Source organism: Labeo rohita, chromosome 5, assembly GCF_022985175.1.
Source record: "Labeo rohita strain BAU-BD-2019 chromosome 5, IGBB_LRoh.1.0, whole genome shotgun sequence".
In the NCBI taxonomy this organism is placed as follows: Eukaryota; Metazoa; Chordata; class Actinopteri; order Cypriniformes; family Cyprinidae; genus Labeo; species Labeo rohita.
The window spans coordinates 39493143-39594757 of NC_066873.1; the positions used below are offsets into that span (position 1 = coordinate 39493143).

Below are 101615 nucleotides of genomic sequence, written 5' to 3' on the forward strand. Positions count from 1 at the left end.
AACTGCATTTTGGAAGTTCAAAATCGGGGCACCATAGCAGTCCATTATATGGAGAAAAATGCTGAAATGTTTTTTTCAAAAAACATAATTTCTTTACGACTGAAGAAAGAAAGGCATGAACATTTTGGATGACAAGGGGGTGAGTAAATTATTTGTAAATTGTTGTTCTGAAAGTGGACTTCTCCTTTAAAGGAATACAAATTTCATGATAATTTACTCACCCCCATGTGATCCAAGATATCTTTCTCTCTTCAGTCACAAAGAAATTAAGGTTTTTGAGGAAAACATTCCAGGATTTTTCTCAATATAGTGGACTTCAGTGGTGGCCAATGGGTTGAAGGTCCAAATTGCAGTTTCAGTGCAGGTTCAAAGGGCTCTACACAATCCCAGCCAAGGAATAAGGGTCTTATCTAGTGAAACAATTGGTAATTTTCCTAAAAAAAAAACAAAAAAAAAAAACATTTATATACTTTTTAACCACTCGTCTTGCACTAGCTCTGTGATGCATGCCATGCGCGGTCTTCGTCTGTGTACTTTGGTTCAGAAAGGTAGGCTAGAGCGAAAAACTCATTTTCTCCTCCAACTTCAAAAAATGTCTAACATTGTTTTAGCTTTTTTTTTTTAAAGGCTGTGTGACTTTCTTTGCACATTCACTTTAACACTGTGTAATGCGTGAGGTCGGGCTGGTGCAAGATGTGCATTTGTGGTTAAAAAGTATAAACATTTTTATTGTTTTAAGAAAACGATTGATCATTTTTCTAGAATATACCCTTATTCATTGGCTAGGATTGTGTAGAGCCCTTTGAAGTTGCATTGAAACTGCCATTTGGACCTTTAACCCACTGACCACCGATGAAGTCCATTATATGAAAAAAAAATCCTGAAAATTTTTAAATCTGGAAGTGAACTACTCCCTAAGAAAAACGACTACAAATTGCATTGTTATAATTATAAAAGCAGCCTTTAAAGTAACCAATAATATGCAATTTTACGTAACACACGTAACATTTGATTTACTCTCCTTGATTTTTTTTTTTCATGCATGCGTTGTGTACTCTCATGAACACACAGCAAGACTGACACAGAAGAGAAGAAATTGTTGAATGAAGTCATCATTTCATTTTTCTTTGCACACAAAATGTATTCTCGTAGCTTCATAACATTACGTTAGAACAACTGATGTCCCGTGGACTATTTTAATGATGTTCTTAATACCTTTCTGGGCCCTGAACGTGTCAGTTGCATTGCTGTCTATGGGTCAGAATGCTCTCGGATTTCATCAAAAATATCTTAATTTGTGTTCCGAAAACGACATAAATGACATGAGGGTGAGTAATTAATGACAGACTCTCCTTTTTTGGGTAAACTATCACTTTAACTATGTAAATACATAGCTATTAATATAGAGTAGATTTGGTTTTGGGGTGGTTTTTTTTGGAATTTTTGTCCATTCTTCCAGTAGAGCATTTGTGAGGTCAGGCACTGATGTTGGATGAGAGGTTCTGGCTAGCAATCTCCGTTCCAGTTCATCTCAAAGGTGTTGGATGGGGTTGAGGTCAGGGCTCTGTCAAGTTCTTCTACACCAAACTCATCCAACCATGTTTTTATGGACTATGCTTTGTGCACTGGGCCATAGTCATCCCCAGACTGTTCCCATAAAGTTAGAAGCGCATAGCATTGTCCAAAATGTTTTGATTTGCTGAAGCATTAAAGTTTCTCTTCACTGACAGTGAGGGTCCTGAAAAACAGCCCCATACCATTATCCCACCTCCACCAAACTTTACATTTTACACAATGCAGTCAGGCAGGTAAAGTACTCCTGCCATTTCTAAAATATATTCCTTTGTTAGACCATTGCATACTATAGAGGGTTAACAGCTTAACTAGAGTACCTGCGTCACAGGCCTTAAATCATTTACCAAAGCCATGATCTTCCTTTTTATAAAGGTGGATGGAAGTAATTTTGACATCCATTGATAAATGATCATTTACCCAGAATCCCAGACAATTACATGAAGTCCATTTTCTCACCCAAAGTCATTATGAATGACGAAAATGGCATAAACGCCCACTCCAGAGCTACTGGTACTAAAACACTTTTCTTGTAAATCATTAAATGTCACCTACCATTAATGTAAAGGAAAATGGTTCGGTCTAGACCCAGGGGATCCATAATGACATGCTTGCATATTTGCTTTTCTCCATTTTGAACATTTTTCCTTGGAGGAGCTTTGTACACTTTCTCAAATGTTTTGTGTATGTGTGTTGTCCTCATGAAACTTGCCCTCCACATCCTCTCAGATTAAGATCTTAATTAGTGGCATGTATGCCTAAATCCGAGTGTGTGCCTCTACTGAGGGAACTATTCTTGAGGACATGTACTGAGACGTTGTGTGTGTGCTGTGGTTTCTATATAGATGTTAATGCACACAGTTGTTCCAAATGTGCATGAAGGTCAAAAAAAGATGCATGACCTAATATAAATATGGTATAGACATACAGCTTTTCTTTTTAAAAGAATCACTTTTTTTTTTTTAAAAGAACAAATTTAAAGAACTTTTTCCAACATGAGGATTTTGTGCATTGGAAAGTTAAAGTGCAATGTTAAAGGTATTTCATGAACCATAGATGCCAATAAAGAACCTTTGTTTTTTAAGAATGTACTTCTGTTCCCCAGCTTCTCATTCACCTCAAATGAAATGCATCTACCCTGACTGAGGTCCATAATAACAGTGATGCTTACCGCAGTTAAAAGCACAGTTAAAGCTGTAGATTAAGGATATGCATAAGCATTAGAGACAGAGATAAGGTCAGAGAGGGACAAGAAAGCGCAGAGATTAACATTAGAGGGATCTTCATTCACAGATCCAGTCAACCGTGCCACCCTGACCCACTTCTGGGGGCTGCAACAGCAGCAGCGCATCTTCACAGGAATAAACAACAGGATGTTAAATGGAAAAGCTAAAGAGAAACTTTGTAACACATTTAATAAAAAAAAGTATTTTTCTTCTCTCTTATATGAGTGAAATTCTCTGATTTGTTACCTGTATCCTAAAGGTGCATTCATATTGATAGATGTTTGCAGTGACAAAGCATCCAAATTGAATTTATTTATTGATTTTCAGTGATATAATTTTCATTATGCGACACGATATGTGCCTTTCCAGCAACTTGAAAAAGATAAATTTATGGAAATGATGTTAATGTGAGCATTTTTCCTGTTCTTTGTGATTTATACTACCGTTCATAATTTTGGTGGCATTAAGTTTTTAAAAATATATATATATATTTTTATTGTGCAAGGATGCATAAGTTGTTCAAAAGTGACAGTATAGACTGAAAGATTTATATTAAAAAAATGATCGTTTGAACTTTTAATTCATCAAAGAATCCGGAAAAATGTATAAGACTTTCCACAAAAAAGTTAACACCAAAACTGTTTTCAGCATTGATAATGAATGTATCTGGAACATCAAACCAGCATATTAGAATGATTTCTGAAGAACAATGTGAAAATGAAGACTGGAGTAATGATGCTGAAAATTCAGCTTTGCCATCACAGGAATAAATTACATTTTAAAATATATTATTATGGAGTTATTTAAATTCCCCCAAATATTTGATATTACTGTTTTTACTGTATTTTTGATTAAATAAATGCAGCCTTGGCGAGCATTACAGACTTTCAAAAACATTAAAGGGGTCATGAAAACATGTTCCTTGAGTTTTACTTATGTTACGTTTTTTTTTTCACAAATAAATAAATAAATATGTGGAAAAATTATTATTTTCAACCCTCATTCTGACCATCTCTCTAAAACGACCTGTTTTAAGGGGCGGGTCCTTTAAGAATTCATTGGCTAACGTCATTGTATAGGAAGTTGTATCAATGCCCTGCCCCCTCGTTATTGTATTTGGGTGTTTTACAACAAGATCAAAATAAAATGGCAATTTCCAGACATAGGATTATGAAATCATTTACTTACAGTTTGTGATGCAGCTGCAGTCAGATCTAGTACCACTTCATCTTTCAACAAATGTTTCTTTGTGAACTCTCCATGACACTGTGCCTCGTTTACAAAATAAAGTGCTCTGATCAGTCCTCAGACACAATCCGGGATGCCATTAAAAATAAACTATCCACTTGTTCCTTACACTGGGGTCCTTCTGATGACTGTACTAAGATGCAAAAAAGCTTTTTAAACCAAACGTGTCAAAGCGAATGTTCTTTCACTCCATTTGTCCTATTGACGACAGATTCAAGCATCTGGACTGAGTCAGAAAGCGATTGTGCATCTGTATACTGTATCCAGTGTAGATAACATAGTGGCAGGATTGTATTTTCTATTTGTTTTTGACACGCTGTGGCACTCGCGTTCAGCGTAATCAGGTGTTAAGCCATTAAAGGAGAACTCCACTTCCAGAACAAAAATTTACAGATAATGTACTCACCCACTTGTCATCCAAGATGTTCATGTCTTTCTTTCTTCAGTCATAAAGAAATTATGTTTTATGTTTGAAGCCACATTTAAGCTTCATTTTGGAAGTTCAACCTCGGGGCACCATATCAGTCCATTATATGGTGAAAAATCTTGAAATGTTTTCCTCAAAAAACATAATTTCTTTACGACTGAAGAAAGAAAAACATGAACATCTTGGATGACAAGGGGGTGAGTACATTATCTGTAAATTTTCGTTCTGGAAGTGGACTTCTCCTTTAAGCGTCTGAACGCCAGTGGGTGGGACCTTTGCAGAGAAAAAGACTATTTGTGGAGTGTTTATGTAAACGACTCCACCCAGGTGACATCATCTCGCACCTTAGAACCAAACAAGCCATTTTTGGAGCTTGATTAAATAAATGCTTTGTTTATAATGAGAAGGAGGTTTTAGCTATGAAACTTGCAGGATGTTTTGATGGTAGAAATACCTCTTATATGCCAAAAGATAAAGGCAAATTTGATTTCTCATGTCGTGACTCCTTAAAAAAATCTCTGCCTGCATACAATGATAAAAAAAAGGAATGTGTAGAAAAAGAGAAGTTGATTTATACACTCTTTCATGTTACGAAGCATAATGCACTGCTGTTGTTTATATCCAAACACTTTCCCCTTCAGAACAGACATTTGTAGTTTTCCAAATACAACCTTTAATGCCAGTTCTATCGCATTAGTAAAACCTGAGTAGTTTCAGTACATCAACCTCTCTGATAGTGTGAATGAGGTCGGACAGACTTGCACTAACTAGTAAATACTAAGGACACAAGACGAAGCCCTCACCTAGATTTGATGGGTCCTGATGACATAATGACTTCCTCCACCATAGCAGTAGTCTGTACATTGTGTCCCTGCAGAACAACTGCACCAAAGCATCAGGAAACCAATTATGCCAAACAGAGGACTGTTAGTTTACTATAACAAAAACAAGAAGTGCATTACAGTATTGAGAACAGTCCCATCTTTTGTTTTATTGGGATTTGTTGATTAATAGAAAGAAAAAGCAAAATGTTTTCCATTCAGCTAGTCTCAGCTTCACACTGCATAGACATGGGCTGTATGATGCATACATTATTAAACAAAAAATTAGAAGTTTTCTCAAAATGACCATCTCCAATCTGATTAGCTAGCTTTATGCAATTTCCTGGAGTCAGTGAGTTCAGGTTTTTATCAGTCTGATGGGAAACAAAATTGTGTTTACAAGCTCCCAGTCTGCTATGCAGTTTACAAAAAGGCCTAGTTGGATTTGGATATGAAGTTTTACTGTAAATATTAGATTTTGTTTTTAGGCACTCAACAGTATGGAAGTAATAAAAAAATTAAAAGTGAATGATTATGACTTATATCTCACAATTTGATTTTACATTTATATCTCTTAATTGTGACTTCACACCTCACTGTGAATTTATATGTCACAATATAACCATAACCTTATAAACTCACGATTAGCTTTTTTGTTTTGAACCTCCCTTCCATAAAAGCAAGCAGTGCTTTAGGAAAAATCTGAAAAGTGTGACCTTATAAAACGTAATAGTTGGACTCGTGAATTTTAATCATGTGATATCTTTTTTGCTGAAAGTTGGAAAATCATTCAGCGGCAACTTTATATAGCTGGTTTATTTTTTCTTTGCACTGCTGCCCGTTGTTATAATTAAACAATTATTTACTAAATGTAAAAATGTCATATTTGTTGTTAGCCTCTGGTAGCAAACTAGTTACACTACCGTTTAAAAGTCTGGGGTCAGGAAGATTTTTTAAAAATGTTTTTGAAAAAGAAAACAAAACAAAAACAAATCTCTTGTGCTCACCAAGGCTGCTTCTATTTGATCATAAAATACACAACATATTATTTAATAGCTGTTTCCTGTTTATATACATACTATAATATGTTCATGTTATGCAAAGCATTTATTTGTTTTTTTTTTTTTAACATTGATACATTTTTCAGGTTTCTTTTAGAAATATAAAGTTCAAAAGAACAGCATTCATTTGAAACTGTTCCATGTCACGTTTGTTGAACAAAATCAATGCATCCTTGCTAAATAAAAGAATTAATTTCTGTCCAAAAAGGTAGGCCTACTGATCTCAAACTTTTGAATGGCAGTGTACACCTAAACTGCACATAAAAATGGGTTGGTCAAAAGTGTAGTTGGTCATTTGGCGATTATACAGTGTAAGTGTGCAGTTCTTGGCCAGAGTGAGCTGTATCTGGAGCAGATTTTATGTTGGAAGTCTAGTTCTCATCTCATTCATCCGTTTCTTCCAATAAGAGAAATTTTCCAAGTGCTGTTCCTGTTTTCTCACACTCTCTTGAGTGTTTATGGGATGTTGTTCTACTGTATAACTGTGTGTTGCTCTACCGTGCTCTCTTTCTCTTTCTATGATTTCATTCTCACTCTTCCTCTCTGGAGTGTTTGAACAGATGAAGTGTCCAGAGTGCTTGGCTCCCACTAGCTATTAGTACCACGGTTATTCTGGGCTGTTGATGAGATCATAGGGAGGCCCGGCAACAAGCTTCACGATGGCATGACTCATAACCTGCCACACAGATACACACACACACTTTCAAACAATTAATATGACTTCATCACCTGACCACTGCCCTGGCAGCTCAACGAAATACAGACAAAATGATTCTTTAAATGAATATTGCCGCTTTAGTTAAAATGGAGTCAGGTCCAACATCAGGTGTCTGTGATCTGGCCTGCAAAAGACAGATTTGGCTCAACTTTGCTCACATGGTTTCAGTGTTGGTGTAGCTACTGCAATTTTTAATTCCAAAATGAAATATTGTATCAAAAACATTTTAAATTATCTTTATATATTAAAGGAGGAGTCCACTTACAGAATAACAATAATGTACTCACCCCCTTGTCATCCAAGATGTTCATGTCTTTCTTTCTTCACTCATAAGAAATTATGTTTTTTGAGGAGAACATTTCAGGATTTTTCTCCATATAATGGACTGGTATGGTGCCCCGAGTTTGAACTTCCAAAATGCAGTTTAAATGCGGCTTCAGACGATCCCAAATGCGATTGTAAACAATCCCAGCCGAGGAAGAAGGGTCTTATCTAGCAAAACGATCGGTTATTTTCATTTTTAAAAAAAATACAATTTAAATACTTTTTAATCTCAAATGCTTGTCTTGTCTTGCTCTGCCTGAACTTTGTGTATTCTGGCTCAAGACAGTTAGGGTATGTCGAAAAACTTTTTTTTTCTGTATTTTTTCCCTCAACTTCAAAAATCATTTCAAAATCATCCTACATCACTGCAGAAGTACAGACCCAGTCTTTGCAAAGTGAACATGCAAAAAGAATAAACACCCTTAACAAAAAAGGTAAAACGGCGATATAGGATGATTTTGAAGTTGAGGGAGAACATGAGATGGGAGTTTTTCGACATTGGAAGTTCAGACTCGGGGCACCATAGCAGTCCATTATATGGAGAAAAATCCTGAAATGTTTTCCTCAAAAAAACATAATTTCTTTATGACTGAAGAAAGAAAGACATGAACACCTTGGATGACAAGGGAGTGAGTACATTATCTGTAAATCGTTGTTCTGGAAGTGGATTTCTCCTACAAATATCAGATGGAGAAACTTAAAAACACTAACCCCGGTTTCACAGACAAGGCTTAAGGCCAGTCCCAGTCTAAAATGCATGTTTGAGTTGTCTCAAGTGAAAATATCTTGCTCTGACATATCTTAAAATATGTCAGCGCCATTGTTCTGTCTCAAGATGCACACCTGTAACATTTTCTTCTAAGGCATCTTTATAGAAGCTGGTAAAATATCTTAATTTATCTAAAGGCCCAGTCCTGGCTTAAGCTAAGCCCTGTCTGTGAAACCGGGCCTAACTGAAATAAGTTATAGCACTAAAACTAACTGGAAATAAACTAAATTTTAAGTGTCAAACTTATGGAAGCCCATTTTTGTAACTAAATAAAAAATTGTAAAAAGGTAATTGCTACTTTTTACCTCACAATTCAGACTTTTTCTCTGAATTGCGAGTTTTTATTTAATTTTAATTCTGAGAAAAAGTCAATTGCGAGAAAAACGTAGAATTGTGAGATATAAACTTGCATTTGTGAGAAAAAAGTCAGAATTGCAAGTTTATGTCATGGCATTCTGATATTATAACTTGCAATTGTGAGTTTATATCAGTTAGAATTGTGAGATATAAACTCGCATTTGCGAGAAAAAAATCTGACTTACAGTTCTGACTTTATTTCTCATGAGTTTATCACAATTCTGAGGGGAAAAAGTCAAGAATTATGAGTTTATATCACGCAATTCTGTGAAAAAAAGTTTGAATTGTGAGATACAAGTCGCAATAACCTTTTCACTGTTGTAGCAACTGCAATTTTCCATTCCAAAATAAAATATTGTATCAAAAACATTTTAAAATATTTACATATTTTTATATATTTCTTAAATATTATATGAAAAACTTAAAAACAATAATTAGAAGTGTTGCCTTGTCGACTGACTGAAAGAAGTTAAAGCAACTGGAAATAAATAGATAAAAAAATGGTTGAGGCTGAAACTTACGGAAGCCTATTTCTGCCACTGAATAATATTTAAAAAAAAAGGTAATTGCTACTTTTTTATCTCACAGTTCTGACAAGAACAAGAATTGAGAAATATAAACTCACAAATGTGAGTAACAAAGTCAGAATTTTAAGATATAAACTTGCAATTCTGGCATATCAGTTTTTTTAACCCTAAAATTTGGACTTTACAACTCGCAATTGAGAGTTTGTATCTCACAACAAACTTGCTTTTGCAAGAAAAAAGTTAGAATTGTAAGTTTTTATTTTGCTATTTTGATTATTTCTTGCAACTGGGAGTTTATATCACACAATTCTGACCTTGTAACTCACAACTGTCAGTTTATATCACAATTCCGAGAAAAAAGTCAGAATTGTGAGATATAAACCTGCATTTGCGAGAGAAAAAAAGTCAGATTAGTGAATTTTTATCTTACAATTATGACTTTCGAGAAATTGTGAATTTATATCAAACAATTCAGAGGAAAAAGTGAAGAATTGCACTTTTATATCACAGTTCTGAAAAAAAAAAATCAGAATTGCGGAAAAAAACAATGTCGCTGATATTTTGATTTAAGTCGCAATAACCTTTTTTTTATTTTTTATTTAGTGGTGGAAACTGGCTTCCATAGAACTTCACATTCATAATCTGTGTCAAAAGTCAACGTCATCAAGGTATTTGATAGTATATCGCTGCATTGCTCATTAGCATAAAGCTAAACTTTTCTCAGCTGTCGTATTGTCAGTCTGCCAAAAGTAGCCAGCGTTTATTGAAAATCAATGCCTTCTGGTTGCTTGAATGTCCCTTTACACATACACGGTACAGTATTCCTTTTCTATCAAAAGCAAAGCAGTAAAAAGCACATATTCCTTAAACATTACAAATGAATAGTCACCATTTAATACTGTACCTAATGTTCATATTATATGGTTGAACTGTACTTTATATAACCCACAAGAGCTACATAATGGTGATTAGCCCTGTGTATCATTGATTTCAACTGGTGTTTGGACAGGAAGTTGTCTTCCTCTATGATGTCATCACACTTTAACTACCTACGCACTTCAGTGGTTCCAGCACTCAACATCTATTGTTACCATGGTGACAGCACTGACACATGTACTTGTTCTGTCTCGCGCAAGATACTTTCTGTATCATTTAGTACTTGATTCCAGCTTACGCCCTCAAGCACAGGACTACGGTTATTGCTCCGTGAAAAAAGAGGGACAGAAATACCTTGCATAACTTTAATGTGCTTTGACGCCAGGTAGTTTTGGGGTTATTGAATGAGAGGGAACAGAAGGAAGGCGGGTGTTATAGCTGTGCAGAGAAAGTAAAGAGCTCTTTCACTCTGAAAGCAGCTGGTGGCGTCTCTCCTCTCATCCACCCACCTAAACACACACACACACACAGATGAAGGACACGGACAAAACCTTCCACTGTGCCTTTATTTTTTATTAAAGGATTAGTTTACCCAAGCATAAATATTCTGTCATTATTTACTTACCCTCATGCTATTTCAAACCTGACTGACTTTCTTCAGCAGAACACAAAAAGTGAATGTTTGAGGAATATGCTGGTTATTCTGTCTATAAAACTGAATGAGGACTGGGGCTGTTAAGCTCCATAATGGCCAAAACAGAACTGTAAAAGAATCATCAAAGACTTACAAATATTCCAGATCAATTGGAGTCTTACGACAGCTTTCTGTGGGGAAAATAACTTGCATTTAGTCCTTGTTTACTGATAAATGTCCCCCGTTAACCGTTGTGACAGGGCGAGGTCAGTGAGTACCAAATCAGTCTGATTTATAAATGAATCATTTAGGCTGCTTTTGTGAACTGGATAAGTTGGTTGTTTGAAAAGATTCATTGATTTGACTCTAAAGCAGTGCTGTTATTGTTAACTGAATCTAACAATAGTTTTTGTTAATTGAAATCAAGCTGAAATAAAATAAAATACAAATGAAATATTAAATGGAAAACTTAAATGAAATAAGTACTAAAATGACTAAAACTAAAAAATAGAAATATAAAAAAAATAAATAAATAAAAATGACAAAAGCACATAACAAATTTACTAAAACTGAAGCTGAAATTAAAATGAAAACTGAAAACATAAAAAAAAAGTTTAAATGTAAAATATCAGTAAATACTTTATTATTATTATTATTAATAATAATAATAATAATAATAATAATAATAAAACAGCTCTAAAGACTTTATATTTAAAACAAGAAAGTTAAATTATGACGAATGACAAATTTTGTAGTTTTACTTGATTGCATTTCTTTCTTCAGTCTCTCGCTCTTCATGTTCTGAACTAATCAGTCTCATCAGAGTCTTGTTAATCCTCTGTCTTTGCCCTTTTTCTCCCCCTCAGTCTGTTGTTTTGCCGTTTCTGATTTAAAGCTGTTTGCTTTTGAAAAACGTTTGAAGGCTTTTTGCCATTTTATTGATAGCAAAGCTGGAGAGATAACGGAAAATGATGGGGGAACAGAATTGGGAGACTAGATTTGAAAACTGCATCTCTCAAATCGGCATCACGACTCAGTATATCTACAAATCACAAAACCACTACGGCACGGCTCAGACATGATGCTTGCTTTATACATTGTGACCGAGTCATTCTCTGTACCCATCACTGTAATCTATATTAGGGGTTGGCCGATTATCAGTGCCGATATTAAGCATTTTTATGGTTATGGGTATTGGTTAATTTCAAAACTGATTTGACAAAAAAATTATTTAAAAGCATTTAAAGAAGTTTTTGTCAGAGCCCTTGTTATTCTTAATTTTGACATTAATTTTCATTTACACAAGACATATATATTGGTTCAAAATATCGGTTATCGGTCTACTTGATTTGTAATGATCTGTACAGTCCTGAAAAACATATTGGTCGATCCCTAATCTGTTTGTTTTTTTTGTTTGTTTTTTTTTCACAAAAAAGGTACCCAGAAAGTACAGTAATTAGTATGTGTTTTCGGACTCGCTGCCATTGTACTACCAGTTTTCTGTGAAGTACCTTGGAGTACCAGGTAAATACCATGGTACATGTATTTCAGTACCTAGATTTATACTATGATCTATTCAGAGCACCCTGTTATTACCATCAGATACTATCACTTTACCCTTTTACCACCATAGTAATGGTACCAGTAATATTATAGTACAAAATTGTGAGTTATAAAGAAATGAAGTCTGAATTGTGAGATATAAACTTACTATTCTGAGAAATAAAGTCAGAACTGTGATATAAATTCGCTATTGAGTTATAAAATCAGAATTGTGAGATATAAACTTGAGTTGTGTTATAAAGGCAAAATTGTTAGATATAAACTTGCTATTCTGAGAAATAAAGTCAGAATCGTGATATATTCTAGCAATTGTGAGTTATAAAGTCAAAATTGACAGATAAAAACTCGAAATTGTGAGTTATAGAGTCAGAATTGTGAGATATAAACTCAGAATTGTGAGTTATAAACTCCCTATTCTACACTTACATTTACTCATTTAGCAGACGCTTTTATCCAAAGCGACTTACAGGTGGGGAATACATCAAGCAATTTGTCCTAAAGAGGCAAAACGACTTAGGAAGTGCTCATAATACCTTAGTGCAGGCATTGTTCAGAAAAGTACAAGAAAAGTACAAGTACGATAAACGAGTAGAATAAAGGATTTTTTTTTTTTTTTAAGTCAAATAGTGTCGAAAGAGATGAGTTTTCAGCAGTCGCTTGAAAGTTGTTAGGGAGTTGGCATTCCGGATAGCGGTGGGAAGATCATTCCACCAGCCAGGAACGGTGTAAGAGAATGTTCTGGAAATTGATTTTGTGCCTCTTTGTGATGGTACAATGAGGTGTTGCTCACTGGTGGATCTCAGAGTTCTGGAGGGAGTGTAGATTGGTAGCAGTGAGTGGAGGTAGGCGGGCGCCGAGCCTGTGGCTGTTCTGTATGCAAGCATCAGTGTCTTGAATTTGATGCAAGAGCACAACCGAGAGCCAGTGCAGGGTGATAAAGAGAGGCGTGACATGGGCCCTTTTGGGCTTGTTGAAGACCAGTCATGCTGCTGCATTCTGAATCATTTGTAGAGGTTTGTGCATGAAGGAAGACTGGCTAGAAGAGCATTGCAGTAGTCCAGCCTAGAGATGACCAGGGCCTGGACAAGAAGTTGTGTGGCCTGCTCTGTGAGAAAGGACCTGATCTTTCTAATGTTGTGTAGGGCAAACCTGCAAGATCGAGCAGTTTTAGCTATATGGTCTTTGAAAGTCAGCTGGTCATCAAAGATTACACCACGATTCCTGGCAGAACTTGATGGGGTAATTGTTAATGTACCTAAATGGATGGTGAAATCATGCTGTCGAGTCGGAGTGGCAGGGAAAACAAGGAGCTCAGTCTTTGCCAGGTTGAGCTGTAGGTGATGTTCTTTCATCCACTCCGAGATGTCCGCCAAGCAGCCTGAGATCCGTGCAGCTACCGTTGGATCATCTGGTTGAAATGAAAGATAGAGCTGTGTGTCATCAGCATAGCAGTGGTAGGAGAAGCCATGTGCCTGTATGATGGGCCCCAGTGATGTAGTGTATATGGAGAAGAGGAGGGGTCCAAGAACTGATCCCTGAGGAACCCCAGTGACCAGATGATGTGCTTTGGATACCTCTCCTCCCCAGGCCACCTTGAAGGACCTACCTGTGAGATAGGATTCAAACCAGCGAAGTGGAATCCCTGTGATGCCCAGTGATGAGAGGGTGGACATGAGGATCTGATGATTCACCGTGTCAAAAGCAGCAGAAAGATCCAGCAAAATGAGAACTGATGATCTGGAATCAGCTTTTGCAACCCTCAGGGCTTCAGTGACCGAAAGTAGTGCAGTTTCAGTTGAGTGGCCACTCCTGAAACCTGACTGAGAATTCTCAGGCCACTCCTGAAACCTTTATTTTGAGAAATAAAGTAAAAAATCATGAGATAAACTCACAATTTTGAGAAATAAAGTTAGAATTGCGAGGTATAAACTCAATTCTGAATTTTTTTTTTTTTAATCTCAGAGTTGTGAGTTTATATCTCACAATTCTGACTTTATAACATGCAATTGTGAATAAAGTCAGAGTTGTGAGATATAAACTTGCTATTCTGAGAAATAAAGTCAGAGTTGAGAGATATATGCTAGCAATTGCAAGTTATAAAGTCAAAATTGAGAGATAAAAACTTGCAATTGTGAGTTATAAAGGCAAAATTGTTAGATATAAACTTGCTGTTCTGAGAAATAAAGTCAGAATCGTGATATATGCTAGCAATTGCGAGTTATAAGGTCAAAATTGAGAGATATAAAGTCAGAATTGTGAGTTATAAACTCCCTATTCTGAGAAATAAAGCAAGAATCATGAGGTAAACTCGCAATTCTGAGAAATAAAGTTAGAATTGTGAGATATTAACTCAATTCGGAATTTTTTTTCTCTCAGAGTTGCGAGTTTATGTCTCACAATTCTGACTTTATAACATGCAATTGCGAATTAAGTCAGAATTGTGAGATATAAACAGTCTTTTTCCCACTCAAAACTGGACTTTATATCTCACAATTCTGAAAAAAGTCAGAATTGCAAGAAAAAAGTCAGAATTGGGAGATACAAACTTGCATTTGCGAGAAAAAAGAAAAAGTCGCAATAACTTTTTTATTTTTATTTATTTATTTTTTTTAATTCATTGGCAGAAACGGGCTTCCATAGCAAAAAAATGTATCACAATTTAAAAAAAATATAATAAAATAAAAATAAAACATAATAAAAATATTAAGCAGCACAACTGTTTTCAACATTGATAATAATCAGAAATGTTTCTTGAGCAGCAAATCAGCATATCAGAATGATTTCTGAAGGATCATGTGACACTAAAGACAAGGAGTAATGATGCTGAAAACTCACAGGAACAAACTACATTTTAAGATATATTAAAATAGATAACCGCTATTTTAAATTGCAGTTATATTTCATAATATAACTGCATGTGTTTTTTGATCAAAAAAAATGCAGACTGGATGAGACTTTTTTCAAAAACAATAAAAGAATCTCAAAAAATCCCATACTTTAGAATGGTTGTGTTTATCAAAGTACTACAGCGATATCATTTGATATCATTACTGTACCATGGTACCACCACAGCACTTGTTTTTTTCCTTAGCTATGTTCTCTTACCACCCCCTCAGATTCAGAAAGAAAACACTCGTACACTCACACACTCCACCCCCGTTTGCTTCAGTGTCAGGACTGAGGCCCGTGATCCAGTCAAGCCAAGCTACTGGCGTCAGTCCAGCTCCACAACACACACACACACAGCCTGCCTCAGCCTTCACTGCATTAGCTGAGAGAGCGAGGGAGTGAGAGAAAGGGAGGAATAAAAAAACGAGTAGCTAAACATACACCGACTCCCTACGCAGATCTGCATCATATGAAGCGAGGCTGGTGTCTCAATGCTGCATTAGTGATCCATTAGAAGTCAGTGCCTCTGGGGTCAGCGCTAATGCTAAATTTAGCCGAGTGTTTATTTCTGGAGCAGCATGTGGTCCACACACACATGCGCACACATAAAGAGTCTTACTGTTGGGAGACTGGTCTCCACTGTAGCAGTAAAGAAAATATATCGTTTGGCTGTCCGACTGAGCCAACAGAGAGGGCCGCTGAGACTCTCCCACTGATTGTGTAGATATACTGTCATACAGAGGAAACACAGTCCCAGAGGGCCTCAGGGGAAAACTCAAATCCAGCTGCAGGTCTTATGGGCCTTAATCATGTCTACACTGTTTGCTTGGAGAAATTATTTTATGAGAAACAAAATTAAGAATAAATTGAAGAATCTCTACAGTAAGCATGCGTCAGAAATAAGAGGACAAACAATAAATAATTAATACATCTTAATTTCAACATTATTTAACAAATGAGACTATTGTTATTGTAAAGAATCACATGTAGCCTTAAAAGGCAATATTACGGAGCCCCACACATGACATGCAAGAAAAAAAAAATCGTGCAGGATTCGTTCCCTCATTTTACTAAATTATGTGGACAACTTACTAACTCATTCCCTCATTTTAAGTAAATCATGTGCACAATGTAATCATTTGTTCGCTCTATTTGATTCAACTTAATGATTCAACTTGGCCACAAATTAATGTTGTGCACATGATTTAGTAAAAGGAGGGAACAAATTATTATTTTGTGCACACAGTTTTATTTTTATCTTCAATATATAAGTTATATACCATTTTTTTGTGATGTTTGTATTTATTTTCTTCATACTCATGTTATTTATTTTATTTAATATACACCATTCAAAACTACCATTCAAAAGTGTGCGTTTTTTGTTTTGTTTTGTTTTTTTAAGTATTTTCTGCTCACCAAGACTGCATTTTTTAAATTAAAATTACTGTGAAATATTATTACAATAATACATTATGTGTGTGTGTGTGTGTGTGTGTGTGTGTATAAAAGACAGTAATAAATAATATATTCAGTTTTCATGGTTTTTACAGTTTTTATGGTTAAGTTTATATCTATTTATAATTTTAATAAATACAATAAATAAATAAATATGTATAAATACAATATTTAATATAATACATTTTCAGTCCTTCAGAAATCAATGTAGCTGCATTTATCTGATTGAAAGTACAGTAAAAACAGTAATATGAAATATTTAAAATTATTAATATGCTGATTTGCTGTTCAAGAGAATTTTTTTTTAATTTTAGTTGTTGAAAACAGCTGTGATGCTTAATGTTTTGTGGATACGGTGCTACATTTTTTTCATTTATTACAATTAACCCTTTAACTGTCACTTTCCCCTCTGTGGGACGCCTAAGTTTACTTTACCATATTACAAATAAATCCTAATCTAATCATGCCAAAGTATACATTGTTGGAAAGGTCTAAGACTCCTAAATAGATATTTTACCATATTTTTGTGTTACAAATTATGTAGGAAAAGTAATAGATTAATATATGTCAAGAGTTCAACTTCTACATCATAACATGAGTTCTGACCTTTGTCAGAAAAGACTTTCTTTGTTGCCTTTTTCCCTATCACATTTTAGAAATCATAAGAAATTATATATAAACTGAAAACTTGAAATCTCAAAATTCATCCTTTGAACGGCATTTTAAAATTTTACCACGGAAAATGTACATTAAAATCTTAATACAAAATGTTTTCATTCATGAATTATAAAAATTTAAGTCTGAATAGTGGATTTTTATGTCTGTGTTCAAACATCGGATTGACAGTTAAAGGGTAAAAAGTATTAAATTCTTTAAAAATAAATAAATAAAAATAAATACATCTTATTGACCCTAAACTTTGTGCAAAATGTTTTACTTAAAATTCATATTTTAGTAAATATTTGTGCACAGTTTTTATGGTTATAGAAAAATTATAAATAATATAATACATTTAATAGACTTTCAGTGTCACATGATCCATCAGAAATCATTCTAGCTGCATTTATTTGATCAAAAATACAGTAATACCAAATATTACTTCTATATATATATACACAATATAAAAATATAAATACAATAATAAATATTAAATGTAATAACTACAATATTAAATATAATACATTTTCAGTCCTCCAGAAGCTGAAAAATACAGTAAAAACAGTAATAGAAAATATTTAAAAATATTACTGATTTGCTGCTCAGGAGGCATTTCTTATAAATGTTAAAAAACAGCTGTGCTGTTTAAAGTTTTTGTGGAGAGCTTGATACTTTTTTTCATTTATTACAAGTAAAAGTATTAAATTCTTAAAAAAAAAAAATAGAAATAAATCTTACTGACCCTAAACTATGTGCAAATCTGAAAAACAAACGAAAACCTATCACTAAAACGGTTCAGTAAAAAATCATATTTTACTAAATATTTGTGTAGTTTTTATGGTTACGTAAGTTAGTTTATATCTTAAGCCCTGTTCACGTCGCTGCATGTTAGTAGTTGCTGTAGTGATTGGTCACTGAAGGCATTCTTAGCTCAGGTTGCCTTAGTGATGTTTACGAACGTTACTATTACTAAGATGTTGTTGTCATTTCATGTTAACATCAAATGTTTATTATTGCTAAAAAGGTTGTACATAAGGAATCTCTTATAGTTTAGATCACTGACAGTTTATTACTACAAGACAATGTAAACATATAGGCTTCTGTTTTTCTCTGTTTTCATCTCTGGATAGCCTTTCGAGAAACCTAAAAGCAATGACGCAGGACAAACCCACCTCTGCTGGTAATACACAAAATTCAAGTGCTTTGAATGCGTTGACCCCAGATCCTCTCCTGGGTTTCTGTACAAAGCAAAAACTGTGTACTGGCAGCGATGCGCTTGGGCGTCTGATTTATATGGAAGCAGAGACACGTAAACAGGCAGGAAAGCAGGCAGACAGATAGTGACAGCACCAGGGGTGACTCATCCCTTCAGAAGAATAATAACAGCTGAAGGAGGGGGACACGCGACCAGTGGCCAATATTCAGAGTTCTTTGGTACAGGATGTACTATGGTTTTCTCTTATTTCAAAGTCCTGTTTTCGACTCATTTAACCTCATTACAACTTCACACGTTCGTGCTGGTGAATATGAGCCTGTGACGAATCTAAACACATTGGCGATGGTAACTCTGGATTAACGGATAGAACCATGAGAAGGTGCTAAGATGCGAGCCACGTGTCACTGAGAGCACAATCCACATGACCACTAAATGAGCACAGCTGTTAGAATGCTTATGAAGTAATACATGGTGGGGCTTTACATTTTAAATCCAACCTAGCATATATCCTTAATAAACCAAGCAAAAGTGAACTTCAGAGGAAGTGATCAGGAATGTGCCCGAATCCAAATAGCGTGTTTGGATAGGAAATGAGAGAATAAATACGAGATGGGAGGAAAAAATATATTTCAGTGCTTTCTCTTGCAGTTATATAGTTGGGAAATTATACTGTATATAAACTGTGGGCATCGGCAAGTTGCTATTGATATGCGGGGCATTGAAATCGCTTTTGAATGCGTGTTCGCTTTTTACTTTCACTTTCGAGATTCGCGATCACAGGTACTCTGTTTATACTATGGAGCAGCAGTACCACACCTTTTACAAGATTAGATGTTTGTCAGTGGTGCTCAGGATCTGCAAATCATTCTCCATCAAACTATCAGTCATCTCTCCTTATATAGTGATTGGAGAAATTAACCTTTTTGAAGCTTCGGATCAACTGAACCAATTGCTTTGCAAAATGATTCACTGTTTTAAAGCTCACTGTTTTTCACTTGGGTTAAAACATGCATAAAAATAGCTTTTAAAAACCCATTGCAAATGTTTTATTGAAAGTATACATTAAGTGCAATAAAAATAATAAAATACCATTAAATATGAAGTGTCTGTACATATGGTTTTTAAAATATTTTATATTAATTTGCAGGGCTTGTTTTCTTTGTTTTATGGAGCGCTTATATGTGACCCTGGACCACAAAACCAGTCATAAGGGTCCATTTTTCGAAATTGAGCTTTATACACCACCTGAAAGCTGAAAAAATAAGCTTTCCATTGATGTATGGTTTGTTATTATAGGACAATATTTGGTCAAGATACAACTATTTGAAAATCTGGAATCTGAGGGTGCAAAAAATCTAAATATTGAGAAAATCACCTTTAAAGTTGTCCAAATGAAGTTCTTACTAATGCATATTACTAATCAAAAATTAAGTTTTGATATATTTACAGTAAGAATTTTATCTTCATGAAATATCTTCATGAAACATGATCTTTACTTAGTTTCCTAATGATTTTTAGCATAAAAGAAAAATCAATCATTTTGACCCATACAATGTATTTTTGGCTATTGCTACAAATATACCCCAGCAACTTAAGACTGGTTTTGTGGTCCAGGGCCACATATACAGAGGCCAGTAAGTGACTATTAACTACTTCTCATTCTTTTAATTGCACAAATGTTGCACTAAAAATATCTACAAATTGATGAAGCTGATCCAAGATCAGGTAAAAATCGTAGACGCTCCTCTCAACTCAGTGAACTGGCATAATTCACGGGTTTACAGAGATCATCGCCCCCCAACGACAAACCATTGAAATTTCGAAACGTTTTGAAACAGTTATGACGCAATGAAGCCTCGTTTATTGAAATCATGTGATATCGGCAGTTTGATACACGATCCAAACCACCGTTTCGAAACCTGTGAATCACAAAAGTTTCGAAGCTTCATGAAGCAGTGCTACGAAAGCGCCTATCACTAGTGGTAAGTGAAATTGTACTGTAATGTAACAGGCTACCGCTAGCAAGCAGCTAACTATGTCCCTTTAGTGGCTCTGCAGAACACTTTATTCGTTTCCCTAGAAGTGATCATTCTTTTTCATTGTATGAGAAGAGCAGCTTTGACTCAAGAAGTCTTGAGTTTGTAGTGACATAAGGGATTATGACAGAATTTTTCATTTTAAATAATGACTTAAGTTTTTGTTTTTGTTTTTTCTTCTTTTTACTTTTTATTTAGCAAGGATGCAATAAATGAACTGAAAAGTAACATTAAAAGAGAAGTCCACTTCCAGAACGAAAATTGACAGATAATGTATTCACCGCCTTGTCATCCAAGATGTTCATGTCTTTCTTTCTTCAGCCATAAAGAAATTATGGGCTGATATGGTGCCCTGAATTTGAACTTCCAAAATGCAGTTTAAGTGCGGTTGTGAACGATCCCAGCCAAGGAAGAAGCGTCTTATCTAGCAAAACGATTGGTTATTTTCATAAAAATAATAACATTTATGTACTTTTTAATGTCAAACGCTTGTCGTTTCTCACTCTGCCTAAACTGTTTTTTTTCTCGTTCATGACAGTTAGGGTATGTCGATACAATGTTTATTTGTATTTTTTATTTATATTTATAATTTATATTTATAGCATTTAAAATCCCCTTAGCTCAAAATGGGACATGTCTTTGGTACTGAATTGTGAAAAGTGAACTAATGATTAGTATATTTGACAACCAATTATGAAAATGTATTTCTTGAAAAAATGAAAAGAATTCACTCAAGAATCACATAGGAGGGCATGCTTTGAAAAGTTGCTATAAACAATTTCTGTTTATAGCAACTTGAAAATCGAATATATTTATTGTTTCCAAACAGTTTTCCCAAACACTCCCTCCGTCTGGCATTGTTCAGTAGACTCTGACTGTCTCACCTAAAACTAAATCCTCCAAGATTTGAGATCAGCTAACACATGCAGACGCAGAGTCTAGAGCTGTCACACGGACAGGTGAGATTTCTCAGGACACCTATTTCAGTCATGTCTGTCAAGTAAGAAATATTTTTTGCTGAAAGAAAATGCTTACAGCAGCTACTGTATAAGAAATTGTGGTATTACCACCATGTATAGCATTTTCAGTGTTAGTTTGGGGAGCTGTGATTGTTAAAATGACTGAGGCTTATATCATTGAGAAACACAATATATACACACATTTTGTGCCTCGGGCATTTTTTACAGCTGACACCAAAAATGCCAGCTGAGGCTTGCCGAACTGATTCTGCCTCACCCCTCTCTATCCGCTCCCTCTGTATTTAATATAATGTGTACGTGAGCACAATCAGTCACTCAGTCCGGTCCCTCCCACCTCTGAATCATATTCATCCTGTCAGACACACTAGCTGGGTCTCTGTGTGTGTTGCACTACATTTGTTTAGTTGATGACAGCCCAGAACAATGGGTTTTATAGCAGACATTTAGTTTCATTTTCAATTTGATGTGCTTTACTGGCACTTGTATGGCCAAAGCAGTGCAGAAGTTCGTAATATGTAGCATAAAATAACATAAGAATGCAAATGTTTACATTTACAGTATTTTAAGTTATTGTTGGATTTTATAAAACAAACATAAAAACAAAGTAAACACATAAAATATAAAACAAATATTAAGACAATAAAATAAAAAAAAAATATATAAAACAAAATAAAAAATAAAAAAACAAATTAAAATCGTAGTTAAATTAAATGGAAAAAAATAAATGAAATAAAATACAAAAATGAAATGAAAAATAAAAAAAAAATTAAATATGTAAATAAAAATGCTGTTTTAAGTACATGAATTAAATAAAATACTATTATGTTAATTAAAATAACTAAACCATTTATACAATAAATTATTTTTTTAATCCTACAATAACTTAAAATACTGTATAAAGTAAATGAAATAAAATACAAAAATGAAATGAAAAACTGTAAAAATTAAATGCATAAATAAAAAGACTATTTTAAGTACATGAATTAAATGAAATACAATAAAATGAAATGGTAATTAAAATAAAACTAAAGCATTTATAAAATGAAAATTAGACATGCAAGACATAAAAATAAATTTTAAATAAAAATAAAAGTAAATTTTAATAAAATAAAATGCCATTTAAATAGTTTTATTTAAATTTATGTAACAAATTATATAAACAAAATAAAAAAATATTAATAAATTAAAAATAAAACAACACAATTAAAACTAATTAAAATGCTAGTTAAATTAAAAGAAAAAAAAACTAAAATTAAGTATTGAAATAATTTAAAAATAAAATAAAAATATATAAACCAAAATATATAATAACAAAATAAATATAAAATAGAAATGAAATTACAATGTAAAATGAAGAATAAAATAAAGTTGAAATCCTACAATAACTTAAAATACTTAAATGAAAAAGTGCAAAACCATGAAAATAAAAATGAAATATGTAAATAAAAATACTTTTTTTAATAAATACTATTTAAAAACAATTTTAAAAGAAAATTAAAATTATGAAACAAAATAAAAAGAAAATAAAAAACACTTTACATATGTACAGTAAATAAAACTATTTTAAGTACATTAAATAAAGTAACAAAATTACAATAAAATTAAATTATTCAAATACAATAATTAAATAATAAAATTAAAATAAACTAATTTAAAATTAAATTAATTTAAATTACAAAGCAAAAAGAAAAATAAACCATTTATATAAACCATTAAGTTTATAAAATCCAACACTAACTTAAAATACTGTAAATGTAAAAGTACAAAAATATGAAAATTAAAATGATGTAAATAAAAATACTATTTTACTAAAATAAAATACAATTTGAATAAAAAAAATTTGAAAATAATAAAAATTATGAAACAAAATGACGATATATATATATAACATTATTAAATTAAAATTAATATAATAAATAAATAAAATATAAAATAAAGTGTGTTCACATTTCTCTCATACTCTCTGGTGTCATAATGACACCAAATTCCCGAACAGGAAATCTGAGCTCAAATACAAGATATCCCGTCAGCTCTCTTTCAGACTTGTGCGCACTTCCAAACACATGTAATCTGGTGCAGTGCTGATGGTCGGGCACTGGTGGGGTGGCAGGGGGCCAGACGGGGCTGGAAAGTTCCCAACTGTCAGCAGCTGCTCCCACCATTGTCACCTAGTCTGTCAGCAAAACAGCCTGTGAGAGGTACACACACACACACAGTGCAACTGAACCAATTCCCCATATCAGCTGATTCCCTGAACAGATCAGCCAGAACCTGTCCTCTCTCTCTCTCTGACACACGCATTAGTGACAACAGCTGATCATTTTTCATTGAACGCTTGTATCATCGACCCAATGTGTGCATCTGCAATAATGATTCAAACCCGCTGATCTAATGAAGGCACAGATGTCGTGATGACATCATCAGCACGCTGACACAGACACTCTCATTAGCCCATCCACACAATATCATGCAGGATCAGAAAGGCTTAGCTCACCACTAAAATAAAAATTATGCCATCAGTTACTCAGCCTTATGTCTTTTAAAAAGAGAATGTGCTGGCTGCTCTTCGTCAAACAATAAAAATGAATGGGGTGGGAGCTGTTCAACTCCAAAATGACCAAAAAGGCAAAAAATGTTTTTGACAGAAGTTTTAATGCTCACCAAGACCAAATTATTAGATCAAAAATACATAAAAAAAACAGTAATATTGTGAAATATTATTATTACAGTTTAAAATAACTATTTTCTGTTCATATATATTTTAAACTGTAATTTTTTTCTGTGATGGAAATTTAAATTTTCAGCATCATTACTCCAGTCTTTAGTGACTATGATACACTTTTAAAATTTTTTCATTTTTTCATTGTCATCGGATGCAAAGTTCACTTTTACATGTTGTTTGAACATTAATGTGTGTTGGCAGTGTATGTACAAATCTACTCTATAATGATAAAAATCCATGCAGTGGTTTTTAATTAATCTGTAAAAATAATATCCCCTTTTTTAAATTGAGCCATTCTCAGATGCCCGTCATTGTGGCATCACACCCACAGAGGCCGCTCCCACAATAGTTGATTGACATGAGCATCTTACCTCCGATCAGCTGTAACAGTCCCACCTCCATTGTTTCGATGCCAGAGCAGGGATGTAAGTTAGACAAAATATCTCCGAGTGAGCGATTGAGGTGTTGTGTTGCTGGATGTAATAATGAACACAGTGGTCGTCATTTACTCCCGACATCTGAGCTGCTGAAGATGCAGTAGATTATGTTTGTTTGTGAAGGGAATGCGCCTCCCGATCTACATATATCCGTCTATGTTCGCGCGAATCATTCGTGATCCAGCTTCACTTACAGCAGAAGTGAGTATGAGGTTTTTTTTTTGCAGTCGCCTTTCCTAATAATGTGCAAGTTAGCAAGTTTAGCGGGTAAACACGTCTAAAGTAAACAGGCTCGTCAGTCCACAGAGAGAAGAGAGGGGCAGGGCAAGCAGAGCTCATCTGCATTTAAAACAGCCACGACCAGAATAAGATGATTTTTGCAGCGCTGATTTTGACAAGGATAAAAGGGTGTTGTTTTACACAACCATTGAGAATTTTTAACCAAAGTATATTATAGACTTTTCATTAAGACCCTAAAGAATCATATCAACTTGTGGTAAATGGGCATCTGATGACCCCTTTAAACATTTAAAAAATATTAATTATTCCATCGATTTGGACCAGTAGTGTATTTCAAGTCATCTGAAACCTATAATGTCTTTGTAACAACCTACACTACCTACAACAGTAAAATTTTTAATATTTTTTACGTAAGTCTCTTCTGCTCACCAAGCCTGCATTTATTTGATTCACAGTACAGCAAAAACAGTAAAATTGAAAAAATATTTTTACCATTTAAGATAACTGTTTTCTATTCTATTTTTCTATATTTAAAAATATAATTTATTAATGTGATTTGAAAGCTGAATTTTTAGTGTCATTAGTCCTGTCACATGATCCTTCAGAAATCACTCTAATATTCTCATTTGCTGCTCAAAAAACATTTATTATTATTATTCTGTTGAAGACAGCTGAGTAGATTTTTTTTTTCAGGTTTCTTTGATAGAAAGTTCAGAAGAGCAGTATTTATCTGAAATAGAAATCTTTTGTAACATTATAAATGTCTTTATCATAAATCATAAATAAATAAAAATTACACTGACTCCAAGCTTTTGAATGGTATTGTGTATAATGTTACAAAAGCTTTTTATTCCAGATAAATGCTGATCTTTGGAGCTTTCGATTCTTCAAAGAATCCTAAAAAAATTCTCAACTATTTTAAATATTGATAATAATAACAATTTCTTGAACAGCAAATCAGCATATTAGAATGATTTCTGAAGGATCATGTGACACTGAAGACTGCATTAATGATGCTGAAAACGTAGCTGTGATCACAGGAATAAATTACATTTTCAAAATATATTCAAATAGAAAGCAATTATTTTAAATAGTAAAAATATTCCACAATGTTTCTGTTTTTTCTGTACTTTGGATCAAATAAATGCAGGCCTGGTGAGCAGAAGAGAACAAAAACAGTAAAAATCTTACTGAAAATCTTTTGACTGGTAATCTGCACTCAACATGTCAATTCATGTCAACTGTATGTTTTAAAATTGTAATAAAAGAACTCAGGCCTTAAATAAGTGAAATCTTTTGTCTTAAATCCAAAGTCAAGTCACATGCCGTCCATCCTCGCAGTTTAAACATAATCCAAAGAGACTCTGGCATTCAGACATCAAAGAAATGGCTCAAACATGAAATTTTCCTGGATACTCTGTAAGGAACAGATGGCTGATGCTTTACTGAAAGCTGTTTCAAAGGGTCTTTTAGGAATGTACACACCATAATAGAAATTAGGAATATTAGACACTCTTATAAATGCAACACAGTTATATAACTCTGAGATCATGTAATCGTATCCTTTTTTAATTTATCCTTTTTCGGTTTCTTTCTACTGCAAAGAATCTCTGCTATCCCTCTGTCTGAGAAACTCAAACTGTTTCCCTCAATGACAGATTTTAAAACTAATGTAAACCTACGGATGAGTTATGAGGTTGAATTTGAAGTTGAATTTTAAAATCAAACTGGTTTAAGAACTAGTTTCAGCCAGGCACTGTTGTAATTTTATACAATAATGACAAAGATGAATTACGTAGTAAGAATATGCTACCTTGTTGGTACTGAAAATATCTCTTTGTTATATATATTTGTACTTTATCCACCAAATATTGATCTGTGTCATTCAATCTAAAACGTTACTTTGTTATGCAGAAAACAAACAAACAAAAAAAAATATATATAATATCTGGGTGAAATATGGACAAACCCAAAAAATGAACCCAAAATAGGTTTGGAAATTAAAAATCATACACACAATTAATAGAGGCATTCATTATTATTTATTCAACTTATTATTAATGTTCATTTCCAACCTATTTTGGGTTCATTTTAAACAAGAAATGTAGAAATTTTTAAACAATAGTTGAGTTAAATAAAACTACCCGGAAAATTGGGTTAAACATTTAACCCAACCGCTGGGCCAAAACAACCCAGTTGTTTTTAACCCCATTGTTTAGAAGACTTAAGAGGTTTTTGCATCTGACTTTTTTTTTTTTTTTTTTTTTTTTTTTTTTTAAATCAGGCCTCCTATGTGTAGGTTCAATCATTTTAATTTAATAGCAAAGAAAAGTTATTAGCTATCTGGCTAAACCCATGTGTGCATAGTTGCAAAATTAATAATAAAATTAACTAATAAGAATTTTTAATAAATAAGAATTGTTTTAATTTTACTTTTTGGGTGATGTATCCTTTTAATTTTTTTTATTAATTTAAAATAATAATAATAATAATAATAATAAATTAACTGTATAATAAATTAATTAAATGTCTTAGTGAGTCATTCATTCATTCGATTTGTTCAAATGGCTGATTAACTCAGGAATGCAGTAAATGGATCTATAATAATAATAATAATAATAATAATTATTATTATTATTATTATGTAATTTTTTTAAATGAAATTATACAATAAATAAGAAACAAAAATGGCCAGTAGATGGCATTAAATGTCTTAGTAAGTCATTCATTCATTCGATTCGTTCAAACGGCCGATTCATTCAGGAATGCAGTAAATGGATCTCCTTATGAATGGGCCATTAAATCATTAGTTCACCTGATTCGTTCAAAACAGATTAATTTAGAATCAAATCATCGCTATGTAACAGTATAACACCACGTAACAACAGTTTTGCTGTTGCTTTGTATGTAATATTGTCGTTGGAAATACTGAGCAAAAACAGACCATACTAATACTGTCTAAAATATAACACAATATTAACTTGAATTGCTGCATAAAATCAGTATCACATTTGCACTCGGGACAAAAACAGCACTCATGTAATATCACTTAACTATATTATATGATATAAATTAATGATAAAAACTCATGCAGGGGCATTTTTGGCCCAATCGCTCAACTCTATGAAAAGTAAGATGACCTGCAGGTCAGGACCTACTTTAACCAGGATTAAAACTTGCAGCTTGACAATTAAAAGCCAGCTTGTAAGCACATTGCCAGTCATCTTGAAATCTTATGATCAGGGTTGCCAGGTCTATGTAACAAAACCAGCCCAGCTGCTATTCATAAGTAGCCCAATCACGGCCAAAACTAGCCTATTTGCGTTCTGGAGGGAAATGGCTATCAAAATTACATTTCAGGTGGCCAAATCTTGCTTCCAGGAGATCCCACCTTGGTTGAAATTGTGTTTCAGGGAACAGGGGATTTCACTTCAACCCAGAGACTAAAAAACAACCTGCAGCAGCAGTATTAAAGTAGCCAAATTCTGCAGGAAAATCACAGACTTGGCAACACAGCTTATGATTTGATTAGAGTCTTCTGAGTGGTTCTGTGGACTTAGAGGCTTTTGCTGGCAAAAGGAAGTGGTGTTTTAGAGGTTTCTGCCAACAAACTTGTATTTCTGAATGGCCAGAGGCTTGGATTTAGTGGGAAAGTATTGAATGTATACAGTGTGCGGAGAGCATTTACTTTTGCATCTCAATTCTTTATTATATACCACGAACTGGACAACACTAAAAAGGCACGATTTAAAGTAACCAATAACATCTTTCTTTAGGCCACAAGATGTTTGATTTTCTCTACATGAACATATTACTTAGGTCACCCTAAGCCTCAAAATGTGATATTAAACATTTTTATTACAATTCTTCTTCATCTGAATGTTATGGCTAAGTTAAACAGGTGGTTTGTTCACTGATCAACTGTAATCAAACATAGATTTATGGTAAACTGAGTAAATCTGAGCCATATGGCAAATATGTAACAGTTTGACTAAAGCAAATCCTCATAGGAGATTGCACAAATTAAATTACTGCATATGAGTTGGTTATAGTAATTTTATTTTATTTATGCATAAATTACAAAATGATGGTTTGGTTCTTGTGTGCAGAAAAATGCAAGCATACTACAGAGGGTTAATGTAAAATATTTACTAATTTTTTTTAAATGACTCATTTTCTACAAACCTACATAAATATTTTGTGGGAAAATGAGAATACAGCATTTAGGAGGAACATGTGGAGGTCGGAACAACACATTATTTGAACATGAATCTGTTGGCAAGTTGGAGCATTCGGTAAACAGTGACAGATTTCTGTGTTCCACTGGCAATGACTTTCCTCCTGCACTCTGACACTAAAGAGGCGAGCCTGACTGACTGCAGAGACGCTGTAAACCCGCCATCTGTGCCATGAGAGACTGACTGAGAGAAAATGTGTCCCCGATCACTGCTAAACACAAGAGCAGGTCACGCAGAAGACAGATGCAAGGTTACATAATGGCCGGAAGAACGCACACCTCCTGAGATCCACAAGTTGTTTACCAGCCCATGATCACATCACCTGCCCACACACCTGCCTGTATCACTTACACACAGAAACCTCATCTGCAAACCAGTGTCCTGAAAGTCACGACACAAAGCAGCTAGTCTGTGGTTCAGTCTCATAACAGGTCATAACATTAAAAAGTTGGGTGTCTTTGTGCATTCTTTTTGAATAAAAAAAACTATATATATATATATCCCCTTCAGAAATCATACTAATATGCTAATTTGCTGCTCAAGAAACATTTCTTATCAATGTTAAAAACAGTTGTGCTGCTCAATATTTTTGTAGAAACTGATACATTTACACTGCTGTTCAAAAGTTTCAGTTTCAGGAATGTTTTATGAATAAAACATTAAAAAAAAAAAAAATATTTTTTTAAAAACAGAAATCTTTTTTATCAATATACACTATTTTTCAAAGTTTTGGAGTTTTCATTTTTTTCCTTTTTTTGTTTGAAAGAAATTAATGCTTTTATTCAGCAAGGATGTTAAATTGATAAAAAGTGATAGTAAAGACTTGTATTGCTATAAAATATTTATATTTTGAATAAATGCTGTTCTTTTTAACTTTTTATTCTAAGAATCCTGAAAAAAAGTTCCAAAAAATAGATAAACTAAAAAAAAAAAAAAAAAAAGGAATGGAGTAATGATGCCTAAAATTCTTTGCATCACAGAAATATATTTTAAAGTATATTAAAATAGAAAACGTATTTTAAATTGCAATATTACTTCATAACATTCAGTATTTTTTAATCAAATAAATGGAACTTTGATGAGCATAAGAGACTTAACATTAACAATAACATAACATTTATAACAAAGTTTGATCAAACTGATGTGTCATTGCTAAATAAAAGCATTTCTTTTGCATTTTGAAAAAAAAACCTACTGACCCTAAATTTGAATTGTTATATGGGTTTTTACATATATATTTTTACATCCAAAATTAATAAAATGAGTAATAGATTATATTTTGCAAGAAAAGGAAACCTATTTTTTTTTTGCAATGTAATGAATTTTATGAAAAATTAAGCACTTTTTCCCATACAAATTTGCATGGATTATCTGGATATTTATTTTTTGCAGGTATTCTCAATAGTGAGGATCATTATTAATAGTCATTTTTATGTGAACATGATTAATTGAAAATGTAACAAAATAAATTATTTATTTTTTTCTTTCATTTTCATGTTGTACTATGAGCCCACCTGACAGGTTTTGTGAGATTTGTCCTTATGCCAACAGAAGGAAATGGAAAAAGCAATAACTTTCAGAAACAGTAAGCTTGTATAATTGGCCCCCCAGAGTCGTATGAAACACACTTGGGTCATAGCAGCAAAAAATAATATAAAAGAAAAACCCTACACAGTCAGCAAGAACAAAGCAAGCAAGCACAGGAAACTCCCTTCCAGAAAAGAAATTAAAAACCACAGACGCAACGTCCACAGCAGGAGAAATGCTCTATTGTGTGAACTATAAAGACTTTATATGCAACATTCTGGAACTTGTGGGATGAATCAGAACGGTACGTCCCATCGGAGGACTCCTGATACTGTAGCTACAAGCACAAAACCACAATACCTGCACACAATGACAAAACACCACATGAAGAAGAAGAAAAGACTGACTCAACTCTAGTTGGATTAGATAGAAAAAAATTAGGTCAATGATAAATTTAAAAAATGATCTTTTTTTTTAAATTCTGTGGTGGAAATTGGCTTCCATGCCATACGAACAAAAATAAAAACACTAAGGCATGAACAAGCCAAACTTTCAGCAAAATGCATTTATTAACGCATAGATGAAATTATTTAATATGCAAAAAACAATGATTATTTACAGGACTCAATATAAAGAAAGACTTAACTACATGCAAACTAAATCCCTGCCACACTATTACATAAAAATACAAAAACTTTCAAAATAGGAACCATAAAGGGGAAAAATGCAAGAGGTCTGTGCCAAGTAAGATCAGTCCAACAACTCAATTTACCCACAGTCAGTCAATGTGTGGAGAGATGGTGCCGTGCTTCTACCAGGAACTGAAGTCGCCAAAACCCGTTCTGCCTTTGGGTTTCTTGGCAGGAGCTTCACTAGTGGAGGGTTTGTCACCATCTGGGTGGGAATGTTTCCTGATGAAGGAGAGTGAATAAGACATTAAAGTTAATAAGGTTTGTGTAATTGATTCAGTAGTGATTATGGGAGTCTAAACTCAGCAGTTTGTCTGGCACGTTACAGAGCACAATGTTTTGTGAATCTGTCACAATGTAAATGCAAGGTTTCGCAAAAAGGCTGTTAATGAATGAACCAGCAGCAAATCTGGAACCTGAATGTAAATGCTATTACTCATCATTTCACATGCAAAGAGTTTAGCCAGTGACAATGAACCTCCTTTAAATACAGAGCTCTTAAAGCTACAGTAGCCTAAGGTTCATAAAAAGGTAAAAATAAAATCCTTAGTATATTTGATACAATGCTAATGTACAATAAAAATGAATGTCATACAGTATTTAAAAAAAATGTAAAAAAAGTAAAACATTTCCAGTATTCAAGTAGAGTTCACGCAGAGCTAGACGAGACAAGCATTTTAAGTAAAAAAGTATATATATTGTCTTTTTTTTTTTGGAAAATAACCGATCGTCCTTGGCTGGGATCGTTTAGAGCCCTTCAAAACTGCATTAATAATGCATTTTGGAAGTTCAAACTCGCGGGCACCATTGAAGTCCACTATATGGAGAAAAATCCTGAAATGTTTGCCTTTAAAAAACAATTTATTTACGAATGAAGACATGAAAATCTTTGATAACAAGGGGGTGAGTACATTATCTGTTCATTTTTGTTCTGTAACTTCTCATTTAATGTTAGGTGGGATTAATTGTGATGAATTTCAGAAAAAGAAATTCAGAAAGACAACAGTAATATTGGTATCAGTGATACCTTTAGTCATAAAAAATATATTTAACAAATATTAAAAATATACTGTCTTTATGTTGTTTCTACATTAATTTGAAGATTGAATGTGAAATTATTGCAATATAAAAGTATATTTAAAAACTTTATTGTTAGGTGGGATTAATTTCAGAAAAAATATGATTAGTACTTTTTTGTTTCAAAATGTTTAATAAATGCAAACAAGATCAATCTGTCATTTATCATTTAAATATGTGAACTGGGAAAACCTGTCAGATGTCGTGCTGGGATGTTTTTAGGAAAAACGAAAAACAGGTAGAAATGACATTTTTTGTCAAAATTTGGTTTGTTAATAAATTATTATTCTATAACGTCTTGTCTATCATCTCTGAAAACATCTTGGCGAAATTCACTTGTGTAGTGCAGAAAAAAAAAGTGATTTATTGCAGCAAGGAGAAATGACTGTCTTTTTCTTATGTTAAGAACGCGCTGCTGAGGTGCTTTCCCTTAACACCACAAAAACAGTTAACCTATCAAAATAAACCACGTAGCATTGAATAAAGGTGTATCAACGCACATTCTCCGCCAGATCTACGACATGCAAAGTTTTTTTAATTTATTTATTTATTTTTTTTTAACATAGTGAGATTACAAAGCGCAACAATGAAGTCTAAAGGTACTGTAGCTGCTCACTTAAAAGATCTTACTCATCTTAATCAGCTCAATCTTGGTGATGTCAGTGCCCTAAACCATGTTATAATAATAAAGTTCTATTATTTGTGCTATCTAAAAATACATGGCGTGATCGTAACTTCGGAGACTATGCCCATGATAAACAACGGAAAACAGACGTTTGTGTAATGATGCAGTATAGCGCTCCTGACTTGACAGACAGCTCTATATATATTTATATTATATATATATTTATTATATCATGTATTTATATAATTGATTCGTAGCGTTTGTGAATTCTTAATAGCATTATGCTTTATTATGTTTTTTAATGGGTTTAATATGTGGAATGTGCAACTTCAGGTATTTTGCCGATTACTCGACACAGGCAAAATGAATCTAGGATTTTTAAAAATCGAATACAATTGAAGAATCGTTGCAGCCTTAACTGCCAGTTTGAATTATTTTGAGCTCATTTAATTATCTGAACCCCATGCTTGTGTTAAAGTGATAAGCCAAAATGAATAAAATGAAATTAATAAAAAAAAAAACAACAAAAAAAACACATTTTTCATAATACTTGCAGGCAGTATGTGCGTGTGAGAAATGGCGCTGTTCCCATCAGGTAGCAGTGATGTGTGTGTCAGCAGCAGGTGCTCACATTACAGTGTATGTATGTGTATGTCTGTTTAACAGCCAGTCTGTCTGTGTGTGTGTGTGTGTGTGTGTGTGTGAAGCAGTGGGGTTGTGAAGGATAATTAGAATGATCTCCTGCCGTTCTCAGTAAACTGTGCTGATATCCTGACTCCTGCTGTGGCGTGGAACAAACCCCTCACTAGGGACACCCACAAACACACTCATTTACCATCAGACCTGAATTATTTATCTGTCTGTCTGTCTCTCTGTCTATATCTATCTGTCTGTCTGACTTATCTATCTACCTGTCTGACTGTCTATCTCTGTCGCACTATATATTCATCTATCTATCCATCTATATCTATCTCGCTCTATCCATCTATCTATCCATCTATATCTATCTCGCTCTATCCATCTATCTATCTATCCATCTATCCGTCTATCTTTCTATCCATCTATCAGTCTGTCTATTGTTGTCTGTCTGTCTGTCCATCCATCCATCTCTGTCGCTCTATCCATCCATCTACCTGTCTATCAGTCTGTCTATTGTTGTCTATCGTTCTGTCTGTCTGCTATATCTATCCATCTGTCTGTCTATCTCTGTCGCTCTATCTATCTATCTATCTATCTATCTATGTCTGTCCGTCTGCCTATCCATCTATTCATCTATCGGTCTATCTCTGTTGCTCTATCTATCCATCTATCTATCCGTCTGTCTATCTTTCTATCCATCTCTTCCTATCCATCTATCAGTCTGTCTATTGTTGTCTGTCTGTCCATCCATCCATCCATCCATCCATCCCTGTTGCTCTATTATCTATCTATCCGTCCATCTATCTCTGTCACTCTATCTATCCCTCTATCTGTCTATCTATCAGACTATTGTTGTCCATCGTTCTGTCCTGTCCATCTCTCTATCTATTCATCCATTAATTCTGGCTAAGACTCATTTTATTCATTTGGCTTATTAAATTATTTCCTTTGCAGTGACGCTGTAGATCCAGTGTGAAAACACTGCTGTAATCCTATAACCCTTTGATAAATAACAAATAACTTATTTTTTTGGAAATCAAACAACCAAACATTGCTTTTAATAAATAGTTTTTTGTAATAAAGATGAGGATTACCAGAGTAAATTTCAGACTTTGAGAGTCAACAGACTTTATGTATTCAGTATAACTTCTGTGCTAGCAGGAAAGCTTATGGCAACTCATATTTATTAGTTCAGTAATGATCAAATATTCACTGTTGCAGGAGAAGTAGTTATGGATTTTCAAATGAAATAAATCAATGCAATATCTTGCAATATAAAACGATCTATAAAGTCTTGTATTTTTTTTTTTTTTACAGTTGTCATATTCAACAGCTGGGCATCATCACTGATGTGTGTGTGAACTCACGTGGCAGCCATGTTGACGTATTTGCCCACTCCTGCTCTGAAGGATTTAGGCTTGTCCTCTGTTTTTGCCTTGCTGGCTGAAGCAGAAGTTTGTGCTCTCTCTTCCTCCTGTTTCTGTGCTTCCTTCTCTCGCTCGGCTGCAATCTAAACGCACACACACAGTGTCACATCAACGGCATGGCGTGAAAACACAACAGATATGATATTGAACATGTACATGCACACAAATGCTGACCTGTGCATCGGCTTCCTCATACGGGTCCACAAATACTGAAGCGCTCAGCAGCTTTATCTCAGACTGACAATGAGAAAGAGAAACAGAGAGAGTCTGAGAAAACACTCTTCACCTACTAGCATGCTGTTAACTCTTGAAAAAGAAAAAAAACAAAACAAAAAGCACTGAAGCAAAGTGTCAAAAACTCTGCTGCCCCAAGCTAAAACATTTTACATGAAGGAGACACAAAATGGTCGAAAATAAAAAGGCACACAAGTGAAAAGGAAAAAATGCTTCTGTTTTAAATTGGACTGTTTTCTTTTTTGGCATTGTGGAATTTGACAGCAGGTGGAAAAATATAAACAAACAGGAGGTACCGTGAGTCAACAAAGCACGCACAGTCCTACACTGCTGACATGTGCTTGTGCAACCGAATCGTACATTTCTGATGCTACAGAAGGGGAAAAATTGGCTTCAGCACCTTGGGTTTGTCTGTCTTCGGATCACTTTCAACATTCTCCATCGCTGTGAGGGTCTCCAAACCACCAACCACTCTAAAAGAGAGTAAGAGAAGGACAGAATCCTATTAAAATCCTGCTACAAAGAGTAAATGAGGTATTTATCCAGTGCCAAGTGGTGATAATATCTCTAATGAGACCGAATCAAACTCTCTCACTGCAGCCAACAATCTTTAACTTTTCTTAAAGGAACAACACATCCAAAAATGAAAATTCTGCAAATTCTTTATCCTCATCTTGAGCTGTTATGCAACAAAAAGAGCAAAAAAGGACCAAAGCAGTACACTAACAGTAAGATTTTTATTGTTTTTTTAAAGAAGTCTTCTGCTCACCAGGCCTGCATTTATTTGATCCAAAGTACAGCAAAAACAGTACAATTCTGAAATATTTTTACTATTTAAAATAACTGCTTTCTATTTAAACGTATTTTAAAATGTAATTTATTCCTGTGATCAAAGCTGAATTTTCAGCATCATTACTCCAGTCTTCAGTGTCATATGATCCTTCAGAAATCATTCTAATATGTTGATTTGCTGTTCAAGAAACATTTGTTGTTGTTATTATTATTATTATTATCAATATTTAAAACAGTACATTTTTTTCAAGATTCTTTGATAAATAGAAAGATCCAAAGATCAGCATTTGAAATAAAAAGATTTTGTAACATTATACACTATGCCATTCAAAAGCTTGGAGTCAGTATAATGTTTTTTTGGGGGGGAAAGAAATATTATAAATTGATACTTTATGTAAGGGTGCTTTAAATTGATCAAGGGTGATAAAAACATTTATAATGTTACAAAAGATTTCTATTTCAGATAAATGCTGTTCTTCTGAACTTTCTACTCAAAAAAAAAAAAAAAAAAAAAAAAAATGAAAAAAATTATACTCGTCTGTTTTTAACAATTATAATAAATGTTTTTTTAAACAGCAAATCAGAATATCAGAATGATTTCTGAAGGATCATGTGACTGGAGTAATAATGCTAAAAATTCAGCTTTGGAATCACAGAAATAAATTACAGTTTAAAATATATTCAAATAGAAAACAGTTATTTTAAATACTAATATTCAAAATTTTACTGCTTTGCTGTATTTTGGATTAAACAAATGCAGGCTTAGTGAGCAGAAGAGACTTCTTTAAAAAAACATTACAAAATCTTACTGTTCAAAAACTTTTGACCGGTAGTGTACATACAATTAAAATACAAGTAAAATACATGTTATATTTCAAGTCTTCTAAAACCATACAATAGCTTTTAAAAGGTTTGTTATTGTTAACTAAAACTATCACTACTATCTAAACAGTTTTTGGTAAGTAAAATAAAATAAAATATTACATGAAAATCCTAAACTTGCACAAAAATAAGAAATGTTGCCTTGGAAATGTAACTGAAATAAATAAAGTTGAATTACTAAAATTAGTAAAATTAAAGCTTAAAAATAAAGCTTAATAAAAATACAAAAAAGACAATTACATAAAATAAAAAAGGCGAACTAAAATGAAACGAAACATGCAAATCTAATTCAAATTAATAAGCACTATATAAATAATATTAAATAAATTCACATTTACATCATTGCTAATCTTGCAAAATATTTAAACTGGGTTTTAGTGGAAAAAAAAATAAAAATAAATAAAGTTGTGCTACTATAATCATTTTTGGTGTTGGTTAACTTCTCTAAATCCACAACATGCAAAAGATCAGTAAATGATATCCCATTTGTCCTGTTTGTTGTGTTGGATCTATACGCACACATGTTGTGTACTTTCGTTCCTATGAGACAAGAGCCTTAGGTTTCTAGGTGCCCTATAGGCTGAGGGTCGAGGGGTGTGTGTGTGTGTGTGTGTGTGTGTGTTCGTTCTCACTGCACGTGCTCAGTAAGTACACACAGACTGAGGGGTGCATGTGAGTTTGCACAGGAGTTTGGTTCAGGCTTATGCTTACAAGCCTCTGAATTCCACAGCTAGAGTCCAAGGATTTCAACCTGATGCCAAATAGGCAAGACTTTCCCTTAGAGTAAAAGTGTGTGTGTGTGCTGGAATGCTCTGATTCAACAGAAGTCATGCTTTTCCCCAGGAAGGGCTTCACACAGAGAAAGCTGACCAAATGAGAAATATACCATTTAACCTTCACTTAAGTGCTATAATCGGGTTCCCGGTGCAACTACCAACCCAGGAAAAGTGAAAAAGGACCACCCAGTAACTTTGCTATGGTAAGCCTTTCTGCAAGCATGTCTAAACACAAGCACATCACATTTCACTGCCCATGTGACGTAGTAAGGGGATCTTATTATAATATTACCGCCTCTTAATCTGCACGTTTCCACCCAAGCCGTCATTTTGTTTTCACAAGCGTCAATGGTGTACCAGTTCTAACGCCTTGGGAAAAGTATGAAGAAAATGTGTTAATTGTTCTGTTGTTGGCTGCACAGACAAGCACAGAACAATATTTAGAGTCCCAGCCTCAGAGGAGACAAGAAAGCAGTGGATTTATTGATTTATTTACTGTATAATACACTGCTGCCACACTGATATAACATAAACATGCAATTTCTTTCCCAGCTGTTTAATTATACAGACACAACCAACTGTTTTTGTAACTCCCGTGTGTTTTTAACATAATCTTGTGTGTATTTGACAGTTTAAGCGCAATAAGACATGAAAGAAAACTTAGTTTAGTACTCACACGCATGCTTCGGATGTGTGTGCTTAGAAAACCATGTAACAGAAGTTTAAACTAATATGGTTTAAAATGCATGATTTCAGTGTGCATAAACATGGTAATTAAAACCAAACAGTTTTTTTAGCAGAGTATATGAAGTACGAGCTGTAAAGGCACAGCCCTATTTGGAAAAGGGGGCGGAGAGCAGCAGCTCATTTGCATTTAAAGACACATGCACGAAAACATAGGCATTTTTGTTATAATAAATGATCTGTGAAGTATTTTGTGCTGAAATTTCACAGACACATTATGGGGACACCTGAGACTTAAATTACATCATATAAAAAGAGGCATAACAGGTCTCCTTTAAATTGTAATAACATTCACAATATTACTGTTTTTATGGTATTTTTGGTCAGATAAATGAAGATTTTGTGAGCATAAAAGTCTTCTAAAGCATTAAAAACCTTTTTTTTTTTTTAATTTAGCACTGCTCTGATGAAGCTATTTGACTGTGAATGCCCCATTACAGAAGACAAAAATATACAGAAATAAAATTACCTTCCAAACACAGTGTGTTTCCGATCCAGGTATGTGCATGAGCGAAATGTTATAAAGCTGAAAGTAAACAGAGAAAAATAAACTTTTTGTAAGTGCAATTTCATATTTAAACTATATTTACATTTCATAAGCTAAACATCAGTGCTTACAAATGTAACAAGAAATAGTGTTGAAATTTCAGGTCAGTTTAGGCTTTGATTCCTCCCATTTGTTACAGCTGGTTACTGAGGGTTAAATAAGTTTAGAAAGACAAGACCAACTAGAATGCAAATATTAGAATGACATCATAGGTGTTGGTTTGATTTAGAATGCAGAAAAATCTAGCAATGTCAAAGGTCGAAATTAAAATGGAATTTTTGTTAAACAGGTTTATAAAAACCCAAAGGAGACATCAGGTTAAAATGACCTATGATAAAGTTTGAATGGAGTCTCCATGTTAAAGGGATAGTTCAACCAAAAACAAGAACTCTGTCATTGATTACTCACCCGTAAGAGCTTTATTCATCTTCGGAACACAAATTAAGATATTTGTGATAAAATCCAAGAGCTTTCTTACCCTCCATAAAGAGCAATGTTACTAAAACATTCCCAGACTAATAAAGTTTTTGCCGATGTTCTTACTACCTTTCTGAGCCTTGACCATGGTATTTGCATTGCTGTCTATGCAGGGTAAGAAAGCTCTCATATTTCATCAAAAATATCTTAATTTGTGTCTTGAAGATGAACAAAGCTCTTACAGGTTTGGAACAACATGAGGGTGAGTAATTAATGACAGAATTTTCATTTTTGGGTGAACTATCCCTTTAAGAGGCTCAGGCTGAATTAATTCCAAAAGTGTAATACTTCAGAGGTTTAAAACAAACTCTAAACAGGGCATTTGATATTAATCCAATCACTGTAATGAGCAGATGAAACATTTACTCACAACTGGGATTTATTTGTGTTGGGTCCTGAGTTAGCCATGCTCAGAATACCACGACCCGTGTGAGACAGATTGGGCCTGAACTCGTCCTTGAACGGCTTCCCCCAGTAAGACTCTCCTCCTAATACACACAACAACAGAGAAAGGGACGACAGGAGGGGAAAAAATATGGATATTAAACACAATAGGGAGCATGTGTATGAGATTACGAGTAACACATCATGACACTTGGCCAATAACAACCCTGCTGTATGCAGCATCACATCTGTAGTTTGGTATAATTTCAGTGGAAGAACAAAAGCAGTGATCCCGTGAACAGAAACACATTTGTTCAATAAAAAACAGACTTTCTATGACACTAGCGGCACCAAACGGGATTGCAAAACATATTCTGGTCCCCATACAGTCAGACACCTTCAACATCTCACATTATCAGTTTGTTCACTATAGTTTAGAAAATGGTAATAAAATGACAAAAAAAGTTAAACGGTGTCAGAACAAATTCATACTGATGTCAGATAACTTTGATAGAAATGTATGTAATGGATTACAATCAACCAAAAATTCAGACAATTGTATGACAATATTTACACAACTATCATTAGTTTGTTCACCAATTACTAAGCAATGCTTTGTTTCCTTCAGTCTGTGGTGTAAAAAAGTCACATTAGCAATTAAAGAAAAAACACTTAAGCAAAACATGGTCAGCTCAAAGTGTCTAAATAATTTTTGGTCCTAATTATTATTCATCTTACTGGTAAAGCAGTGTACAAAAATTTTGTATGTGATATGTCACAGTTTGCTATATTTTGCTATCCTCACTTACACAAATGAACTATAGTGCCCTGCACCCGCTAGTAAAAAATATAAAACAATTATATCTGGTGTCTTAAAAATTTTTGGTTTTACTTCATATGGCTCAAGTCCCTTATTCAATGTTTTTGGGATTTTATCACTAATTATATCATAAATCTGACCACTTAAAAAAATAACACACTTCTTAAAAAGCCACACGATTTGAGGATAAATTCATGTCTGTAGCAAATGACGGGACAATTTATGTACTCAAGTTCAATAGGTTTAGTTTGCACAAACCTCAAACCCACACAAAAAACTGCAATAAATAAACTATGGCAATCCAAAAATCACACAGACAACATAAACCATTGTTAAAAAGTGTGGGGTCAGTAAGAATTTTTGATAAAAATTATGTTTATTCAGCCAGGGTGCATTAAATTCATCTAAAGTGACAGTAAAGACATTTACAGTGTTACAAATGATTTTTGAAGGATCATGTCTCATGAAGACTGGAGTAATGATTCTGAAAATTCAGCTTTGCATCACAGAAATAAATTACATTTTAAAAAATATTCAAAAAGAAAGCACTTATTTTAAAATGCAAAAACATTCTACATTATTACTGCTTTCTTTGTATTTTTGATCAAATAAATGCAGCCCCGCTGAGCCTAAAAGTCTCCTTCCTTTTTTTTTTTTGGAACATTAGTATATAATGCAGCATTCCGACTATTTAATTCTCCCCACAGATTTTACACTGAAATATTAAAGCGGTTCAACTGAACTTGACCCAGATTGTCTTTTTGAATCACTTCAAATGATTTATAAAATTACTAACCCAGTGCTCCACGCACAGGCACCATGCGTCATCTTCTGCCACCATAAACAAACACCTCATGCCAAAGGCCTCCAAATCAGGTACACTAATTAACGCTTCATCACGCTCAATCAAAAGCTCTGCTGGATGCAGCTTTCACAGCGAGCAATCGCGTGTGTGCGTGCGTGCAAAGACCGACATGAGACGGCGAGATTAGGAACATTTTTCCACAACTCAGATGGTGTTCTGAGACACCTGCACCTACTGAATTCACACAGTTATGTGAGCTTGAAAATCTTCTGTACTTCTCGATGAGCATTTGCACATGATTCTAGCTATAGCAAGGAGGTGTTTAACGTCCAGCAGCTGGTGTCGTTGTGGAGCGATGGCTTTACAACACACCAATCTGCCTTTGAAAACTTGCACACCCTCATAAACATTCCCCAGGTGACATTTCTGCATAATTTATGACCTTGCTGACATTTCCTACCCCATGCCACTGACTTGATTAAAAAGGATGAGAAAAAAAAAAAAAAAAAAAAAAAAAAAAAGAGAATGAAAATTAACCAGACAGAATAACAAGGCAGCCAAAATTAAAAACTGCAGTAAAAATAATTTTGAGCACTTAAGAGACTACATTACAGAAATATTAAATTCCAGAGTTAGATAATTAAATCCATACATTTGTAGTCTGCTGTGGATTAAGCACAGAAAATTTAAGACAATAATAGAAGTTAATGGGCCAAGTTTAATTAAAGAAATAGTTCACCTAAAAAGAAAAATTTGCGGAAAATCTGCTCATCCTCAAGCCATCTGAGATGTAGATGAGAGGTGAGGTTTGTTCATCAAAACAGATTTGGAGAAATTTGGCATTACGTCACTTGTTTACCAATGGAGCCTCTTTAGTGAATGGGTGCCGTCAGAATGAGAGTCCAAATAGCTGATAAAAATGTCACAACTCATAATCCACACCACTCCAGTCCATCAATCAACGTTGTGAAGTGAAAAGCTCTTTGTTTTTAATAAACAAATCTATCATTCAGATGTATTTAACTTCAAATCATTGCTTCCAGGTAAATTTCTTCAGTTGAAAAGCTGACTTTTCTGAATCAGGTGAGAACTATGCATAGTTCAAACACCATTTAGGCAGGTTTGGTTTGTTTAAAAACAAAAAAACAAAACAAAACAAAACAAAACAAAACAAAACAAAAAACAAAACAACGCTCTGTTTGTGCAAATCATTTTTTTAGCTGTTTAAACTCTCATTCTGACGGCACCCATTCATTGCAGAGGATCCACTGGTGAGCAAGTGATGCAATGCTAAATTTCTAATTATTTGGAGATGTGGTGAATAGTAATAATTATGCTATATATTTTAAAATGTAACATTAAATTTAACATTAGTATTATAATGAATGTTTTTCAATCCATTATACTTTACCAAAAATAATGCAATAAACAAATTATGTCATTTGACTCAAAAAATAAATTTCGTACAATTCAAGCTTGAAGTACCCCCTTCATGTTTTAAGTCTGCAGTGACTAATTAAAAATTACTGCAGGTGGAAATACACAATTACTCGTGATTAACCAGATTAAACGACAATTAATTTAAAAATCATATGATTGCTATAATTTTAACAAAGCAATCAGGCCCTTTGCAAAGAAATACATAACAGCCAGTGACTACCACAAAAAAATACTATAAAACTATATTTTATAATATTTTCCTTTGTGTACAGACCTTATATCCACCCTCATTCACGCATGGGTATATCTAAAAATGTCTTTGCACTGTGTGTGAGTTGTGATGTTTTCTACTGCACTGATAGCACACCGCTGTGTAAGAAGCCTTCATTTAATTTTGTAGATGAATCCTGCAGAATCATAATCACTACACATTCATTCACAGCCTAACAGCGCACCCTTATTACAGAACGCTGCGTCTCTTCAAAGGAACATTGTGCAATTTGTCACTCTCATGACTTCTTGTTGCAGCATCCAAAACACATTTTGATAATTTGGTTAATATTATCTATTCTTCAACTAAATGGAGGAAAACAGGACAGCTGAACACATGATCAAAGCCTTCAAAATAATATAAATAAGCAACGTTATTATGGTTGGTAAAACGTCAACATTAATCAGTGTGTTTCTTTCAATGGTTCATATTTAAGGGACAGTTCACACAGAAATGTATCATCTTTTACTCACTCTCAAGTGTTTCAAACCTGTATGACTCTTTCTGAACCAATTTTTAATAAAGTACAGCACGTTTCTCTATGCAATTACAAAGCTTTTGTGCAAGTCATTTGAAACATTTGTAAGACGAGCAGAGCTAAATTTAAATCATTATTTGTAGCAGCCAGATGACCGAATTAGTCAGTTGAACTCAATAGCCAAATCAGTCTAACTAGTGAATGAATCAGGTTGAATCACTAGATCCAGTATTATTTTAATATAATTGAAGTGACTAATATAATTTTTGTGACCATTTTAGATTTTAGACAATGTCCATGTAGTTTTTTATATTAAGTTTTAGCTTATTTTACTAAAATTTGAAAAAAATAAAAAATAAAAAATAACTTTTTTTTAGAAAATTCTGTAAAAAAAAGTCAGAATTGCGAGATATAAACTCACAATTTTTAGAAATAAAGTCGCAAATCTAAGAAAAAGTAACAATTGCAAGATATAAACTCGCAATCGAGAAAAAAGTCAGAATTGTTTATTTCTCGCAATTCTGACTTTTTCCCTCGCAACTCCGAGTTTACATCTCACACTCCTGACTTTTTTACTCGCAATTCTGACTTTTATGGAAAATCTGAGAAAAAGTGACAATTACAAAATATAAACTCGCAAGTCTGACTTTTTCTTCGCAATTCTGACTTTTTCCTTGCAATTCTGACTTGAAATGAGAAATGTTGCTCTGGCAACTAGGTGAAAGTAAATTTTTTTCAGAGTTCTTTTTCTTTTAAGTAAATGTTTCAGTTTTCGGAATCAACAGATTCACTGAGAAAATCCAACTGGGGGGAAAAAAAGATTAATTCCCAAATGACTAGGATGAATTTTCAGTTAATAACCTGACATTCAATTTGTCACACAAATAATATATATAAAAAATAATCCCACTTGCAAGATATAAACTCACAATTTTGAGAAATAAAGTCGCAAATCTGAGAAAAAGTCACAACTGCAAGATATAAACTCGCAATTGAGAAAAAAAGTCAGAATTGGGTTTCTCGCAATTCTGAGTTTGATTCTGAGGAGGTAAGAAAAAAACAAGAAAAGAAAAAAAAAAAACGAAAAAAAAAACAATAAAAAAAATAAAATCACACTTGCGAGATATAAACTCAGAATTGTGAGAAAGTCTTAAATCTGAGAAAAAAAAAAAAATCACAACTGTGAGATATAAACTCGCAAATGAGAAAAAAAGTCAAAACTGAAAGTTTATTTCTTGCAATTCTGACTTTATTGCAAATCTGAGTCGCAATTGCGAGGTATAAACTCACAATTCTGAGAAATAAAGTCTTAAATCTAAGAAAAGTCACAACTGCGAGATATAAACTCACAATTGAGAGAAAAAGTAAAAATCGTGAATTTCTTTCTCACAATTCTGACTTTTTTACCCACAATTCTGACTTTTATTGAAAACCTGAGAAAGTTACAATTGCGAGATAAAACTCACAACTCGCAACAACAGAAATAAAGTTGCAAATCTGAGAAAGTGTCACAACTGTAAGACATAAACTTGCAATTGAGAAAAAAAGTCAAAATTGTGAGTTTATTTCTCACAATTCTGACTTTTTTCCTCTCGTAATTCTGACTTTTAACGCAAATCTAAGAAAGTCACAAATGCGAGATATAAAAAAAGTCAAAATTGTGAGTTTATTCTTTTTTTTGCAATTCCGAGCTTATATTTTGCAATTCTGACTTTTATCACAAATCTGAGATATAAACTTGCAATTCTGAGAAAAAAAAGCCAGAATTGTGAGTTTATATCTTGCGATTCTGAGTTTATTTCTCAGAATTGCGACTTTATTCGCAATTGCAAGAGAAAAAAAAAACGTAGAATTGCGAGATATAAACTCACAAGTCTGAGTCATTTTCATGCAATTGTAAGTTTATTTCTCGCAATTCTGACCTTTTTTTCCTCGCAATTCTGAGTTTTTACTCGCAATTCTGACTTAGAATTGCGAGATACAAACTGGGGAGAAAAAAAACAACAACAACTTAGTATTTCAAGATATAAACTCGCAATTCTGAGTTGTTTTCTTGCAATTGCAAGTTTATGTCCTACAATTTTGAGAAAAAAAGTAAAATTGCCAGATGTAAACTCAAGAAAGAATTTCAAGAAAACAATTTCAAGAAAACAACTCAGAATTGCGAGTTTATATCTTGCAATTCTAATTTGTTGTTTTTCTGTTTTTTTTTATTCAGTGGCAAAAACAGGCTTCCATAAGTTATTTTAGCACTTCAACTTAAACTAAACGAAAATGAGAAATGTTGCTCTGCCAACTAGATGAAAGTAAGTTAATTTCAGTGTTCTTTTTCTTTTAAGAAAATGTTTTAGTTTTCTGAATCAACAGATTCATTGAGAAAATCCAACTGGGGGAAAAAAAGAATAAAAGAAAAAAAGATTAATTCCCAAATGACTAGGATGAATTTTCAGTGAATAACCTGACATTGTTTGTCACACACAAATTTTCATATACTTTTTTTCCTTAAAAATTATATTCTTCCTAAAAAATATTATTCAAAAATGATTTTTTTGTGTTCTGCAGAAGAAAGTAAGTCATAGAGATTTGAAAAGACACAAGACTGAATATGACAATAATGACAAAATGATTTTCAATGTGTGAATTATTTCTCTTAAAGGCATGTGCCTTTAATTACACTATTGTAATTTAATTACACCATTGTTGTGATTTGTCAAATTGTTCCCATTTTGACAGATAATCACATGAATATGCAAATGCATCATTGAGGATTGAGGACATGCAGACTCTTCCTTAACATCCATTAAGAGTCCTTTACACTCTGCCCCACTCAAGTGACTAAAAACGCACATTTGATGCAAAATCTTTCCCTCTTATTTGCATCTATTTTAGGTCACATGCAACAGCAAACCTCATCTCAACATGCATGATAATATATGTGCAAGAATGACTAAGATATAAGTTGCTTCTGACCTTCAAGTCTAATACTCAACACTTTAAAATTCACTCTCTGCTCATGAAAAATCTTTCGGTCTACTTCCCTCTTCTCTTCTTCCTCTAAGTCCTTCTTTTTACACAAGGGTCTCAGGTGAGGCTGGTGCATTTTTTATGGGATTGAATTTTAGATACACAGGAATAGAGCACACTAACTCCTTACCCTTTCTGTTTCTCAGTTAGACCTGCACCTTTTAACACTCATGGCCAAAGGAAAACATCCCTCGCGAATGTGTGTCAAAAAAGCCATTTGGTTTGATGTTCTGACAAAAGCTGAGGTCATATTGTCTAGACTGCTCTGGAAGGTAATAAAATGCTCATCTGACCGACCGAATATGAAAAAGAATTTGTTAGAGCAATTTTTTTGATAAAAAGACTGAACTTCCTGTAATTGCTTCCACTCGAAAAAACCTTTAGTAATTTTTAGGAGAATCACAAAAATGTGCATGATTCATCCAACTGACTTTGACTTGTAACTAAAACCATGCATTCAATATATTTTGCACACTGGTGAGGATAAATGTCATATTTAATTTGATGTGACACAAACAAGGCTCTATCTGAACTTTCCTGGAAAAAGACCACGTTAAATATCACTATTGCGCACACTTTTCTAAACGAAGTCTGAAGAGAACAACATAGGAGAAACAAGCTGTAAACTACCCCACCGCGCTCGCACACCAACACATTTTTGTGCACGTTTTTTGACATGAATATTAGGACACGAGTACAAAGCTTTTTTTCCCCCAAAATAAGTAATTTATTAGCAGCCAAATGCCACGTCGCAACTATGAAAACATTTGGATTCATGCAGAATGAGAGAGGTACATAAGCCCATACATTTAAATTAAGCTGTACATGATTTTGTCTTGTTTTGCCGTCAAAACATCATTCAAATTGTTAAAGCATTGTTAGCCTAATTTTTTTTCTTTCAGTAAATGTCAGTCTACGCAACAAGTGATTTGTTGACAAATTAGACATGACTGACATTATTGCTTAAATCTACACTTGTCTAACGTCTAACACTATTTCTACTCCATCTACTTGCTTTCTTTATATTTATTATGAAAAATAATAATAACCTGACCCCTCTAACACTAGCTCTTTCTATTCTATTTCTATTCTATCTACTTGTTTTCTTTTTATTATTAAAAATAATAATTGGACCCTCTAACACTAGCACCGTCTATTCTATTTCTGTTCCATCTACTTGTTTTAATTTTTAAATAAAAAACTAATAACTCGACCCTAGCACTCTCTATTCTATTTCTATTCTATCTACTTTATTTATTTATTATAAAAATAATAACTTGACCCTCTAACACTAGCACTCGCTATTCCATTTCTATTCTATATACTTGTTTTCTTTTTATTATAAAAATAATAATAATGTGCTGTGACCCTCTAACACTAGCACTCTCTATTCTATTTCTATTCCATCTACTTGTTTTCTTCTTATTTATTATTAAAAAAATAATAGTAACTCGACCCTCTAACACTAGTTCTTTCTATTCTATTTCTACTCCATCTACTTGTTTTCTTTTTAGTTACTCTAGAAAACTTGACCCTTTAACATTAGCACCCTTTTTTTTCCTATTCTGCTTGTTTTCTTTTTATTTATTATAAAAATAATAACTTGACCCCTTAACACTAGCTCTCTTTATGCTATTTCTATTCTATCTACTGGTTTTCTTTTTATTAAAAAACATAACTGTCTAATACTAGCACTCTCTAGTCTATTTCTAATCGTTTTCTTTTTATTTATTATGAAAAATAATAACTTGACCCTCTGACACTAGCTCTTTCTATTGTATTTCTAATCTATCTACTTGTTTTCTTTCTTTGAATGCTAACACTAGCTTTTCCTTGTTTATCTACTTTTCTTTTTATTTATTAAAAAAAAATAATAATGACCCTCTAACACTTGCTCTCTTTATTCTATTTCTATTCTATCTACTTCATATTTTTCTTATTTATTAAACAAAACCTTGCTACATGTACTGCATTAGACTTGTCCAGCACTTTCATATTATTGCTCTTTTGTTGGTTTGATTGCTTCTGTTGTCCTCATTTGTAAATCGCTTTGGATAAAAGCATCGGCTAAATGATTATATGCAAATCCAAACGTACGCAGGAGTTATTTTATTAAAAAATCTTACCTGATGGGTTTCTTTATCGCCTGTCACATTCAATATTATCACAGTTTGTGTTTTTTAAACAAAGTAAGGCACGTCATGTTTATTTGTTTGGAGCCCTGGATACGACATACAGGGGAACAATGAAAGATATTGTGGCCACAAATTAAGAATTAAGAAATCAACCACACAACTTATTTACTCATTTTAGTTAAATCATGGCCAACTTGTTCCATAGCTTTATTTTATTGGGGGAACAAGTTCATGAAACATGGCAACAAATTAATAAATCGTAGGAATTAACTAACAAGTTGAGACAACAAATTATCTGTTTTTTCCATGTCATCTGCAGGGCTCCGTAGTACTGTGTATTTCACATGTGCCGGGAATTCAGTTAAACTTTCCCTTTCAATAAACATGTCTTGCTCGAGTGGAAGATATAATTAGCTTTTCTGACCATTTACAAAGAGCGTCAATTACTTGAGAAAACATGAAGATGTCAGACACAAGATGCTCTCTGTCCTGCTCATGTCCCACAGCACTCTCAAACCTCAGAGTGGGATACATGATGAAACATTTATCTTTTTGGGGACATTTAATTAAACTTGACTTAGATACTAAAGTTCTATTACTTTTCATGTTCAAGGACATTGTATATTTTCGATTTTAATGCACTTTTAAAGTCTAAGTGACATTAAAAGCGTAAATTGAACATTGTGAATATACTGTACATATGTATACATCGCACAAATAATCATCACCGTCACAGCGAGAGCTGTAAACGTTAAACATGAGTGATGAAAATGATAAATGATTCAGAGCAAATGTAAAAATGATTACCTGTACCAGTCCCTGTAGGGTCTCCTCCTTGAATCTGAAAATAACATAACATATAAATATGTCATACTTCCTTAGATTGAAAAGAAGTATAGCTTTAAATGGCTAGAATTTATGGGAAGTCCAATATTGTGGAAACTGCTAAGCCTGACCAAGAAAATTAAATGTCTAAACTACTTTAGTTACATTAATATTAGGGCTGTGACGGTGGCAGATTTTTTGGTAATGGACCAACTACCGTGGGTGGCGCGGTGTTATATATAATGTATGTATATGTATATCAGTGGCGATTTCTTTAAGACTGCAAGGGAAGCTCAGCTTCCCCTATAATGTCACAAAATTAATGGTCAAATTATGTACTATTGTATTAACATTTTATTGACTAAAAATGCGTTAGAAAACGTTCATCTCAAAGACGAGTTCGTTCAGAATCAGTTAGATATAGCAGGTCGGCTGACTTGATTTTCTTCTCATACATTCCCGTAGCGTCACAGTGCATTTCCCCGTTGAAGCCCAGCGTCCATTGACTTCAATGCGGCTGCTTTGAACGTTTTTTTTCAGTGCTTTGAAACTAGACGGTCATTGGATAAACGCTGCGATTATGTCCCGCCCACGGACGCTCAGCGTCTCTGGGGGTGAATGAGGAGCAAATGAGGAGTGGGCTGGCCTGGACTCCGAGCTTCTGCGTGATGATTGGAGGGTCTGTCGAAAGATTGCATCTCCTTTTGACTGACAGCGATTTTGTACTATAAGGAATCGCTGAAGCTATTCGCGCTCAGTCCCATCGCGGATTTCTCAAGTTCAGTCGAAATAAAAACTGCTGCAACCTATTTCTTTATATTTGCTTGGCGAAATTGCTTGATTTTCATCATACATTTCACACAATTATACACCACATTCCTTGTTTCACTTTTACAGAGTTTAATATTTTTTTTTTTAGATCGTTCATTCATTCATGTTAATATTTAATGTAGTAATCAATATATATATATAGATTACTACATTAAATATTAACATGGAGGATGACTATAAATTAATATAAATAATATATATATATATATATATATATATATATATATATATATATATATATATATATATAGTAATCTTGAAAAATTTTAACATAACATAATGAAACCTTATATTTCTATTAAAATACTTTATAAATAAATAAATAAATAAATCTCCATAATAACCTTATTTAAATTGCAAAATATTTATACTATATAGTAGCATCTGACTAAAAGAAAAAATACATCATATTTTGCATAATAAAACTAAAGCTTTTTTTTTTTTTTTACGATTGTTTGCATTGTGACTTACTTATGACAATAAGGCACATTCTTGTGAATAAATAAATAGACAATTTTATGATGTAGGCCGAAAATGAGCTTCCCCTATTTGACAGACCAGTAGCCGCCACTGATGTATATGTATATGTATATGTATATATATATATATATATATATATATATATATATATATATATATATATATATATATTAGGGGTGTGCAAAGCAGCCGGTATTTGTATCTGTATTTGTTGAGGGGGGAAAAGTATTTGTATTTGTATTTGTATTCGAGTAAAATTCAAAATAGGCGTAAAAATACAGTTTTTTTTGCGTTACACTTCTACACACTTTTTTTGGCTGGTGGAGGACCAAGAGATGGCTCAGCAGCAGCCGCACTCTTTTCTATTTGGTTGTCCAAATCCATGTGAGGTGTTTTAGCTAAGTTAATGAGTGACGGGAAGCTAAGGTGAACTGGGGAGTCGCTCTCTAAACGTGGGGTATTTAAAATTGCTTTTGAATGCGCGCGCGCGTTTTACTTTCGGTTTCGTTTTAACGATGGCGCGAAACTCTCTGCGGTGCTGAGCGTGCATTCTACAATAAAAGACATCAGTTTAACAAAGCAATTTAAAAGTGGTGGGACACAAACGGGATTTTGAAAAGTGTGTCCCCAGTGGAAATTACGCACCTGCGTGAGTGGAGTTATCATTTGATGTGAATGTGCCGCGTTGTACAGTATATTGAGACGGAGGCGCCAGAATTGCATCTGACAGAATGTGCGCTGTAGCACAAAATATAGTACATTTCTTCAAAAGCAGATTGTGGAGACATTTTAATTTTCCACAATCAAAAATCGTCATATCACACACCCCTAATTGCAATGTAGTTTGTGCAAATCTGGAACAGAGGTTGGTTAAGAGAGAAAAAAACGGCCGGTTCCGAGTTTCAGCGGAGCGCAGTGTCAGTGACTCATGAGGAAACGCAGCTTTTTGATATAAAGTTTTTCTTGTTCCCGAATACAAATATTTTTTAAGTATTTGTTCGAAATAAGTATTTGTAAAAAACACCCTATTTGTGCCGTTCCGAATACCGTATTCGGGTTCGGCTCCACCCCTATATATATATATATATATATATATATATATATATATATATATATGTATGTATATGTATATGTATATGTATATATATATAATTTTGAAACAAAAAAATGAGGTTCAAAAATATAAACGTGCGTGTTTATTTCAGCCTACAAAACACTAAAGTAAATATCAAAGAAATTATACAGTTAAATAAGAAAGTAGCCAAAATAAGAACGGTAAATATTAAACAAACATTTGTTGCATAAATTCGTAACAACCTCGCCCAACCCTTGTCCGACGGCTTATCAAAAGAACCGTCCGGAGTCCGAGTCTTTTCTCTCTCTTTCCCATTACACTGTTGCATCCATTAAAATCAGATTTGTTTTTAATAGGAATGTGGTTACATTTCTTTTCGTTTCTTTATAAAGTTAATTTAGAAATATGTTTAGAACATTTTTTGTTTGTTAAATTAAGGTTTTTGCTTTTTAAAGTAATGACCAAGCGGCCAGAGGCAGGCAGTGAGTTGATCACAGCCTATGTTTGATCAATTTTGCCTTCTCAAATCATCACGACTTGCCTAAAATAAAATCTTCAAGCATATCACAATGTTATTTTAAACGTTTAACTTAGATAAATGCACGCTATTATGCGCATACAATCGTTTGTTGGATAGTGGAAGCTAAATGCGCTTTGCAGGACATTGAGGCGCCAGCGCAATCACTTGCAAAAAAATTAAAATATGCCATAATCTTTGCTCATAAAGGTAAGCGTAATATATCATCCGGAACTATAAAGGGTCTAATTTTATTTGCGTGCACTCATGATATCAACAAAATGTTGTGCTTTTGTAAAAATAAAGAAAACAAACAAGATGCGCTTTCTAATGTCTCGGTGTTGAACAGGAGCGCTGCACAAAAATGAAACGAAAGTAGCACTGCCGGTGGCATCCGATGACCGCGGTTGCGCGGTTGTCATTGCGACAGTCACAGCCCTAATTAATATAATGAATAAAATTTAATTTCATGCAAAATGTATTTACCATGAAATTTCTAATAGAGCGATGGAATATTGTGCCGTCATAATATCCTTTCTTGCACAGTTTAATAAAGTTCTCTCCAGCCTTGGGGATCTGCAAGGAATAAAACAAATATCAGTTTTGATGTCAGGAAATGTGATTAATCAAACCTGTTTGTCATTATGATGACACTTGAATAGCAGCCCACAAACTGAAGAAGGTGTGAATCAATTTTGATTCATACAAATACATCTTTGTTGTGGGACAGGAGACCATACCAATCACATAAACAAAGTATCTCAGGAAAACTCATTTAAAAAACACTTTTGAGATCTTATGACTCATATATAAAGCTACTGAATCTCTAGGAACTAGAAAAATGTTGAATAGTTGTTGTTGTTGTTTTTTATTTCCCAATTTAAAAAAATAGTCATAAAATAGTAAAAACAAATATATAATGAGAAAAACAATTTAGGATCATGAGGATTTAAAACATTATAAACATTTACTTTTACAAAATATTTATAAAAATTAAAAAAATCTCATTACTATAATGTAAGAAAAATAAAGATACATTATTTACATTAATTATAAAATATATAAAAGTATGTATACATCATTGAAGAATTTATTGCACTACGTAAACCAACGTCTGGACAGGAGGATTATTATATTAAAGAAAATGTGCTTAATTATAAAAAAATAATTCCACAATGCAAGAAAAATCTTAATGGTCCTTTTTTCCTTAAGATATTGGAGCTAAAATATATGGTATTTCTTGATGAGATTCAACCAAAGCGAATTTAAGCCCATCTCCAATTAAAGGACTGCAAAATATTCACATTAATAAAACTGCAGCTTTCATCTTTAAATCACTTATGAATATTACAGAAACTTCATCCACTACAATTTCAGACGATGACTTAATTATTTTACTTAAGATATGTACAAGCCCTTTCCTCAAAGCCCTTCTGTGCTACCAAAAGGACCATCTATGGGCTACAAAGGTCAATAAACAATTAGGATTGTTAGTAATACATCTGGCAGCTTTGAATATATGAGTCTGCTAGGTTATTCAGGAAGCGAAAGGCTTGTTTATGTAAGATGTTGTTTAAAAAAACCAAAGCACTGAAAGTTTAAGCAGTTCCTTCCTGTCCAGCTCTGTAAATGTTTATTTGTTGGTTTCTATGGTGATCAGACATGCCTCTCTTCAAATAAAACCTCTGCGAGTCAATAAACTGATTTTGCGTTCAGAAAAGACATTGTGTGCCTTACTGGGAGATGCAGAAGCACATTCCACATTAAAGTTTTATGAGTCAACCTGAGAGGAGGTCAAGCAGGTCAGGACTTAAAAAACATTCAGATTTCAATGTCACACACACTCATGCATGAAAAGCACACAGACACCTACAAAAATAAAGTTGTCAAGTAAGATCTCAATCATCTGCTCCATCTAAACCTGACAGTGTTACATAACTGTCCACAACGACATTCCAATCTAAATGCCATCATGTGCTGCAAACTGTAAATCCTTGACAAGAGGACGCTTGTAAATAGGCAAATAAAAAAAAATGAAAAAAAAAAATAAATAAATTTTTTTTTTTTAAAGTAATGTTTAAAACAAATATTTATTTTATATTTTTTGTGTTAAAAAAAAAAAAAAAAAAAAAAATCATGTCACCTCGAAACATTGTATGCTTTACAGACTAATTTTAACTACATCCCCACATTTATGATAAGGAAATATTTATGTGTCTCATAGCTACACGGTATGAGTAGATAGACAGAGGTAGATATTTTGAGGTAAATGTGTTCAAAAATCAATTAAGCAGACTTTTTTTGGGAGTTATTCCATAACATTTCATTTTTATATGTGTACTATTGTTCAGAACTGTGCGAGCTAACCATGTGCTGATTTGCATCTTTAAGCTACGTTCAAAAGCATATAAAATTATTTACCGAAACGGCACCAAATCTTTCGGTCGTGACTGTTTCGGTCATGACTGACATCTTTGTGTTTTCGGGTGTTATTCCATAAAATTGTCACGAGCAAAACATGTCATCATTGTTTCAGCAGTGACAAAAGGGAATACATAATCCTCATATTTGGCAGAAATAAATAAAATTTTAGTACAGTTGTGCAAATTTGTATTTATATGTTGCTACCAAAGCATTACGGTCTCTCCTGAAAATGTGCCGTCACTACTGAAACATGGGATGTTTTTCCAAAAATAAATTGTTTTCCCAATTCAGTATACTGAATGCTAATGAATGCTTAAATCAGTATGATCAACTTTTTGCCTTTTACAAAGAAATACAACTTTTATAAATTACACTTGAAATATTGTTTAAAATGGCACTGTTATTGATTTACCTTTGAAAACCGTTTAATAAAATAAAAATATATATATATTTATAATGTAGATCAAAATCTTAATAGATCGACATAACCCTTCTAATTAAATTATACATTACTGTGCTTTGGTAGCGACAAATTTGGGGAGAGGACAAATATTCCAAGACTTTCTGAAAATACAATATGAGAATTAACTGCACAACTACTAGAAGTGTGTACTTTGGATATTATACAATTTACATACATACAAAGTTTTTGCAAAAAGACATTCTTTTTCAAGACATTTCCAGCTCTGACTTTGGACCAATTCTATAGAATGGCCCATATAGGCTACATACGGTATTGTGTCATTTTAAAAGTCATTGTGATTATTGTATTTCTAACCGTAATACAGTGAAAAATGTGCTTAATTGTTATGAAAAAATACCTTAAAGGCGACATTGCAAATTTCACTTTTGCATGGTGTTTGCATTTGCAGTAGGGCTGCCCCCTAATAGCCGACTAAAGGCCTCAAAATACTATATACTAACCGTTAGTCGAGGAAGAGGCTTGGTCGCTCAAAATTTTATTAGCCGCTTAGTTGACTGTGGCAGTCCGTGACGGACAGATAATTTACATTTATCTCAAAAGAAGACATTACAGACATAATATATCTATAGAGATTGAAATGTCTACTTTTAATTGAACCAATTCAAATAGAAAACAAATATTCTCAGATTATGTCATCCGTATGAAACATGCATACACTTGCATCCACTACTGCGGAGATGACAAGTCAGTGTTGCTGACTTAATCTCTTAAACCAAAAACAAATAAAGCGTTAGTTTATCAATAACTTATTGAAACATTAATGCAGTCTCCTTTTTGTTTTTCCCTGACACATTCATACAATTATTCATACTCATACAATTATTATATCCGCCGGTGTGCTGTGGCAAGCTTTTTTTGTGCGCTTGAGCGCTTATTAGGCTATGTAGGCAATTAAAGGCTGATTATTATGATTTATATGGCTTATTAATAAACATGCAACTAATAGTTGACTAATGCTTAAAATGAATGACTACTAGTCGACCAGAAAAATCTTTAGTCCTACTTAGCAGTGTGTGGAAACAACCACCCCACAATGATAAAAATCCATTCACGTCTTTTTTTAATCCTCAAAAAACCTAAACAGTCTCAATTATCAAGCCATTTTGATTTTCTGAGCAGTATAATGTTGTTTTCTTCGCACTCGAGCAGCTGTAGCGACAACAAATGTTTTGTATTTGGATGTAAAAGTGAACACAAGAATCGAAATTTTCTCCCGACAGAGTCACTGAGGACGCAGTGGATTAGTTTTGTTTTTGATGGTAACATGCCTACAAAAAAACAGAAGAGAGGGGCGGGGTGAGCAGCAGCTCATTATCATTTAAAGAGACATGCACCGCTGAAAGGAGCTGTTCTTGACAAGGCAAAAAAGGGTGTTGTTTTACACAACCATTGAGGAATTTTAACCAAAGTATGTTGCAGACATATTATGAAGACCCTAAAGAATCATACCAACTTGTGGAAAATGGGCACCTGATTCCCCTTTAAAAATAGGCTTAATTTTATTTTGTTCTGGAGTGAGATATGAACATGATGACTTATTTCTTGTCCTCAAGATTCACTCTTACAGTAAAAAAAGGCCATTACCACTTTGTAAACACTGCACCACAAATAGAATCATCACAAATGCAGGCAAACCAGAAGAGGGAGGGAATGGAGGAGAGGAGGAAAAAAGGCAGAGGGTAATTTTCTTATCAGTGTGACCTCTCCTCTTTATCCTGATTTGACAAGCACCCAGCCAATGAAAAGACACAAAAATAGCACCTAGTTACTAGGACTATGAAGAGCATGAAACGCTGTTCCTGTGTCCATTAGGCAGTGTTTACCCTGGTTCCCAAGTCACACTGACACAAACACTAGAGGGAAGCGTTTTATAGCTGTCTCTGCACACTTGGATAGGACACAGTAGCTCTGTTTTCACAATATGTTCCCTAACATTAGACTAAATGTGAATCTAAAATTCAAGGAATTTTCTAACCAAACAAAGTCTTTTATCCTGTGGCCTTATAAAGGCCATCTGCTGCTTTTGTACACTGCATCAATTCAACACTGAGCCAAGGTGTTCATGAAAGTGATAAAATAGTGCAATAAATATGATTTAAGCATATGGAATCTTATACATGTAATTAAAAAGTCAGTAAAGACAGAGCTCACCAATTTCTCTGTACTGTGTTAAAGAGAAACACTAAACGATAGATATAAAGAGATTGATGCGCAGCTTTGACCCAGGAGTGAGAGTCTGGCACACGCTCTCACATAAATAAGAACAGGGACTTGCATCTGCTCAGCTGAGAAGAGAGAACTATGGGTAGGTTTTACCACCAGCGCAAGGCCAGAACGAACACAATTTTTCCGAGGAAGTGTTTTATGGCGGGGATGATTTTACAAGCTCAGTGGGACACAGAGCACATCAAGGAAAAGCAATGAGAAGAGAGAAAATGCATTAGAAAAGGACATAAAGAGAAAGTATCTGACATTAACAGCAAAAACAAACAGAGCAGAGTAGAGAGAAATAAAGGGAAAACAGAGTGAGTCAATCAATGTAGGTCAGCAGTTGCAGTGTGTCAGTGAGATTGAGCACTCTGAATGGATGAATTATATATTATGTATGGACAAGAACGCCTTAGACCACTACTCACACACACACACACACACACACAGAGCAAGTACATTAAACATACACACCTCTAGCACACCTCTGCTCAATTCAGAAATATCTAGGCAGGTCTGTGTTTTCATAAGCTAGTCTGCATTGGAGGTGAACTGCATATATGCAATATGTGAATTCACTAACATAAAGCCACTTTGTTTGAAAGTGACCTTTAAAAGTGTTAGGTGCTTTGTGCATTACTATTTACAATAAACAATGTACATTTTTTGCAGAAATTCTGCTAATTTGACCATACTTTTAAGTAACAATAAAAAATGTATTTACAAAATGTAACTATACCAAATATCAAGTAACATTTATTTTAAAAGCCTGTAGCACATGCACAATTTTCAAACAAACCATTTTACCAAAGTTTGTTACATTTTAAAACATGAAATAAACTTTTTTTTTTAACATTTTTTTTACTATTTAAAAGAACTGATTTATATCTGAATACATTTTAAAATCAAAGCTTAAAATTTTAAGATCAAAGCTAAATTTTCAGCATCATTACTCCAGTCTTCAGAGTTACACAATCCTTCAGGAATCATTCTAATATGCTGATTTGTTGATCAAGAAACATTTTTTTATTATCAATATTAAAATAGTTGAGTACATTTTTTTTAGGATTCTTTGATGAATAGAAAGAACCAGAGAACATTAGTTATAGTAGCATGTTAAATTATAGACTACACCATTCAAAAGCTTGGAGTCAGTATTTTTTGGGGGGGGAAAGAAATTATAGGAATTAATACTTTTATTTAGCAAAGATGCTTTAAATTGTTAAAAAGTGATGATAAAGACATTTAAAATGTTACAAAAGTTTCCAGTTTCAGAGAAATGCTGTTCTTTTGAACTTTCTATTCATTAAAGAAACCTGAAAAAAAAAAAAAAAAAACACTACTCCGGTGTATTCAACCTAATAATAGTAATAAACGTTTTTTTGAGCAGCAAATCAGAATATTAGAATAATTTCTGAAGGATCATATGACTGGAGTAATGCTTAAAAATTCAGCTTTGAAACATTTTAAAATATATTCATATTTTATTTTAAATAGTAATATTATATTTCAAAACTTTTATTTTGGATGGGATTAATTGCAATTAATTGTTTGACAACTCAAAAGTTGTCAAAAGCCTTTACTTAAAATAGAAATCTTTTGTAACATTTTTTAAATGTCTTTATTTCTGAATCGTAACACTTCTGATAAATATATGAAATATCTACCAGTTGTCAAACTTGCGCAACATGTTTACTGTTGATATATTACACTGTAGTTAATCTGCTAGGACACCTGTGTGAACTTGATGGGAACTGACTTTAAACATCCATGAAATATGACCTTAAGACGAGCTGGTTCAAAAACTTTTGAAACGTGGCACATAAATGGGAAGTTACTTCTGAGAAAAGCTCTAACAGCAACTGTTTACAGATGCCACTTGCTTTGATGTTTTTTATCTACTGCAATGAAAGCATGACTTGTGTGTCCACTGTATATAAGTCTATAATTGTTACTGCTTTTCTCTTTCCTTCACTGTCTAATTAGTCAGATCTGGCCCTGATCTGATAGCGTGACATCAAACAAAATGTCAGACAGAGCCAGTAATATCACATGTACATAATGAGCACACATGACGACGAAATGTTTAAAAAAAGTTTGTGTTAGTGTTACCTTATCACAGTGCAACTCCACATTCAGGTCCCCTTTGTTTGTGTGCAGGCGGACGTAGCCTTTCTTCTTAACATACTGGTAGCGAACGGCATCGTCGGAAATAGCATCTGAAAACACAGGACAAATATTTTCATTCTTTATATTTATGAATGACTTTGCACCAGACAGTATTGACATTTTTTGTATCATAACAGCCTTATACCATTCTGAAAGAGAATAAACAGGTATTCTACACCGATCTGACAGCTGCCAGATGGTTTTCCTAGGTATACTGAAGCCAAATTCACTCTAAACGAGAATAAAATACCAACTAGCACTAATATTTGCCAGGGGTTTCAGGTATTGCAATGATGCAATGTTATGAAATGCACGCAACTGCTTCCCAGCATAAACAAAAAGGGAAATTGTGTAATTTATTGTGTGCATCACCAGTCATGGTGGTATTTGCACATTTAGCAGATGCTTGAACCCAAAGCAACTTGATGCATTTAAGATATGTAGGCACTGAAGGAATGGTTGCAAAGTTGCTGAAAATGTATTCACCCTCAGGGCATCCAACATGTAGATGAACTTGTTTCTTCATCAGAACAGATTTGGAGAAACGTAGCATTACATCACTTGCTCACCAATGGATCTTTTGGGTGCCGTCAGAGTGAGTACAAACAGCTGATAGAAACATTACAATAATCCACACCACTCCAGTCCATCAATTCATGTCTTGGAAAGTGAAAAGCTGTGTATTTTTAATAAACAAAACCTATCACTAATGAATATTTAACTTTAAATGGTTGCTTACAGTTAAAACATGAGCGTTATCATGGATTTTGAGTGGTCACAAGCTTCACAAGATGTTAATTGTTGGACTGGAGTTGTGTGGATTACTTGTGGATTATTATGATGCTTTTATCAGCTCACTGAACTCTCATTTTGACAGCACCCATTCACTAAACTTCTCCAAATCTATTCTGATGATGAAAAACTTATCTACATCTTAAAAGAGAAGAACTTCCAGAACAAAAAGTTACAGATAATTTGCTCACCCCCTTGTCAAAGATATTCATGTCTTTCTTTCTTCACTCGTAAAGAAATGGTGTTTTTTGAGGAAAACATTTCAGATTTTCTCTCCATACAGTGGACTTCTATGGTGCCCCAAAGTTTGAGCTTCCAAAATGCAGTTTAAATGCAGCTTCAAAGTGCTCCAAAGATCCCAGCCATTGAAGGAGGGTCTTATCTACCAAAACGATCAGGTATTTTCTAAAAAAAAAAATAATAATAATAATTCAAAAAAACAAAAAAAACAAACAATTTATATTCTTTTTAACCTCAAATGCTCGTCTTTTCTAGCCCTGCGTGAACTCTGTGTATTCCGGGTCAAGACAGTTAGGGTAGGTCAAAAAACTCCCATCTCATTTTCTTCTCCAACTTCAAAATTGTCCTCGTTTTGGTAGATAAGACCCTTTTTTCTCAGCAGAAATCGTTTAGAGCCCTTTGAATCTGCATTAAGCTGCATTTTGGAAGTTCAAACTCAGGGGCATCATAGAAGTCCACTATATGGAGAAAAATCCTAAAAAGTTTTCCTCAAAAAAACAATTTCTTTATGACTGGAGAAAGAAAGGCATGAACATCTTGGATGACATAGGGGTTGGGCAAATTATCTGTACATTTTTGTTCTGGAAGTTAGCTTCTTTAAATGGCCTGAGGCTAGTAACAAAAAGAACTTGACTAAGCAAGGAAAGCAAGTTTCTCCATTACCTGCTTCATGGGTGGTGGCTGGAGCCATAGCTGTAGACGTGAAAGAGGCAGACACTCTTCCAGTGGAATAGTGTGCCTGGAGGAAGAGAGACAGACATGGTTTACAGATAAGACAAAATAAGCTCTGACACCCACATCCAAAACAACTAAATGATCTTCACATACATGACATCACTCAAACACCTCCTAATGTGACTATTACATTTAATAATAATGTTTTATCGCACATTCTTTCTGAAGACAGACAGGTGGATATGTTTTACCGATTCCTGTGGGGCAATTCAGGTGCATGTGGATGTGTCTATGTCCAGATTTTTTTTCTCAACAAGGAACATTAAGGCATTTATTTCTGTAGCATAAACAAAACAATGAGATTTGAATGAGAGTTGAAATCTACCAATATTAAAAATGGCTAAACGGAAATTTTGGGCTTAAAATGGTCATAGTTATCTTTGGAGTATTATAGTTGTCTTAGTATGGCGTAGAAATAGCATAGCTAAATCAGTAGGAGAGTGGGCCTGGATGCCAGTCTATTTCAGCATCACAATGCCAATCCAGCACAGCTAGGGCTGAAATAGACTGGCATTCATGCCAAAAGTCGAGCCAATTACATTCAATGCCTGCACTGTGAATGGGCTGAGCAAGCAAAGCTAATATAGCTAAAAGCACGGGGGCAGACACACTTCAACCTGGGCTAAAAGAAGACTTGAGACACGGCCAGAGACACACTTAGAAGTACGGAAAAAAAAAAAACCTCATGGTTTAGATACCAGGTATCTCTCTGGTTTCATTTCCCAGGAAGTGAGTAATTGGTATGGTAATTTTAGACCGTTAAACCAAAAACGCGAAAAACTGATATGACATTCAAGAAATTGTGACTCTTGCTGTGAGTGTATGTGGTCGCTTGAGGATCCTGTGAGGCGTCATCTTCTGCTCCAGTTGCTGTGTGATGCTGGTAGAGTCTGAGGGGCAAATCACCTCATAATGCACAGACACTTGTGCATAGACGCGCACACACAGGCACAGCTAGATACTTCCCTGTGACCCAAACAGCACTGCACAGTACTGCTTTATCTGGCCTCAAACACCTCGCAGGAGACCCCATTAGCACCCATTATTACACTACTAAAAGTTTGAGGTGTGTAAGGCTTTTAATGTTTTTGAAAGAAGCTTCGTACACTATACAAAATACCATCAAAAAAAGGATGACTTTGAAATATTATTACAATTTAAAATATCTCTTTTTAGAATTGAATTTATTCCTGTGGTGCAAAGCAGGATTATCAGCATCATCTTCAGTGTCACATGACCTTTCAGAAATCATTTCAATATGCTGATTTGCCAGTTGAAACATTAATTATTATTAATGTTAATAATAATTAATTTACATATACCTTATTTACCAAAATAAGAGGGATCAATACAAAATGCATGTTATTTTTTGTTTAGTTCTGACCTGAATAAGACAATTCACATAAAAGATGTTTCCATATAGTCCACAATAGAAAATAATAGTTGAATTTATAAAAATGACCCTGTTCAAAAGTTTTCATACACTTGATTCTTAATACTATGTTGTTACCTGAATGATTCACAGCTGTTTTTCGTTTAGTGATGGTTGTTTATGAGTCCCTTGTTTGTCCTGAACAGTTAAACTGCCTGTTGTTCTTCAGAAAATCCTCCAGCTCCCCCAAATTCTGTGGTTTTTCAGCATTTTTGTGTATTTGAACCCTTTCCAACAATGACTATGATTTTGAGATCCATCTTTTCACACTGAGGACAACTGAGGGACTCTTAACTATTACAGAAGGTTCAAACGCTCACTGATGCTCCAGAAAGAAAAATGATGCATTAAGAGCCAGGGGTGGAAACTTTTTAACAGAATAAAGAGGTGTACATTTTTTAGACTTTGCCTAAATATAGTATCTTTTTCAATTTAGTACTGCCTTTAGAAGCTACAGAAGATACGTTTCCCAGAAGACAATTTATTTATTTATTTATTTTTAATATTTAATATTTAATATTTATTTCTTTTTTTTTTTTTGGGGGGGGTTGGGTTATGGATTTATTATTAGCTAGGACAGTAGAGAGCAGACAGGAAAGTACTTGGTGGTGAGAGTAGGGTGGGATCAGCAAAGGACCTTGAGACGGGAATCGAACTCGGGTCGCCACGAGCACAGTTGTACATGTACATGTCAGCACACCAACCACAAACCTGCTCATAATGCATCGTGTTTCATTCTGAAGCATTAGTGAGCTTTTTAACCTTCTGTAATAGTTCCATATGAGTCCCTCAGTTTTAAAAAAAATAACATGCATTTTGTATGATCCCTCTTATTTTGGTAAAATAATTAACATTTTGAGGATTCTGCAAGGTGTATACAAACTTTTGACTTCAACTGTACATTTTTTTTTAGGATTCTTTGATAAATAGAAAGTTCAAAAAGAACAGCACTGTTTGAAATAGACATCTTCTGTAACAAATGTCTTTACTGCCACTGTGTCCTTGCTGAATACTAGTGTTACGTTTAAAAAAAAACAAAACAAAAACAGCTGTAATTTACATTCAATTAAATTTTGTTTACATACACCTTTTAGAATTAAACATGTTGTAACTGCTACCGTTAAGATTTCTATATACAAGTTAGTTTTCTTCTAAATGATGAACAATGTTGGTACTGTGTTGAGTCACCATTTGACATCCAATTTCAAACCTAGATAGTGACACAGCCAGCTGTATTAGAGTCTGTGTTCTTCATGATATACAACCACTTCAAAGTGACAAACAGAAAGAGAAATGAATCAATGAAGACAAAGAGGAGAGAGAAAAATCTGCCACTGACTGCAGCTAGAAAGGCAATGTCTTAAAACACTCACAGCATTAAGCTTGTCTGTTTTTTTGGCCTCTGGCTCTTTCATAGTGGATGCCAACAGCTGATCTCCTTTATAGTCCCTGTATAGCTCAGCTAGCGTTTCTCGTGTCTCCAGGTTTGTGCTTTTCAGATGGTATGATGGGTCCTGCTTAGCTTTCTCCTCATCTGCAGGGGGCAAAAAAAAATAGGAGCTTATGAAAGTGACATCTCCACAACACAACAGGGTTGCCTTGTATATGAAGTGTTTGTGTGCATATACTACTGTTCAAAAGTTTGGGGTAGGGATGTTCATTTCTGTTATTTTTCCTAAACCGACAGCCAACGCTCGTTAACCAATTGTTAACCGACAAGATTATTTTACACTAGAATTTAATTATTTTAGAAAGGATAAGTGTCTGTGACCCGTTAAAAATACCAAAATTTGTTTTCCAGGGATTCATTTTACATGCGCAAAAAGCAGCAAGTAACAGAACATGAGGATTTACATGGACATATCACATTACGCACCTGCAGTGCTTGGAAAAAAACATAATAAAGCTAGGCTAGCCGATATATAATGAATGAATAGGCCTATACAAGAAATTTAACAAAACGAAAGAAAAAACTGCAATAAGTATGTAGTATGCAGAGTTTTGGTTAGTTTTTGTGCTGCGCGAAAGGAAGACGGCTGAAAATGGCATTCCATTTTTCTTTATTTTTACAAAAGCACAAAGATTTGTTTTCTACTATAACAGCAATGCAGACAGTGTTGCGGTGCTGTCAGTAATACGGATCTCTCCAGCTCATTTAAGACCAGCTGGTCAGCGACTACCGTCTACAATGACATATACACACAGGCATATTGCATTCCTGTCACGATGGTTATTTTTATGGCATTTTGAGTATGCCATGTTCAGGCCTTCCAATTAATTCACATCATTTGGCAAACCCACTTCTTTTGTTAATGCATTACGCACTGTGAGTCCTCAGCGAATTGCGCAGAGTTCTACCTCGTTAACCAGTTAATTTCCTTAAATCATCACAGATGGGCTAATGCAAGTAATATGGCTACATAATAAAATGTAAAGTATGGAGAAAGTAATGTGAAAATAGCACACCTGAGCCTGGAGCAAAATGATTCAACTCTCACAGGTAAAGTCTAATTGACTGACAGGCAGGGCATGATGGGAAAATATGAGGTAAAAAAGCCTTGTAGTCTAAGCTTACAATCAATCAACACTACATAAACATTTAATTATCAATTTAAAACTCGAGTATTTCCTAGAAAAAGACATTATTAGTAATGTCCAATTGATGAATCATTCTTTTGTAACCTTTTTTTTTTCAATGATTTTTGCACTATATATATATTGTGCAGTGTTGTAAACTGCAGAATGTTTATTTACTAATAAAACATTTAACACAGCATATATTCATATTTTATAATTAGCTTTATTTATTGTAACATTTTCATTTTAATACTGTTTTAGGTTTTTAAAACAATTTTAGCATTTAATTCATGTTAGCTTTTAGCAATTTATGTTTTTTGTTTTATTTTTGTTTTTATTTATTTTATTTTTTACATATTTTTTATTTGGCATTTAATTTATTTTTGAGCAAATAAATGTAGTAATCAGAAGAGACAACTAGTAAAGCTAGTAAGTAATAAATAAATATTATAATGTATTATAATAAGTGTGGTAAATTTTTTTTTTTATTTAAATTTATGAATAACATTTTAATGCATAAAGAATATTATAATGTTGTTTTATGTACTTTTGTAATTTAAGTAGGTATTATAATGTATTATAATAAATGTGGTTACAATTATTTATAAAAAAAAAATTATGTAAACCATTTTAATGCATAAAGAATCTTATAATATTATTTTGCATTTATGAACTTCAGTAATTTGTTTATTAGTGTTTTTTTTTGCCGTTCATTTATTTTATTTCAGTGTATTTATTTTCAGTTTTTTTACCATTTCTAATTTTCATTTAGGTTTTTCATTTAATAATATATTATTTTATTTTAGATTTATTCAAATGAACAAAAACTATTTGTAATCATTTTAGTTTTAACAATAAGGCACTGCTGCATATAAAATTTGCACATTATACACTGGATACTGCAAGTAAAAGTAGTATGCTACTCCCAAAACAGTGAGAAACTCTTTGTACTGCACTGAAAACTCACCAGGGTCGAGGACTTTCATATTGTTTTTCACATGGAAGAAGTTGGAAACATTGAATTTATCCAGATTCGTAGGATCCTGTGATACAAAAGGACAAAATTAGATGCCATATGACAACTCGCTGACAAACTATGTAGAGATCACTATGTAAACACAACTCAAGTATGTACTCATCACAGGACTGCACAACTGTTATAAAACAGCTCGTATAATATTTTTCCCTAAATAGAAAGACAAGTAAACACTCTGTAATGAATTTGTCTTGGCACAATTTTATCAGTTTAGTGGAAATGTTGCTGGCTGGACAGTTTGAGGGCTCGCCTGCTGCAACACACTCACACACAAACAAAAGAGAGTTCAGGACCTTATCATCTCTCTCTCTCCTCCACTCTTTGAGTGACCCACCGTAGTATCCGTTCCAAATAGGTCAGACAGTGAAACTGTACCTCAGCCCATTTCAGTCATGCTATTTCAGCTAAACTCTCTCTCAACGATCTCTCTCTTTTCAACTATTCCCCCCCACCAATCCTTTTAAAATCTCCCCAAGCTTTCCCACCCCACATGGCACCCAAAATAACCTCTGAGTCTGTCTGAAAACCCCGCCGCCCGTCACCGCCCCGACCTGCCCTTTCTCAAGCTCCAGGGATAGACGCGTCCAAAACTCCCACTCTGAGCCAAACGGCCTAATCTCACCCGAAAATAACTCCAAGTCCATTCCTATTTTTCCAAACACCCCCATAACACCCATCAACTCTCTCCCTGACCCAAAATAAACCATGCAAGGACAGCATGGCTTGCTTGCTTTCTACGAATACCGGACACCGTAGGTCACATGAACACACACAGAAAACACTGATTCAGCTTACAGCGTCTTTCACACATGCCCACGTTTTCCTATCTGTAGGAAGACAAACCATAGACTTCTATACTTAGATAAGGGCTGTTATATTACACATTTAACAACAAATTCTGTATTCTCATATTATAGCATAAAAATGCACAGGAAATGCAAACATAAAACTCAACACTAGTCTTTTATGTTCACCAAAGCTGCATTTACAAGTTTGGTATCAGTAAGATTTTTTATGGTTTTTTTTAAAGAAGGCTGTTTATGTGATTAAAAATATAGAAAAAAAAACTGTAATATTGTGAAATATTATTGCAATTTAAAATAATGGTTTTCTATTTTAATATAATTTATAATAGAATTTATTCCTGTGATGCAAAGCTGAATTTTTAGCATCATTACTCAAGTCTTCAATGTCACATGATCCTTCAGAAATCATTCTAATATGCTAATGTATCAGTGTTGGAAACAGTTGTGCTGCTCAATATTTTTTTGAAACCTGCGATACATTTTCAGGATTCTTTGATGAATAAAACATTTTGTAATCTTTTGTAACAATATACACTAACATTTAAAGTTTGGGGTCAGTAATTTTTCTTCTTTCTTTCTTTTTTTGAAAGGAATTAATACCTTTATTTAGCAAGGATGTGTTAAATTGATAAACTGACTTATATTGTTAGAAAGGATTTCTACTTTGAATAAATGCTGTTCTTTTTAACTTTTTATTCAAAGAATTCTGAAAAAAGAATCACAGGTTTCAAAAAAACATTAAGCAGCACAACTGTTTCCGACATTGATAATAAATTACATAGAATGTTTTCTGAAAGATTGTGTGACTGAAGACTGGAGTAATGGATGATAAAAAAAATCAGCTTTGCATCACAGAAATAAATTATATTTGAAAGCATATTAAAATAGAAAACTTATTTTAAATTTCAATAATATATACACTACCGTTCAAAAGTTTGGGGTCAGTAAGACTTGTAATAGTCTTTAAAGAAGTCTCTTATGCTCATCAAGGCTGCATTTATTTGATTAAAAATATAGAAAAAAAAAAAAGTAATATTGCAAAATGTTTTTACAATATAAAATAATGTTTTTTATTTTAACATACTTTAAAATAGAATTTATTCCTGTGATGAAAAGCTGAATTTTTATCAGCTGTTACTCCAGTCCATGTTGGATAATATCAACAGTTGTGCTGCCAAATATTTTTTGTAACCTGTAATTTTTTTTTTCAGGATTCTTTCATGAATAACAAGCTTAAAAAGTACAGTGTTTATTCAAAATATAAATATTTTATAACAATGTAAATTATTTATTATTAACTTTTAATTATTAACTTAATACATCCTTGGTGAATAAAAGTATTAATTTCTTAAAAAAAAAAAAAAAAAAAAAAAAACAATAAAAATGTACTGACCCCAAACTTTTGAACGGTAGTGTATATATATTTTTTTTTTTCTGTATTTTTGATCATATATAAGGAAGTTTGACAAGCATAAGCATCTTGTATAAAAACTAAAATCTTACTTAAAAAAATCTTAAAAATCTTACTAATCCCTAACTTTTGAATGTCAGTGATCAAAAATACAGTAAAAAGAGTCATAATGATTAATATTATTACAATAGTTACATTTTTTAAATGCAATTTATTCCTGGTGTCAAAACGGAATTTTCATCAGTCACTACTCTTTAGTTTTCTGTCAAATGATCCTCCAGAAATCATTCAGATATGCTGATTTGATGCTCAAGAAACATTTATGATTAAAATTATTTTTATTATTATTTTTTTTTTTTAGTTTTTTAGTACAGTAGTGTACATGACCTACTACACCAATCCTAACATGTTAGCGCCATGCATAGATTTGTATATAGAAATCTGGCTCTGGTTACATAACGTCTTTTAAACACTCAAAAGGATTTATAGGCAGGCTTAACACAACTTTAGACAGTCGCCACATGCTGCTGCACTGTTTAATCCCATCTATTCATAAACACGCTGTGTTTGATTCATAAACTGTGTCGTTCCCCAACCAGTGCTTTATTGCCGTCTTCAATTTAAGCACGTTCATCGACAAAAAACACAAACTTACAATGTGAAGGTTTTGAAACTTTGTGGATGGCATGCTGCTGATTGCCACAGAATTAGCCTTGTTTTTTGTTTATTTTCACATAATGAGAGACTTGTTTGTTGTTCTATATTTACAATGGAAGTCAATGGGGCAAGGCATTCCAGAAGGTTTTATAGCACAATTGTGCAGTTTGTATTTTTGTTAATGGGTTTATATTAATTTTACCTTAGCAAAATGTTATTTCAGCTTTAAATCAATCCAAACATACTTTAGCGTTCAGACTCTAGAAGCTACAAATGTCATTCCTGTAGATGAATTTTTCAGTCTAGTTTTTGGTATCCTTATAATCACGTTTAAAGGCTTAATGGGGACATTAGTCACGAAAAGTGGTTTTAATATTAATTTAAAAATACAAATATGTTAACACGTGGCTCTTTTGAAACAGTGAGCATTTTAGCATTTATTCCAATGAAATGACTGTAGGATCAGTATTGTTATAGTTAATTAAAACAGATTTATAGTTAATTAAAACAGATATTATTAAAAACTGTTCGCTATGACTGAAATAATAAAATAAAATAAAAATCAGAAATGTTGATTTGGCAACTAACTGAAATACATTAGAATAATAAAATTATTAAAATAAAAAAACAAACAAACAATGACTAGAGCACATACAATTTAAAATGAAAATTGAAAATATAGAAAATTCTAAACCTAATTCAAAATAGAATAAATACTGTATAAATACTAAAAATTAATTTAAAATATAAATCATATGTTAACATGTGACTTTTAAAACAGTGAGCATTTTAGCATTTATTCCAATGAAATGACTGTGGGATCAGTGTTGTTATAGTTAACTAAAACAGATACTATTAAAAAAGGTTTGCTGTGACTGAAATAAATAAAAAAAAATAAAATAATAAAATAAAATAAAAATCTGAAATGTTAATTTGGCAACTAACTGAAATAGATACAAGTATTAAAATTATTAAAATAAAAAGAAATGTTTAAAAATATAAATATATACATTTAAAAACAATGACTACAGCACATACAATTAAAATTAAAATTGAAAATACAGAAGTAAATATAGCTATTATATAGATATATGCATGTAAATATAGAAAATATAGCATGAAAATGATTCCCTAACTGTGTCAATCATCAAAAACAGCCTGACAGTCTGTCTCTCAAGCTGTAATCACCGTGGATGTGAACAGACTGTACATTCAACCTGCCATTTCAAACACACAGAACAGGGTTTTGACACTGTTGCTGATAAAACAGAAACACAGCTATGCTGACAAAACAGCACTCTCCAAAACAGCGATTAAGTGATAACACTTAATCGCACTCAACAGTCATAAACGCGCACTCTCGGTTTCTGTCACCTGTAATGTGATGAGATCCTGGCGGGTGAACGGTTCATCTGTCAACAGGTCTTTATAACTCTTTGTCTTGATGTTGAGCTGTTCCACTGCCTAAACAAAACACACATACACAGGATTATGACTATTCATGTACACATTTATACAGTTTAAAGGTTAATGCATCAATAATAAATTATTGACGCCAGCATGATATTAAAAGCGGCATGAACAACAGGATTGTCCTTGCTCTTTCGTGCAGACCTACATTTTCCACCATGCATGGAAACTGAACAGCAACAATGGATAATTCAGAAATCATGAATGTGACATTATATGGATTCAGAAGACTTGAAATATAGTGCATGAGTCATATTTTGGTATATTTTTAGTACTTTTTGGCACTGTTTTGGAGTTCAGCATACAGTGGTCTGTTTTTGTTTAAAAGAAAATAACAACATACTTAAGGTTCATAGAAGAAGCTGGAAGAAGAAAAAAAAATCCAACAGTAGGGTGAATAAATTGAAAATTAAAATATTTATTTTTTGTTTAAATAATGAACTTATAATTGATTGATACAACTAAATATAAATATTTATTTAATAATATTTTTTACAAGTAATTTTAATGAAAGAATATTTTTATTTTTGGTAAACTACTCCTTTAGGTCGCAAATACAGACTGTTTAATTTAAAACATAAAATGATAAAATAATAATTTAGTAAGTTAATTAAGTTAATTAAGTAATTGATTAATTAAATTTAAAAAGGTTGACTGTTTGTTGACTGTTTTGGTGCATATATGGATTCAGAAGACTTAAAATATAGTGCATGAGTCATATTTTGGTATATTTTTAGTACTTTTTGGCACCGTTTTGGAGTTCAGCATTCAGTGGTCTCTGTTTTTGTTGAATAGAAAATAACATGATCTTAAAAATATATATATATTTTGGAAGAAGAAACAAAATCCAACAGAAGGGTAAATCAATTAAACTAAAATTAAAATATTTATTTTTTGTTTAAATACTCAACTTATAATTTATTTATACAATTAAATATACACTTAGAAATATTTATTTATATAATAATTTTTATAAGTAATTTTAATAAATGATTAATTAATTAAATTAAAAAGGTTGTGAAAAACTAAATTATGCCTGTTTTGGGTGCAAGATTAGTTTATCTCAGAGAGAACAAAATGAAATGCTATGGAAGTATTGATTATAGTCCCATACAAGAAGGCCCCTGAAACATTCGGGATGCAGTGTATTTTACCTCATAAGAGAAAACATTCCCTGTGACTTTGTTGGCAACGATGTGGGAGTTGTTTGTGAACACAGTGTAGAGCACTGGACAATGGTACTTCCCTAAAGTACAGGAGAGAAAGACAGAAAATGCACTGTAGAGGACTTCAATCCATTATCTCTTGTCATTAGCACATATTGTTGTTGACGCAGGCCAGGTAAGAGGATCACGAGCGTACAAACACACACACACAAACATATTTACCTTCATTGTTTTTGCTGAAGTTAAGCTTGATGAGGGCTTTAGCCTCAAGCTTCTACAGAATAAGAGAGAGAAACAGGAAGTTAAGGAGTTAGTGACTATATGCTCTCATAAACACCTACATTTCAAATATAATGTAATCATAGCCTCTGAATGACTGATTGTGTTTAAATATTAAGAATGAATTAGCTGATTCATACAGCACATGTTTGGGCAATGATAAGATGAACAGAACAGAACTGCACTCATTTTAATCCCCATCATGCAATGCTGGGTCTAGTATGGCTTTAACCATATTAACAAGTAAATTCCTGTGTCTAATGACACTTGATGAGATGAGCAAAGAAAGATTCATACGATTGGCTAAAGTGTTGCTTAATAGTGACCATTAATAATGATAATATTTAAAAGTGATGTACACTACCGTTTAAAAAATCAGGGTCAGTTTGATTAAAAATGTCATTTTTTCCACTGCTAACATAGTTTATTATTCAGATAAACTGTAAGTAAACCATTCACGGTTGAGTCTGTTTGGTGTCACTAGCGTCTTTAAACTTGACAAAGGATTGCCTGCACTGTACATTTAAACTGACCACACTATGATCCAGTGACACACTGATTCAGACTGTGTAGGATACAGGTCTTCATCCCCCAGGATTATTTCTCTTTAAGCCTCTCCTTCCCTGATAAAGCCAGTAGATGGGCGTCTGACTGCTAGACTCTGCCTCAGATTACAGACTGTTTCAAGACCACCTGATGGAAATGGCAGGAACTACTTCAAAACCTCCAGCTGCAGTCTGACTGGCCGAATGGATTTTATCCATTAGAATTTGATTGGTCTATAAGCTTGATTGTACTGGCTAATATTATTTTCCCCCCACCCACACAGTCTTGCTTAAATCAGCAAAAGAGGTGGATAATATATAGATATATAGAATATATAGATAGATAGATACAGTCATATAGATACATTTTTTAAGTGATTTGTTAGGATAGGACAATATTTGGCCAAGACACAACTATTTGAAAATCTGGAATCTGAGGGTGCAAAAAACATAAAATAAAAATTTAAATATTGAGTAAAATCACCTTTAACGGTGTCTAAATGAAGTTCTTAGCAACGCACATTACTAATCAAAAATTATGTTTTGATTTATTTACAGTAGGAAATTTACAAAATATCTTCATGGAACATGAGCAGCAGCTCATTCGCATTTAAAGAGACATGCACGAAAACAGCATGTTTCTGCCTCCACTTAAAATAGGCTTTTCAACATGATCTGTGGGGTATTTGGAGCTGAAACTTCACAGACACATTCTGGGGACATCTGAGACTTATATTACATATTGTAAAAACAGGCTTAATAGGTCTCTTTAAATGAGAAGTCCACTTCCAGAACTACAATTTACAGATAATGTACTCACCCGCTTGTCATCCCAGACGTTCATGTCTTTCTTTCTTCAGTCGTAAAGAAACATTTTTGAGAAAAATATTTCAGGATTTTCTCCATATAATGGACTGATATGGTGCCCCAAGTTTGAAATTCCAAAATGCAGTTTAAATGCGGCTTCAAACGATTCCAAATGTGGTTGTAAACGATCCCAGCCGAGGAAGAAGGGTCTGATCTAGCGAAACGATTGGTTATTTTCATAAAAATAATATAATTTATATATGTTTTAATCTCAAACACTCATCTTGTCTTACTCTCCCTGAACTCCCTGTATTCTGGCTCAAGACAGTTAGGGTATGTCCGATCGTATTTTCCCCCTCAACTTCAAAATTGTCATATTTCGCTGTTTTTCCTTTTTTGGTTAAGAGTGTTTGATCTTCTTTGCATGTTCACTTTGCAAAGACTGGGTTGGTATTTCTGCAGTGATGTAAGATGATTTTGATATGATTTTTGAAGTTGAGGGAGAAAATACGATTGGAGTTTTTCAACATACCCTAACTATCTTGAGCCAGAATACACAGAGTTCAGGGATTTTGAAAGTTCAAACTCGGGGCACCATAGCAGCCCATTACATGGAGAAAAATCCTAAAATGTTTTCCTCAAAAAACACACTTTCTTTACAACTGAAGAAAGAAAGACATGAACATTTTGGATGACAAAGGGGCAAGTACATTATCTGTAAATTAGGGTTCTGGAAGTGGACTTCTCCTTTAATATCCTAATGATTTTTGGCATAAAAGAAAAATCAATAATTTTGACCCATACAGTGTATTGTTGGCTATTGCTACAAATATGCCCATGCTACTTACGACTAGTTCTGTGGTCCAGAGTCACATATTATGAATTTTGCACAGTAAAAGGTCTTCATTAGGAAAATAAACGGTCAGTTGATTGATTTCATGTCTTTAAGAATGCTTACCTGTGCATCTACCACTAATAATAATTATTATTCAACTTGATTAGTTTCCTAAAACACCACTGTGACAAAGCTAAACAACTAATAAGAAGTTCAAGTTCACATTAAAGTGCAGCTACAATGTCAAAATTAAACGCTTACTAAAAAAGGTTGACATTTTGCATTTACTTGCATTTGACAATTAACTTACATACGAGAACTGTGAATGTGAAAATGTGTCGATAATTATTTAAATATTAATTTGAAATCTCAAAGGGTACTGCAAATGAATATTTTCTACTGGGCTGACAAAAAAAAAAATGTGGAAAACCCTGTGATATAAATAAGTAAACATGCCTTGCCTAACAAACACACACTGAAACTTTAAAGACACAATATATATAAGAGTGATACAACATAACACATATCTGATTACCTGCCTCGCTACTACTCATCTAAACTAGTGCTGTGCAACGATTAATCGTGATTAATCGCATCCAAAATAAAAGTTTTTTGTTTACATAATATGTGTGTATACTGTGTACATTTATCATGCATATATAAATACACACACATGCATGGATATATTTAAGAAAAATATTATGTTTATATATTAAATATGTATATATAATATTAATTATATCAATGAAAATACATACATGCAAATACATTAAAATATTTTCAAAATATATCCATGCATGTGTAAATATACACAGTACACACACATATATTATGTAAACAAAAACTTTTATTTTGGATGCGATTAATCATGATTAATTGTAGCACAGCACTAATTTAAACACAAGTTTGCAAAGCAGAACACATGAGAGCATGATGTCTACACAGGAGAACAAGTCCTGGCATGTCCAAAAGATCTCGCTAAAAGTCACTCTAACACACACACAAAGAGTCTGTGTTTCTCATTAGCCCTAGTCAACTCCAGCACTTACTTTCCTCCTCTCCATCTAGTGAGACAAATCAATCATGAATACTTCAGATAACACTGTCACACTGTGTGTAGGAACACACACACACAAACTCACAGTGGCATGTCCAGACATGCTCTCACTGAGATGCACAGCTATGAAGATGTAAAGATGCATTACAGATGACAGCCATGTGCATTGACAGATAATGAATATGAATTTTAAAGCAAGTAAACATAGGAACGCTCTACATCATGCTCTCTGTAAACATTCACACAACTTTTGCTGATGCTAGTGCTAACCGATTATAAATGCAGCCTGCACAGAGAACCTATAACTCCTATTTCATAAATTAAGAGTGCAGTGACGTGCGTCCGTCCAGCGAACTGATTATACAGCTATTTACACCCACATCCACTCTTGGCACACTGAACGCTGTTAGCCACCATCAGCGGGACTGTGAAATATCTTCTTTATAGTCTCAATAATGATTTCTAGATGGGTACAATAATAGAGTATTTTCCCTCTAAGCAATGCATTAAGCTTGACTACTCTTGAAAACGTAAAATGAAACTCTCAAAGCAGAAAATACCTACTGTTTGGTAGCATGTAATGAAATTAAGACTATAAAAGGCTTTCAGTTATCTTACATTTGATTGGCGCTTTCATCTTATTTATTTTCCTAGTTTGTTTTTATTCGTTTTTAACGACATAGTAAATCCATTTTTTTAATTTTTTACGGTTATTTCTAACGCATCTGTTATGATTATTTTTAAAAACTTTTGGGTACAAGAGCATTTTCCCTCTAAGTGACGAATTAAGCTTGACTATAAAACATAAAACACCTACTATTTGGCAAACATGTAACAAAATTATGATTATGAAAGGCTTTGGGTTTTCTTACCAAAGTATATTGTGCTTTGAAAGTGTTTTTGTTGCTAAGTGGTTATTTTAGCATTAATAATATGATATTGTAGTATTTAAAATGCATTCATGTTTTAAATATTAATTTTAGTTCTTTTAATTTTAATTTTAGTTTCTAGCTTTTATTTTGTAATTTGTATCATATAATATAGTATGTTAATATGATTTTCATCACTTAAATTTTAGATATTTTGTTATCTGCTTTTGTCAATTTCATGAGTTTTGTATTTTTTTATATTTTATTTTATTAATTTTTTTTAATTCAGTTTTAAATGTACTATTTATATTTTCTCTAATGATTTTTAATGGTTTTAGTTAATTGGTTACTGGCTCGGGTTAAAAAAGCCCACATATGAGGCTCAGGCACCTAATTCTATGTAAGTCTATAGGATGTTTTGGCCTAGGTTTATTATCTGAAAGGTAAAAATCACAGTCTAATTGCATAAAGAAGTTCTCACACATCTCGACTCAAGATGTCACATGATTTAAAGTCTGTATCACAAGCAAAATACAAGTTTATTCCTTAGGGTAAGAGGTTTACTAACCCTAAATACAAGTTTGCCCTGGAAAACAACACTAAATATGATTATTTTTCTAAAACCTGCAGTGCTCTTTTAATCATATGTACAATAAGAGATTCTGCTTTATAGCTTTTGATACTCTAGGATGCACGTGCAAGCACACAGATAGCATCATCTGGAGTTGATGATATTGCTGTTTACTTGGTGTCATTGAACACTTGGCTTCTCCATAAATGGACTCTGACGCCCTCTAGTGGTTGAATCCATACAGGATATTTTATCATAAAAAGCTTTCACCTCTTAATGATTTTAAAGTGTATTGATCAGTGTCAAATACATAATATATTATAAACTGAAATAACAGAAATACCTCTCCAGTTATTGGGTTGGTACCAAACTTCTTAATCCAAGGCACAATGCTCCTAAAGAGAAAACAAATTTTAATCTTTTTTTTCTTGCATCAACACGCCACTTAAGATAATACTTTCATTCAAAGGTTTGGGGAATGCAGTAAAACTAAAAACATAATATTATAAAATGTTAGCAAAAATTAAAATAACTTTACTATTTTAATATATTTTAAAACGTAAATTATTCCTGTGATGCAAAGCTGAATTTTCTGCATCATTACTCCAGTCTTCAGTGTCACATGATCCTTCAGAAAACATTCTAATATGATGATTTGCTGCTCAAGCAGATTTTGATTATTATCAATGTTGAACAGTATCCTATTTTTTTAATCCTTTTTTTCAGGATTTTCAAAATATTTCTCAAAATGGTTTCTTTATTTTTGACAATAGAAAGTCCAAAAAACATGTTTTTACAATATAATTTTGTGTAACAATGTCTTTACTGTCACTTTTGATCAATTTAATGCATCCTTGCTGAATAAAAGTATTAATTTCACCCCTTTAAACTTTTTAAGGGTAATGTATTTTATAATAAATATAAGCTACTAAAAATAGGAATATAATTAATGCATGCAAGCGATTATAAAATCACGAATACAATACTTTTTAAATATATTTTAAAAAGCAATTTATTCCTGTGATGCAAAGCTACATTTTCAGCATCATTACTCCAGTCTTGAGTGTCACATGATTCTTCAGAAATCATTCTAATATGATGATTTGCTACTCAAGAGGATTTCTGATTATCAGTGTTGAAAACAGTTTTTTGTGGCTTAATATTTTTGTGGAACCAGAATATTATTTTTCAGGATTTTCAAAATATTTCTCAAATTTTGTTCATTTTTAAAAAGTAAGTCCAAAAAACATGTTTTACAATATAATTTTGTATAACAATGTCTGTCACTTTTGATCAATTTAATGCATCCTTGCTGAATAAAAGTATTAATTTCACCCCTTTAAACTTTTTAAGGGTAATGTATTTTATAATAAATATAAGCTACTAAAAATAGGAATATAATTAATGCATGCAAGCGATTATAAAATCACGAATACAATACTTTTTAAATATATTTTAAAAAGCAATTTATTCCTGTGATGCAAAGCTACATTTTCAGCATCATTACTCCAGTCTTGAGTGTCACATGATTCTTCAGAAATCATTCTAATATGATGATTTGCTACTCAAGAGGATTTCTGATTATCAGTGTTGAAAACAGTTTTTTGTGGCTTAATATTTTTGTGGAACCAGAATATTATTTTTCAGGATTTTCAAAATATTTCTCAAATTTTGTTCATTTTTAAAAAGTAAGTCCAAAAAACATGTTTTACAATATAATTTTGTATAACAATGTCTGTCACTTTTGATCAATTTAATGCATCCTTGCTGAATAAAAGTATTAATTTCACCCCTTTAAACTTCTTAAGGGTAATGTATTTTATAATAAATATAAGCTACTAAAAATAGGAATATAATTAATGCATGCAAGCGATTATAAAATCACGAATACAATACTTTTTAAATATATTTTAAAAAGCAATTTATTCCTGTGATGCAAAGCTACATTTTCAGCATCATTACTCCAGTCTTGAGTGTCACATGATTCTTCAGAAATCATTCTAATATGATGATTTGCTACTCAAGAGGATTTCTGATTATCAGTGTTGAAAACAGTTTTTTGTGGCTTAATATTTTTGTGGAACCAGAATATTATTTTTCAGGATTTTCAAAATATTTCTCAAATTTTGTTCATTTTTAAAAAGTAAGTCCAAAAAACATGTTTTACAATATAATTTTGTATAACAATGTCTGTCACTTTTGATCAATTTAATGCATCCTTGCTGAATAAAAGTATTAATTTCACCCCTTTAAACTTTTTAAGGGTAATGTATTTTATAATAAATATAAGCTACTAAAAATAGGAATATAATTAATGCATGCAAGCGATTATAAAATCACAAATACAATACTTTTTAAATATATTTTAAAAAGCAATTTATTCCTGTGATGCAAAGTTACATTTTCAGCATCATTACTCCAGTCTTGAGTGTCACATGATTCTTTAGAAATCATTCTAATATGATGATTTGCTACTCAAGAGGATTTCTGATTATCAATGTTGAAAACAGTTTTTTGTGGCTTAATATTTTTGTGGAACCAGAATATTATTTTTCAGGATTTTCAAAATATTTTTTAAAATGGTTTCTTCATTTTTGACAATAGAAAGTCCAAAAAACATGTTTTTACAATATAATTTTGTGTAACAATGTCTTTACTGTCACTTTTGATCAATTTAATGCATCCTTGCTAAATAAAAGTATTAATTTCACCCCCTTTAAATTTTTTAAGGGTAATGTATTTTATAATAAATATAAGCTACTAGAAATAAGGATATAATTAAAACATGTAAGCGATTATAAAATCATGAACGCAAAGAAAGAATGCAAAGTATGCTGCTGGTAAGAGTAATATACTCACATTAGATCAAAAACAACTCCATCCACCGTGCACATGGGATACTCAAAGGGCTGAAGAGACAAACTATGCAAGACATAAGAGATAAAAATTAAAAGATAGATCTGATGTTACATGATCAAAGAACAAGACAAATGTGTTAAAAATAGCATTATTTTCAGAAAGTCAACCTACGAATGGCTTACAAATAGTTCTCTCTTTCTATTAAAAACTAAATAGAAAAAATTAACATGGGGGAACATTTTTTTAACTTTAACTCACATATACCAATAAAAGCATAATTTGAAATCTTCGATCAGCAGTTACGAAAGCAGAATCTATTGTACTAAACCTAAATTACTGAAGAAACACAAAGGACTTTTTTTTAAATCAAACATGAAAGAAGTGAAAACTCACCTGCAGTGATCAAAGGGCAGACGTCTGAAATTGGCTTGTGGGATTTCTATAAACATGATGACAAAAGGCTTATTTTACTGATCTCAGAGGGTTTCAAAGGGGAAAAAAGCACTAGCAATATCAAACAAAAAGTGTACAAAATAAAACTATATTACATAACATAGATTACACAACGCATTACATCCACTACTGTTCAAAAGTTAGGGGATGATAAGAGTTGTTTTTAATGCTGTTGAAAAAACTATTGTAATATATTATTAAGGTTTTAAATATCTTCTTCTGTTTTAATATATTTTAAAATGCAATTGTTTTCATGAGATGTTAAATATGAATTTTTAGTAGCCATTAATCCAGTCCTTCAGAAATCATTCTAATATGCTAATTTCTAGAAATATTTCTTACTGTTAACGGTTTTATTAATGTTTTAGTGGAAACCATGACATATTTTTCTCAGAAAGCTTAAAAGAATATCAATTACTTGAAATAGAACTCTTTTGTAACATTATAAATGGCTTTACTGTCACTTTGGATCAATGTAATGCATATTTGCTGAATAAAAGTGCTAAAAAACAAAACCTTACTAACCCCAACTTTTGAATGAAAGTGTACAAACCGAGGACCTGATTTATTTATTCATTCAGGCCTGAAAAATCACAATTGTATTATTTTCCTGACAATGGGGAAACCCTGAATTGTCAGGTTTACAATGTGTAATGTGTATAATTTGTCTCACATTATATTACATTGTACTTCACTTTATAAAACATACAAACTGCATTATGACACGCTGCATCTAAACTTCTAACGTAAAATAATCTCTGAATACCGTGTTTATTTGTTTTACTGATATTGTAAAATATATTCCAGTGTTTTGTTTACTATTGAACAATTTCAACATTTTCTTAGCACAAACAGTTCAGCATATCCAGACTAGTGTAAGTACCTGATTTCTTCCCTCCATAAAACTGAGTGTATTCTGCACATGTGATGTACCTGAAACAGACATAGACAAATGCATAACGAACATTATAATTATTAAGAATCAATTAATGAAGAAATAATGACAGCTGGACTTGTATACAGTCTTAAGACAAACACGTTATGAACCCCAGATTACACATAACACGATATCACTGCAATAAAGAATATATTAATTTTGTTTTCAGTGAAATCATCACCAGATAATATAACTATATAATGCTCAACAGTTACTGTTCATTGCAAACATGTCATATTTTACTCGCGTTACGTTTCATAACAACTCACATCTTATCTTTCTGATGCTGTCTTTTCCCCATTTTTGTGGACAAAGAGGTGGTAGTAAATTAAAAAATAAAAGTTTGTTAACGCACAAACAACCAACACAAAACCTCCGACTGTTTAAAACACACTTCCGGCCAGCGCTCAGTGCGACAGTAAAATGCGTCCGACGTAAAACAGAAGAACGTTTTTATTTTCCTTTTACGGGAAGAAAAACATATTGATTGACGATCAGGTTCATCAAAGCCTTAAGACTGATTTTAAGATATAATATGTATATTTTATTTATGTTCATAAGATCTATCTATCTATAGTATCTATCTTGTGTCGACCAACCATTTGAAATATTATTTTGCCAGTTATCTTTGCTTTATATTAGATTTCTTTTGAGGTAGCTAGGTTTATTATCGTTAACTACAACTAAACACACACACACAAACAAAACATTTTCGTTGCTATGCCAACATTTTCGTTGAGTTGAATAAAGCAGGCTACTAAAATGTAGCTATAAAAATATATAGACACATTTGAAAATAAATTAAATAACATAATATAGCTGCAAGCAGAGATTACAGGGGTTCAAGCGCTTTAAGGCAAATATGGAAAAAGAAATTTTGTTTACCAAGTCTGTAACCACCTAAATCATTGACTGAAAAAAGATTTTTGACAAATACAGGTAATTTGCCATAGAAATATTACGTTTTTTAATGTCTGTGTCTGCTATAGCGCCAGCTGTGGTCCGATCCCCTTAAAACTTTGCATGCTTGTCTAGAATCACCTGTCACATTTGCTCAGCTTGTTTCGTAAAGTTCTAAGTTTTTCTTTAGGCTTTATAGGATTTTGGATCAATTTGGACAGGCCCCTTTTCTGAACGACCCCCTTATAGTTTCCCAAAGGGTACATTTCAAAATTTTTTTTTTTTTTTTTTTTTTTGATAATTATTGGCATAGAGAGTCCAGAGAATTGTACTGCAGTGTTTTTTTTTTCACCTAGTACTGGTTCGCAAAAGTAGGGGTTTTTTTTTACATCTTCTCAATCATTTAAAGGGGTCATCAGATGCCCATTTTCCACAAGTTGATATGATTCTTTAGGGTCTTAATGAAAAGTCTATAATATACTTTGGTTAAAAATTCTCAATGGTAGTGTAAAAGAACACCCTTTTTACCTTGCCAAAATCAGCTCTGCAAAAATCATCCCATTCTGGTCGAGGCTGCTTTAAATGCAAATGAGCTCTGCTCGCCCCGCCCCTCTCTTCTCTCTGTGGAGTGACGAGCCTGTTTACTTTAGCCGCATTTACCCGCTAAACTTGCAAACTAGCACATTAGGAAAGGCGATCGCGAAGATTCATAAAAATCCTTATATTCACTTCTGCTGTAAGTGAAGCTGGATCACGAATGATTCCCGCTCACATAGACGGATATATGTAGATCGGGAGGCGCATTCCATTCACAAACGTAATTCACTGCATCTTCAGCAGCTCAGATGTCGGGAGTAAATGACGACCACTACGTTCATTATTACATCCAGCAACACAACACTTCAATCGCTCAATCTGAGATATTCTTGTCTAACTTACATCCCTGCTCCGGCATCAAAACATGGAGGCTGGACCGTTACAACTGATCTGAGGTAAGATGCTCATGTCAATCAAGTATCGTGGGAGCGGCCTCTGTGGGTGTGACGCCACAACGACAGGCATCTGAGAACGGCTCGATTTGAAAAAGGGGATATTATTTTCACAGATTAATTAAAAACATGGATTTTTATCATTATAGGGTAGATTTGTACATACACTGCCAACACACATTAATGTTCAAACAACATGTAAAAGTGAACTTAGCATCCGATGACCCCTTTAACAAATGATTTGATTGACAGAAGTGGTTCTAGAGGCAAAGTTGTCCAGAATGAAGAGTTCTATAGTATGATATGAATATCTCGCGTATGTGCAAGAAAACGTGTGACGTACAATTGTTTACACCCTTGAAAAATGCCCCCAAGTGGCTGATTTCTTTCAGTTTTCTCTTAGACCTTTGGGGCCATGAGTCGAATTGGCCCACCAAGTTTTGTTCCAATCGATCTCCGTTACCCTTGTCTAACACATGCTCAAACTTTTTTGAGATACGTTATTGTCCTTGTAGACACTTGCAGCACTTTGGACCAAGACCGTGCACACCAATTTTCATGTTGATAGGACAAATTGTTGTGCAGTTATAGCCATTTTTATGTTTTTTCCTTCTTATAGTGCCACCAAGAGGCCAAACTCCATGTTTTTTTTCCATGTGTCAGATTGAGATCTTACATAAGTATTCTGAGTTTGGCGGAGATATCTCATTCCGTTCAGGAGTTATAGGCATTTTACTAAAAGTGGCCCTGCCCTTTTCGAACATTTTGGCATCCGTTTGCAACGGTGAGTTGAAAGTTTAACTTTTTCTTTTTTATAATTATTATAAGTCATTCTCCAGAGAATCTTTTTGCACTGCTTTGGTTTAGATCGGGTCGAAAATCCTAGAAATAGTTCGCAAACGTAGGTTCCAAAATACCGAAATTTTTCGCCAAACTCACCATCGAATCTGCGTTTTTGTCCAGTGTGCGCCAAGGATTCCAGGGCACTTGAGCCTATGACTGACGGTTTAGTAGGACGATTTCATACTTTTCTTCACTGTAGCGCCCTTGCCAGGCCGATTGACTATTCTAACAATTACAATAAAAATTACAAAAACAAAATCACTAAAACTTTAACTAAAATGAACTAAAATGAAAACAGAACATATAAAATAAAAGCTAACTTCAAATATGTTATGATACTAAAACTACTGGTGTTAACTCACTGTCACATCACATAGCCACATATTAAATAATTTCTTACCACTGAAACACATTTATTAATTTATCCATTCTGACCTCTGAAAGACAAAACATATTTGTGCTAGCAAAGCATGAACAAGACACAAGTATGTTACATAAGTTTTTATTTTGTCATCTTTCACAGATTTCATTGCTGCTCAGTGGCCTGTTCCACAGGAAGCCCAATACGTCATCACATTTTAGCTTAAAAGCACTCAACATTCTAGCCAACTTATCATTCATGTGATGATAACAATAAAGCTCAAGTTCTGAATGAGTCTAAACCAGTTTAAGAAATTATTGCTATTGCCATTGGCACCAACAATAAGAGCTTCAAAGAATGAGGTCATTCAACAGTAGTTGATTCATTTTTATGATTGTTTCAAGCACCCACACACTATGTACATGTAATACATAGCGGTGACTTACAGTACATTTCTCAACACAAAACTAACATGTTAAAGATGTGACTGTCACCACTTATTTGGGTAAGATTCATTTAAATATGAAAATGTTTTATTCAGTCATGTCTTTTAATATTTTTATTTCTTTCTGACACAGAAAAACAGGTTTTAGGTCGTTGTGTATAAGTCTATGGAAGCTAATTTCCACCACAGAATAAAAAAAAATAAAACAGTACAACTGACTTTTTCCCCAGATATTTTTCTTTCACAATTTTGAAATTTCTTCTCACAATTACAAGTTTCTATCTCACAATTTAGAGTTTATCGCTCACTATTTAGACATTATTTTCTCAAAAATTTTCGTCCACAAATCAGACTTTAATTCTTAGAATTGCAAGTTGTTATCTCACAGTTCAGAGTTTATCGCTCACAATTCAGACATTTTTTTCTCAAAAAATTTCTTTCATAATTCTGACTTTTTTTCTCAGAATTTTTCTCAGAATTTCTATAAATTGGAGTTTATATTTTGCAAGATTTTTTCTTTCACAATTTAGAGTTTACATCTTGCAGTTCAGACACTTCTTTCATAGAATTAAATATAAAAACTGAATTGTGAGATATAAACTCACAAATCTCACAATTCAGAGTTTATTGCTCACAATTTCTTCCACATTTCTGACTTTTCTTCTTAGAATTGCACATTTTTATCTCACAGTTCTGAATTTATAACTTGCAATTCAGACATTTTCTTCCACAATTCAGATTTTCTTCTCAAATTTGTATATTTTGCAATTTAGAGTTTATATCTCAAAATTCATTTTTTTCTCCGATTTTTTTCTTCCACAATTCAGACTGCTATCTCACAATTAAGGGTTTATATCTTGCAATTCAGACACTTCTTTCACAGAATTAAATATATAAAGTGCAAATTATGAGATATAAACTCACAAATTTCAGAGTTCATTGCTCACAATTCAGATGTTTTCTAAATTGTTTTCCACAATTTTGACTTTTCTTCTCAGAATTGCAAAATTTGACTTCACAATTCTGAATTTATAGCTTGCAATTCAGACATTTGTCTTCCACAATTCAGATTTTCTTCTCAAAATTGTATATTTTGCAATTTAGAGATTATATCTCACAATTCAGACATTTTTTTCTCCGATTTTGTTCTTCCACAGTTCAGACTGTGAGTTTATATCTCACAATTTAGAGTTTATATCTTGCAATTTAGACACTTCTTTCACAGAATTAAATATATAAAGTGTAAATTATGAGATATAAACTCACAAATCTCAAAATTCAGTTCATCACTCACAATTCTCATTTTTTTCCCACAGTTTTTTCTACAAATTTTTATTTCACAATTCTGAATTTATAGCTTGCAATTCAGACATTTTTCTTCAACAATTCAGACTTTCTTCTCAAAATTGTGAGTTTATATTTTGCAATTTAGAGTTTGTCTTGCAATTTAGACACTTCTTTTACAGAAATGAAGACATAAACTGTGAATTGTGACATATAAACTTGCAATTCTGAGAAAAAAAGTCTCACTGCGATTTTGTAACTCACAACTGCAAGACATAAACTCGCATTTCTGTGAAAAAGAAAGTCTAAATTGCAAGATATAAACCTGGAACTGTGCGATATAAATGTGCAATTCTGAGGGAAAAAACAATAGTGGAACAAAAAATTTTGGAAAACTGTCTGAATTGTGAGAAGAAGGGTGGAAGTGTGAGATAAAAGTCACAGTTACATTTTAATCTTTTATTATGTGGAGGAAACAAGCTTCCATATAGTCAGTGCTGACCTTTCACCTTAGCAAAACACTTCTTCCGAGCTACCAGTGAAGGATCTCTCTTATGTGACCCCACAGTCTTGTTATCCACAGGTTGACGCCCATATCGGTGAGATACTGCAGCTCTGGCGTGAGCATCTTCCTGCAGAGCTTTCGATGTGCTTTGTCGACATTCTTTTTTAGATTGTATCCCATAATCGACTTCTCACCGATGGGTTGCCACGGCTGCATGGAAGTCTCCAAGATGCTTCCTGCGTCAACAGCGTGGCCTCCTTCAATGCAGATTGAAGCCATTTCTGCATTTCTGCGCTGCAGCTCTGCGACATCTCTCGCCATGCGCTCACGGCCGTAAGCGTCCACTTTGTGCCAGAAGGTGGCGTTGAAATACTGGTAAAGCTTCCAATCGATGGCGTTCCACTCCAGCGCTTTGGCCCTGAGCTCTGGAGTCAGTTTAGAAATGGTTGAACCTTTCCGGGCATTAAGTTTGAAGAAGAGCAAGTCCTCCATGTCCCAGCAGAGTGCGTCCTTGAGCAAGATGAGCGACTCCTCGAAATACTCCACAAGCATAACCAAATGGAAGCGCTTGGCGATTGCGTGAATGGCCTCATCCACTTTTGGGTCGTCTGGATGTAAGTTATTATTCTGTCCGAAGTCAAAGAAAAGCAAGTTTTTAAGATAGAACGAATTGAATCCCTCCGGGTCGTAGTAAAGCTTTGGATCCGTCAGGAATTCTCTCAGCTTGTCATCTCCAGAAAGCTTCCAAGTGAGAGGTACGACGCGTCCAAAATAGTGGAACGAGGACTCAGCGAGATCAGCCGGGTCCCGGAGGATTGTGATGTACGAGGTGTCGGCTGGAAGCACTTTGGCCACCTCAGCAGCATTGAAACGCATGTGATTACAGATGATGTTGAAACACATTCCGGGCCTGTAGTCCTTCACCTGTGAGCGATGGAAAGAGGACGGGTAAAAGAAGTCATTGCGGCTGTTGGGGAAGGCAAATTTGAGGTGGTGTTTTTCACCAAAGCGAAAGAGAATGTTCAGGAAAGTGCTGCTAGCTGTTTTATGGGTTTTCATGAACATGATGTCCACTTTTGGAGTGCAGATTTGCTGCCTGGAGGCATGATGGGAGCTGTTAGAGATTGTTGAGGAGTGGGCAGCTGAAGGGCGATGAGCACATGAGTAAGGCACTGGGACCCTGTAAACAAAAATGAACAAAAATCTTGCAATTTGACTGAAATTTAGATGCATTTGCATCATTTTTAGAATGACTTCTTCACTAATATGATCATGAAACCAATAAAAGAACCCTACAAAAATTATAATATTATGCTTTATGGCATTATTTTAATGACAAATAAGGACCTATATAGATAGATAGATTTTTTTAAATAAATTAATATTTTATTTTTCTTTGAATTATACTGATTTTGATTTAAATGTTCTTTTTTTTTTTTTTTTAAATGGTATTATTATTTCCAGAAAAAAATGTTTTAAATAATTCATATAAAATTAATTAAAGTTAAAATAGAAACATTTATAAAGTTATAAAAACATTTCTATTTGAAATAAATGCTGTTCTTCTGAACTTTCTGTTTACCAAAAAGTCATGAAAAAAATGGTATTATTATTTCCAGAAAAAATGTTTTGAACATTGATAATAATAAGAAATATGACACTGAAGACTGGAAGAATAATGCTGAAAATTCAGCTTTGCATCACAGGAATTAATTGTACTATTATTTATATTTACTATTTATTACATACTTAATTATACAAATTAAGATATATATTAATTCATATATATGTGTGTGTGTGTGTGTGTGTGTAATTCAATATTCAATAATATATTCAATATTCAATTCAATAATAAGTCATTTTAATTTTAATAAGTAATTTTTTTTAACATTTCAGAATATTACTAAATAAATGCCACCTTGGTGACATAAGAGGCTGTTGTATATAAGTTGTATTACTAGTATTTCATACTGAATTTAACTGAAATTTTAATTTTAAAGAATGTTAGGATAGAATGACACAAGAATTAGGAAGAAATAATCTTCATCAAATAATCATCATTAAAAAAACATCACAATGCAGAACTAACCTATTTTCCTTATGAGTATGAAGATAATTTCTTTTAGTTTTCTTTTGATTTTTGGATGCTGTTCAAAAGTTTGGGATCAGTAAGACTTGTAATGTTTTTTAAAGAAGTCTCTTCTGCTCATCAGGGCTGTGTTTATTTGATCAAAAATACAGAAAATAAATAGTATGTTTGTCAAAATGTTATTACAATATAAAATAATGGTTTCTATTTTAATATATTTTAAAATATAATTTATTCCTGTGATGCAAGGCTAAATTTTCATTAGCCGTTACTCCAGTCTTAATATGCTGATTTATTATCAATGTTGGCAACAGCTGTGCTGGCAAATATTTTTTTGGAACCTGTGATCCTTTTTTCAGGATTTCAGGATTCTTTGATGAATAAAAAGTTTCAAAGAACAGCATTTATTCAAACTATAAATCTTTTTTAACAACATAAGTCTTCGCTATCACTTTTTATAAATGTAACACAGCCTTGCTGAATAAAAGTATTAATTTATTTCAAAAAAGAAAGAATAAAAATGTATTGACCCCAAACTTTTGAACAACAGTGTATATTGTTAGATTTTTTTTAAGATTTTAAATAAATGCTGTTCTTTTGAATGTTTTATTCATCGAAGAATCCTCAAAAAAGTATCACAGGTTCCAAAAACTGTTTCCAACATTAAAAATAAATCAACATATTAGAATGATTTGTGAAGAATCATGTGACACTGAATACTGAAGTAATGATACTGAAAATTCAGCTTTGAACACAGGAATACATTAGATTTTAATGTATATTAAAATAGAAAAGCGTTATTTTTTACCGTAATAATATTTCACAATATTAATTTTTTCACAACCTTGATGAGCATAACAAACTAATTTAAAAAACTTTTACAAATCTTAATGATCTCAAACTTTTGAATGGCAGTGTATTTCCTGGCTATTTCTTCATGAAATTCACACCACAACAGTGCTTTAATCCATTAAAATTTTGACTTGTACATTATTCTTTTTCAAAATACATGAAGTGACTCACTCTTGCAGGCCAAGCTGGACCTCTGGGGCTGACAGGCAGTACAAAAGAATCATGCAGGTGGTCAGGAGTGCGCCCAGGATCAGTCCCTTACAGATGGACCTCCACTGCCTGACTGGCTTTCCAACCATCATAGCTACCTGGTTGGATCCTGGAAGAAAACCCTGAAGCAAACAGAAAGATGCTTCAGTAATGATTTAGTGCTACTAAATGCAACTTCATTATATCTCTAAAGGCCCGTTTACGTAAATATAGTAAAATGTGCTGCGCTATGTGCTGTGCTTACGTATGCAGAGTCCTCTAGTGCTGCCAGCATTTGATTATCGAAGCATTTCTGGTGTGTTAAAAGACATTCGTCACCATTTCCTCAAGTGCCCAATTATTTAGGTACACTGCTGCTCACTCAATTGCTTTTCTCCCCTGAGTTCAGCCATGCGATCTACATCTGCTCAACACCTACTTATGTGGGGATTCGCAGTGGCATTGGAGGTAATTCAGCTTTGTGGGACTATATGTGACCCTGGACCACAAAACCAGTTATAAGTAGCACGGATATATTTGTAGCAATAGCCAAAAAAACACTGTATAGGTCAAAATTATCGATTTTTCTTTTATGCCAAAAATCATTAGGATATTAAGTAAAGATCATGTTTCATGAAGCTTTTTTGTAAATTTACTACCGTAAATATAGCAAAACTTAATTTGTGATTAGTAATTTGCATTGCTAAGAACTTCATGTGGACAAATTTAAAGGTGATTTTCTCAATATTTAGATTTTTTTGCACTCTCAGATTCCAGATTTTCAAATAGTTGTATCTCGGCCAAATATTGTCCTATCCTAACAAACCATACATCAATGGAAAGCCTATTTATTTATATGAAGAATAAGTCTCAAAAAGTTTACCTTTATAACTGCTTTTGTGGTCCAGGGTTGCATATAACAGTGATATAACAGGTCGCTATTTATTTAACCCTTTAACTGTCGCCCCCATTTTTGAACAGAGACATAAAAGTGCACTATTCAAACTTAAATCATTATAATTCATGAACAAATACATTTTGTAATATGATTTTAAAGTCCCATTTCCATGGTAATGCAATGTCTGATTTTAAAATGGCTTTCAAAGGATGAATTTTGAGGTTTTTAGCTTTCAATATTTATAATTTCTGATGATTTCTAAAACATGGTAGGGACAAAGGCAACGAAAAAGACTTTTTGTGACAAAGGTCAGAACGATGTAGTTATGATGTAGATTTTTTAGGTGCACTCTTGTCATAAATTAATCTATTACTGTTCTTACATAATTTGTAAGACAATATCCAACAATATCTAGTTTGTCATGATTACATTAGGATTTATTTGTAATATAGTGAAGTAAACTTAGGCGTCCCACTGAGGGGACGGTGACAGTTACAAGATTAAAGATATTCTCTATTTCCAATAAACAATTAGTTTCCACTGAAATAGAAAAAATAATACTCCTCTCTAAAGAAATTTGAACTAAAGTGAGAATCTCATGAGAAGTTTTTCTTCTAATAAGCACACTTTAAGACTAAAAGCCCTAAGGGATGTAAAAGACTCTGATGAGAAGCAGACAAGAGTTGGTTTTTGTTCTCAGTGGATACACAAGGTTCATATTTCATATGCAAGTTATGAACTTAAAAAAAAAAGTGAAAGTCAGTATAAGATATTTATAACAGAGACCAAATGAATTTCAAGGCTATGACCTTTATAATAATGTATAGTTTGTCAAGATTAAATAATGACATATTACTTTACTTGTGTAGTAAACAGGCTATATAAAAAAGGTTCACTGGTCCTCCACCACGTTAGCAGGTTGTTATTTTTTATATATATATACATTTAAAACTGTAATGTATTCTCTCAGTTCATCTAACGTCATATAACCGCATGTATAAGTCATAAATATATTAGGTATAGACCTAAATAGCGACAAATTACCGTCTGACATCCTACTACACGGCTACTCACCACATAAATTAATACATAGGCATAAAATATTGCTTTTAATTTAAATTATTTTATCACTTTAACTGTATATTATATTAAAGTTTACGTTAAAAACAATGTTATCCTACACAGTAATACTAAAGTAACGTAACAAACGATTCGTTAGCTGAAACGCTAGATGGCGGCAGTTGCCTTGTTTCAAACGAGAGAATCCGAGTCTGCGAAGTGATACGAAAAACATAATATTAAAAAGACGATATATTTACAAAAACACTTTGAAATACGTACAAGTAATTATACTTATGTTGTAGCGCCAGTTCAGTTAGACAGATGGGCCGATATACAGCGTTCAGAGATCGCTGCTAACGACGAAGCAAATAAGCGCGGATATCGCGACTGACCAATCAAAAGCAGTTATCTCGGACGCGTGTAAAATATATATTTTATATTTATTTTATATTTTTATGATATATGTTTAATAATCTCTCTATATACGAAATATATGAACAAAAATATGTATTATATATAAACTATATACCTTTTTCTTCAACGCGGAAGTAAGCCTATAAGTGAGACTTCCGGTTCATTCGCTCTAGGGAAATAACGAATAAAGAATAACAACGTGCAGTAAAAAACTGTTTGCATTACAAACCAGTGTGCTCAAAATTAAAATAATACGTAATACATAATATGGTAAGACACACCAATTTGCAATATCAATCAGCAAAAACAAGCTGTTTTGGACAGCTAAAAATATCTGGACGCATCTGAGACCAGAAGCCAGTCCCATAAAATTTACAAATGGCCGCACTAAAATGTTTAAAATAATGCAGGGCATGCTGGACAAGACATGTAAACTACCCACAAAACAAATGCAACTAACTCAAAAATAAACATTATGATTATGAATATGTAAGATATTCTGATGCTGAGATGAATGCATTGCCGTTGCTAAAACGAGACATTGCTACTGCCTAGGGTTCATTATAAGGGCCAGCTGTCCAGCAAATGAATTATGCATTCAGAAGAAAAGTGACACTGTCCACATCTCTTCATGCCTCATAGACCGGGATCGAATATCTGCGGTGCGGGGCCACAGGTGGATAACTTAATACTAGCAAGAGAGCATGTTACAAGCACTAACTACGACAGCCATATGCTGCTGAGCACCGGCACCAAAAGATAGATGGAGAGACCAAAGGAAACAATGCTTTCTAGAAATCTAGAAAGGGCAGAAGAAGTCTGAAGGAACCCATTGTTCTTATTTGCAGCAAACTCTAACCCTGCATTTTTCAAAGTCATCCTTTGTTGACAGCAAAAACACTAACAACATCATCATTGTTATGCTGATGATGGTCAAGGATTTTACAAAACCACAAAGAATTACTACAGCAGCTGCAGTTTTAATTTATAGGATAAAACTAATAAATGCAACTTTGCATCCATCAAACACAAGTGTTGTTTTCATGGTGATTTGTGCTGTATCATATCAGTACATTGTATAAAAGTCTTTGGAGATGTTGAATGTTATATTTACTTATGAGTGCATTTAAACTGGGAAACTGTAGTAATTTCTGCATGCAATCTGATTAATTTCTGTGATTTAACAAAGAATGCTACATGTGATATCTCCCGGCAAATTCATAACAAGAAGCCACTGTAATGAAGTTTGATGAAGGGATAAAAATAGAATAATGGCTTCTTTTACTTTGCCACAATAAAGCAGTCAGATTGAGCAGTCTGATTGTAGAAAAAAGTTCAGGAATGAAATGGATAGCGTTTTGTTAGATTCAGCACTGTGAAGCCTCATGGTCATATAAAAGTGTTTTTGGAAATAAAACAAATGACATTGCATCAGCAAATTAGTTTATATTAGTCATAATCATAATAATAAAATAAAATTATAATATATATTTTAATTTTGTTTCCCAGTAAAAATCTCTAAACATCCATAAAACAACTGCATAAAATATTAAGGATTTTTCTATAAATAAATAAATGAATAAAGGCTTTCATAGAAAATATCTTGATTTAAAAGTATTTTTACTATTTTTTATTAAAATTATTGTAATTTATTAGATTCAGCATTGTAAAATAAAATGAAAAACAAAATAAAATAATAATATGCATTTTTTTTTTCATTATTCAGCATTGTGTGGCCTCTTCGTGATTTGGAAATACAACAAATGACATTCCACTAGTAATTTAGTTTAAATTCATTATGATCATAATAATAAAATAAAATAATAATATGTATTTTTATTTTGTTTTCCAGTAGAAATCTCTAAATATTGATAAAACAACTGCATAAAAAATGAAGGCTTTTTCTTAGAAAAATAAATAAACACATAAATAAGGCTTTCATAGAAAATATCTTTAAATGTATTTTCCTTACATTTTTAGTTTTAGTTTTTTTTTATTTTTATTAAAATTATTAACATTTATTAGATTCAGCATTGTAAAATAAAATAAAATAAACAAAATAAAATTATAATATGCATTTTATTCATTTTTCAATAAAATTATCTAAACATAAAACTCTAAATATACTTGAGAAGCAAAAATATAAAATACTAAGGCTTTTATAGAAAATATGTGTAATTTTTCTTAGCACAATGGTGAATTATTACTTTCTTGTTTTAACAAATTTAACTTAAAATTTAAAAAATAATAATAATAATTTAAAATTTAGTGAGTTTTATGCTTAAACCCAGAAAACTTAAAAATTTGAATTCAGAAATGTTCTGACAAGTTATCTTTTTTAGTTGTGAGGATGTTTAGACTAAAAAATGTTGATTAATACTTACTGTTGTTTTTTGCAGTGAGTTAATGGTACTACAGACTTATTCAAACGATGCCAATACAGATACACAGTAAATATTCTCCCAATGTAATTTCTATAGAAGAATAAATATAAAACATTGCATAATATCTTACCAAATCATGTAGATATCCCTGTCACAGCTTGATTGGCAGAAAAAAGCAACGACTCTGAAGAGAAAAATCTGACTTTGTTAACAATGATGCATAGCCAAGGCTGGAAATACATCGATTCCTTCACAGTTAACTGTCCAGTCGTGCTATCCAAGGTTAGCAGATCTGTATCCCTCTTATCTTCTGTGAAATATCCAGGCGATCATTCACCTTGCACACACATACACACACACACACACACCTGATGATTTTGAAGCCCCCGCCTCTCCTCTCCTCCTCCTCCGTCTGCACGCTGTAGAGCTGAGCTGGCTAAACTGCATACAGAAGAGGCTCGGCTTGCACTCTCTGTGACGCAAGACTGGCCGTCTGGGGACCTGCACTTGTCACTCTGTGTATCTGTTTGCATTTGTGAATGAGCGTACAGGAGAAGGTAGAAGGCAGAAAGAGGGAGGTGAAGTTGTGAGAAATAGCAAGACAGAAGGACAGAAAGAGAATAACAGAGGAAGAGATTCAAAATAGAACAGGGTTAGTGAGAGAAAATGAGCAAGAGGGAGGGAAAGGAACAAAAGAAAGGAGGAGGGATCTGTTCAAGGTGGAAACAGAGAGCTATTGAGAACAGATTGCTAGTTTGAAGTGGAAAAGTTGCTAGAAAGTGGAGTTAAACGCATGAGAGGGGCCAATACAAAATTCCAGCTGTACACAAAGTCTCCAAACGGCACCAGCTTGCTTTCCATGTCCAAGTCACAAAAACACATTCTTAGATCAGGTTTGTTGATAAAATAAAATTAAATTGGTCAATAATCAGTGGCCATTTTTCGCAAGTTGATATGATTCTTTAGGGTCTTAATGAAAAGTCTATAATATACTTTGGTTACAAATTCTCAATGGTTGTTCAAAACAACACCCTTTTACCTTGCCAAAATCAGCTCTGCAAAAAATTATCCTGTTCTGGTCGAGGCTGCTTTAAATGTTAATGAGCTCTGCTCGTCCTGCCCCTCTCTTCTCTGGGTGGAGTGACGAGCCTGTTTACTTTAGCCGCATTTAGTCGCTTAACTTGCTAACTAGCATGTTATTAGGAAAGGTGATAGCAGAGATTCATCAAAAAAACCTTATACTCACTTCTGCTGTAGGTGAAGCTGGATCACGAATGATTTGCGCGAACATAGACGTGTTTATGTAGATTGGGAGGCACATTCCCTTCACAAGCAAACATAACACACTGCGTCTTCAGCGGCTCAGATGTCGGGAGTAAATGACGACCACTATGTTCATTATTACATCCAGCAACACAACACCTCAATAGCTCAATCTGAGATATTCTTGTCTAATTTACATCCCTGCTCCAGCACTGAAACAATGGAGGTCGGACTGTGACAGCTGATCTGAGGTAAGATGCTTGTATCAATCAACTATCGTGGGAGCGGCCTCTGTTGAAGAGAACGGCTCGATTTGAAAAAGGGGATATTAGTTCTACAGATTAATTAAAAACCCCTGCATGGATTGTTTATCATTATAGGGTAGATTTGTACATACACTGCCAACACACATTAATGTTCAAACAACATGTAAAAGTGAACTTTGCATGTGATGACCCCTTAAAAACTTTAAGGCAGCTGCTAAACTTACGTTTTTAAGTTGAAACTGGAGAAAATTTTTACAGTGCATAGACACATGTGGCACTTTGGACCAGGACTATGCACTGCGATTTTCATGTTGATAGGACAAATGGTTGCCTAGTTATAGCCATCTTTATGTTTTTATCCCTCTTATAGCACAACCAATCTCTGCAATTTTTTCCAGTGACCTCAGATTGACATCTGAGTTTGGCGACGATATCTCATTCCGTTCAGGAGTAGGCATTTTGCTAAAAGTGGCCCTGCCCCCTTTCGAACATTTTGGTGTCCCTTTGCGACACTAAGTCAAAAGTTCAACTTTTTGTTTTTTAAATAATTATTGATATTCACTCTCCAGAGAATCTTTCTGCACTGGTTTGGTTCTGATCAGCCGAAAAACCTAGGACTAGTTCGCAAAAATAGGTTTTGCAAAAAATGCGAAATACCCGAAAATTTCACCAGGGTAATGATCAAATCTGAGGCATGGGCTTTTGTCCGGCATGAGCCAAGAATTCCAACGACATAAGACACTTGAGCATGCGACTGCCAGTTTAGGAGTTATGAGCGATTTCGTACTTTCAATCGCTGTAGTGCCTCGGTCATGTTGCTAAACTTAAGTTTTTAAGTTGAAACTGGTAAAAACTTTTTACAGTTTAAGGACATTTGCATATCTCAAAAAAAAAGAAAAAAAAAGGCCGCAATGGACCTTTCTCACATTTCCAGGTTTCTCATAGCGGAAGTCGTCATAGTTGTGTAAAATCCGAGAGTACCACATATATATTTTTCTGTATTTCCAATTGCTCAGATAGCAAAAGAAAAAACTCCACGACAGTGTTTTCATGACTTTCAATCAAAGGAAAAAAAATTGAGAGAGACTGATATCGGCAGTCAGAAGAGAGAACAATGTCAAATTTACCATCCCTCCCATAGACGCGGCATTAGAAAACCCTCGCAAAGTTTTTTTTGTAACTTGATAAAAATGTGATATAATACGAAGTATAGTGTTAGAAATGTGCATACATTTAAAAAAAAATCAAAATACAGTAAAAAGGTAAATAAGGTAAAAAAAAAATAAAAAAAATCCCAAAACTAATCTGCAAAAACTAGTCAGATGCTGATAGAAATTACCAGAGCACAACAGATTATTCCCAATGATATCTTAGAACTGTTTGCATCTTCTGTATGGTTCTTTTGCCATTTATCAATTTAGAGGTTCCATTTACAGGTGTTATTTATAGGTCCATTTTTTACAAAATGGGTTAGTTAGTTTTATTTTAACTTTATTGAACCGTGCACTCTCTATACACTCCCATAGGAATTAATAGACAAGTTCAGGAAGAACGTTCTGGATATTATTGATGGTTTTAATGCTGCCATTTCTGGATGTTTGCTTTAGTGGCCAATTAGAAAAATCCTTTCTTATCTCAATGTTTGCTTAGGCTGCTTTATGAGTTTCCATTCAGAGATTTGTGCCAGGAGGAGTAAACAACCCAGAAATTGGAGCATAAATTAAACACAATCACTTGATACATTATCCAGTTCAAAAGGTCTTTTTTTATGATTGTGTTTACACTTCATGATGACCTTTCTACTTAAAGGAGAAGACTGTAAACGATCCCAGCTAAAGAAGAAGGGTCTTATCTAGCGAAACGATTGGTTATTTTCATTAAAAAATACAATTTAAATACTTTTTAATCTCAAACGCTCATCTTGTCTTGCTCTGCCTGAACTCTGTGTATTCTGGCTCAAGACAGTTTGGGTATGTTGAAAAACTCCAATGGTATTTTCTCCCTCAACTTCAAAAATAATTAAAAAATCATCCTACATCGCTGCAGAAGTACAGACCCAGTCTTTGCAAAGTGAACATGCAAAGAAGATCAAACACCCTCAACAAAAAAGGTAAAACAGCGATATAGGATGATTTTGAAGTTGAGGGAGAACATGAGATGGGAGTTTTTCAATAACCTAACTGTCATGAACCGGAAAAAAAAGAGGTTGGGAAGAGCAAGACAAGACGGGTGTTTGACATTTAAAAGTATATAAATTGTATTATTTTTATTAAAATAACTGATCATTACGCTAGATAAGACCCTTCTTTCTCAGCTGGGATCATTTACAACCGCATTTGGGATCGTTTGAAGCCACATTTAAACTGCATTTTGGAAGTTCAAAATCGGGGCACCATATCAGTCCATTATATGGAGAAAAATGCTGTAATGTTTTCCTTAAAAAACATTTCTTTACGGGTGAAGAAACAAAGACATGAACATCTTGGTTGGCAAGGGGGTGAGTACATTATCTGTAAATCTTTGTTCTGGAAGTGGACTTCTCTTTTAAGTGTTTTTTTTTTTTTAGTTTTCATTTTTTCATTTTAGTTTAAGTTTTAAAAATGTTGTTATGTGCCTTTGTCTTTGTTATTAATCATTATTAAATATTTCTATTTAGTATTGTTTTTTATTTGACTTTAGTACTAAAGTAATTTTAGTACTTTAAACCTTAGGTTTTTTTTTTGTTTGTTTTTTTTCTTCCAGTATTAATATTTTATTTTAGATTTTTAATAGTTTTAGCTTTAGTTGCTTTGCTGGAGTTGCGCACACAGATTTGTAACGCTAACCGTAGTATTTGACAAGGTTCAAGCAAAGCCGACAGAAAATTCTTAGTTCATTGTTGCTTTGAGGTAAATGAAATAAAACCCAACAACAAATGAAATTAGATCCCACTCCTGTTGACAGATCCAGTGGCACAGACTTGCAAATTTACTCAGGAAAAGAGTGACCCTTAATTTAGCCACAAGGTTAAATTTGATTATAACGCATAAATATTTCATGTTTATTGCTGCTTTGACAACACTAAAGCTTACTAGTCTAACGAAACTTATAAAGACTGTATACAGAGAATGCTAAAAAGAACAGCACTTATTTGAAATTGAAATTAATTTCATTTAAAAAAAAATACCAAAATGTATTTATTCTGTTGATCACAGAAGAATGTTGGTAACCAAAAAGCCATTGACTTTTTATCTTTTTATCTTTACATTCCTCTTAAGTGACATCACCCAATCCGTTCTCTTTATTTTGCTCACTTCTCAATGTCTCTTACTGTCCACCACAAGATTATTCTGTTCATCCAGATCTCCTTTTGACTGGTCTCAAACACTCAGTTCATTGTCTGCAGCCACACACACGGACACACACAGAATGTCATGCCAGTGCCAGGCAGTGTAAGAGCGACATGGCTGGAATGCAGATGGGTACCGTGGGTAACACTGCATGCTTGTGTGCGTGAACATGAATTAGTAATAAAAAGGCCATGAGTTGCCTGGCCTAAAGCCCACAGGGGTTACACAGCAGCGAGGAGAACACCAACGTCATAACTTCCCACCACAAGCACAAGGAAAGCACAAACATACAAAGCTGCTTCCAAGGGTATAGGGCTTCACTGATAACAAACACCTCATACAATAAAAAAGCGTTTGAATGGTTCTCTGGGTGTGACATACAAAGGAGGAGACCATGTCACGTGTGATACACATGCTTACAGAATAAAGGAGAGCGGATCACTTTTGAACTTAGTTCAAACAAATTCAGATTTATACAAAGCCTGCCCATAATAGAAAAACTTTAAAAACTAAAAAAAAGTTTTTTTATACCTTGTATAACCGAAATCTGTCACAAAGGACTGAAATGGACACTGGAGAAGCATTCAGAGCTAAATAATTCAGCTTGCCATCCTAAACCAGGAGAATCTGACTCCATTCAGTACTTGGAAAATTCACAATGAGGAATTCAATGCAATCTGAAACGATCATTTTCTCATTGCAACCTTCACTCTCTGTGGATTTGAAAATCTGTGAAACTCAACTTACATTTCCCAACCTATGACTATATACATTAAAAAGTTACAAATCTACAGTGTTAAAGTCCTTTATTTGAAGTAGCCTATGTTGTAGACTATATGTGACCCTGGACCACAAAAGCAGTCTTAAAGGAGAAGTTCACTCTTAGAACAAACATTTACAGATAATTTACTCACCCCCTTGTCAAGACGTTCATGTCTTTCTTTCTTCAGTCGTAAAGAAATGATGTTTTTTGAGGGAAACATTTTAGGATTTCTCTCCTTATAGTGGACTTCTATGGTGCCCGCGAGTTTGAATTTCCAAAATGCAGTTTAAATGCGGCTTCAAAGGATTCTAAATGATCCCAGGTGTGGAAGAAGGGTCTTATCTATTGTAACGATCTGTTATTTTCTAAAATTTTTACAATTTATATACTTAACCTCAAATGCTCTTCTTGTCTAAACTCCTATAGCATTTTCTCCTCCAACTTCAATACGTCCTACATCGCTGCGGAAGTACCGACCCAGTGTTTACAAAGTGAATGTGAAAAGATTCTTCAAACGCACTTTACAAAAAAAGTTAAAACAATGATGTAGAATGATTTTGAAGTTGGAGAAGAACATGAGATGGGAGTTCTTTGACCTACCCGTCATGAACCGAAATACACAGAGTACACGCAAAGCTAGACGAGAGGAGTATTTAAGGTTAAAAAGTAAATAAATTGTAATTAGTTTAGAAAATAACCAATCGTTACGCTATATACGACCCTTCTTCTTCGGCTGGGATCGTTTAGAGCCCTTTAAAGCAGCATTTAAACTGCATTTTGGAAGTTCAAACTCGTGATTTTTCTTTTATGCCAAAAATCATTAGGATACTAAGTAAAGATCGTGGTCCATTAAGATATTTTGTAAAATTCCTACTGTAAATAGTAAATTAATTTGGCAAATTCTTTACCGTAAATGTATCAAAACTTAACTTTTGATTAATATGCATGGCTAAGAACTTGGCTTTTCCTCAATATTTAGTTTTTTTTTGCACCCTCCCTTATGAAAATTAACCTTGGTTTTACTACAAATAAAACCAAAAAAACATGGTAACTATAGTTAAACCATGGCAACCACAAATTAACCATGGTTTTGCTACACTAACCATATTTTAACCATAATATTTGTAGTAAAACTATGGTTATACAAATGGTAATCAATGCAAAAAAACAAAAACAAAAAAAAAAACAACATGGTTAGATTTTTTTTTCTAATAAAACCATGGTTAATTTTCGTAAGGGACAGATTCCAGACTTTGAAATGGGTGTATCTCGGCTAAATATTGTATATTGTCCTATCCTAACAAACCATTCATCAATGGAAAACTTATTCAGCTTTCAGATGATATATAAATTTAGAAAAATGTACCCTTATGACTATTTTTGTGGTCCACAACAGAAATGAATAAATACATAAAAAAACAACCAAATACAACAAATTACCTGTAT

The 101615-nt window shown here is 33.3% G+C and overlaps 2 protein-coding genes across 4 annotated transcripts; both read right to left on the reverse strand.

Annotated features, from left to right (window-relative positions):
• Nucleotides 1–31065: 31065 nt before the first annotated feature.
• Nucleotides 31066–81744, reverse strand: ppil2 (peptidylprolyl isomerase (cyclophilin)-like 2). Its single transcript, XM_051110121.1, has 20 exons — nt 81603–81744; nt 81280–81329; nt 80337–80382; nt 79944–80006; nt 77428–77479; nt 72344–72395; nt 72110–72201; nt 70860–70949; nt 66543–66618; nt 64372–64532; nt 61495–61570; nt 59743–59849; nt 53001–53090; nt 49594–49627; nt 39800–39917; nt 38875–38931; nt 35612–35684; nt 35152–35214; nt 34918–35060; nt 31066–31431 (listed from the first exon to the last, which is right to left on the reverse strand). The coding sequence occupies exons 1-20, from the start codon at nt 81632–81634 to the stop codon at nt 31332–31334; spliced, it is 1575 nt and encodes a 524-aa protein (XP_050966078.1). The 5' UTR covers nt 81635–81744; the 3' UTR covers nt 31066–31331.
• Nucleotides 81745–84569: 2825 nt separating this feature from the next.
• gal3st1a (galactose-3-O-sulfotransferase 1a) lies at nt 84570–95328 on the reverse strand. 3 transcript variants are annotated; one of them, XM_051111327.1, is made up of 5 exons: nt 94917–95328; nt 94679–94732; nt 90056–90103; nt 89773–89933; nt 84570–87840 (listed from the first exon to the last, which is right to left on the reverse strand). In XM_051111327.1, the coding sequence occupies exons 3-5, from the start codon at nt 90083–90085 to the stop codon at nt 86688–86690; spliced, it is 1344 nt and encodes a 447-aa protein (XP_050967284.1). In that variant the 5' UTR covers nt 90086–90103; nt 94679–94732; nt 94917–95328; the 3' UTR covers nt 84570–86687. The 3 variants fall into 3 exon arrangements, with proteins under 3 accessions (XP_050967284.1, XP_050967287.1, XP_050967286.1); XM_051111330.1 differs by lacking the exon at nt 90056–90103 and having other exon boundaries at nt 94917–95325; XM_051111329.1 differs by lacking the exons at nt 90056–90103; nt 94679–94732; nt 94917–95328 and adding an exon at nt 92030–92333.
• Between the last annotated feature and the right edge of the window lie 6287 nt (nt 95329–101615).

What these genes read in the sequence shown, in the direction of transcription:
- ppil2 (XM_051110121.1), bottom strand. Translation starts at nt 81,634, where the DNA reads ATGGGGAAAAGACAGCATCAGAAAGATAAGAT. An exon ending in AGGATCTCATCACATTACAG is followed by an intron (nt 66,619 to 70,859) that starts GTGACAGAAACC and finishes TTTGTATCACAG; the next exon opens with GATCCTACGAATCTGGATAA. An exon ending in AAACACACTGTGTTTGGAAG is followed by an intron (nt 35,685 to 38,874) that starts GTAATTTTATTT and finishes ACTCTCTTTTAG; the next exon opens with AGTGGTTGGTGGTTTGGAGA.
- gal3st1a (XM_051111327.1), bottom strand. Translation starts at nt 90,085, where the DNA reads ATGCTGGCAGCACTAGAGGACTCTGCATAC. An exon ending in CACTAGAGGACTCTGCATAC is followed by an intron (nt 89,934 to 90,055) that starts GTAAGCACAGCA and finishes TGTTTGCTTCAG; the next exon opens with GGTTTTCTTCCAGGATCCAA. An exon ending in GTCCAGCTTGGCCTGCAAGA is followed by an intron (nt 87,841 to 89,772) that starts GTGAGTCACTTC and finishes TTTTGTTTACAG; the next exon opens with GGTCCCAGTGCCTTACTCAT.